Source organism: Schistocerca nitens, chromosome 4 (genome assembly GCF_023898315.1).
Source record: "Schistocerca nitens isolate TAMUIC-IGC-003100 chromosome 4, iqSchNite1.1, whole genome shotgun sequence".
NCBI lineage: Eukaryota > Metazoa > Arthropoda > Insecta > Orthoptera > Acrididae > Schistocerca > Schistocerca nitens.
In genome coordinates this window covers 94,432,834-94,577,012 of record NC_064617.1, presented here as the reverse complement: position 1 = coordinate 94,577,012, position 144,179 = coordinate 94,432,834, and the positions used below count along the sequence as shown (strand labels likewise).

Genomic DNA, 144,179 nt, shown 5'->3' with positions numbered 1-144,179 from the left:
AAGCATAAAACTTTCATTTTCGTACAAAATGGCCTCCTTAGAGGAATTTCTTCATTCTTTGATGGAAACTCTACAGCAGATTCAGGCAGCACTCACAAGGTCATGACATTGCCCTCACTCCCCAGTATTGCAAGTGGTAGCTCATAGAGTTGATTCCATCGTGGATAAATTCACAGCAACTTTGTGGCTCCACCTACTTATCCGGATTTCGATAGGTCTGTCGAACCATGATCAAATTATGTCGAATGGTTGGGACAACATTTACTGGCACATGGGATTGACGGCAAAAATCGAAGTCTGTTTTTTTTTTTTTTAAGCAACAGTCGGTCCACAGGAGTATCTTTTAATTCAACAATTGAACCCTGAACAGACCCCTCGAGATCTCTCGTTTACCCATATTAAGGACTGCCTTTTTGAGTACTTTAAACCACAAATACATGTCACCTCCACTCGCCAGACTTGCTTTTCTTGTCAAAAGTTCCCAGGTCAGACATATCGGGAATGGATTACAATGCTCCAGGGTCTCTCCTGCGACTGCAAATTCCAGTGTGCCTGCATTGCCTGCAAGCTGTCTTATGCCTCTTCGTTGATTCGAAATATGGTGGCGTTTCACGCACCAGAAAAGGTCTTGGGGCTGATTTTTTGAAGTTACAGGACCTGTCCCTTGACAGCTGTCTGTCATGTGTTGGAACAGTCTCACCGTCTACAACCACCATGTCTTGAGCCAGCTGTTTTTGTGGCCCACCAATAGCCTAGTGCCGAGTGGGAGTCTTGTTGGTCCATTGGTAAATCCCATGACAGAAAGTCTTTGGCCCATTTCCATCATGTCCGGACACTTTCCGTATTCACCAATGGTCGGAATGCCCCCACTGGTGAGCAAGGTGCATGGCTTGCAGCCAAACGGGCCATATCGCCATTGTGTGTCAGGCTTCGCGGAAACATCATCTAGATGCCACACTTCCTGCGGATGCACAGGCTTGTCACAAATCATCATTGCCTGACCTGGAAGCCTCGCATTCCATTGACAGAGAAGTATTCTCCACGATTCCCCAGTTGGGAGCCCATTTCCTCCTTACCTTGGAGGTCGCGCATATTCCTGTGGTCTTCCAAATAGACACTGCATCTTCCATTTCTCTTGTGGATGGTATCACATACCAACACTTGGGCTCACCAGCTTTGTCTCCGTACACTTGCGCCTTGCGTAGTGTCAGTAATCACCATATATCAGTCGATGGAGTTTTTTAACACAGATCTCCTACAGTGGTCGTTCCTTCTGTAGTGGCGTAGCAAGACAGCCACGCCACTCGGAGGTAGCCGAAAGGCACGCGTTAAGCTCACGCAGACTGGTGTGAGGTCTGGAACAGGACAATGTCTTGAGAATTGCAAATAAAGTACGTAGATGATGTAATACTTAACTTTAATCCATATTTGGTGTACATCTCTCTTGACTGTACATAACTTCTATTTCAATATACACTGGTAATGGCACCTTGCTAGGTCGTAGCAAATGACGTAGCTGAAGGCTATGCTAACTATCGTCTCGGCAAATGAGAGCGTAATTTGTCAGTGAACCACTGCTATGAACGTCGGCTGTACAACTGGGGCGAGTGCTAGTAAGTCTCTCTAGGCCTGCCGTGTGGTGGCGCTCGGTCTGCAATCACTGACAGTGGCGACACGCGGGTCCGACGTATACTACCGGACCGCGGCCGATTTAAAGGCTACCACCTAGCAAGTGTGGTGTCTGGCGGTGACACCACACCTTCACCACCCAGTTTTTGGTGGTCGGCTCCCCCGGCACTACTAACCTTCCGGGTGTGGACATTTTTGGTCATCTGTGTTCGTCAGTGCAGGGCGAGATACAGGTGGTTTCGATTCTCTCCTTAGATACCCTCCTTGCTCCATTGCTCAGCAAATACGAAACATTGTTTTCATCCTCCACAACAGGGGTGAAGGGTTTCACCGCACATGTTGAGCTTCTTCCCTCTGCTGTCCATCATTTGTTTAAGGCCCGTCCAGACTCCTTTGTTCTCCGCAACATGCTCAAGGTGTAACTTTGCCGCTTACAAGACAAAGGCATCCTTCCTACGTCGCGTACAGTCACTGGGCGATGCCTATCATGTTAGTCAAGAAGTTGAACAGTGCGTTGTGCATCTGTGCAATTTTAAGGTTGCGATCAATTCTCAGTCCATCATCGGTGCATATCCTGTCCCATTGGTGGATGACATACTCACACGTCTTGCAGGCTCAACTGTTTTTGCCAAAATTGATTTGCGCGATGCTTATTTGTAGCTGCCATTGGATGAGGAATCACAGCAGATCCTAGTCATCAATACTCTGTGTGGCATTTTCCGGTACAACTGCCTCCCATTTGGTATTGCCAGCACCCCTGCCATTTTACTATGTATTCGGAACACCTCACAAGTCAGATGCCCATTGCGGCAAATTATCTGGACGATGTCATCGTCAGTGGCTCGTCCGCAGTGGACCTCACGGACAAGCTGGATAGGCTGTTTCAGGTTGTTTCTGAGGCTAACCTGCATTGCCGGAAAGAAAACTGTGACTTTTTTGCACACGATGTCAGTTATCTTGGGTTCATGATTGACGGCCATGGACCTACGCACCTCTAAGGAGTATGTCGAGGTGATTCGAAACCTGCCTCCTCCCATCAACGTGAAGCAACTAAAATCCATCCTCGGTCAAATTAACTATCATCAGCGTTTTATACCCCACACTGCCAAGATTCTGGCGCCCCTGACCGGGTTGTTGCACAGGGGTGTGCGTTGCATTTGGGATGTGGCGTGTGTGTGCAGGCTTTCACAAGTCTCAAGTTGGTTCTCTCCTGCCCTCCTTGTCTGGTCGCTTATGACCTTTCCCTGCCCCTCATTGTCGCTGCCGATGCGTCGGACTATGGCCTGGGTGCGGTCCTCTCACAATTGGTCAACGGCTTTGAGAGGCTTTTGCATCCAAAAAATTGGCCAATGCTCAAACCAAGTGTAGTCAAATTGAAAAGGAAGCTTTGGTGCAGGTTTTCGGTCTGACGAAATTCTACGATTTCATGTATTGTTGTCATTTCACTCCGCAGACCAACCGCAAACCTTCGGTTTCTTTGTTTTACACGGGTGCCACAGTGCCCACCCAGACAGCTCTCTGCCTCCAGTGTTGGACACTCTTCCTGGCAACGTTTGATTGTGATACTGTCTATTGCACCTCTGAATGGCATGCAAACACCAATTTCCTTTCCCAGCTGCCTGCTGGAGTTGTCCGTGAGTTTGACACCTCCTCGGTTTATTTTCATGTGTGAACAGAATGCGGATGCAGCTCTGGACATGCTCCCATTGGATGCCGATGCGTTCTGGCGGGCCACCGCTCAAGATCAGACACTGCAAGCTCTCCGCCATCAAATCGCTGCGGGTTGGCCATCCAGCCATCTCAGCGTCTGTGATGCAGAAGTCCAGCATTTTAGGAATCATTGGGACAGTCTCTTTTTCTGCAGTGGCATCATCCTTTTGCATAGTGATTCAGATGTTCCCAGGGTGGTAATACCACATGCATTGCGCCGCCGTGTCCTCGACCTCCTCCACACTGGCCGTTGGGGAATCGTCCTCACCAAACAGCTTGTGTGCCGCCACCTTTAATGGCATGGATTGGATAAAGACATTGCCTCCCTCATGTCGGCCAACACCATGTGGCAAACACATCAGGCAGCACCCCTGCGCCAGTATTTTTCATGGCTAGATGCAGATGCTCCATGGGAATATCTCCACTTGGATTTTGCAGGGCCATTTCATGATTCCCAGTGGCTTATTCTGATTGACTTCAGGTCAGGATACTCTTACGTATCCCGCATGATGAACACCTCTTCTGCTGAGACTATCAAAATTTTCCGGCGCCACTTTGCTGTCGAGGGACTCCCCAAAACGATCATTACGGGTAATGGTCCACAGTTTACTTCGACCTAGTTTAAGCAATTCTGTGCTGCCAATGGGATTTCCCTTACCCACACCACCCTGTTTCACCCTGCATCAAACAATCAGGCAGAACATTTTGTGTGAACATTCAGTACCCAGCTCGATAAGCTGCTGAGCCATCACCCGCTGAAGGAGGCCGTGCTCCTTGTACTGCGCCACCTCCCAAGCCAGCAAAAGTCCAGTGAAGACACTTCACGGTCACCCATTCTGCTCTCCCTTACCTCTCCTTGTTCCTGACACTTCTCATCCTCCCGCCCGCACTCTTTCCACATCGGGCAGGAGGTCTGGGTGCAGATCTCTCATCCACAGGTACACTGGGCATCTGCCATCATCACCAAACTCTATGGCCTGGTGATGGTGTCTCTCCAGTGGGCCAATAGTTCTGCCACCCACTGGCACCTCAACCAGCTCTCTCCCCATCTGGTGGACCACAATGCCCCAGGGAGCTGCCAGTGCCTGTTGCTGGCTGCCTTGTGACGGACCCTCTGCTTTCGCCTCCGCCTCAGCTGCTGCCTCTGCCGCCAGCTGCCCCATCTGTGTCGTCGCCTCCAGCCCCTGCCGGCCATGAACCTATGGACACCAACCAGGACGCCCCTACTCCTATGGACGTTTGTGGTACTGTGCATTCTTTTTTCCAGGGGAGAAATATAGCGGCCCCTTATCAGTTAGAGGGCCCACACAATAGACAAGCAAGGTGGGCTGTCGACCTCCCTTCAAGAGCTCGCCAGTGGATGTAAACAACAGACTCTCCACATAAACACAGCACTACTTTGTGAAAAGCCATGTGACAAGATCCACCAATTGGTACTAATGTGTCTACGTGTAGCACTCCGCCAAATTGGTGTTATAAGCACGTCAGCAGAGTCAGACTGTTAGTGTGTACCCACAGCTAGGCATACTCTGGCCAGTACGTATGCCAGCTGTAGCCTTGTAGACACTTGCCTTAGCCTTCAGTAGAAAGTTGTATCTTGTTGGGCGTGCCACTTTGTAATTGTGTAGCATAGTATTTTGGTTATTATTTCTTTTCATTGTCTTGTACTATTATCAGGCTTTTTCCACCACAAGAACTGCTGGGTTTCTTGTTGTTCTTGAGTTCTGAAATTAGTGCACGCCAAGAAGGCATTTTTAGTTAGGTCTAAATAAAGTGTGTTCAAACTTGATCATTAGTTCTTTCGCCGGCCGAAGTGGCCGTGCGGTTAAAGGCGCTGCAGTCTGAAACCGCGAGACCGCTACGGTCGCAGGTTCGAATCCTGCCTCGGGCATGGATGTTTGTGATGTCCTTAGGTTAGTTAGGTTTAAGTAGTTCTAAGTTCTAGGGGACTAATGACCTCAGCAGTTGAGTCCCATAGTGCTCAGAGCCATTTGAACCATTAGTTCTTTCCTGCCGACTGCAGGACGCTACAAAGTGTGCTGTAATAAGTCTAATCTTGTCTTCATGATTCCAATGGGAGTTATACATAGAAGGCATCATTAGAGCCCGACTTCAGCTGTCTGTCAATTCAGATTTTTCAGCATTTACGTGAAACTCTCCCATTCCTCAGTAGATTGGGTGGACATTTTGTAAACCAATGACTTGATATAGCTCTATAGAAAAAAATTCCAAAGGAATGAAATCTGACAATCATGCTGCCCTTTGGACAGGACCCCCATTCCGGGAAATGACTGTTCAGATACTTACAGACGTTAGTATCGAAGCGAGATGATGCTCTGCTGTGTGGAAACCATCCCCTCTCACGGACAATGAGAGGAGGAGTAGATTAGTGTTTAATGTCCTGTCAACAGTGAGGTCATTCAAGGCGGAGCAGAAACTTGGATTAGGAAGGATGGGGAAGGAAACCGACCATGTCCTTTCATATGAACAATCCCGGCATTTGCCAGAAACGATTTAGGGAAATCACGGAAAACCTAAATTAGGATGGCTGGATGCGGGTTCAAAGCATCGTCCTCCTGAATGCAAGTCCAGTGTGCTAAGCACTGCGCTGCCTTGCTCAGTAGACAACAAGAAGTAAATAAAGTCTGTAAGATCACTTACTTGGTTGTAGAAATTTTCTTCCTTGACTGCACCTTTAAACTAGTAATCTCTTGCCAAAAGTTGGCTTGGCTATTTAACTATTTCAAGAAATAACAGATTTAACACTTCAGCTTTTAAGTTCATTACTTGGTATATTTAATTCAGTTTAAATTACCACTGAGTGATGATCGGTTCTTTATATAGTCCCTCACACAATTATCAGTTTGTTGTTTTATCCCTGAGTCATGCACCTTCACTCATGATGCACGCGGTTTCAGAGATTGTGCGTCCATGCAGTTCTCAGGCCTGCATATAGAGGCCAACTGGGTCAGCCACCTAGCGTGCTCTGGTGAGCCATCAAAGAAACAGTATGTTTAGCATTAAGCACGACCTTTATCTTACGTGTTGCTGTATAAAGTACTGTGTTCCATAAATCGTGTTTGTTCTCGCTATGGCAAACTTGGCAGCAAATGAGGGTTACATTTTCCCTGCGTGTTGCTGTCAATGTCAAATTACCCAACAAACATCTTGATGGAAGAAATGTCTCGTTGCCCAGTAGCAAGCTTTCGCAGAACAACAGCACACTCTCGCCACTGCTCTCAGTCAAGTGGCGTCTACGTGTTCACGGCAGGTTACTCTCCCGTCAGTGCAACCGTTGCCATTTCCGGCATACGATGAATGAGCTGCAGATTGGGGCTCCTACAAGGTGTGGTTACACCAATATTTCCAGATTTTCCATATGGATGATGCAAACCTGTGTAGGCCTTTCTTTCTTACCAGGAATTCAATGGATGTTTAACAGTTGTTGTGCCAACTTGCACCTTTACAAGAGCAAGCCAGCTAATCATTTGATGAAATGTGCAAGCTTCTCTCACCCTATTACTTTGAATAATGCATGTCATTGTGATGCATGTAGAATTTTACCATTGTTCAGAAATGCCCAAACCAATCTTACAAAGCCTGGGCTGCAGAATTAAATAGGTTGAGCCGTTGTAAATTTGTCAATAGCAGCCATCATGAATCCTTTGCTGATCACAATGGTGCATTGATGTTGTTATTTGTCTGGCCCTGGATAGGGAAATCCATGAAAAAGTGCATCAATGTGAGAATCCAATGTTTACAGATGTGTTCAATATATAATAGTGCTTTGAAGTGTCACAGACCGCAGGCAATCAGATTACTGCATGGGGGGCAAGTACTGTAAGTTGCTCAGTCATCCCCTCTTAGGCACGCTGTAAGTGTTCAGGAGAATGGGGGAGTCATTGCAGCGGTACAATCTGTGATTCAGCATTGCAGGGGGCAGCATCAGTTACAGCCGTAGCACTAACAGGTCACGTCACAGCAGTATCTGTGTGTATCTGTCTGCCCTCTTTCCGTCTTGCTCATACTGCTTTGTCCAACACGGTTGGCCGCTGTAGCTTAGCAGTTCTAGGCGCTTCAGTCCGGAACTGCGCGACCGCTACGGTCGCAGGTTCGAATCCTGCCTCGGGCATGGATGTGTGTGATGTCTTTAGGTTAGTTAGGTTTAAGTAGTTCTAAGTTCCAGGGAATTGATGACCTCAGATTGTCCAACACGAGTGTGCTGCATGCCCTAAACATTGGGCTGTTTGCAACAATTGAAAGAAGTGCCACATTGCATCAGTGTGAAACTCCTCTTCAAAATGTGGCGAACACAGTAGTACTGATGCCCGTAAACTGTATCTTTACAATGACTGTCCCCCCAAACAAATTATTTATTACTTGCTTGTGTCTAATAAACCACTGAAGTGACTTTATTAAATACATGGACATACCTGGACTTGGACTCCACTCTTCCCATGCAGGTTTCGTGGAAATTGGTTAGCTACAATAAACAGCAGATTCCAAACCTAGGTCAGTTCTCCACTCCTGTCTCTTGCAAATCTGTTGTTCTCCCTCCCACCTTCCTTGTTGTGGATCATTCCCATACTGCAGACCTGTTCACGTTACATGCATTGACATTTAAGATTTCTCCATTGCCAATGAGGTAAATTTAGTGTCAGATCAATTACCGTATCAACACTGGAGACTCTCTGCTCTGAGTTTTCGTCTCTGTTTTCCTCTGGGCACAGTTGTGCTATCAGTTTTCATGCACCCATTAACATGAAAGAGTCTGCCCACCCCTTTTTTTTCAGGTGCCTGTCACATTGCATGACTCTGCCATCGCTTGATGTCATTCAGCCTATTTCTTTCAATGAATAGGCTGCACCACTGATCATCATTAAGAAGCCAATGGGTTAAGCTTCGCCCCTGCGGTGACTTCAGTGTCATGATTAATGCACAGTCTGTGACACGTACACTCCCTTTGCCCCACCCTAATGAATTGCTTGCAAAATTATGAGGCAGCCACTAATTTTCAAGACTGATTTATCAGAAGCGTACCTCCAGCTCCCTTTGGATGAGGCTACTTGGCACCTTCTCATTGTCAATGCACCTTTCAGCCTATACCAATGACAATGCTTGCCTTTTGGTGTTACCAGTGCACCCGCAATTTGTCACCATTTTTTAGAACAGCTGACAGCCTCTGTGCCTGGGTGCAACAATTATGTTGACGATATTGTTTCAGACTCTTCTATCAAAAACCACATTAGAAATCTCCGATCGTTGTTTTCAGTTTTGCAGTCTGTGGATCTCAAGTGCAGTCTTGCCAGATCACAGTTTTTTCAGCTGTCAATTAAGTACCTGGATTTAGAGGTTTCTCGCTTATGGGTCAAGCCACTGTAGCACCATGTTGACACAGCCGACCTTTGCCACAGCTGACCTCTGTTGACTAGGTAAAGTTTAATACTACCATAAGTTTTTAGTGGACACATCCACTATTGCCAGCTGTTTTTTGCATAAAAATATGCCTTTTTTTTCTCGTCCCCAGATTGTAATCAAGCCTTTGCTTTTCTAAAATCTAAGCTTCAATCTGTCCAGTGTGTGACAACTTTTCAGCCATGTCAGCATCTCGTGTTGGCTACAGATGCCTCTCAGCACGGTCCTGGTACAGTGTTGGTGCACAAATGCATGGACAGATCTGAACAATCCATTGCTTAAGCTTCTAAGACTTAAATCCTGCTCAGCATTGGTATTCTCAGATTGAGAAGAAGCCTTTAGTGATTGTGTTTGCCCTCAAGACATTTCTCATCTTCTTGTATGGTTGTAAGTTCCATTGAATAACAGATCACAAGTTAATGATTGCTCTTTTTAACCCTTTGGCTTCCTTGCTGGACAAGGCAGCACATTGTATACAGCTGTGGGCATTCTTCCTGTCGTGTTATCATTATGGAACCAGCCGACAGCGCAACACGCCAATGCCGATGCCTTATCTCACTTTTCAATCAGGCCAGAATTGGCATTTGATCAGGACAAGTTGCTTTGTTTCTATTTATGTACTGAGAACCAGAATGCAGTCGATGGTTTTCCCATCGCTAGTGCACAATAGCATTGGCCATTGCCACGGATCCTGTACTCAGTCGAGTAATAATTATTTCACCCTCCAGCACCGCCTTTCTGTTTTTGGCGAGTTTCTTTTGTTAGCTACAGAGGACATTGCTCCCTAGGTTGTGATTCCCTCTTCCTTACGCCGTAATGTCCTGTGGCTTCTGCAAGTCAGTCATTGGGAACCTCTCACAACAAAGTTTTGGCGTGCCGGCATGTGTATTGGTGGGGCATAGATGGGGACATTATGTGGCTAACCACTGCTTGTATTCAGCAACAGGTGACTCTTCAGACGTCTCTTTCCCCCTGGTCAATGTCACAGCACCTGTGAGAGGTCTACATGTCGATTTTGCGGGACCCTTTCTAAATCATTATTGGCTCATTGTAGTGGATGTCAAGTCCAAATTTCCATAGGTGGCACATTATCCAACCACGTCTGCGGCGGCCATTATTTCAGCCCTGTCTAAGATTTTTGCAATTGAGGGACTTCCGTATACTGTGATTACCAATACTGGCCACCAGTTTGTTTCTTGAGAATTTGCATCTTTTCGTCAAGCTAGTTGTGTTCATCTCACAGCTCCCCTGCTTCATCCACAGTCTAATGGTGAGGTCGAATGCACTGTCCAGACATTTAAACCTCAGATATGGAAGTATGTATCTGGCAGATTTCCTCAAGCTGATCAGACCATTTTTTTTAAATTCATACTGTTTGACTCCGGTGGGGGACAAGAACCTGGAAGAACTGCTACATGGATGCCAACCATGGACCCTCCTTCACCTGCTGCATCCGATGCCGCATCCGCCATCTGAGCTCATGATTTCAGCCTCCAGCTGAACTGGGTTCTTGCTGTCACTGAGCATTACCGGGGCCAGTGCCTGAGTGTAACCCACTCTTGATGGGCGGACATCCCGTCACTTCCGACTAGCTGCAGCTGCATACAGCAGAGTCTGTTCCATCCCACGCCTCCCCCGCCCCTGCCGCTGTTGATAACTATCTTGTGTCTTAGACAGTCTGGTTCGCTCTGCAGCAGGGCTCACTGTCTGGCAAATCAGTCAGGGGTTCCTGCCCCTGCCCACACTTCTCGACTGCCATTTCCGGTGCAGCCCACGCCACAACTGATGCTGCAGTTGCTGCCATTTCTGTTGGTGGATCCTGTGCGGCCGTCATCTCCAACGTCCCCACTGATGCCTCTGGTGCCAACCACTGACCTCGTGGTTTTCCACCCCCGGAAGGAAGAAGTGTGATTGATTCACTCATGATGCACGCAATTTCATGGATCATGCGCCAATACAGTTCTCTGGCCCACTTATAGAGGTGACCTGGGCTGGTCCTCTGGCACACTCTGATGGGCCGCCAAAGAAACGGTATTATTTATGTGATCACAAACGAGTGCTTGGCCCTATATTGATGTTGACCAGTCAATGTGTTCAGTGCCATACTTAATCTGTGTCATGCATGTTGCTTTATAAAGTACTGTGTTCCATAATTCGTGTTCAGACACCATTACAATAATTCATTTGTAGCTTTTGTACAAGTTCATTTCTAATGCCTCTCTTCATATCACTTTCATGTAACACAGATAGCATGTTTGTAGAGTTCACACATAACAGTATCTATGTAAATATTCATTCATTGAAGTTCATGAGCTAACAGCTGTATACACAAGTGTGTTCTCAAACAACAGTCCACACGGAAGACACACTACAATAAGAAATCCTTGCACCTAGGTGTCCAATTATTCACACTGGAGATGTCAACTGTATTGTAGTTCAGACTTTTATGTAGATAAGTGCAAACACTAACTTGGAAAGGTTACTAGCTGTGAACTTTCATATAGTGGCGTTAGCAGTGTGACTGCCAAGCATAGACTGAAGCTTTGCTGGCTGGGGTGGTATATAAAAACTGACATAATGATATTTTGTAAACTGGGTGATTACATTATGATTTATACACTGGTGTGCAAAACTTAAGGATGAAAGTAACTTTAACATCGTGTATTACTGCCAAGTAACATAGCTCAATAAGACTTGGACCCAATGTAGAAAAAACTGCTACAGTATACAGAAGGTAACCAAAAAAATACACAATGAGACGAATAGAAATGGAACTTTTATTCAAAGACAATAATTACCCTTGAAGTCGCCATGATTTATGATGGTCCCCTACACGATACAAAAAGCAGGACATGGTTCTTAATAGAATGTGTAATCAACGCAGATGGCATTGCATGCTTTGTGATGTGCTCCCACATTGGCCACAAGGTTGCAAGGAGTTCTTGTGATAGAGCATCCCGTCCCTCTACTAACATGGTTGACAACTGTTGGATGGTCTTTGGTGCATTTGGATATGCTGCAATATATCTCCCCAATGCATCTTTTATGTACTCAATGGGATTTAAGTCATCCACCAAATATCCTCTCATACCTATGCGGTTTACTGTAGTCACACAGTGTCATCCATAAAAATGAAGTCAGTGCCAGTTGTACCCCTCAAAAGATGTGCATGGGGAAGGAATAACAGTGACCGGAGTGTACACTCGTACTGTGTTCAAAGATTCGGAGTTCAGTACTCCTTATTGGTCCAGTCCCTATGCTGTTTGTACCATCACAAACACTGCTGCTGATGTGCAGGAGTCAACAGAACACAACGTACTGGACATTGGGCAAAGAGACCACCCCCGTGCGGTTGTCATGCCATTGTGGAGCATGAGATTGCATGCCTTCCTGTCATGTTAAATGGACTGCAATTGCACCCAATGTTTAATGTGTACCCCTTCTAGCCTGCTGACAATGTGGTGGTCATCTGCTGCTGCAGTTGACCTTGGTGGATCATCTCCTTTCTCTGATTTGGAATGCTACTTATGCATGTGAATCAACGCTGTGAGCAATACCAAACTCTGGGCTATGATCATCATACTCTGTCCGTTTTCAAGTTTTCCATTGACTTCCCAGTGTGAAGTCATCCAGATGCTGTCTCTGAACCATGTTATAACAAAGAACAGCTCCACATTGCAACATAACGGCTTCCTGATTGACACACACTGTCTATTCCCATTCCTTCAATTGCCTAGTGTTGTGGGGCAAGCCTCATGTAGCACTGTAATCATGCTGTCCTCATGCCATACGGCATCCAGCTTTCTTTGCATGATTGGGAGACATCTGGCAATATGGCCAAGATGTTAATACATAATGTTACTTTATCTGTCTCTTATTTAAGTTTAGCAGAGCATTGTAATACTGCAAGGTGAATATTTAATAGTGTTGTCAATTTCTTGGATCCAACAGTAATTTTGTTTAACTAAATGATATTTGGTTAGAAGGTATTAGTTCAAGCTACCATTTGAATAAAGTATTGTATATCTACATGGTGGATTCCCTATTTTCACATAAAATTTCCATGTTTAGACTGTGGCCAATCTTTCATTATGGACATCTTATTAATTAGTGAATTTCTGAAAAGACTGAAGCAATTGCTGTGAAACATGATTAGGACTACCCATGTAGTTAAGTTTTTTGAGAAGTAACTGTTATTATCTCAAGTACATAATATTTCATCAATGATTACCTAAACAAGAATTTAGCATTTCTGTATACTCTTGCTACATACATTACATGCATGATTGGAATTATTTGAAAGAAAAGGAGAAACTAATTATTTAAAGAAGTAGAATGGTAGCAGGTGAATGAAATCCACTTTCTATGTTTCAAGTCGGAGACAATTATTGCAGCACGTCTCAAATGAACACCAGGTAATGTGAACCATTCAAATGAGGTTGCAGAAAATAGGGTCCTGTTAGTTGATCTTGTATATTTCAACCCACACACTAATAAGGGAATCATTATTGGTGATGGGAGATAAGTGTACCATATCTCTCCAAACATGACTGTCATAGCAATTGAAAACTCTATCTCAGTTGAAAGAAATGTCGTATCTCAGCTGAAAGAAACATCGTCCTTCAAACCATAGGAATTCTGGCATTGAAGGACTGTGTTGGGGTAACCTATAGACAGACCTTGGTTCTGGATTCAAAATAATTTAATCATCATATCTCACATGCATTGTTTATGATATGAGTGTAATTGCTGCTCCACCAGGACAATTCACACTGCATTATTTCAAGTGTGTTGTTTCCAGGAAAGTCAATAGGCATGTATTGATTAATCTTCTCCACTGTATCCAAAACCATCTCTTCGATTTCAACTGAGGGAATAATCCTGCACTGAGAACCTTGACTAGTTCTTTGCAGCTTGTATAAACTAGTTCCTTGTAAGTTCCTATCCATGGAGATAAATTTCTTCCAATTATGATGATGTCTGTTGAAAAATTTTTCTCTGTACACTAGTTCATCTTTCCTGGCACTAAATCCTGCTGCTCCATAGATTAAATGCATGTCTGCAATTCCATATAATAATACTCCATTTGTACTCCACTTATCATGAACTGTAAAAAGTGGAAAACTCTACTGTGGAAACATCACAGATGGTTGTGGGTTATGCTCAAGGTAGCTCAGCCAGTGTTGATGTGGCACTCATGTTTGTTATGAAACATAAGCAGTAGGCAATAATGTGCCTCACACATATTGCTCATTAAAGACATCATAGTGCCTGAAATATTCATTTTTGACCATTGGTTCCTTATCTCAAAAATACTTGGTTTGAATCCTCTTACCATGTTTATAATTTTGACCCTAAAGTTTTGGGAGATCATGTATATGTACTTCCAGATATTTTATACAACTCTTTTCCAGCATCCCCCTCCATGATAATCTGATGCTTCTTTGATAAATAAATATTAGATTTTGTTGTTGTTTTGGTGAAAGGTTTTCCTTAAATCGATAAAAACTATCAATACACTTTGAATCACCAGAAATAGCAGAATTAGACTAATGAGAACTTCATCACAGCAATTTTTTAAAGCTCTCATTTGTGATACATGGAAAGCTTAGTCTGGAACACTATGACCTAAATGGTTTGCATCTCATTCCTGACATTCTGCTTTTACTCTGCCAGGCATCTGCAGAGATCTTGTATTCTCCTGATAATTCAGTCTTATGTGTGTGAGGGGAAAGGAGCAGACCTGTTGAATGATAACCTATAATTCACTAAACTCTTTAGACACCATTGATACCAACTGCAAAAGCCTTAGCTCACATATTTGTCATTAATTACCTCCATTGCTTATACTCATGTATTAATTATACATTCAAGTAATTATGTACTGTTTATACTTGCATATTCATTTTACATTCAAGTAACTTATGTACTGTAAACAATTGCTGACTATGATCAATCAGTTTACTACATGACGTGTGTTACACCACACTTGCCATGCCTGATATTTAAGTTGTACAATAGTTGCAAGAAAATTACATTAAAATTCTGAAATGTGATAGTTTGTGTAGTTCACTTATGACATGAGATGTTGCCATACTATGGTGTTATATTACCCACAAACATCTTAAGTTTGTATTGTTTTTATTTGGAACTTGAAAATACTATTATCAAGAGTTATGGATTAAACAGTAGTAGTACAAATCTGTGCTTGTCCTGGTTGACGACCTCAACAGTTTTGTATGTCACTGTGAGTGGTGCCTCCCCCCCTTAGTAATAAACTGATTAATCTTTTTCTTAGTTAGAGTAACATTTATGTTATAGTTGGTTTTATGACTACTCAGGAAACTTTCAGTCCTGGCTGTGTCCACGGATAGCAAATGCAGGATTCATCAGCTCGGAGCTGGTCACTGCCTTTAGCCGCCTATAATCATAAATGCTGTGTGTTATTTAGTCATTAGCACTAGAGCCTGTGATGGACTTAGCACATTAAGACTTGTGGAAATCTTGTCTTAAGCAGTTGGATTGTACAAGGTGGTACAAGACTATCTATATCAACATTATCTTCATTACCAAAACGGTAGATGACTGTCGAGGCGAAACAGTTCCTGGTAACCAGCCTCTACACATGCTGCAAGAGTTTGTATTAGGCTTGCTCAAATGCATAGAGCTAGGTTGGGTCAACTATCTTCTCCGTAGTTCCTTGTGGCATAAAAGTGTGTCATACACTACTGGCCATTAAAATTGCTACACCACAAAGATGAAGTGCTACTGACGCGAAATTTAACCGACAGGAAGAAGGTGCTGTGATGTGCAAATGATAAGTTTTTCAGAGCATTCACACAAGGTTGACACCTACAACATGCTGACATGAGGAAAGTTTCCAACCGATTTCTCATACACAAACAGCAGCTGAGCAGCGTTGCCTGGTGAAACGTTGTTGTGATGCCTCGTGCAAGGAGGAGAAATGTGTACCATCACGTTTCCTACTTTGATAAGGTTGGATTGTAGCCTATCGCGATTGCGGTTTATTGTATCGCGACATTGCTGCTCGTGTTGGTCGAGATCCAATGACTGTTAGCAGAATATGGAATCGGTGGGTTCAGGAGGGTAAATTGGAATGCCGTGCTGGATCCCAATGGCCTCGTATCACTAGCAGTCGAGATGACAGGCATCTTATCTGCATGCTTGTAACGGAATCGTGCAGCCATGTCTCGATCCCTGAGTCAACAGATGGGGACATTTGCAAGACAACAATCATCTGCACGAACAGTTTGATGACGTTTGCAGCAGCATGGACTAGCAGCTTGGAGACCATGGCTGCGGTTACCCTTGACGCTGCATCACAGACAGGAGCGCCTGCGATGGTGTACTCAACGACGAACCTGGGTGCACGAATGGCAAAACGTCATTTCTTCGGATGAATCCAGGTTCTGTTTACAGCATCATGATGGTTGCATCCATGTTTGGCGACATTGCGGTGAACGCACATCGGAAGTGTGTATTCATCATCGCCATACTGGCATATCACCTGGTGTGATGGTATGGGGTGCCATTGGTTACACGTCTCGGTCACCTCTTGTTCGCATTGACGGCACTTTGAACAGTGGATGTTACATTTCAAATGTGTTACGCCCTTTGGCTCTACCCTTCATTCGATCCCTGTGAAACCCTACATTTCAGCAGGATAATGCACGACCGCATGTTGCAGGTACTGTACGGGCCTTTTTGGATACAGAAAGTGTTCATCTGCTGCCCCGGCCAGCACATTCTCCAGATCTTTCACCAATTGAAAACATGTGGTCAATGGTGGCCGAGCAACTAGCTCATCACAATACACCAGTCACTACTCTTGATGAACTGTGGTATTGTGTTAAAGGTGCATGGGCAGCTGTAGCTGTACACGCCATACAAGCTCTGTTTGACTCAATGCCTAGGCGTATCAAGGCCATTATTACGGCCAGAGGTGGCTGTTCTGGGTACTGATTTCTATGCACCCAAATTGCGTGAAAATGTAATCACATGTCAGTTCCAGTATAATACACTCCTGGAAATGGAAAAAAGAACACATTGACACCGGTGTGTCAGACCCACCATACTTGCTCCGGACAGTGCGAGAGGGCTGTACAAGCAATGATCACACGCACGGCACAGCGGACACACCAGGAACCGCGGTGTTGGCCGTCGAATGGCGCTAGCTGCGCAGCATTTGTGCACCGCCGCCGTCAGTGTCAGCCAGTTTGCCGTGGCATACGGAGCTCCATCGCAGTCTTTAACACTGGTAGCATGCCGCGACAGCGTGGACGTGAACCGTATGTGCAGTTGACGGACTTTGAGCGAGGGCGTATAGTGGGCATGCGGGAGGCCGGGTGGACGTACCGCCAAATTGCTCAACACGTGGGGCGTGAGGTCTCCACAGTACATCGATGTTGTCGCCAGTGGTCGGCGGAAGGTGCACGTGCCCGTCGACCTGGGACCGGACCGCAGCGACGCACGGATGCACGCCAAGACCGTAGGATCCTACGCAGTGCCGTAGGGGACCGCACCGCCACTTCCCAGCAAATTAGGGACACTGTTGCTCCTGGGGTATCGGCGAGGACCATTCGCAACCGTCTCCATGAAGCTGGGCTACGGTCCCGCACACCGTTAGGCCGTCTTCCGCTCACGCCCCAACATCGTGCAGCCCGCCTCCAGTGGTGTCGCGACAGGCGTGAATGGAGGGACGAATGGAGACGTGTCGTCTTCAGCGATGAGAGTCGCTTCTGCCTTGGTGCCAATGATGGTCGTATGCGTGTTTGGCGCCGTGCAGGTGAGCGCCACAATCAGGACTGCATACGACCGAGGCACACAGGGCCAACACCCGGCATCATGGTGTGGGGAGCGATCTCCTACACTGGCCGTACACCACTGGTGATCGTCGAGGGGACACTGAATAGTGCACGGTACATCCAAACCGTCATCGAACCCATCGTTCTACCATTCCTAGACCGGCAAGGGAACTTGCTGTTCCAACAGGACAATGGACGTCCGCATGTATCCCGTGCCACCCAACGTGCTCTAGAAGGTGTAAGTCAACTACCCTGGCCAGCAAGATCTCCGGATCTGTCCCCCATTGAGCATGTTTGGGACTGGATGAAGCGTCGTCTCACGCGGTCTGCACGTCCAGCACGAACGCTGGTCCAACTGAGGCGCCAGGTGGAAATGGCATGGCAAGCCGTTCCACAGGACTACATCCAGCATCTCTACGATCGTCTCCATGGGAGAATAGCAGCCTGCATTGCTGCGAAAGGTGGATATACACTGTACTAGTGCCGACATTGTGCATGCTCTGTTGCCTGTGTCTATGTGCCTGTGGTTCTGTCAGTGTGATCATGTGATGTATCTGACCCCAGGAATGTGTCAATAAAGTTTCCCCTTCCTGGAACAATGAATTCACGATGTTCTTATTTCAATTTCCAGGAGTGTATATTTGACCAATTAATACCCGTTTATCATCTGCATTTCTTCTTGGTGTAGCAATTTTTAATGGCCAGTAGTGTACTAATTACACCAGAAACAATCCCGGCAGTGCAGCTTTGAGCGTGTGAATAGTGACAACATCTAAATTATCAAGACATCCAAGGAAGGTAGTCCTGATCATATATTTAGTAAGAGAAATATGACAAAATATGTTTTAATTATGAAGAGGAGATGTATGAGAAGCTGTATCCATTCATAAGCCGTTCTGTATTCATAGGGGCTTGGAAATGATATAAGCAATACTTAAATCAATGAAAAAGATTCACAGCTGTACCTGTGTGTTGCATGTAGCCTTGGAACATCAGCCATCTGCCCTTATTAATAGAAAAATCCTAGAGAAGCACCCTGCCCTAATTGAAGAGTACAGTAGTCTAAATTTTAGTAAGTGTGCGTTTTCATGAACGTAAATTAAATTTATCAATGTTGAAAAACTTGACAGTGAATGATAGGTAAAGTACTTAGGGTGAGTTAGTGACGTACGATATATATATCTGTTTTAACTTATAAGTGACAGGTACTGATACTTCATGAATGAATTAACCCTTTTTAACACCAGTTGTATAGCACCAAGTATTGACCTACCATAATATGGAATTGCTCATAGAAGTGAGCTCTGCTGTACGTGTAAATTATGTCTCAGCATGTGGACAAATGGCATGAGACTAAATGTGACAAACTTAAGTACATATTTCCCATTCTTCTTGTGGATTCAGGTTGTGGATCAGCACTGACAAGTACATTTTTCTGATGGTTGTTATTGTTTTTCACATGACATACTCAGTTAATTTTATGTAACAAAAGTGGGCACATATTACATCATCTTTGTTTTGAAAAGGTATGCCCAGTTGTGCTCAACAATAAAAAATGATTTTCCATATTGTGGTATTTGATGAGTGGTTGAACTACTACTTTTTCTGTGTTGTTGTTTGTATTCAGTTTTATGTTTTTATATGTCATTTTGTTATTGTTTGATATATTCTAACTTCAATTTCATTTTATTATTAATTGGCAAGCTAGAAATGGAAGAAAAATTAACAGATTGACTGAAATTTATCATCCACATAAATAAAAATGTGCATGTTTGTTTCTTCAAAATTGTAATCTCCAAAAGTTCTACACCTGTTACGAAAGAAAGAGAGGGGAAGAAAGGTGGGGTAGTGAAAGATGGAGAAAGGGGGGGGGGAAGAAGATGGGTGTAGAAAAAGGGAGGGACGTGACAAACAGAGAGGAATAGAGTGATTGGGCAGGAGGAGATAGAGAATGAGAAGGGAGGAGAAGATGGACTGAGATAGAGAGGAAGGAAGAGAAGGTGGACAAAGAGAGGGGGAAGAGAAGATGGCCAGTGACAGGGGAGACGAGAAGATTGGGACATATATTCAATTTCCACACATATTTGAAACACATGCTTTCTCTTTTCTTTCTTTTCCATTCAACCGGACTGAGCCACAGCAAAGCATTGTCAGGAATAGGAAGTTTCAAATCTGTATGTTACTTTACTCAAAACATATTTCCAAAATGGAAGTAAAAGAGGGAATGAATTGAAACTGTGATTCTCTGGATAACACTGAATAGCTTAAAAAAAAGGTTTTATGTGGTCTATTTTGAAGCAGGATTCAGTGCACAATTCCACACCATTTATGTTGAACATTATTTTGTTATTTTTGCTGTCTTTTAGCATTGTAAATTGAACTTGGAAAGTGACATTGTGTTAGCTAAAGGGGTGGTGCATCTAATGATTTTTTTAAATGACGTAATTTTTTTTCTTTGCTACGCAACTCCAAAATTACACTTACTTCCTCAATTGATCCATTGTAACCTTTGATTCAGTGCAGTCAAGAACATATCTGCAATTTCTGGACCTTCTTGCCAGTGTTGCAGTCAGATTTTTTTTCCACCCACTAACTCTGCTATGCTGAAAGTTATTATAATCCAACTTTATTGTATCTTTTGACTGTTTGTAACATATTAGACGGCGTGAACTGAACTTCTCCTTTCTTCAGATATTCTTTCATTGGCAGCATATTATGCTCGTTATTGCGGACAGTGTCACACGCATTTGTATCTCTGCTGTGTGACCAAATAAATAGTGCTGGGCTGGAGCAACAATTGTCCACATCAATAGCACTCCTTTTTGGATTGTCTACAAACACGTGCTATCGGTGGCCATCATATCAAGGAACTTGCAGTGAAGGCACACTTCGATTGGTCATTAGTGGTAGAAGAAGAGAAGAAGGGAGAGTGTGAAACTTGGTGCTAGCGGTAGAAGGGAGAGGGTGAGCTTGGTTCTGGCAAACAGCTTACTCCTCTCAAATCGTATCAAGAAGGCCATTGAGATATGTACTATAATGCAGTGGACAGACCCACTATCAATAGTGACACAAATCCCCTTTCTATGAGATATCGTGAAGACAATTGGAATTTTGTCCATGATTTTATTGTGAATCTGGTGAACAAGAAGTTTATGCCATTCTCTCTCCCCACCCTGCTGTGAAATATGTGCCTCCTCATGTGACAATGTTTTAGTGGACCGGAACAAGAAAAATAAATAAAAGTGAAATCTTTGTGCTGTTGTATCTGCAGCAAATGTGTCTCTTTGATTTGAATGTAATTGGCCACTATATTACTTGATTTTATCCAAATAGTGGACATTCAGTAGTTGCCCTATATGACTACCATAGCAAAAGTTCTTGTTTGTTCTGTGTTGCACTAGCAGAGAAAGTAGCTACACTTCATCTGCAAACACAGATTAAGAAAATGTTTATTTTAAAACACCATTATTTACACAGATATTTGTTCCTACAGAAGAATAATTTTGAATAGCAACATTGAAACATGCTAGTAGTATTACTTCTTAAACATGCAGCTGAGTTCTGTGGTGCAAACAATGTTTTCTTCGCAGTCCACATACACTGCTTTTTGGGAAAGTCCTGTAGGAATGGCTATATGGAGATTAAACGTTTATGTAACTAACCTGACAGCATGCAAGACCAAACTACAAGAGGTAAACATGGCAGGAACATCAGGATTTAAATTCTTGTAGTCAGAGAGGAGAAGAAAATCTGCAGAAGGAGAAGAAAATCTGCAGAAGGAGAAGAAAATCTGCAGAAGGAGAAGAAAATCTGCCCTCTCCTATCGAAAGGAACCATCTTGGCATTTGTCTTAAATGATTCAGGGAAACAACAGAAAATGTAAATCTGGATGGCCAGATAGGGAAGTGAACCCTGTCCCAAATGAACAGGTAAGCAGTCACATTATGATTAATGAAATTGGGATACAATTAGCTTCATGAGTTTGAAACTTTTAATCTGCAGTAAACTGCGTAGAAAGTTAAAAAAATGTTGCAAGAGCCATGTGGTTAACATATTTTTGCACAATCAGTGACATTTTAGTGTATCAAATGGCAATATTGCAATCTTAAAAGAACAGCGCTGTCGCTCCGATTACTGCTGTCAATCAGGTTATGATAAACATAGCTGTTGTCACTAACAAAAAACTGATCAGGGTTTATTTAATACTTTTTATTATTATTTATTAAGTAGTTAGAACATAACGCATCAGACAACTTGAAGCGCTGAGACTGCATATGTTTGCAGCAGAGCATTACAAGCTTCTTCACTGCTGATTTTATCATTATGGCTACAGAAACCATTTTGCGACAGACAAAGAATTTATGTTAAATGACGATCATGAAGGCTCTCTCTGCCAATCCACTCTGGTTATCAGAACATATTACTTATTACTTTTGAAGACTCTAGCAGAACACGTTTGGTATTTAAAAAGGAATACACAACATTATTTACCGACCTTGTTACTCATTAATAACTTAAATGAGTTAGTAAGTTACCAGCCCCCAATAGAGTTGCTATAGTTAGGGAACAGTAAGTTGGCCTTCGGCACCAAGTACTAATCTTCTGATTGTTTTGTGTTTCCGTTTGCTGCTACCTAAACAACCACAAAGTTTTGACATATAATTGCCTGTATTTTTGTCTTGTCTTTGTGAGTGGATGATTAATAAAAGTAATTATTGTACTTATATTTTCATGCATTATGATATACAATCATAAATTTTTATTGAATGTTTTGAATGTAATTTTTGTTCTGCTCATTGCATTCTACTGCAACAGCCTTAATTTAGTTCCTTATTCCTTGCTATGAATACTTTCACATCAAAATCACAAGCATTCCCAGATAATCCAAAAGGCAGGGCAGTCAATCAAATATACAATACTTAGCACTGATGCGAAAATATTGTTCTTGTTAAACACAACTAACTATTTACTCTCACAAAGTAATAAGTGCTATAGACTGGGGACCTCAGACTGATTCAATATTTCTATACTTCCAAAGGGTTTGTGATACTGCTCCTCACAAGCAGCTTATAATCAACTTGCATGCCTATGGAGTATTGTTTCAGTTGTGCGACTGGATTTGTGCTTTCCTGCTGGGAAGATTACAGTTTGCAGTAATTGATGGAAAGACATCGAGTAAAACAGAAGTGCTATCTGGCGTTCACCAAGAAAGCGTTATATGAACTCTGCTATTCCTATCTATACAAATGATTTAGGAGACAATGTGAGCAGCCCTCTGAGATTGTTTGCAAATATTGCTGTCATTTACCATATAGAAAAATCATCAGAAATTAAAACCAATTGCAAAATGATTTAGACAGGATACTGCATGGCGCGAAAAGTGGAAACTGACCTTAAATTTCAAGTGTGAGGTCCTCCACATGAGTACTAAATAATCTGTTAAATTTTGATTACCCAACAAATCACACAAACCTAAAGGCTGTCAGTTCAACTAATTAGCTAGTAATTACTGTTACGGAAAACTTAAACTGGAATGATCATATAGATAATGTTGTGAGGAAGGCAAACAAAAGACATGTGTTTTATTGGCAGAACACATCAATGGTCTACTAAAAATACTGCCTACACTATGCTTGTCTGTCCTCCACAACAGGCCTATCACAGAGATTGCCTGCACTACGCTTATCTGTCCTCTGCTAGAGTATTGCGCATAGTATGGGATCTTTACCAGATTGGGTGGACAGAGGAAATTAAAAGTGTTCAAAGAAGGGCAGCTCATTTTGTTTTATCGCAAAATAGGGGAGAGTGTGTCACGGATGCGATACGTGAGTTGGAGTGGAATCATTAAAACAAGTATTTTTCATTGCAGCAGATCTTTTCACAAAATTTCAGTCACCAACATTCTCCTCCAAATGTAAAAATATTTTGTTGGCGCACACCTACAAAATGGAAAAATGATCATTGTCATAAAATAAGAGAAATCAGAGCTCACACAGAATGATTTAAGTATTTATACGAAGACAGTAACTTGTTCTCAAAAGAACAGTTACTGTTGATGACCGTGCAGCTTTTCCCTGGAATGACTAACTGACAACCTCAGCTGCCGACAGGTGTTGTTGATACACCTCGATGTGGACAGCTGAAAATGTGTGCCCCGACCGGGACTCGAACCCGGGATCTCCTGCTTACATGGCAGACGCTCTATCCATCTGAGCCACCGAGGACACAGATGAATAACGCGACTGCAGGGACTTATCCCTTGCGCGCTTCCCGTGAGACTCACATTCCCAACTGTCCACAATTCTACAAGCTGCACGGTCATCAACAGTTACTGTCTTCGTATATATAGTTAAAGGCTACCCACCCATTGACCTTCATCTGTGCGAATGCGCACAGGTTGCCCAAACTCTTACGGGAATCGCCAAAGTGTGCGCGAGTAATGAGTGGATGGGCAAATGTCTATAAGGTACAATACATATGTAGAATATGCGCTATTCATCTGTGTCCTTGGTGGCTCAGATGGATAGAGTATCTGCCATGTAAGCAGGAGATCCCGGGTTCGAGTCCCGGTCAGGGCACACATTTTCAGCTGTCCACATCAAGGTGTATCAACAACACCTGTCGGCAGCTGAGGTTGTCAATTAATCATCATTTAAGTATTTGTTTTTGCCACACACTGTTAAGAGTGTGGATGCATGTGTTCCTGTTTCTATGCATTTTGGCACTGATGACCATGCTGTTTAGCGCCCGAAAACCTCAGACCACACACACACACACAACACACACACACACACACACACACACACACACACACAAATAGTGTGAAAGTGGTAGAAGTGGTTCAGTGAACCCTCTGCCAGTAACATACACGTCAACTGCAGAGTAGTCAAGTAGCTATAGATGAAAGCATGTTTATTACTAACACCAGCGTACATCCAAACAGAACTGACTTCCCGGATGGAGAGTGCAACTGTTTATACAAACATTGAATATCCAGAAAATCAAACATATGATACTTCAAGAGCATTCCAGAAATGATAAATGCTAAACAGCAAGCATTTGCCGGTAGTCAGATTAGAACTGGCAACTCACAGCATGTGAGCACTGACAACACTGCACTCATTGCAGTTTGTCACAGTAAGTACCACATTTGAAGATGTGTGTCTCTATTGTGCAGTTTTTCTGACTCCATATTAATTCCATTTGAAATTTACACCACAGCAGTTTATCACTACAAGTAACTCATGTCACTGAGCAGTCTGTACTTCTAATCCTGCAGTGCCCATACTATTTACAGGGTGTATACGGGGACAAAGAAAAAAAATTCCCAGATTTCTCCTGGATATCCCGTTTCAAGAATATGCTTAATTTTTCTGTGCTAAGTGACAGTAGGTTTTCCGTAGATTTTCCCTCGGAACTGTAAAACTTATCAATCCTTTGAATGGTTAACGTTTTATACAATCGTGTAGAATTTCCCGGGAAAAAAAGAAAAGATGGGGCAGAGAAGTTTTGGAGAGACTTTTAATAAAAAAAGGAAAGAAGTTTTGGAAAGACCTTTGATTTGCAGCAACATATACACTGCATATTTTCGTATTACGAAAGTATAAATTAGAAATAGGTTCGATTTACCAGTTGCCAGAAAACACATTATTGTGCGTGCGCAACTACAGTTGTGTAGGAAGCCCGTACGTTCGTGTGTATAAAGCACTAAGAGAGCTTACATTGCACAATAAAAGAAACAGGGCATCAGAGGATACTCCAAGGTGCATCGGAATTTCGTAAACCATACTAAAATGCATAATTCGGCTTGAAGCGCAAATTGGCTTTTTCCAGATTCACAATGAAGTAGGTCCCATCTGATATTAAGCTTTTCAGTGTGGTTTTTGGGATGTAAATTTTCTTGGTGTACCAGTACTCTACGATCTCATTTTTGGTTCTTTATTGTGGCATAATGCCATACATGGCAGGAGATGACAACGTGCACTTGAAATTCAGCGAACAATTGGAACTAGCCAATACTGTAGAATGACACACTTCGTTTCATACAAAATGATTGCCTTAGCGGAAAGATTAATAAAGCCAAATTTCTTTAGCAAACTTGCAAAAATAACTTCATTGTTCTGCAATGTATCTGCCATGTAAGCCCTGTTTCTTTTATTGTTCTGCAATGTATCTGCCATGTAAGCCCTGTTTCTTTTATTGTGCAATGTAAGCTTGACTGCTACTAACTCCGAAATAAAATAAAATCAGAAAACTGAAATTAATAATATATTTTTGTCCTCTGTAATTATGTGAATGTATTTTAATTCACTTGATAGCTCCCGGCCACAGAAATCTGTTTTGTTTTCATTTGACGTGGGAGCTGTACACGAAGAGAAGCAGCGAAATCACTTAACGTAAACACGTGTCACGTGGAGACTAGCCCTCTCCCCACTACAACTCAGACAACTCTGTGCAAGCGCGAATCTGGCAGCTAGGGCGCGCGAGAAAAATTTTTCTCGTTTGCATCTGGCTGCTTGCTGCTACTGCCGATACAGCTAACAGCCAAACTTGTAGCGGGAAGTGGGAATAGTACTGCTTATACGCGAGTCAAATGCGCATGCGCAACAGACCGCTGGCGACTGATCAAACGAACCTAATGTGAACAGTTGTGACGTCATGCTCATAGCAAGCGGTTTATTGTTACGAAAAATTACAGTCTGAGCCCTACGGCCTTTGACGTATTTTTGCTATTTGCAGATGCTTGTGCATGCACTGTGTTTTGTTGTTGTAAACTGCTCATTTCCTTTGCCACTAAAGTTTCATTTTTTCCCCTCTCGTTTATATTTTATTGCTGCAGTATTATTCTCCAGTAGCAGGATACAATAACATTCTTTGCTAGAGAATCAATTCTGCAGCCAAAACTACAAAAATGTAACTGAAAGCTAAAACAATGAAAAATTCCCGGAATTCCGAAAAATTCCCGGGTTTTTCCCGGTTCGTATACACCCTGATTTATACATCAGAGGTAAGCAGCCAGTTTTATTTAGCTGACATCCAGTTGCACCAGTGTCAATTAAAATTAAGCACATATTAAAATATTACTGTCTCTCAGCACTTGTGTGTGTTATTGAGCAGAAAAATTACACTCAACCTTTTCAGACTGGAAATTTTCTCTGGAGGAAAGAAAATTTTTTGTTATGCTTGTTCTTAGGGGATTTTTTAAAATGATTTTAGATGCAAGACTTACATGAACATCCACAAATGTGTATATGAGGTTTCCATTGAGGAAAAATATTTCTGTTGCAGCTAATTCATAGCAAACATTAATGTACACAGTTTTAGCCAGAGGGTCTGGAAAGGATTAACAAGCTCTTGACATTAGTGGAAGTTTTTTAATTTGGCTGTTAGTTGCTAGATACATATTACTATGAAATTGGATTAAACCACAGTCCACAAAAATACTTGATTGGGCTGCAGTTTGACAACCACTGATCTAGACTATGTACACACAGCTTTCATTGTGTTTGCCTTTTTCTTCTAGAGACTCGATATCAAACAGCTGGTAGTAAAGCCTAAAAACAAACTTGTCACACTATTGTTGAGAAAAATCATCTTAACCATTGTCATTTTATATAATGTATTGTATGCGTAAATATTGTACAAAATGTTGTCTCTGCTGGACATAAATTACATGGAAAAGGAAGAAGGTGAAGAAAGTACGAGAAAAGATTATTACAAACGAGGACTTTATTTGCAACAGATACATATTTCGATAATATGTCACAAAGAATCATTATAACAATTTTTTCATAAAATTCTGTAACAACACAAAGAGATCACTGTTTTACTACAAACCTGTTATGTACTGCTTGCAATTTTTCCCTACAGTACGACACATTAACTAGCAATTTTTGCAATGACAGATAACTGATAGTGCTATACATAGCTGATAAAAAAAGACACAAGAGGCACAAGATACTTTGTAATAGGAACTATATTTCTGTCACTATGTCCTTACTCATCAAAGTTTACACTGAGTTTCTTATATGTAAATAATCAATAATAAATTTCACGACAAGACTTTTTCTATGGCAACAAAGTCTGACTGCCAATATTGGTGCAGTTCTAGAATGATCACTTCCTGAATAAAATATTTTTGAAATATGAAGCACTGAAACAAGTCACTCAGTTCCTGAAATACCAGACATGAAGGAGAACCACAAACACCACATACTGGCTACAACTCACCACACATTGCAAAATAACAGTAAGGAGTTTCTCCTGCTATCAGCCATTACAATCTGTGTAATTTCCAAAATAATTTTCTGCTGTGGCAATTTATATGTCATAAATTGATGTAACTGTGTTTCAGAAGCCCATGATAATGGAACTAAGCCAAAATAATGAAAAAATATCACATTCAAAATACAACTGAAACATGGAATGCAGTTCTGGTCTTGATTAAATATTTGTGTCAAGACTGAAATGGAAAAATATTATTTGAAAAAGGAGTTCATAGACATAAATAAAACTAACTCTTTAACCTGCACTGCAAAGAAACAAAGTTTGGAATTTTGAGAAACAAAATTATTCCAGAAAATGAGGTACTGGGGCAGAGATTTGCGTAAGGAGAAATACCATATTTTCATATCTTTTTCTTTGAAGATTGGAAAAAAATTAGGTCTGCATTTATCTAACTTCTCTCTCACATTAAGTCGTAGAATGTGTGATTTTTCATGAGCTCAAATTATTTATTTTAACCAGTTTAGAATGTTTTCAGTATGTAATTAGATAACAGTGAAATATTTGTGTCAGTTATCAGCTGCTAACAATCATGTTTATACTACTTTTTCTTTCTTCTTGGTCTGATATCAAAATGTCATTTCATTTGTGTGGTCATCTATTTTCACACAACATGGCTGTCATTACTCCCCAACATGAAACATACATTTCCTCAGTATCTGCATGTGAGGCAGAGAAACATCTCTCCTGTGTCTTCATAGTTTTACACAGAATTTTTCAGAGGTTTCTAGATATTATCAGCAGAGCATCATAACCAGTATTAGTCCTTCTTTCACAACAGCCAAAATGATTTTAACAGTGAGACATCTAATTCATGTGTCACCATTAAGAGCACGATTGGGTGTAGTTTGGTGGAAATCTCAGAAGAAAGAACAAACAATCATGCCAGAAAAACCTAAATCAGTGATGGGATTTGCCATCTCTCAAAATATGCTTCTAAGGAATACAACTGTAAGTCAACTACATAAAAGAATGCTAATGGTTAGAACACCTCATCTGCAGGAGCAGCTGGGCAATAACTGGAGAGTGAATAAATGTTTCTAAAAACACAATTGAATCTTTGACATACCAAAAGAGGGAATTGAAATTATGGGTAGCAAAATGGTGAGCTGAAAGGCAGGCAAAACTTGCTGCCAAAATTCCAAGAGGCAGAGAAAAACTGAAGTCCCATTGCTAGTTTTGGAATATCAATACCCAATACTTCTTTTTATATCAAGAGTGTGACATTGAACAAATGCATATAATTTTTAATGTGACACATTTTGAAAATTAAGAGAAAAGAATTCTACAACTAATATGAAATAAATGAAAATCAGTTCTACCAGAAGCTGCATAAATGGGACAAAACATTCAGTGTTCCATTAATACATGAATCTGCAGAGCACTAATTTTCCAATCCCCTACTTAGTCACACTATCCTATTTTCAGTCATTGCTATTTGAGAGAAAATATCAAATATAAAAAAATTATATGTAACAACACACCTTTCAAACTATTCCATCAACTTTTATTCTCAAATTACATAAATGTAAATGGCTCCCAATAGGTTTCAGAGCATACTAAGTACAGCAGTCAATATATTTGCTTTATTTTTGTTTTTCCAATGTTAATAGGCACACACTGTTTAGCATGAGTTTGGTTGGAATGTAAAATGACTAGCCTTATGAGCACAGAGACAAAAAGGTTGTTCTAAAAAATACAAATAAGAATAAAGATGTGGGGATATTTATTCATGATTCTCTGGTTTATGACTTTTTCTGCTCTCTGAACACATTCAGCATTTTTTTTCTTTTACTACTTGTATTTAAAATGCAGATGATTTTGACGAGGATGAGGTAGATGCACAATAGTTTCATATGGTTTTCCATGTCAGTTACTAACAACAGTTTTTCCTTTAAGTGCTTTTGCTGAATCAGATTTGCATTCAGTTGTTTCTCCCCAAATTTATGAAGGACCATGTGGCAGCAGCACGTCATATAACGTTTTAAACTGCTTCATTATGATTGTGTTACAGCAAGAAGAATACTCAAGAAATGTCCAAATATTTGCTTCAGTCTTCAGTTTGGCTAATTGATCTCCTTTGTGCTAACCATCCAGCTGAAAAAATGACTGAAAATTTAAATGTACTTTTTTACAGGAATCAATAAAAAATGTATATTACTGGTTTTGCTGTTGCAAATGTGGGAAAATAGTGAGGATTGTCAGATTTTAAACAGCAACATTTATAAGTAATGTCTCATAACAGAATTACAAATTTCTTGCTGGATTTGTAAGAGAATACACAAAAACATTTTAATAGTGACTACCACATACAAATGTAATAAAACAGAGGGTCTAGACAGCAAAAAATAAGACATAACAGGTAGGTTCACATGTACATGAAAATTTTAAATACTGAAAGTACATTTTAACAAAGAAAAAAGTTTTCTGGAGAGTATTAAAACCAAGCAAAATAGTTATTTATAATTACACGATAAAAAGTACGTAAAACTGTTTATCGGAATTACCTAAGTTCAGCATAAATTAAGTTCCACTGATACCGCCATCACACTAATTTCACGACAATGTTAACCTTAATCAATGATGCACAGAATCACATAACCTTCGTGAAAACACAAAGGTAAATTCTGTGTTTCCAGTAATTCAGAATTTCAGGCTGAAGCCAGCTCCAACTGCAACACGTCCTTTCTCAACAACACCCATGTGAAACCCACCAGCAGGAACTTCTTCATCATCTCCCTGAAACAATTGAATTATACTTAAAGTCACTAACCCAAAATACAGTGATCTTGGAATTCAGTATTTTTAAAAATATGTATATACTAGAAGCTAAAATTATATAACACTGAAATAAAATTTTAGGGAAAACGTTTACAAACTGGAGGTGTTCCAAGGCAAGAGGGAAAAGAAAACTGGCACAAAGTGGGCTAAAGACAGGAAAAAGAAATAGTGAAAGAATGAAGATACTATAAAAGAAGAAAAAAGCAAAAAAGACTAAGAATGAAGGCACTAATGCAAGACTAAAAAATAAAAATTAACAGTTAATAACAAACTAAAAAAATGGAAACTGAGTGTCTCTAAATCTTACTAAATTTTATTAGTTTCAGCTGTTGGTATGGCTTTCTGGCAGGAACATATGCACTAACTAACTCAAATTATTAATATTTGAACAGTTTTACAGGAACAGAACAGTCACTAAGATGGATAAATGTTCACATAAATCTATGTGAGGCATGGTCTGCAATCCTGAAACTGCCAGCAAACTTTTCTGATTATGTAGTGTGCTTTGTCTAGTGAAGAAGACAAAATAATTATTATGTTGTGTGGCATTAATAATACTTGGCATTGTAAGCAGGTGAAGAAAGGTGCTATTATATGCCATCAGATGAAAATTTATGATGGAAAATGCAATAGAAGTAACTTGTGCAAGCTGCTTGCTGTAAATTATACATTTTCTTCTCATGGGGAAATGCAGCTTAAGAGCAATGAAGACATTTGTAAAACTATATTTTACACCTCAAACTATAGCTAAGGACAATAAATATAGTACTGTTTTATGACCAATTGTGCTTTTTCTGACAGTTTATATTTTAAACATGTTCTTATTTTTGTTTTATTTCATTGTTTTTCAGTATTATGTTGAAAATATTTATTTTCACTGTCATCATCTTTATTTCATTAATGGAAAATGAAATGTTTACCTTAAACCTGTCAGATATAATTGACAGACATAATAATTGTGTGACCAAAAAGTTTTACAAACTTCAAGTCCTCTTGTGAGGCATTTTGTTGCTGATCTGTCAACATTTCATTATAGTGCGAAAAGAGCCTCTTGGGAGTCTAAATTTGATGATGGAAGACAAACTCCATCCAGGACGAAAGCAGACATTTGACAATGCCAATATTGCTACTAACTTGCCACATCATTAACAGTCAATCATCATCATCCTGGGGGTTGAAACAAGAACCTAGACCCTATAGCAGTTAACAGACTTGCATGGATCAGTGGCTGTAAGTGTTGACAGCTTCATCTGGAGGGGCATATCACTGTTTAGTTTCATAATTATACATTCCTTTCCCCAGAGTAATAAATCCATCAACTCAAACTTGAAACAGAGATAACAACATGTTTTGGGGCACTTTAAGGCAAATTCTACCAAATTGCAATCTACCAAAAGCAACACATTTTGAAAAGATTTCTACTGCAGTGCATCAACTGGACAGCATATTTTCTATAGTATGCAATTGTAAATAACACAAAAATCACAAATCCAGTCACATAACTGAGATGATATTCCCAAGAAAATATCAATATTGTTCAAGCAATCCTCAAATGAAGCTGAAATAATTCTTTAGAAATTAAATCCACCTATAGAAGGGCAGCACTTTTGTATTATTGTGAAATAGCGGAGAGAATGTGTCTGAAATGATACAGGATTTAGGGTGGACATCTTTAAAACAAAGGCGTTTTTCGTTGTGGCGGAATCTTCTCACAAAATTCCAATCACCAACTCTCTCCTCTGAATGTGAAAATATTTTGTTGACACCAATATAGGGGAAAACAATCACCATGATAAAATAAGGGAAACCAGAGCTTGTATGGAAATATACAGGTGTTTGTTCTTTCTTTCCATCACATGTTGAAGATATTGAAGATCTCTCCAAAATAATTTTCTGGGGTATTTGTTTACCAAAACAGTTGGTTAATATCCATACATCCAACAATCAGTTCAGATAATTGCAGTTTTTGAAGTAGTAGACTTGACAAAACATTCTGCAAAACAAAAATAAATCCCTTTCTGAAATCTACATAGGACAAATAGTTCAGAAGCCCACTCATGATGGAAATAATTGTAATTCCTAGGGGTTTAGTTGAATTTAGGGCCATTAGATTTGATTGATTTATCATGTAACTGAAGTTTAAACGAATCCTTTTAGCACTCATGTGGATGACCTCACACTTTTCGTTATTTAGGGTCAGTTGCCAATTTTCGCACCATACATTTCTCCCAAATCGTTTATATACGTAGATGAGGAACACTACCTTGGGGAACGCCTTTGGTTAGCTTTCCCCACAATACTTTCTATGTGTTCTTTCCAATTTAAGTTGTTTCGCAAAATAGCAAAAATAATATTGAGCAAGTAATAAAATAAATATTCTCAGTGTTCTGTTTTACTGCATTTGCATGAATTCAATCAAGTCGGCATCATGTTTGTGAAGCTTAAGTGCCGTAGTTGGTGTTATTAAATTATATTAATAAAATATTAACATCTGAAGTCATCAGTCCCCTAGAACTTACAAGGGAATCTCCCCATCGCACCTCCCTCAGATTTAGTTATAAGTTGGCACAGTGGATAGGCCTTGAAAAACTTAACACAGATCAATCGAGAAAACAGGAAGAAGTTGTGTGGAACTATGAAAAAAATAAGCAAAATATACAAACTGAGTAGTCCATGCACAAGATAGGCAACATCAAGGACAATTTAAGCTCAGGAGCCCTGGTTAACGTGCGCAGCTTGGTTCAAGTCTTCCCTCGAGTGAAAAGTTTAATTTTTTATTTTCAGTTCATGTGACAAAACCTCATGTTTTCATCACTTTTTTGGGAGTGATTACCACATCCACATGAAAACCTAAATCAGGCAAGGTAGGAGTATCTTTTTACCATTCGTCAAGTGTACAAGTTAGGTGGGTCGACAACATACCCCTGTCAATGTGACGCACATGCCGTCACCAGTGTCATATAGAAAATATCAGACATGCTTTCCTGTGGAGGAATCGGTTGACCTATGACCTTGCGATCAAATGTTTTCGGTTCCCATTGGAGAGGCACGTCCTTTCGTCTTCTAATCGCACGGTTTTGTGGTGCGGCCGCAAAACACAGACACTAAATTTACGTGAACAGAGACGTCAATGAACGAACGGACAGATCATAACTTTGCGAAAATAAAGAAAGTAAACTTTTTACTCTAGGGAAGACTTGAACCAAGGACCTCTCATTCTGCAGTTCCTCACGCTAACCACGGGACCACGGCGCTCCTCAGCTCACACTTCCCTTGATGTTGCCTACTTGCGCATGGACTACTCAGTTTGTATATTTTGCTTTTTTTTTTCATAGTTCCACACAACTTCTTCCTGTTTTCTTGATTGATCTGTGTTCAGTTTTTCAAGGCCTATCCACTGTGCAAACTTATAACTAAATCTGAGGGGGATGCGATGGGGAGGTTCCCTTGTTAGAACTATTTAAACCTAACTAACCTAAGGACATCACATACATCCATGCCCGAGGTAGGATTCGAACCTGCAACCGTAGCGGTCGCTAGGTTCCAGACTGAAGCGCCTAGAACCGCTCTGCCACAATGGCTGGCCCCAAATTTAATTTTTGCATCACATTTTATTGGCACTAGTGTCTGTAGCTTACGTAAACAGCTGATACCATTATATAACTGAACAAAGCTCCCGTGTCTGATGTAATCCCTGCCGGATTCTACAGCAAATTTGTAGCTGAGCTAGCCCCTCTTTGGAACGTAATGTATCAAATATCCTGAACATAAAACTGCGCCCACAGTTTGAAGAAATCCATCTACAAGAGGAGTAGCAGAATAGAAAAACTACCATCCTGTATCACTGACATCAATTTGTTGTAGAATCTTAGAACATATTCTGAACACTCAAGACACTTTGAACAGAATGATCTCCATACCCACCAGCACATGGATTCTGAAAACATCAGTCATGTGAATTCCAACTTGTATTTTTCTTACATTACATAATGAAAGCTGTGGATGAAAGCAGTCAGGCATATGCAGTACTTCTCAACGTCCAAAAAGTATTTGACTCAGTACCAGATCCAAACGTATGATCCAAAGTACACTTGTAGTTGGCAAGTGAAATTTGTGACTGAACTGAGAATTTTTGTAGGAAGCTGCAGCACATTATCTTGGATGGTAGATTGTCAGAAGAAGTAGAAGTAACTTAGGTATAGTATAGGTGTGCCCAAGGGAAGTGTGTTGGACTCTTGCTGCTCATGCTGCATGATGTTGCAGACAATATGAATAGTAACTTGACTTTTCACTGATGTTCCAGTTGTCTATAATGAAGTACTGTCTGGGGAAAAGAGATACCAGTCAAATCTTGATAAGTTTTTAAAGTGGTGCAAATGTAGTACCCTATGATTACAATATCAGTAAAGAGACTGCTTATAAAACATTGTGTTATTCATTCCAGAATATTGTTCAAGTGAGTGAGGCCTGTACCATACAGGGCTGACCAGGGGAAACGATGGTCACATGTATTTGTGATTCACAAGAGATCATCCTAGAGATGCTGGAAAAACTGGATGGCGACACTTGAAAACAGGTGCAAACTATCCTGTGAAAGCCTGCTAACAAAATTTCAAGAACCAACTGTAAGTGAGGAACCTAGGAACATACTATAAGCCCCTATGTATCATTTCCGTAGAAATCGTTACGAGAAGATTACACTAGGTCCACAGTGCACAGCGATGTTTGAAGCAGTCAGTGTTCCATGTGTAAGTGGAATGGGAAGAAGCCCTAGTAGCTGGTATAATAGGAAGTATCCTGTGCCATGCACTTCACAGTGGTTTGCAGAGTATAGATAGAGATGTGGAACTGTTACTGTACAGGAATTTGTGGACATTAGGGTATTTTCGTGTGATATCAATGTAGGACATCATTTTACATGAAAACTGAATGGTCATTTGAATGTCAGACATGAACCTCAGCCATGACAGAAAATTCAAGACACAGTTTCAACATTAAAGAACTCAGTTATCAAAATTAGTAACCGCTGCATTCAAATTTACCTTTTTCCATGGGCATGGGGAAAATACCACATTTTATGACATTTCATAAAAACTGCTGACTTCATGGCTACTTTACGGTATTATTAAAAGTTATCACGATCTGAACCTTCTAAGTTTATTAATATGTTAGTGTTTTACAACAGAAAGTAGGTTTGAGAAGAAAGGTTTGCAGCTGAGACAATGAAGTGCTAGAAAACCTTACGCAAACATTTACTGGCACTATTCCATTTCTACCTGCTGAGTATTTGAAAAGCATCACTGGTTACCAATAGAACTGCATAACAATTGAACCTATGGGAAATATGTAGGGGGGGGGGGGGGGGGGGGAACAAAAAGGAAAGGAAAGGAAAGGAAGACACACCGAAACATTCGCTCATTCTCAAATTTCATTCATGCAAATACAGCAGTTTACTGTCAAGCACAATGTAAACTGGTTAACATTTAAGATCAACAGACTCCCTGCAATAAGGCTTTAAATATGAACAAAGCTTTTAGCTGTGTAATAGATTATATAACGTTTGGAAAATGAAACAGTGTCTGATTGCAGAACAACCTATTTTTTACTCATTACAGATGTGGACAGACAGCATTAGTTTCCCTAAAATATGTCACACCATATCTACACACCTACTCCACAAGCCACCATATGGTACATGGTGATGGGTGCCATGTACCACTACTAGTCATTCCACTTCCTATTCCACTCACAAATAGAGCACTCTGTGCCTCCACATGATCCCCTGTTTTATCTTGTCTTCATGGTCCTTATATTAAATGTACACTGATGGCAGTAGAATCGTTCTGCATACAGACACAAATGCTGGAACTCTTAATTTGAGTGTTTTATAACATCTTCCCTCCAGGATTCCCCCTCCAGGGCTTCCCCTTTGAGTTCACAAAACCTCTCTGTAATACCTGCATGTTCGCCAGTAACGAACTAGCAGCATGCCTCTGAATTGCTTCAAATGCTCCAAATGCAATGTTGCAAAGGATAACATACTGATACTATTATTTAAGAAGTCTCTGAGCCATTCGGATATTGAGGAGCCTATTTCTTATGATGGGATCTTCATTTAACAGTCAACAGTGGGGCATTGTATAAATAGATTTCTGGAAATCTGCAATCTGTCTGCTGCCCTTCATCAATGGTTCACAGGATACTGTGCAGGACATGGTAAGCTGAGTTCATAAAAGTGTAGCTGTCTAAATCCATATTAATTTATGGACAAAAGCTTTTCTATTTCCGGGAAATTTATTATATTTGGTCTTGTAATACTCTCAAGAATTCTACAAATTTTGTGGGTTTGTTCTTTCACACTTATTGTATACAGGACTCACCAACAATTGTTTTCAGTCACTTGGGAATTTGTGCTGCACAAGAAATTTGTGATACATGCAAGGGGCCAACTGCAAAGAGTACTCTCTGTAAAATCGAAGTGGATCCCATCCAGAATTGATGGTGGCTTATTTGTTTTCAACACTTTATCAGTTGCCTGTCACCAATGCTTTTTTTATATAAAAAAAATTTGACGGTACTCTGACACTGGATATAATGCAGCGAAAATTACTTGTAACTGAAGCCTGGGATACCACCCGTCTGCTTTTAGCCATGACGTCAACATGTCGAACTTAAAAAGGGTATCGAAATCTTCAGTTGACGTTACTACAGCTCAAATGAAGCAGGTGATACCGAAAAACAATGAAACATACAAGAGAATGTGGTATCAAACACTTTAGTTTACATCACATCAAATGAAGCATGTCATTCCTATCAACCCCTGAACAATAAAAGAAAATGGTGTCGTATACTTCTGTTGATCTATAATACACCTCCAATGAAACAGGCGAGTCCAATCAATCCTCCGACATACATAACAATACAAGGAAATATTACCGAACATATATTTTAACCTATAAAACACCTCTAAAAGAACAAGTGAAACAGTTTGTTAGTTTCCTGCTCATCTCTCACCTCCAACTTAACTTACAAGTTACAACGAAAGACAGGACACACTGTAAAATTTCGCACAACTGACAAGAACAGAACATCAAAATGCAAACGAAGAAAGAACAACAAAACAAAGATGGCAATGAACCGCGAAAGATCATGGTAGCGGGACTGTAGAGACATCTATCGGTAGCTCGGTGTTTGAGCATACGCATATCCGTTTAACACTACCATCGCCCACTATTAGCGGGCGAGGGTACTACATGCTTGTCGAACTGGCTGCCAGCGATTCAGTTGTTGAGAACGGTTGCCGCAGCTTCGAAATGCTTGAAACAGTCAATTACATCGCTTTTCCCACCAGAAACTGCACTGGTCTCGTTCGTATTGCAATTACCAGCACAAAAAAAATGAAATAAAAAATTTACGTCCGTGAAATAATTCTTTGGCACTCTTCAAAGTCCTCAACATCGTAAAAAAATTACTTTGTCGATGAAAAAGTTTAGGGGTACGTTCCCACAGAAAAACAGCACTGCCTGTCACCATCAGGGATGTCTATTTCTATGTCTTCCTGTGTGACATCAAGCAATGGCATATCTGTACAATCCTCTTAAGTGAATGATTTTTTTTTAATGCAAAATTTAAAACTTCAGCTTTCCTATTGATCACTTCTGTTATCAGAGCGGACGTGTCATTAATGATCGGAAGAGGAGCCTTCAATCTGCTTCATGATTTGACATGGGATCATTTTCTTGGGTCCTCAGCAAGATCTTTAGCTAAAGTATGATAATGGAAGCTGTTTATGCTTCATGCATTGATATTGTTATAGGAGCATGAATTTCTACTAACTTTTACCTGTCTAAATTTTGCATTCTGGTTTGAACTGAGAACGTAACAATCACTGCTACGTCAGTAATTTTCAAATTTTATCATCAAACCACAGTGGGTCTTTTCCATCATTAATCCTTAAATGTTGTCCATAATTCTCGTATGTCTAACATTTTGAAACTAAATGACATCTATTACTTGTCTAAGTAGAATGCTAAAAACTGCTTATCTGTTCTTTCCAGCATAGAAACCCTCCTAGAATTCTTGATGGATGTATTAATTTTAGTAACCATTGTCATTATGACAACATTTTGACCAGCAATTGCTGTTTCTATACTGCCAGTGCCAATAAAATCAGGCCTGTTTGTAACTACAAGGTCTAAAATATGGATGTGGGTTGTTGAACTAGCTGCTGGAGACCGTTTTAATAAAATATGTTTAGAACCACTTCCACAACTGTCTGTCTTCACCAGCTGCAATGACTCCATAGGCATCACAGTCTATATTCGGTAATTTGAAGTCATCTTCAACTGAAATCTTAAAATTGCACGATCAGGTTGCTTCCATGCAACTGAGAGTAGATGCTCTTTGAATTATTCTACAACTATTCTAGTGGAATCGATTAGCTGGTAAAACCATGCAGTGATTAACCCGAGTTCATCTAGGCCCGTGATCAGCAAACTCATTAGTCAACAGAGCAGAATCTGTCAGCAGAATGGCTGAAATTTCTCTTAGGAGCCAAAATTTGTAAAAATAAATATACAGATAGGTACATTGTTATTAACTTAATTAGGGTACTCCTAAGCTGGTCCCTACTAAAAACATCCTCAGTCTGACTGAGATATGACCACTAAGCCCTGCCTCCAACTCTCCATCCACATTAGTTGTTTTGTCTGTCTCCTTTAGTTCATCCTCTGTTATGTCCATACCCTCTCATATACCTTTCTCAATAACTGAAATTACATGTTGTTCTCCACAGCACTTTCTAAAATTAAATCAATAAACTTTATTTAAAGTCTTAAGTGTTACTTAAACTATTCGTATGTTTAATAAAACTGGATAACATAATTAATGGTAAGAGGAGAATGACAGTGCAGAGGCAAAGCGCCTCAGACAAAGGCAGGTTGAATTACCAGCCAAAGGGGTGCAGATTTTAACTAAAATTCTTATCATTATGGCCCTGAATGCTACTTCCTTAAAGGATTCCATAATGCGCCCAACATTGGAGCTCCCATAACTAGCAAACCCGCCCTCCCTTGTACCTGCTTGTATTCTGCTGAAAGGGCAGCCACTTGTCACAGAGTGAATGGGCGACACCAGACAGCCAGTCCCTACACTGAATCTCTGCTTGCTTTGAGCAATGCGAACACTTTATAACCTGCCACTTACTCTGAGGTGAGTGTATAAAATGGTGCCTAGCAATTAAGCCTCTGGACCAAACAAGTGAAACTTGAGGTATCCCATGCAACATACCAGTTTCTCCATCATACCCACACCCCCAAAGAAGCAGACTGCTGCAGGTGGCTAACAGCGGCTTCAGTTGTTTGTGAACTGCAGCCAGCTCCTGCATCCACACATCCTCCCTGTCCATCCTACTATTAAAATGCAAGTGGAAGCACTAGAAAAAAGACAAAAAGGAGCCCTGTTTTCTATCATTACAATGTTCAAGTTACCTGACTGTGGTGCACCTGGCAGCATAAATCTACAGTACTAAAACTATTAAAATAAACAAGAAAACAAACTTTAGCACTGGTGACTTTTAGACATGGCTGAATGGCGACACTAATAATTAGTATTATAAAATTCTACGTGAACACTGAACTCGAGGGCATAGCACGCAAAGCTACAATGAAAGGTCTGTAACTGCCAATAAATGATTTAACTTAGGAGAGAGTAATAAATTTTTGGGCACTCTTCCTGTTTTATATGCGCTTAACAAAAATTATTGCTACAGAAATTCTAACTCATGCTTTACTCTTACATTTTTCAGCATTTTATGTGCTATTCCGCAGCTTTTTTTTAACAGTTGGTTGTTAATTTATTTTTCTGCCTGAAAATTTTGTCAGTGAATAACATTTTCAAAACTGTCGGGGGGAAACATTAAGATGGTCTAAATTATAAGTATCTTGCTGAGTGAGGTATGTTCATACTTACTAAAACACTTTCCGTAGCGTAAAGCATTTATGAATTATGTGGTAAAGAAGTGAAATAATTATGAAAGTTAGCAGGATGTGTGTGCACGTGCATGCAAATTTGCATGTTTATACACTGACTAATATGCCTTTCGCTGATGAAAAATTAAAAAACCATACCGAGTGGTTTGGAGAACAGACAAACGTCACATGCAAAAATATTTTTTTTTCTTGGAATTTTGTATTAGGTTCTCTCTCAAATCGCTGTTTCCACTCTTAATTTATATTTCACACATCAAGAAAATGTGCGGTGGCGGAGGAAATGTACGTACACTGATGTACAAAAAATGTGACTATATTAATAGTTATCAGAAGGTATATTTGTTTTGTTGCTACTCTTTGCAAAACTAAAAATTCATTTAATCCTGAATACATTATTAATGGCAATCTTGACCCATCTTTTATAGCAAAAGTTATAAGAGCTAAATCAAGAAGACAGTAACGGGAAAAAACATTTACAAAATGTATTCCGAGCTGCATCTTTCAATGCAGATAGAGCACTTTCTATTAATTTATGTATCATCTCAGTTTAACATAACGTACTAGTTGCTTATATTCATGGCCACCAGGTGGTGGTTTAGGAGAAGCAGCAGCTGCTTTGCGATGTCCAAGCTCACTCTTTGCTGGCCATGTTGGAAACATAGCAGGGTCAATAGGTAAAGGTGCCTCCTTAAAGTAATCATGGTTTAAGGCTGCTTCGGCGGTGATGCGTTGTGCTGGATCATATGTTAGAAACCTGGAACACAACCATTGTGTTATTAATATATCAGTGTTTCAAATATTTAAACTCTCAATTATAAGATAAACTGTATGGCTATAAACTCCATTCCACTTTGTGAATAAGCTGTACAGCAAGGAATTACATTATCAGTTCATTGATATTTGCATTTTAATACTGGCTTGAAGTAGAGAAGCATATGGAAGTTGACACTAACAATAAGACAGAGAATAAATTAGCTTAAAATGGTAGCTAAAACAGAAATAATTAAAGTACAATGATACACAATCAAGTGAGAAACAAGAAACATGGCTTCTGGATGCACTGAATGAGGACAAGAGGCATCAGGTGAAAAGCTTTAACTGGAAGCATCAAGTACATTTACATAGAAAAGAAATATACTGAATGTAAAGAGCAGTGAGACAGATACATCACCAATGCATGAAGATTACAGGGAAGGAGATGTTTTTGTAATTTAATATAAATTTAAGTAGTTCACGAGTTAACCTATGGTATCAGTGTGCAGTCTGGTAACTAGAAACCATATATTTTCATTCATCTGAGGTTCTGGGCAAAATTATGGGTGTTAAATAGCTGCAACACACAGTTATGTGTCATCAGTGAACTGCAGGTCACAAGGATATCTTCAAACAAACTACCCAAATTCATATCAGGTTGTGCACAGCAACTTATACCCATATTACTGCACAAACTAGGCAAAGCCACAAAAATAATCAAATGACAAGAGATTAAGTGATGGATGTTATAGTTCTAATCAAAATCAATAGCAACACTTTGCCACTCAGTTCATAAGCTACCATTCCACAGTGCAGTACTCTGATAAACAGTGCCCACTCAAAACATCTAAGCATGCTATGCTGAGACTGTGTGGACAAGGAAAAAAAATTCCTTTATTTTTCCCGGATTTCCCGGTAAAAAATAAACTTTCTCCTGTGTGAAAATACACATTTTCCATGTTAAGTGACCATATACCGTATTTACTCGAATCGAAGCCGCACTTTTTTTCCGGTTTTTGTAATCCAAAAAAACCTCCTGCGGCTTAGAATCGAGTGCAAAGTAAGCGGAAGTTCTGAAAAATGTTGGTAGGTGCAGCCACAACTAACTTCTGCCGTCGAATATATGTAGCGCTACACAGGCATGCTTTGCAGCCACAAAGATAAATAGTGGCGCCAAAACCTCTGCGTCAGTAAATAAATTTTTTTTTTAAAAAAGGTGGAAGACGAGCTTTTTCCTCCACCCCGAGTTTCGACCACTGCATTTTCATACATTATCCCTCGAAGTAAATACAAATTCCGTATTGTTCATCTTTGAATGTTGTAGCGTTTCAATGTACTACGAAAATCCGACTGGCAAAACTATTTGGGATGTTTGTCAATATGACCAACTCTACGTTCTGAATTTTTTCCTACCTGTGAGAAGAGATGGTTGCTAACAGGAACTTTCATGAATTGTGAATCGCATGCAATATTCTCTTCACCATAAGAATAATATGAATATAAACATTTTGCTATGTATTCTTTCGTGTTTGCTGCTATCTCATTTAAATCCTGTCTGCCTAATAAACTAAGAAACTAGAGTGAGACAACAGCAAACGCGGAAGAACATACATATCCCGTCATGTTTATATTCGTATTATTCTTATGCGTAATAGTGATACAGTCAGAAATGAAGCACAGCAAGTGACTAGATTTTTAAATCTAAGATGACTAATTTCTGTGCAGAATGTAATGTACTAAAGAGGCGCCTGCAAAGATTTTCAAATGGAGAAAATTTTTCGCTTAACTCTCGTTCAGAACATCTTCAATCATACGCAGTCTATTAACTGGTTCTTGTTGATCATTATCAAAGAAAAGAAGCACTGTAACAAACAACAAATAGCGGTCTCCTGCCATTATTTCGCTAATGAGATGATTCCTCCCTCCCTCTCCCTCTCTCTCTCTCTCTTCCCCCCCCCCCCCCCCCCCGCACAAAAGCAAGCCATGCTGCGAGCGGCGACAGGCCATAAACACTCATCAGAATGCGAGAAACAATGCATGACACAGTACAGTAATGCATCTTCAGCTTAGAGTGACGTAAACACCTATAACAAAGAAAACGGCGCTTATCAGATCAAAGAAAAATAAGCAATCAATTCAAACCAGACGAAGCACGTGAAAAAGTAAGGGTACCCGTATAAATACGGACGGACCGCCAGACGCATAGCAATGGCTACCTGGTAAAGCTTAACTGCTAAGTTTACGACTGGAACCAAACTACTGTAGCTGTATTGTCATTCATTCGACCTAAATTGTGTCTCATATTACAATGGACCAACATTGTTTCGATTTGGAGGTGCGGCCTAAAACTTTTCTCTCTCCTTGAATTTCGAGTCTCAAATTTTCAGGTGAATTTCGAGTCTCAAATTTCAGGTGCGGCTTAGATTCGGGAATTTTTTTTTCCTTGATTTCGAGTCTCATTTTTCAGGTGCGGCTTAGAATCGAGTGCGGCTTAGATTTGAGTAAATACGGTACTATTCCTCGAAACTGTAAAACTTATCAATCCTTTGAATGGTTATGGTTTTATACACTGGCATAGAGTTTCCCGGCGCTTTAGGAAACGAAATTCAGGGGAAAAACACATTTTGGAAATATGTCTGATTTGCAGCAACATGTACACCATATTTTCACATTACGAAAGTGTAAATTCGAATTCCACCGAACACCGCATGTTACTTTCTGAAGCATTGAAATCGAGATTGCAATGCGCTTTTGTAAACCAGTCATAGCTCATGCCACGTGATCTCGCCAGCCGACGACAGCGGATATTCAGAGCACAGGACACGTGATGTAGTCAGCCAATAGGAACATCACTGTTAAGTAGCGTGAACACAAATAGGAAACGTTAATGGTTTAAATTAATATACATAGTGTTGCTACAAGAAACGAAAAGCTTCCATATATTAGTCTCGAAGATTAATAAGCTGCAAGAGAAGCTAAGCTTTCACATATAATGTTGATCTTTTTAGCGCGTGCTACATTTTAAGATACATTACACAAATGTGCCAGTAAAATTTTTAACAACAGAAATGTCTGAGCTTCTGGATTCGAAATTATTTTAAATGGTCGTCTGCAAAGAGTTGTTTTTTAAATGAGAGTAAAATGCTCTGTGATTTAAGAAATGCATCGTACCTTCTCGCACATAGATCATCTTGCGTAAAAGGAAATTTACTTTGAAGGTAATGCTTTTCAAACAATCATTCGCAATATTTTCTCGCGACCTGTTGGAAATAGGTTCGTTTTAGCAGTTCCCAGAGAGCGACAGAAAACAGGCGTCACTGCGCTTGCGCAGCTACGATGATGCAGGAAGCCCGATTGTTTGTGTGTGTAAAACATTAAAAGAACTTACATTATGTCATAAAGGAAACAAGACTTAAAGAGGATACTCCAAGAGCATCCGAAGTTTGTGAACCATACTGAAATGCATAATTCGGTTTAAAGTGCACATTTGCGTGTCCAGATCTGGATGTAAATTTTTTTGAAGTACCAGTACTGTATTACCTCATTTAGTTCTTTATTATGATATAATGCCAAACATGCTAGAAGATGTAAACGTGCGCTTGAAATTCAGTAACAATTAAAGCCAGCCAATAATGTGTAATTAAACACTTAATTTCAAATAAATTTACTGCCTCAGTGGGAAAGATTAATAAAAGCCAAATTTCTTTAGCAAACCGACAAAAATAACTTCATTTTTCTGCAATGCGATTAATGCTTGACTGCCAGAAACGCAGAAATAAAATAGTCTGAAACTAATAACAAATAGTAGCCTTCCGTAATTATGTGAATGTATTTTATTTCACTTGATAGCTCCCAGTCACAGAAATACATTTTGTTTTCATTTGACGTGAGAGTAGTAAACGAAGAGGAAATGGCAAAATCACTAAACGTAAACACGGGTCACGTCGAGAATACCAACCTCCCCACAACAACTTTGACATTTGCCCCGCATCTACGATATTTGCGTATCCCGCCCAAAGTGTTTGATATAGAATGCCAAAATTTTAAAAATCTACTTTTCAAAAAATGTTCATATTGCAGCGCACATCTTTCTGAACAGTCCGATACATAAAACACACGTTTGAGGAAATGTAAGACTTGATAGTTGGTCTTCAGTGTGTCAAAGTGCAGTGCCACGCCTCTTCACCCAAGATTTTTCTATTGCACATTACTGTATTTCGCTCTGTCGAATTCAAACGTGTAATATTTTGTAATGGATGTCATCAAACTATATTCAAGACAGTGGAAATTAAAATGTCCTGTGGTGCCTCTCCTGCTCCCAGTCGGCCGGTTTGACACCCTGTGTCGGCCAGTTTGACACCCTGTCCCTCTTTAAAACAAACTCGTAATTAATATTGGATGGGATTATTTGGAACCAGAAGAACAAGAACACTTCTGGCCAAAACGTTTCTGTCAAAATTTCATTTCCTTGGATACACCGAGAAGATAATACATAATCTTTCTAACCTCTTATTCCTGTTACTTGTTTATTTCCTCTCTGGTAGTCTCAACCTATGGATTTCGCTAGTAATTATAACAACGCAATCCCAGTCAACCATATAAACAGCGACTGGCATTCACCCGTTCGGCTTCCGCTTAGCTCATGTAGCCCCGTCCCCTTTTGTCTGCAGGAAAGTTTATTTCTAGATGCGACGGGGATTCCCCTGGCGGAGACATCACGTACACTATCCACGCATTCAAAAATTAACTTATGATTCATTCAGAAATCAACTTAGAATTTGTTAAAAAGTGTTCAAAATCCTACAGGGATGCTAGACCAAAGTGCGCTGGATGCTAGGTGCTTTGTGAAACAAGGTCTTTTTCATGAAGAATATGAATTTGGAGCCCCCCCCCCCCTCGAATGAACTGAAAGCTTTCTGCACTGTGAACATAGATACCTATCAATCAATAAGTAGTTGCACGAATTGGAAGAAAAAGAACATTTGAGTGAATAAACAATAATGACTGAAACAAATTACTTAAAGAAAAGAATCTTTACTATCAGTGACAATTTAATAAGAGATCTAATGACTAATAAAATGAATATAAATAGAACATTTGGAGTTAATGTCCACTCGAAAGGAGGAAGATTGGTGTTAATACCCCACTGACAATGAGGTCATTATAGAACATAAACTACTGTCAAAAAAGTATGGACAAAGAAATGAGCATGTCCATTCAAAAGAACCACCTAACACTTGCCTTGAACAGTTTAGGGAAATTGCAGAAAACCAAAGTAAACTTGAAAAGTGTATCAACAGCAAAAATGACTGAAAAATCTGTAACATTTATAAGATGTATTTGCTTGGATGGGACAACACAAAGCAATTCATTAAAAAATTTGAAATAGCACGATGAAATTAATGAAGGTTGGTACACATAATGCTTGTATTTGTGAATGCAGTACACATTATTTCTTGCATCTTGCAGTTTAATAGACTGTTGCTACATAGAAAGAAAGAAAACACTGAAAATTTCTAGCATTCACTGCATAAGTTACTTGGTTTAAGTTTTATAAATTTATTGAATGATGACCATTTGTTGTCAAATACCAAAAAATCTGATTTTAACAAACTGTTTCACATCTAACAATCACTTTAGTAGGTCGAAGTAGGAAAAGAACACACCTGGCATCTAATAATGATAAATAATGTCAACACTAGTGCCATCTAGTTTAGTATTAACCAGACAATGATGACAAAAACTTGCAAATAAGAACGCACCTGTTCATGAGGTCCATACCAACATCAGTAATCATAGCACCAAACCTGTTGCGCAACTGATTTACAGGATATTCAGCAAATGTCATCTTCTGAACAGCAGGAAGCTTACTGTAACCAGGCCAAATTTTCTCATTTGGAGTGCCCAGATCCTAGAAAGGAATAATAATAATGTTACTATCAGAATATTAATTTTATTAAGAGAGTCTGACACAATCAGTTAGAGAGACTTGCGATCAACAATAGTTCACTATAAATTTATTTGTCTAGATAGGATCACAACAAAGCTGTTAGGTAAGCAGTTTCAGCTGCTAAACAATCATCTCCAGATCTCTGAAAAGAGGAGGGAAATCACATACGTGAAGACTCAAGATGTAACAAATATGATAGCTCTAATACAACTGGTACCATACACCACTTAGTGAGGTAATCAGAGTGCACAAAAGCACAGCAATCAACTGATTGTCAAGGAACCAAAATATAATCAATGCATTACCACCCACAATAGACAGCCACCACAAGACTGACCACTAACAGTTATGAAACTCAACAGGAGAAAATATTGTCAGTGTTAAAAATACAAGGTCTGTTCAAAAAATACCAAGAATTTAGCCCGTAAAATATTTCTGCACTTACCTTTTATTTATTGTGCATTGTCTCCTTCCAAATACTCTCCTCCATAATAGATACACTGCTCCTGATGCCATTGCCACTTCTGGATCACGCAAAGCATTATCTGTAAATTTTCTTTTATTTTGTCTACAACTGCAAATCTTTGTCCTTTCGACAGAGTTTTCAACTTTGGAAAAAAAAAAAAAAAAAAAAAAAAAAAAAAAAAAAAAAAAAAAAAAAAGGGTCTGCAGGGGCCAGGTCTGGAGAATACAGAGGATGAGGCAGCACAGTGATTTCATTTTTGGTGCAATAGTCACGCACCAACAGGGATGAATGTGGGGGTGCATTATCATGATGCAAGAACCATGAATTTTCTCGCAACATTTCAGGATGTTTCCTTCTCACATTTTCTTGCAGGTGTCTAAACACGTCCTGATAGTACTATCGATTAACAGTTTGACCGTGTGGTAGTGAATTCATGACGACCTAATCCCTCATAGTCAAATAAAACTATCAGCATGGTTTTGACGTTTGACCTGGTCTGACGAGCTTCTTTTGGTCTTGGAGAACCTTTCCCAACCCACTGTGAAGGCTAAACCTTGGTCTCATAACCATAACCATAGACTCACGTCTCATCACCAGTTATTATTCTCTTAAGGAACACCTCATTCTCATTTGTGTGATCCAAGAGCTCTTCACAGATTACGAGGCAAAGGTCTTTCTGGTCTTGACTCACGAGCCATAGGACAAATCTGGCGGCAACATGGTGCATTCCAAGATGCTTTGTACGGATTTCATGACACGATTCAACTGAAATGTTACGTTCTTCTGCGATCTCTCAGTCAGTCAGTCAGTCAGTCTTCGCTTGGCATCAGCGTTGTCGGTAGATGTTTAAGGGCATCCTGAATGAGGATTATCTTCAACTTCCATCCGCCTTTTTTAAGCTGTGTGAACCATTTGTAACATCAAGTACAGCTTTAGCACTCATCACTGTAGGCTTCCTGCATCATTTGGTGTGTCTCCGTAAAGGTTTTCTTGAGTTTCGCGCGAAATTTAATGTAGACGCATTTCTCCTCCAACACTGCCACCTTGAAATTTGCAAATTGTGCAATACAATGTTCTACTCAAAATAGCACTGAACAATAACCAACAGACATAAAACATGAAACTTTCGGCAATTATACATTAAACACAGGCTTCTGCAGGGATACCAACGGCATTTCGCTCCAAAACACCATCGGCGTGAAATTACGAATGTTCCGAAATGCTTTGAACAGACCTCGTAAAACGCACAGAAAAATATTAATATCATCATAAACAATGGCAAGTCCAAAATGGAATAACAAGACACGGAAAGGATAGATTGCTACTCACTACGTAGAGGAGGCATTGAGTCCCAGGCACAAGCAATGAAAAGACTCTTCGAAATATCTGAGCTTTTGGACAAAGCCCTTCCTCAGAAGTAAAACACACACACACACACACACACGGCTACTGCCTCTGGGTGCTAAGGCCTGACTGAAACTGCATCTGATGTGAGCAATGTGTTGGGTGAGTGGTGGTGGGGAGGGGGGGGGGCGGATGAAGAGGAGGCAGCATGAAGTGGGGATGGGGAAGAATAGCAGGGTAGGGGTGGAGAAAGATGCTAGTGCTGCCTGTGAGTGTCTGCAGGGATGTGGTGGGGACAGGATGTGGCTGCTAGATGCAGCACAGGACGGCTGTGGTGGTGGTGGTGGTGGTGGTGGTGGTGGTGGTGGTGGTGGGAGAGGGGGAGGGGAGATTTAGGAATAGAGGAGAGGAAAGAACTTGTAAGTGCACTGGTGGGACAGAAATCATGTGTGTAGTGTAATGGGAGCAAGGAAGCAGATAGGCAGGTGGAGGACAGGGACCAGCAGAAGTTGAGGTTGAAGAGGTTACAGGAACACAGACGCTGTAGGGAGAGTTCCGATAGTGTTCTCAGTCCCGTATGCTGTCTACAACATATTCTTTGGTTTTACACATCATCTGGTTTATTTTATTAGCCAATAACAGACTGATTGTCCAATAAAGTCACTTAATAAGCTTTTAGTGATCACATTTAGGGAGCTGATTGGATAACAAAGGGCAGTTATACGATCCCCCCTGGCTCTTTTTTTTTTCCTATATAGCTGAAAATCATTTACCTATAAGAGCATGGGTGCAATACATCTTCATGCTGAACCAGTTTCTGAATGGTCAACAAGAATGCTTCTTGCTTGAAAATCAATTATATCCCAAAATACATTCGTTTTATATTCTGATATAGATAGCAGCAATTTCCACATTTCTCACCAATTACATTAGAGTAAAAAAAACATAATCACCTTGAATATTCTGTTTAACTGATCTACTTCAGTCTTCCCTGGAAAAAGTGCTTCCATTGACAAGAATTCACCAAATATACAGCCCACTGACCACATATCGACAGGCGTTGAGTATTCCTATACAAATCAAAAACAGAATTCTTTGTTTCAGGTGTTTTATAACAGTAAATACTGCACATTGAACAACAAGAAGTAATTTACAGACTAAAAACATCTAACTGCAATGAATTACTGTTATTGCTTTTTCAGGATAACAGAAAGTAGTGAGGATAAACTGCTACTCACCACAAGGAGGTGTTGAGTGACAGAGGCACATTTAAAAGTAGAAAGCCGTGTGTGTGTGTGTGTGTGTTTGTCCATTTTTCTACATCTGATGAAGTTTGAACTACTTTTAAATGTGCCAGTCCGCTTCTCAACATCTCCCGTGTGGGGTGAAAAGCAATCTGTTTTAAAAGATATTGTTACACTGTAATGGCAATGAAGTCAAAATCTGAAAGCAGGGCTATCAATGAAGTACAACACATAGCACTAAAAGAACATTTATTACTAGGAACCAGAACATGTAGCATCTATTTTTGAACAAAATTTACATCTTTCGTTTTTGTCTCTTCTTTTATGATTGGAATGGAAATGAAGTCTCATGCTTCTTGACAGAGTGTAGGGGAACAATGCAGGAGACCCGCACCACCTTACTAGGCAACGTCTTAATGGAGGTGGTTTGCCATTGCCTTCCTACGACCGTAATGGAGATGAATGACGATGATGAAGAGTACACAACAACACCCAGTCATCTCAGGACAGGTGAAAATCCCTGACCCCTCTAGGATTCGAACCAGGGACCCCATGCTTGGGAAGCGAGAACATTACCACGAGACCACGAGCAGTGGACTCTTATGTACCACGAGACCACGAGCAGTGGACTCTTATGATTAGACACACAAATGTAAAAGGTCATCATTGTTACGTGAGTGAAGACAAATCCTTAGTGCTTTGAACTTTCTTTTTAAAAAAGGATTCTGATTGTGAACTTTTTGAATGGAACATTTGCTACTGTGAAAACTTCAAAAGCTTTTTTTTTTTTTTTTTTTTTTTTCTGAAATGGCCTATTGTTTTCTTCATTTGGCTGTAATTAAAAAACCTGCAGAACATTAATTTCGATCTTTTGTGGGAATTAATAGCTGTGCAGTTCATGTTTGAGAATGCTGCTGTGGATAGAACTGACAAGCCACTTAGCTTATAAGTAGAACCAAAAGAAACAATGTTCAATTTTTAGGGGAAGAATTCCAGTGTGATCGAAATAGGTGACAGCATTGTTTCCCCCATTGCTATAGTGCACCATATACTATGTAGTGGTGGACTGCAAAAGTAGTTTTGACCATCAGAGGGGAGAGGATTAGTGCAGGGAAACAAGCCCCATTTCCTTCTCACAGGGCAGCAACCTACACTAGGGCTGTTGATACAATATCAATATACACATTTTTCCCCAAAAAATACTGATATATATTGGTGACATTTCTTTTCCCAATATATTGATATTGAAATAGCAATATCGAATGTCAATTTTTTTTTAAATTGTAGTAGAACATAGAGTCTTACTTTGTGAGCTTTAATCATGTCCAAGCTATTTCTTTGTCTGTGTGAAACACACAGAAGAAGTCTGCTTGCACTGGGCAGTGGCAGTGTGAATGAAATAACAATACTTTGAATGTGTAAAAATAGCACAACTAGTGTTCTATTTCTTCACATCGGCATTCTTCAAAACCGTGGCTATGAAGGCTTTCCCGGCGTAATAATTGATAATATTCTTCTCGGGTATGCAGCCGGATCATAACGTCTTCACGACACAATATTTCCGCGGTCCATCTGGCCGCCATCTTCAGGTGAGAGTGCTGGTGCACGAACTTGCCGGAACAGTTCCAGCGAGTTCGTGCACCAGCACTCTTACCTGAAGATGGCGGCCAGATGGACCGCGGAAATATTGTGTCGTGAAGACGTTATGATCCGGCTGCATACCCGAGAAGAATATTATCAATTCTTCAAAACCAGTTGCCGAAAATGATGAACAAAAATATAAATAGCAAGATGGGTCTTTGCAGTGGACAGTGACGTGTGAGAGGAAATGCTGATTTAATGAGCACTACTAACATAAACTGCAACATTTAACTTCACCACGTAATTTTGACGCTACAACTAGGTCACTAAGTTTGCAAAAATGAAAAAAACAGGAAGTCGACATGAAGTGTTCGACAAATCTGATAGTGATGAAAGTGAATGATGGACCTATCATATACCTTTTATTGTGCCACTTACATGCAGTTACACGTGTTAGCAAAGTGGTGATCGCCAAGTGTGAACAAGCATTATTTTTCTTTCAATTCTTGCTCTAAGGGGGATACGCGAAGGATGCTAGCTTGTTGATGTACAGAATATCTAATAATAAATCAATACCAAAATATACAGCTCTATAACCGGCAATATATTTACAATGTGCAGCCAATATTTTTATAGGGCAGTACATCGATATTTTTCTGTTGATGTATTGAGACCCAATAATGATATTTTCTTAAATATTGATATACCAGATTCCCAATATTTTAAAAAATATCAACAGTCCTAGCCAACAGCTATTTTCTGTGATAACAGAACTGATACACTGACAAGGGGATCGCTGATCCCTTCTGGTGTTGGGAGGGTTGTAATTGAAATCCGTGATTTACCAGGTTTAATTGCTTCACTCATTTGAAAATCAGAAAAGAAAACAATGGGCAACAAACAACAAAGTACTGGGAAAAGCTACCATGCAGTTGAATGTTGAGGTTGGTAGATTATTGTTAACCCTTGGGTAGTTGTGCCTCTTTTTGTTCCTTTATTGCTTGCATGGTGTACTGTGTACATCATTCTCCTGAGATGCAGTTTAGAGCCTAAAATTATGCAGTAGCAGTTGGTTTCTTTGTTCTTTTTTTTTTTACATGCAGATTAGTTTGATTTAAGTAGGGGTTCAGCAATTAAACATAATAAAAAGCAATAAATGTAAATCAACAATCATCATCAATTTTTTTAAAAATTAAGTGGATGGGTAAAAAACCTACTCATCAAGCAGTGGCAGGAGAAAACTCATATAAATGTATAGAAATGTCAAGCTTTTGGAGCCAGTGGCTCCTCCTGGCAGAAGGGGTGAATGGAAAGCACTGGTAAGCTTCAGGAAATCGGGACAGTTCGGAAAAGTCGCCCAGAACCCCTGGCCAGGGGAAGCTTCCTGGATGGGATGAGAAGGAAAGAGTCTTACAGTATGGAGATAAGTATATACTTACAGGAGGAGCACTATGCAATGGAAGAGCAGAGATAAAATTACTGTATATCTATTTCCTAACTACTGTGGTGGTTATGTTACCTTCTATTGACTGCACATAGAATCATTGCTGAAGTGGTGTTACTCACATAATCCATGCAAGAACAAGAAAGTCTTGTTTACTTTATAAGTTGATTATTGAGATTTATACTTTTTCATTATTGAAATCATTACCTGAGGTGAAGTTAGCCTTATTATTTATGGGTTCTTAAATGGAAATACAAAAGTTTATGTTTTACATAACCTAAGAAATGTTATTAGGTGCACATTTGTTTTCATCTGCTGCAGCAGAAAATTTAGAGTTAAATGTATTCGCTGGTTCAGCAACAAAGCATAAGCTTAAAATTGAACAATTCTCTTGCAGACACTACGGTGTTGCTGCATATTAAACCCAATCTTCACTTCATTAGAATTGAACATTAAATGGATACTGAAGATTTATTTTAGGGGTGTGTAAGTCACCCTTTACATGGGCTTGCAGCACTTCTAGGAAGAGAAATGGCACGAGATTTACCTTGAAAGGAATGAGGTTAACCAATAACAAGATACTAATTTTATTTTGGTAAAAGTGGGCAAAATGACCTTAGATAATGAACATCTTAATTCTTATTGAATGCTACTAATACTTATTGAAAGAACTGATATAGAAATATGATCGGACATGTTTTTATTGTACGAAAGGAAAAAAAGAGTTTGGTCTTACAAGACCTTAAGTTCAGTAGTAACAACAATTTAACAGAAAGTTAAAGATAATAATATGCATGTAATTAGTTAAGTAAGTTGTATTACGCAACTTCTTTCATGTTAGCAGGGATATCTGTTGTGTGACATGTTGTTCATGCAGAGTAACATTACATTTCTGCCTCTCAAGTCTATGAAAGATGGTTGTGTAAAAACACTGTTTATATAGAATTTTAGTGGAAAACATCCCACTGTGCACACACTGATTTGATTCATGTGCAGATATGATGGGAGAAGTGTGAGCAAAGCACGATGGCGATTGAGTGTCCCCATCTGCTGTGGCAGCATCATGGCTTGGCGGTGTTTTGGAAGGCACAGCACGAGAAGCACTGCTGGCAATGATAACACCCAAAAAGAGTTGAAAGAAGCTTAAGAGAATAATATCATTCCATTCCATTCTGTTCTGGAGATGATGTTCTGCTCTACAAATTCACAAGAGATTTGCACACCCACTGTGGTAAATGCTAAAATACACTGAAAATTAAATATACGTGAGTTATTGAAAGACGTTTACTTCATTCAGTAACTCAAATAGTTTGAAGCTCTCTTCCAGCCCTTGACCCTCTGCAGATGATGACAAAGTCACACGGCAAGAATTGGTGGCTCTGCATAGCAAGTCCACTACATCAAGGAATTTGAAGTGAAGCGAGTGCACAAGAAAATAATTAAGGTAATATTATCACTGATAGCAGCAAGGTGACAGATCGTTTGAAAGGTAACACATCATCTTTGTTCAGTTCAGCTACAAAACAGCAATGTAACATTCCAACAACCATAATCAGGACGATGAGTATGTGCAGCTCCCTTAGACCATTAACATTACCACTAATACACAGCTGACTCGTAAGGTCTACATGTTTTAAATTATTTCATAGGACTGTCTGACCTTGTGAAGGTCACAATAACTTCAGTTAATTGCATGAGCTATGCTCATGTCAGTTTGGCTTGTCTATAATGTTTGCACTCTGAACAATGATCAACATTATATAAGACTTTTTCACCAAGTCAAATAACACGTCAAATATACCACTGTTACAGTGCTGTGCGCATGTGAATACAGATGGTCAGCAATGCACAGTGGAAGGGAGATGCGTGTCACATGATGCTCTAGCCAATAGCATCACACTGGTGTCTGTCTGCAGCATGTGCTTTAGGTTGTGCATAGAAAATTTAGCTTTGATTTTCATGTTAATTTAGTTATGGTGAGGGTATTTAGCCACTGTAATGTTAGTTATGGGTGGCATAAAACAAACATGACACTTTTTCATTAAAGTGATAGTCATAGTTTTCCAAGTGAAGTAAATTTTTCTAGGTAGTGTAAGAAGCAGAAACAGTGGCCTGATGTGGTGCACACCACAGCTTTGCCAGTTGGCAGTGCACACAAATGGCTGGAACATGCGGCATGAGACAGCGAGCACACTAGTCATGCCGCAAAGTTATTTCAATCCTTCTCTGTGAGGAATGCAGCTGCCTTCTTAGATGTGCACCACTATAAGAGCTCAAGATTTTTATTTTGAGAATGTGGTTCCTACTCAATCCACAGCAAGGCAATCTGATTATTGTTTGTACTGTCCACAAACTAGTATGGTGTTTCTGTGTCATTTGTTGAGAGATAACACTTAACATTTTCCACTTTCTATGCCAGAACAGATGATTTTACTAATAAAGGAATAGGGAAATATTTGAACAATAATAATAATAATAATAATAATAATAAACCCCGTGGAGGCCCGGGAAAAGAATAGGCCTCCGGTATGTTCTGCCAGTCGTAAAAGGCGACGAAAAGAACAAACCACTAATAGGGCTAACCCCCCTTTTAGTGTGATTACTTGGTTCAGGACAGAACTAAAGAAGCCTCGGACAAGCGCCGTCATGGTCGGGGACGACGCTTGAACCCTATGCCCGCCCACAATGGTAACGACACCGCTAGCCAACTGGATAATGATTTAAATCCAAATAGAGGTGTTTTGCAGGATATGCTTCCTGCAACCACCCTAGAAGGAAAACAAAGACAGAGGATGAGATGGTCAGATGAAGTTAATCGACACCTCATGTTCTGTTATTACCAAGCAACAAACCTAGGAACCAACACAACTGGATACAGATCACAAGTATACACAACATTTATTACCAGATACCCAGAATTAAAATTTTTAACAGAACAACGACTAGCTGATCAGATCCGTGTAATAATAAAAAATAACAGGATACCCCAGTCAGAATTAGAAAACATCAAACAACAAGTACAACAAATACTAGAACAAAATAATGTGCTATCAGAAGAAGAAGAAGAAGAAAATACAGTAATGGACTCAAACATCCCAGAGCAAACAAACAAAGAACAACACACATCAATTAAACAATCAGAGGAAAACGACATCTTAAGACAGCCACCAGAACAAGCACAAATAGAACACGAAGTGACACACATGTTAGATATAGAAGAGAAATTTCAGCTGACATATATAGAATACAAAGACACAAATACAGACATTAGACCATTCTTGCATACACCACCAAATAACCCACAAGTCGAAACAACAATAACAACTATCAACACAATCATACACAACAAAATAAATGAAAATACAACAATGGAAGAGTTACAACTACTGGTTTATGTAGGAGCACTCACTACACTAAATATACACACTAGGCAGAGATCAGAACCAACCAACACACAGAAGAAACCCACAAAACCAGCATGGCAACACAGGCTACAGATCAGAATAGAAAAACTGAGAAAAGACATCGGACAGCTAACACAATTTATAAGAAATGAAATATCAGACAAAAAACGAAAAAGGTTAGGTAAAATCTCACAACAAGAAGCAATAGAGCAATTAGATGAAAAGAAGCAGAAATTACAAGCATTGGCCAAACGACTTAGGAGATACAAAAAAAGTGAAAATAGAAGGAAACAAAACCAAACATTCAACACAAACCAAAAGAAATTTTACCAGACAATAGATAACACACACATTAAAATAGACAATCCACCAAACATAACAGACATGGAACACTTCTGGAGCAACATATGGTCAAACCCGGTACAACATAACAGGCATGCATGGTGGATACAAGCAGAAACAGACTCATACAAGATGATACCACAAATGCCTGAAGTGATAATTTTACAACATGAAGTCACCCGAGCAATTAATTCTACGCACAATTGGAAAGCCCCTGGAAATGATAAAATAGCAAATTTCTGGCTAAAGAAGTTCACCTCAACACATTCACATCTAACTAAATTATTTAACAGTTACATTGCAGACCCATACAAATTCCCTGATACACTTACACATGGAATAACCTATCTGAAACCTAAAGATCAAGCAGACACAGCAAACCCAGCTAAATATCGCCCCATAACATGCCTACCAACAATCTACAAAATATTAACCTCAGTCATTGCACAGAAATTAAAGACACATACAACACAGAACAAAATTATAAATGAAGAACAAAAAGGCTGCTGCAAAGGAGCACGAGGATGTAAAGAGCAACTGATAATAGATGCAGAGGTGACATATCAAGCTAAAACTAAACAAAGGTCGCTACACTACGCATACATTGATTACCAAAAAGCTTTTGACAGTGTACCCCACTCATGGTTACTACAGATATTGGAAATATACAAAGTAGATCCTAAATTGATACAGTTCCTAAACATAGTTATGAAAAACTGGAAAACCACACTTAATATCCAAACTAACTCTAATAATATCACATCACAGCCAATACAGATTAAGCGTGGAATATACCAAGGAGACTCATTAAGTCCTTTCTGGTTCTGTCTTGCTCTGAACCCACTATCCAACATGCTAAATAATACAAATTATGGATATAATATTACTGGAACATACCCACACAAAATCACACATTTGCTATACATGGATGATCTAAAACTACTGGCAGCAACCAATCAACAACTCAACCAATTACTAAAGATAACAGAAGTATTCAGCAATGATATAAATATGGCTTTTGGAACAGACAAATGTAAGAAAAACAGCATAGTCAAGGGAAAACACACTAAACAAGAAGATTACATATTGAATAACCACAGTGACTCCATAGAAGCGATGGAAAAAACAGATGCCTATAAATATCTAGGATACAGACAAAAAATAGGAATAGATAATACAAATATTAAAGAAGAACTAAAAGAAAAATATAGACAAAGACTAACAAAAATACTGAAAACAGAATTGACAGCAAGAAACAAGACAAAAGCTATAAATACTTACGCTATACCAGTATTGACCTACTCATTTGGAGTAGTGAAATGGAGTAACACAGACCTAGAAGCACTCAATACACTTACACGTTCACAATGCCACAAATATAGAATACATCACATACATTCAGCAACTGAAAGATTCACATTAAGCAGAAAGGAAGGAGGAAGGGGATTCATCGACATAAAAGACCTACATTATGGACAGGTAGACAATTTAAGAAAATTCTTTCTAGAACGAGCAGAAACTAGCAAAATACACAAAGCAATCACTCATATAAATACATCGGCTACACCACTGCAATTTCATAACCACTTCTACAACCCTTTAGATCACATAACATCAACAGATACGAAGAAAGTAAATTGGAAAAAGAAAACACTACATGGCAAGCACCCGTATCATCTAACACAACCACACATCGATCATGACGCATCCAACACATGGCTAAGAAAAGGCAATATATACAGTGAGACAGAAGGATTCATGATTGCAATACAGGATCAAACAATAAACACCAGGTATTACAGCAAGCATATTATTAAAGATCCCAATACCACAACAGATAAATGCAGACTTTGTAAACAACAAATAGAAACAGTAGATCACATCACAAGCGGATGTACAATACTAGCAAATACAGAATACCCCAGAAGACATGACAATGTCGCAAAAATAATACATCAACAGCTTGCCTTACAACATAAACTTATAAAACAACACGTTCCTACATACAAGTATGCACCACAAAATGTACTGGAGAATGATGAATACAAATTATACTGGAACAGAACCATTATAACAGATAAAACAACGCCACATAACAAACCTGACATCATACTCACCAATAAAAAGAAGAAATTAACACAATTAATCGAAATATCCATACCCAATACAACAAATATACAAAAGAAAACAGGAGAAAAAATTGAAAAATACATCCAACTGGCTGAGGAAGTCAAAGACATGTGGCATCAGGATAAAGTTGACATCATACCAATTATACTATCAACTACAGGAGTCATACCACACAATATCCACCAATACATCAATGCAATACAGCTACATCCAAACATATATATACAATTACAGAAATCCGTAATTATTGATACATGTTCAATTACCCGAAAGTTCCTAAATGCAATATAACATGTACCGTACAGCAAAAAGGAAGTGACGCTTGATAAAGGTCCGCGTCACTCCATTCTTAACCAGACTTCTAAAAAGTCTGAGAAAGTAATAAAATAATAAGAATAATGTAATAACTGCTGTGCTATAACACCACTCCTTTTCAAACTATAAAGGAAGCTGTACAAGCAAATAAACACTTCTGATGGTGTTCCATCAAAGGAGTCATAGTTTGTGCTTCACCCAATATACTATTTAATAAAAGACCACAAACCATTCACCTGATTTGCAATTGTTAAAGGAGAAGGAGGAGGAGGTTCGTGTTTAACGTCCAGTCCACAACGAGGTCATTAGAGATGGAGCACAAGCCTGATTAGGGAAGGAAATCGGCCATGCCCGTTCACGGGAACCATCCTGGCATTTGCCTGAAGCGGTTTAGGGAAATCAGGGAAAACCTAAATAAAGATGGCCGGACAAGGGTTTGAACCATTGTCCTCCCGAATGTGAGTCCAGTGTGCTAACCACTGCACCACCTTGCTCAGTGAAAATGCCAAACAGCTACAATGAGGAGATGGTATTTCAGTCTTTGTGAAGAGCCTAAATCATAAGTACGTGATTGTGATTGCCTCTCAAGGAATAAATTTCTCCTCCTCCCTGGCCTTATACCATATCTTCAAAGAGTTGGCATATTATTTTGGATTTGGCTACATTAGTGGTAGAAGATGGCTGGAGACCATTCCTACAGACAGTTTGAAGTGGATGTACAAGCCATGACTGATGCAAACAATGAGATTTTGGAAAATAATTTTTTTCTCCGATGAGCTAACATTTCATGCTCCAGAAAACTGAACCATGATAACTTTTGTACATGGGAACCAAAGAATCCTCATGTTACACACAAAATAAAGAGAAATAGGAAAGGCCAATGAGTAGTGCAAACTTGTGCACAATTGGATCATTGGTCCATTCTTTTTTAGCGAGTCTTCAGGGAATGATGAGGGTTTAACAATACTGCTGGTTAGTCGTGTTTGAACAATAAGAATTGCCTTATTTGTTAATTGACATTTGCATCTCAGTATTTACAGTTCTAACAATGCTTGTTGGAAATGACTGCTTGTTGGTCTAGGTTTGTGAACATTTTTGTTTTCTGTTAATTCAGAAGTCATGCCTAGTACCTTATCTGTGGGGAGTTAGTTCTGAAACTACAATGTGATTCTCTTGTAAAGAAGCACTAATAACTACATTTTGTGTTTGTAGTTAGGGACCAGGACAAGAAATGTCTTTGTACATGTCAACCAATCCAAATTAAGTCATAGTCTTCTACCTAAATGATATATGGTCAATAAACATATAAATCCTATACCATGTTCAGTCTACTTTGCAAGCATTCTGTTCCCCCTCGCTACACTCGATATTTCTCTTTCAGTTCTTACATACTACTGTGTCACCATTTCTTCTGGTGTATTGGGAATACATTTTTGTGTTTCTATATGCCCACATGTAGTTCATAATTATGATGAGAGCAGTCTACAACATTTGTGATATGTATACGTCATTACACAGCACAGATGTACTAACCTTTGTACACAGAAGTAGTTCTGGTGCTCGATACCAAAGTGTTACAACTACTGGAGTATACGGTTTCAGTGGAGAACCATATTCACGAGCCAAGCCAAAATCGCCAACCTTCAGTATCCCCTTATGGCTCAGTAGTAGATTAGATGTCTTGAGATCACGGTGCAATATCCAGTTGTCATGTAAATGGGCTACTGCACGCAAAAGTTGCTGCATAAGACACTTCACTTCACCTGAAACAGTGTTTAAAATCAGCTACACATATCTTCAAAAAAATACAGTACAGTTAAAGTATTTCAGCGTGAAAAGCTAAATCATGAGTACACTGACCAGAAAACAATTACTAAAATGTCTCTGGTCTAATTTGGTTGAAAGTACATTATAATGTATATGATTGAAGTGGGGTGAGAGAGAGATAATGATGAATTTTTAATGTAGTAATTTGGTTGGAAGGAAAACAGGATGTGGTAACAGGTGGTCTCAATATGCAAATGAGAAATAGAAAATATCCAAGTTCCCATAACAGTAGAACAATCAGCCTCAAACTATATTTTTTTGGAATTTGCACAGTTTATTATAAGTAATAGAGATGGCATACATTGTTATTTCTTCACAATACACGGAGTATCAAAGTATTTCTGCAGAAAGTATTAAGGTACTTATTGTATCAAAAGAATTAGCATTCCACATATAAGAAATAAACAAAAACAACATACAGAATGAATTAGGTGAATAAATGATAGGGATAAAATAAATGAAGACCTAACAGTATCAGCCAAAGATGGTCAAAAAATTTCAAACAGCAACGCCATTAATATTTCATAGCTAATGAAAATCCGTCTTGGTCTGTCTCAGATTTCCATTAGCCACAACATACTCTTTACAAAACAAACATAACTATCCTAATTGTGAACAATTACCTGGAATAAACACCTGCTTCTTTTGTTTCATGGTCTCCATTAGTGACTTCAAATCATGTTCCACGTAGTCCATAACAATAAAAATTTTATCCATGTTACTGCCAACAACTATTTCACGTACAGTCACTATGTTTGGATGCTGGGCCTAAAAATAAAACAATTAATATTAACCAGAAATATGAATGAAAATTAGCTTTTTTAAATGTCACTGCTTGAAACTAACAAAGGAAATTAGGATTTTTGTTGTACTAAGAATTTGGAATTAAATTTTTGGCACTGTGTGTTAATGTATACTGAGGGTGTTTAAAAACAGATTGAACAGGTGAATTGCAAATGAAAACCACAGGCTACAGCAAAGCTCAGTGAAACTACCATACTTGTCAAAAGATAGTACAGTGACAGAATATGCCAAATTTGAGCATAAACGAGATGCACACAATAACAAAGTAAAGTGTTAAACTACATGACAGGAATTATATTTGTTTAAATAATCATCAATCCTATGTCACTGACCTGCAGTTAATGAAACTAATTTCTTTTTCTGTACTTCTTAATCCATCTCCCTTTTTTGGCTCAGTCTTTATTATCTGTGCTATCTCTGAGTAGCTGTTATTACTTTCTGTTATTTCTTCTACTTTTCTTCCAGTTTCCACTTTCCAAAGCCCCACTAGTAACTGACTCTGGCTTCACTGAACTCTTTTTGTCATCTTTCCTAACTTCTGTGAAACTGCAACCTATCTCCCTTTAGCAGCACTGTTCACTAATGCCTTGCAACTGTGACTGAGTACAATGTCATGTATTCTTATCCCAAAGACCAACAACAATCTAGTGTGTTGACTACCAATTCAATTTTTACAGTCTATCTTGGCTTTTCCTGTGTGTCAGCCTCACAAGTCAAGTCTTATACCGTATTTACTCGAATCTAAGCCGCACTCGAATCTAAGCCGCACTCGAAAAATGAGACTCGAAATTGAGGAAAAAAAATTTTCCCAAATCTAAGCCGCACCTGAAATTTGAGACTCGAAATTCAAGGGGAGAGGAAAGTTTTAGGCCGCACCTACAAGACTAAACAAAGTTGGTCCATTGTAATATGAGACACAATTTAGGTCGAATGAATGACAATACAGCTACAGTAGTTTGGTTCGAGTCGTAAGCTTAGAAGTTAAGCTTTACCAGGTAGCCATTGTTATGCGTCAGGCGCTCCGTCCGCATTTATACGGGTACCCTTCCTTTTTCACGTGCTTCGACTAGTTTGAATTCATTGCTTATTTTTCTTTGATCTGATAAGTACCGTTCTCTTTGTTATAGGTGTTTACGTCACTCTAAACTGAAAATGCATTACTGTAATGTGTCATGCATTGTTTGTCGAATTCTGATAATAAGTGTTAACGGCCCGCCGCTCGCGACATGGTTTGCTTTTGTGCGCGCTACCGCCGCTTACAAATTTTTTTAAAAAAAAAAGAGAGGAATCGTCTCATTAGCGAAACAATGGCAAGAGACTGCTATTTGTTGTTACTGCTGCTTTCTTTGTTAATGATCAACAAGAACCAAATAATAGACTGCGTATGATAGAAGATGTTCTGCACGAGAGTTTAGCGAAAAATTTTTTCCGTTTGAAAATCTTTGCAGACGCCGCTTTAGTACATTACATTCTGCACAGAGCCATCTTAGATCTAAAAATCTAGTCAATTGCCGTGCTTCATTTCTGACTATCACTATTGGGCACACGAATAATACGAATATAAACATGACATGATATGTATATTCTTCCGCGTTTGCTGTTGTCTCACTCTAGTTTCGTAGTTTATTAGGCAGACAGGATTTAAATGAGATAGCAGCAAACACGAAACACATACATGGCAAAATGTTTATATTCGAATTATTCTTATGGTGAAGAGAATACTGCATGTGATTCACAATTAATGAAAGTTCCTATTAGCAACCATGTCTTCTCACAGGTAGGAAAAAATTCAGATCGTAGAGTTGGCCATATTGACAAACATCCCAAACAGTCTTGCCAGTCGGATTTTCGTAGTACATTGAAGTGCTGCTACATTCGAAGATAAGCAATACGGAATTTGTATTCACTTTGTTGGATAATGTATGAAAATGCAGTGGTCGAAACTCAAGGCGGCAAAAAAAGCTCGTCTTCCACCTTTTTTTAAAAAATTTATTTATTGACGCAGAGGTTTTGGCACCAGTATTTATCTTTGTGCTTGCAAAGCATGTCTGTGTAGCGCTACATATATTCGACGGCAGAAGTTAGTTGTGGCGGCACCTACCAACATTTTTCAGAACTTCCGCTTACTTTGCACTCGATTCTAAGCCGCAGGCGGTTTTTTGGATCACAAAAACCGAAAAAAAAAAGTGCGGCTTAGATTCGAGTAAATACGGTAGTTTGCTTTCTATCTGTTTGCTTTTCACTGTCTTTCCCTTTAAGGACTTTGAAATAATTTCACAATTTATCTTCAACATAGTACTTTTACACTTAAAGACACAAGAATGCTCAAAACACTAAGTACAATCTGAAAAGGCAAATTTATGCCAGAAAGTTCCTTGACCTTAAACAGTGTTCTTACTCTAGAACACATTTTATCAAAAGGACTGATTTAGTTCTAGTGGACAAGCAATTTACTACTGTAATTACTTGCATTTCTTTGGAAACTATACAATTGGCTAATAATATTCACTCTTATTGTACTGACGAAAGGTTAAGTTATCTTAATGCACAATATTGATTGCATTAACTAACCTTCAGAAGTGTATTAATTTCTCTTAGTGACGTAATTGGAAAACCTTCTTTCTCTTTCTCCATCTTTAATCTTTTCAGTGCTACCACTTCACTGGTTCGTTTATCACGAGCACGATACACTACACCATACGTCCCTTCTTCAATCCTACAAGAAAACATTAATGTAAGATTCATTTATGTAAACAGTACAAATAAAAACAACTGAAAGTTTTTCATTTTGAGCATACTATGGACAGAACTTAAGAATTTTTGTCACCACAATTATGTCATTTGTCAATGTATTAGGTGTTTCCCACAATGACATGGCCAAGTCTGCACTGCAACTACTACAGCATTTCTATTCACATCTAAATCTTATGACACGTGGTGACTTATCAGGCAGTCCACATTACAGCGGTTGTCGTCCTGGATTGAAGCTTTAGAGACAGACTATCCTACATCCAGTTGTACATGAATCTGCATATGAACACTCTATTCATAAAACATTTAGTAACTATTACTGGTAAAAATAACATTTTAAAGAAAGAGTAACTATAGACAAGTTTACTAATGTTCAATATACATACTGCTTAAGTTGAAAGGGAAACAGGTTTTCTTTCATTTACATGACAGTAACATGTACAACTGCGCATTTATGTTTTTTATGTCATTTACATGGAATCACTACAGCTTGCGACTATGCAGTGGAATAAAAATTTATGGAGTTTTTATATCATTGACAGTGACTTTTGGTGGCTATCAACTCATGATAATTTGTATTCTGTTTTCAACATGGTTACAGCAATTCTGCAACAAATTAAATGTAACCTGATGAGCCATTCTGAAATAAATATAATACCATTTATAATCTAAACAAATTAATGCATGAACATACACTTCTAATCCAATTATCTTTCTAAATTTGTGTCACAGAGATGCCAACTTCAATTTCTAAAAAAGTTAACCTTCCCCTACTGTTTCTGATATGAGGCCAAACATTTTCCATTTGAATGAATCCATTTCCCTTGCTTTCATCATCTTCCATTAGAGATAACAATCTTAATTTTTCTGTTGAACCGGTAGTTTATTTCCAGCATGCCTTTTTCCACCTGCAATTGTGGTCATATTTGTCTCTGCAGATGACATAAGTCTTGAAATGTGGGGTCATCATTCATATATCAGTAAGCCACTGATATCAGTAGTTTTCCATTGTGATAGGACTTACACTGGCTGGGAAGTGGGGATATTACATTTTTATTTCGTTTTGTTTTTAATAATTCCAACTATTGCTGTGAGACGAAAATAGCAATCTGTTGGTGATCTGTTGGTTGCCTCCAAATCATGGAAACAGCTAAAATGTTATATGATCCTTTTACTCAACCAGTTAGTAGTGCTACGTGTCAAACAGCATATGTGAGAAGAAGATTAAACTTTCACGTAAGAGTTGAATATCCATAGCTATAAAAAGGAATTTGTGCTACTTACACAAATACAAGTGCATTGATGGATGTGTTCCTTCATCAGAGTGATTGCATAGTTCCTTAAGAAGAGCAGTGCATCATTTTGTGAAAGAAAAAAAATCCTATTTTTTCAGAATATGGAACTTAATGTGAAAGTGTCAAGCATTGTAGTACCTTCACTATATGCCCCAACCCTCTTTTCATTAGACAAAATGGTATTTCTTAAGAGATTCTGATGAGAAAAATTTGTGGAAAATAAAAAGAAAATTATGCAGCTGAGCACATATTTCACAACTGTTCAATTTTTTCCTATGTTTTATCATACCAACCTATTTAAACACTGAAACTCTTCCACGTTACGACATCCTTGGATGGCAGGGAGGTATGGGGGCAATTCTTCTTTCAATGCATTCTCGGCCTTCGGCGAATCACTGATGAATGGTATGCCATTCTCATCTGTTTTTGTAGGTTTTTTCTCATTTACTCCAACAGCTGCTGCAGGAGGACTTTCTCTCTCAGGACTATCCCGCTCCCTCTTTACAGATCCAGGACTACCTTCATATTCTTCATTTTCAGTGTGATGTCCACGTGAGTCGTCAGTATCAGCAGCTGCTGGTAACAAAAAGAATCCTGATTCAAATTGTGAATCAATACAGTCACTGTAACAAACAGAGGGTCTGAAAGTTTATCCAGTGACTTAAATTTGAACAATACAAGTTGTGGCATATAGGCAAAACCCATACAAATATGAATTTCATCCCCAAATTTAAACAGCAATGACTTAAGTGTCAAATTTCAAATTAGCAATAAGTGGCACAGAGGTGTACAAATTCTCGCTCCAGCTTGCCTGCTCCTATCTCCACCGCAACCATTAAAGCACCTCAACCTGTCACAACGGAGACACGAGTACATCTGTATTGAAGCATTGAAGCACAACTGGCCAACTTGGGTTCCTGCAAGCCTGGCAAGCTTCACGGACTCATTCAGCCAGCTGCAACTGACAACAGGTTGCGCTATAAGTCCAATGTGCCTAGTCGGGTATATGTTTGCGTAGGCAGTTTCACTGCAGCTCTTATCATAACAGTGGAAGCATCAAAATGAAGAAACTAAACTTAAGGGACATTGAGAAGAAATCAAGATTTCAGGAATATATACCAGTCACGAAACAGAATGCATGTGTTTAAGAATTTACTTAACACGTATCCAGGAACCTCGAATATGTTATGACATGTTTGTGAATTTGTCCAGTAATTCCTCACTACATAAATACTTTGAAAGAGGAAAAAGACTTAGCGGTTGACAAGTGTGTGGAAATGTGTGCTAAGGATTTGATGTCATTTAGCAGCATATAGGCTTTCTAAATTTAGGGCAAACGTTGACTGAAACAGGAAAAAAATATGGCACAGTGGATATTAAAAACCAAGTTCTGGTGGTGTGTAACATAGTGTGAAGAACGCTTAGTATGAAAGAAAAGTTTCTTCTTTCAGACATATACTTTCTGATTAACATAGTATGAAAAATGAGCTTCAAGATATCTACAATTCATTTGGGGAATGAGACTGAACTATCGTGGGCACTTGATATGGATTAGTGAACCCACAATACACATTATGGAAAGAGTAATTAAAATTGGTAAAACTAGGTTAATATTCGACTGAAACACACTAAGGTACACAGAATCAAACAATGGAAAATCCAGGATGGAATGCAACAATATTAGAGAAGGAAAGCTGCTACTCACCATATAGCGGAGATGCTGAGTCGCGATAGGCATAACAAAAAGATTCACACAATTATAGCTTTCGGCTATCAAGGCCTTTGTCAGCACACACAGCGCGCGTGCAAACGCAACTGCAACCAGTGTGGTTTCAGTTATCTGAGACTGCAGACATGTGTGAGTTTGCGTTTGTGTGTGCGTGTGTGTGTGTGCGCGTGTGTGTGTGTGTGAGTGAGAGAGAGAGAGAGAGAGAGAGAGAGAGAGAGAGAGAGAGAGAGAGAGAGATATTGGGCACGCACGCGCGCTTGTGTGTTTGTGTGTCTATTGCTGACAAAGGCCTTAATGGCTGAAAGCTATTATTGTGTGAATATTTTTGTTGTGCCTATCGTGACTCAGCATCTCCGCTATATGGTGAGTAGCAACTTTCCTTCTCTAATAAGGTTTGTAGAAACTAGACTTCCAAAATCTTACTTTAGTTTCCATTGCAGTGTAATAGACATCTTCAGGTTCTTAGTTGTAAAGGATCTCAACTTTCAGATATGCTTCTAATTAATACAAAAACAGGTATCAGAGGCCACCTGATGATGATTCGATTTGAGAATAGTGAGTACTATCTGAAAGAGGTTGTAGCTGCAGAGAAAACCATTCATATTGAAATAAATAAATAAGCCCAAAATACACCAAAAAGGAAAAAAATGACAAATAAATCCATCATTTTCCAGCCTACAATAACTCTAAATGAATATATATGTCACTGAGCCTCATCCTGTGACAGGTAAGAAAATACTTTTCATCAACTTCCGAAGCCATCTCACCACACTATAATGAAAGTGTACTGAATAAACTGCTACATGGAGCGATACATAGAGGACTGTAGTCTACTGATGAATTCTTCACTTACTACTTGTTCTTCAAATTCTTTAAGAACACTTTTGTGAAACTGTTTCTATCTATATTCAAGCATCTGCCTGTTCACGTTTTTCAGCATTTCTGAGATGCTATCCCACGGGTCAAACAAATCTGTGCTACCCTTCTTCGTATCCATTCAATGTTTCTTGTTAGACTTATTTAATATGAGCCCTACATACTAAAGGAATTTCTAGGATGGGACATGCAAATGTTTTATAAGAAATCTCTTAAGTAGACTGGCTGCATTTTCCTACTATCCTACCAAGGAGCGAAGTCTGCTACCTTGTTTACCAGCGACTGAGCATATGTGGTCAACCCATTTCATATCCTCAAAACTGTTATACCAACATATTTGCTGAGGTTGACTGACTGCAATCATAGGGTATGATGTTTGTGTGTTTTGTAAGGTGTTCAATTTTTGAACATTTAAAACAAGTTGCAATCATTGGACCACTTTGACAGCTTATCAAGATTTGACTAGATATCCGCTAACTTTTCTCAGGTATTACTTAATTGTACACAACAACACTATCTGTGAAAAGTCTGAGGTTACTAATAATATTTTCTCCCATGTCATAAATATATAACATGATCAGTAAGGGTCCAAACACACTTCCCTGTGCCATGCCTGAAGGAATTTCAACAGTTTTCTATGGCTCGTAATCCAACATAATGTGTTGTGTCCTCCCTGCCAAAAAAAAAACTCTTGTTAATATGTGTTGGAGTGATACCAAGTGAAATGCTTTTCAAAAGTCAGGAATAACTATGTCGACCTGATTACCTTGGATCATGGCTTTCAGAACCAAAAAAATGTGAATTCAATTTTGCACGATCAATGTTTTTAAATCAGTGCTGGCTGGAATGACGGAAATAATTTTGTTTGCAATACCTCATTACAGCTGAGCTCATAATATGTTCTCAGAGCCTGTAACAGATGGATATTGATTGTATGGTACAGTAGTGCATCACTACTGCTAACCACCTCCTAGGTAGGTGTGACCATTGCTTTCTTCCAACCAATGGGCACAATATTTTGTTCAAGAAGTCTATGGGATACTTTAGCAGAAAGGGAGTCTAACTCAGGTGCAAATTGCTTATGGAATCTGATATAGTTTTCATCAGACTCTGGGGTCATTTCTAGTTTAAGTGGTTTCAGTGACATAAATATCTATAACATTAATTCTCACAGTGACGCGAGAATTAGAATGGAGCAGTACTACTGGAAGTTCCTTTGTAAAGGAACTTTTGAAACAGAGTTCAGTATTTCTGACTTTGCTTTCGTAGCCTCAATTTCAGTTTCTGTACTACTAACAACCCTTACAACGACCAGGATTTCTGTGAGTCTTATGAGAGGTCCAAATATGTTTCATTTTGAATCTGTCTATAGGCCTACGCATTGTTTTACATCCATTTTTCGGTAACCACTGTTTCTTGAGATGATTCTTTATAGACTGTATTCCATGGAGGGTCTTTTCCATTGTGAATTGTTCTACTATATACATATCTATCCAGTACTTCGTAAACTACTTCCATAAACTCCAGCCACAGTGTCTCTATGTGCTTAAGACCAGAGCTAAACATTTTGAGTTCTTCCTTGATATGACACTACCACTACCGTATCTAGTTCACTGAACTTTTAAATCTTTCTACATGTTTTAGATGCCTTTGTAATTTTGTAATCATTGTTACTAAAACTGCATCGTGATTACAGAGGCTAATTTTAATGTAGGAACCTTCAACAAGATGATTGTCTATTTGTTGCAGTTAAAACTAATATATTTCTGTCATGAGTGCGCTTCCAAACTATCTGTTCTAGGTAGCTGTCAGAGAAAGTATTTAGTGATTTATTGTTCTCCCCAAGTTGTGTTACTGTTTCAAAGACAGCTTTGATGTCAACTGTGTATGCAGCTTTGTTTTCTGAAACTATCACAAGTACATCCAAAACAATGTATGATAAATGACGATAAAGACAATGTTTTTGTACTGAGAGGTGCAATTTGCTAACAACAATTTTGAGTTTTTGATACAATAAAATTTGTAAACTATGAAAGACATAAATGTTCAATCATGCAATAAGTTTATACTGAGAAATATCCCCTTCATCTATGATCAATTAAGAAAAAAAACATAAAATGGTTTGCAAATGCAGAATATGCTATCTACATAAAATCAATAGTCATTTAACTGCATCAGGAAGTTGAATAAATTATTAAATTGTGAAACATGAAGTGATTAATAAAAAAACTATACAGAAAAAGAATCATTCTGCCGTTCAAATTTTCATAACACAGTGGCAGCACCACAGATACAGTAATTAATTATCTATTCCCTAATTTTATAATTAGCATCATCTACAAACAGCTTTAACTGTCCCTGTATTGACTGACCAAACGCAACATGCACGAAACTCCATCCCACAAACTGACATCTGGCACCTGTACAATATGATGCATGCACATTTGTATGCTTATATTGATATTCTGGCAATTACTAATGTACCACACATTTTGCATTTGCAATGACTTATCTCACACTTACACTAACCTGTGGCCTTGCAATGTCTTTACATATACTACCTAAACAAATTTATTCCCGAAATTTCATTACTCTACATTAATTATTTTTTGACGTCGCTATTTTTTTTTCCATCAATATATTTACTAAGTGATACAAACCTGCTCCATCATCATCTGACCCAGAACTGGTTTCACTGTCTTCCTCCTCATCATCATCATCTTCTTCTTCTTCTACATCACTTGAAGCTTCCTCACCTCCACTCGACACTTCTTCTACTACTATATCACCTTCTCCTGCGGAAACATTTGCACCTGAGTTTGTCTCCATTCTTTCTTCTTGTGAACCATCTGAATCATCTGACAGAGTAACCACCATAAGTTCATCTTTACCAAGTACATCTGCGAAATGAGAGCTAATGAAGGACAAGATTTAAATTAATTTAATGTCACACAAAAACATTGAGAAGACAGCAATGTATTTCAACAGACATTGCACACTAAGCAATACACCTAAAAAAATGCAAAAATGGTTGATTGGGTGAGCTAGTTTATATCGATTTAGGTAGTGAGAAACACACCACCAATTGCAATCTGTTGTACAACATTAAATATTATTTTACCACTAAAGAACAGTTTGCTTTTAAGCATAGTATGCATCAGATACCTGTTAAATCATTCTGTACGGCTAAAAATTTTGTTTCTGTGTGGATCCAGAGCCTCTAAATATTTTACAAATGAAAATATGGTCCACTGTAGGCTGTATATTAACCTTCTTTATTTAATCTATATAATTAATTTGTTTCAACTTTGCACCATTTTCGAGCACACAAGTTTTTCAAGCACACCACATTTTACAATGTGAAAGTAACGGACTAATCTTGCAAATATATGGCCACACACCATAATCTATAAATACATGTGGACAGAGTCCAGATCATAATACTACACTATCATGTCACATAATACTAACTGTATTATGATCTGGACTCTGTCCTCATGTATTTATGGATTATTGCATGTGACCATATATGTGCAAGATGAATGTGTTACCCATACAATGTAAAATGTGATGTATGTAAGTTGATGTCATGCAAGTGCTTGAAAATGATGCAAAGTCAAAATAAACTAATTTCACAAATTAAATAAAGAACCTTAATAGATTGCCCACAACGGACCATATTTTCATTTGTAAATTTCTCTACTTCACTGAGTAATTCCTATAGCAACTTGGCGCAACATAATGCTGTATTTGTAACCCAAGACAAAAATCACAATGTATCATGCAGTCAGATAATCAAAATGAAACATTTTATTATTTTTCCTTCTTCTACATGAACAAGAATGCATGTTGTTGAATCATAAGAAGGATTAAAGACTGTTTTTCACTGAATGAGAAGAAGAAGAAGAAGAAGAAGAAGAAGAAGGAGGAGGAGGAGGAGGAGGAGGAGGACTGGTAGTGCAAACATTTCTCCCGCAACTAGTTTGTATTTTTCATTAAACAGTACCTCTCATTTTATGCACATATGAAACACAAGAACTTTACAATGACTGTGGTATGTATTTACAAGGACACTTCAATTTTTGGCAGTTTTGCGACAAAGTATACATCAGAACTGTTCGAAGATGTCCTGCTTTTATGAAATGTCACAAATTATCTTAACCCAGGTGTCATGGAGAAGAGACAGCTTGCCACTGCTGTGAGCTTCAGAGTTGTATAACAGTCTAAACAAATATTTATCAGTTAGTAACTTTTGTAGTTAAAAGAATATTAAATTAACAATATGTTACAAATGAGACTGCATCTACATTTTGAACTAAGGTTCCCAAATAGTAAGTTTGTATGACTGACTGTTAATTCTACAATTCTCGGCACAGGATTAGTTTTTCCTCTTGTCTTGTTTGCCAGCCTAGATTGAAATGTGGCACACTTAGTACCTTTCAAAACTTTCTTAACCAACTAGCACTGAAAAATCTCTAAATTTCAAACATGCTATTACATACAACCACTTTTCTTATATCACACCTCACAAATTTCAAAATTAAATCACAAATCAGAAATAAATTCACAACAGCAACATATTGTTGCTGGTGGTATGTATAGTTGCACAGTCACGAGAGAATGCTATGTAGCCCCTTCATACCTTTGGGTATGGGGAAAAAATCTTCCAACCGTGTTTCACACATGAAGACTTTTTTAGAAGAGTAAATTCATGTTAAAAGTCTAAGATCTCAGAAAATTAACCAAGAACAAACAAAGTATTATAACATCAACCTGTCTATCTAAAACGAAAAAGATACAAAGAATAGAAAACAAATTTATTATTGACTATTATTTTTTAAAACTTCAATGCACTTATCCAATGGTCACTTACATTTACATCTTCTTTGGATTTTATCTGCCGAATCTTCTGAACAGTTAGTCCCTATTAACGTGCATATCATGAGAAACATTTTTAACTTGGGAGATTTAAAATGAAACTAAACTGAGGGAAAGAAATATTTGACAGACATACAAACATTTGTGAAACTTGAGCTTCTCCTTGAGTACTGAATATTAAAATAACTTACAAGAATGCAGACAAGTAACATCCTTGACAGCCAGGGATATTTCGACAGGTGAATATCTCACCATTTTCAAGGCACAAATGCATGAGATATTGTTGTGCATGGTAATTTATGACATTGGTGGGCAGGGTTGTTCTAATATTGAAACCAAAAGGAAGTGTAAGCAGAAAAACAACTTGCACTGTCAAACAACCAAAGACGACCAATGTCAGGCTAACTGAAAATGAAATGTTAATCAGCAACAGGCGGGTAAGTACCGCTAACTCCGCCTCAACTATAAATACGAGGGGGGGGGGGGGACCCAAAAGTAATGGGAATTGGGCTGCGGTGAGGAGGGAGAGTGTGGGAACCCAATGTTTGTCCAGGTGTCTGTTACGGTCATGCCACCTGAGTCAGAGTGCGAAGTTGTGTCGCTGTGAGTGCATCAATTCACTCACGAGAGTTTTTTAGGAAAACAACTTTCCATTTCGGTGAAAACGTGATGGAAGATTGTCTTGAGCAATGCGCGGCTGTGAAACTTTGTTTCCTGTTGAGGAAAACGGCCACAAAAACTATTGTAATGCTTAAGACTGCTTTGGGAATGCTGCCCTAAGTACAACCACAGTCTACCAGTGGTTTTCATGTTTTAAAAATGGAGAAATGTCAATTGAAGACCAACCACATTCAGCATGCTCTTCAACATCAAGAAGTGATGAAAATGTCAACAAAATCAATGCCTTTGTTCATGAAGACCGTTGCCAAACCATTGATCAACTCTGTGAGATGTCCGAAATATCACAGAGTTCAATTCACAGAATTTTATCCAAAGATTTGCACATGGGAACAGTTGCAGTCAAATTTGTCCCTCGCCTTCTCAGAGACGGGCAAAGGGAGCTTCGACTTCAGGCATGTTTTGAGCTTCAAAATCAGCTCAAAAAAGAACCCTGAATTTTTTTCCAAGGTGGTTACTGGTGATGAATTGTGGTGCTATGGATATGATCCTGAAATAAAGCAGCATTCAAAGCCAGTGGAAGACAAGTGCCTCTCCTTGTCCCAAAAAAGCTCACTAAGTGATATGAAACATTGAGACAATTTTCATTTGTTTCTTCGATTGAAGAGGTGTTGTGCATGTGGATTTGGTTCCCTTGGGTCAGACCGTCAACCAGGAGTTCTACTTGGAGGTTTTAAAAGGACTGAGGGAGAGTATCTGGAAGAAAAGGGCAGACCTTTGGAACACACACAACTGGTTTCCCCATCACGACAACGCGACGGCCCACACCATCTGACACCGATTGTCCGCCCCTTTTACTCACTGTATCTAGTCCCAATGATTTCTTTTTATTCCCCAGACTCAAAAGGGACATGAAAGGAATGCATTTTGCCACTGTGGAGGAGGTAAAACAAAAAACGCTGTAAGGCATAAAGAGCATACCAATAAGTGAATTTAAAAACTGTTTTGACAATGGAGGGATCATTTGAGGATGTGCGTTGTGGTCAATGAAGAATACTTTGAAGGTGATCAAAATTTGGTGTAAAAATATTAAGAAATAAAGAGGTTATGACAAATTCCCCACTCCCCTTTTTCTTAAATCCCCCCCTCATATTTGTTGTCAAGGATATTGGTTGCATTACCATAAGTTATTTGAACACTGAATATATGCCATGAGAAGCTCGTGTTCACATTGCTTACTTCTGCATGAGGAAATTTATCATCACTTGCAGAAGTTACATATGCAATGCCTTGCAGTAGAAGTGTGAGACTTCAATGTGCACTTTCATTTTAGTTATAGTGTCAAGACCATAATACTGTTTTACCAAAGTAAAATTCTTTACATTAATTCTCCTCTCCAGCTGACAATCACATCAAGGAATACGTCAGTTTAGTTCTTGCTCATGAGATGACCTGTTATTCTCACAGATAGGTGGATTTAATTTCTAAAGAATTATTTCAGCTTCATTTGAGGATTTGCTTGAACAATATTGATATTTTCTTGGGATTGGCTAGACACTGCTTCCTGGCCCCAGCATCACTGGGAACCTTACATCTCAACTTTCAATGATGAATTTCATCAAGAAATCTTTTGTTAATGTAGCTTGATCTGTCCTAGGGACAACGTATACTTGCCAGTAATGATTTTGTAAGGAGAGAAGCATGTCATGTGTTGATGAGGACACATTTGCCCAAAAAGTGATATTACAGCAGCAGAGAGACCTGCTATGTGTTCCCTCAGGCAAATCCTGACATTGTTATCTTACCTGCTGGCACGGGAAATGCAACACTTGTGTTGGGACAAGTGGGGTTATGTTCAGATAATACATTGTTAAACTATCTGATCCAGCATTTAGCATTCAGTGTTGACATGGCGAAAGGGCTGCAGAGGCAGACTAACATCCTCCCTGAAAAGAAGTTTCTCCTCATAGAATATACAAAGAGTCTTAATTCTTATTATGATGTCACAACCTAAATTATACAGCCTTTCGAAGATACACAAGGAAGGGATTCCTTTTAGGCCGATAGTCAGTAACACAGGTGCTCCAAGAAATAATGTAGCAAGATACCTTGTTACGCTGTTGACAACTGGTAGGTTAGTGTCCACATCACATTAGAAATTTGGCAGATTTTGTAAGTAAATTAGGGAGACTGCCCACGTGTGTCCTTGACATTCTAATAAGTTTTGATGTGGCCTCTCCCTTCACTCACATTCCTCTGTGTTGACTTCCACTTAGGTTTTATTCAGTGACCAGTGCTAACAGCAGACAGATGGAGAGCCATGTTACCTACTGTTGCCAATATTTTTATGGAAGGTTTGAGGAACGTGTCTGGCAGTTGAATGTGTTGAAACCTGCCTGTTATTTGACCTCATGGCAGTGACAATTTTCATACCTTTTTCAAAGATCTCAGTTAAAGCCACTAAAATATTCATTTCGCTATGGAATTGGGAAATGATGGATGCCTTCACATCCTTGAAGTGGTGGTCATTGGAATATGCTGTTTATAAGAAGCCAATCTGCACTGATACGTATTTTCAGGCTCATAGCTGTCACAATCCATGCCAGCAAGAAGGGGTAGTCCCTGTCTCGACTCGTAGGGTGCTTGTTATCTAAAACCCAGAAAGTTTGTCAGTCGAATTAGGCCAACAGAGGTTACCTTTCACCAGAATGAGTGCAGTGCGAGATATCAGATTCGCATTGCGCTAGTGACCAAATGTGAACTAAGCGAGTGATGAGAATAATGACATGATGCTCAAGTTTTTAGCATTTTTGCCTTACACAGGTAGTATCTGCAAACGATTGTTATATTCTGAAATAACACAATGTGTTTCTGACCACTGTCTAATAATAGCATCCGTAGGCTCATGTACTAAGTTAGCTTATTTTGCGTAAGGTGGTTGTCAAACATTGAACTCACCTGCAGTTGTTGCACTTTATCTAGTAAGACCTCTTTTTAACGAATTTATAGATCAAAATAGTTTTTCCCTAAATGGAAGTTTAGTTCCATTATGCTGACAAAGTGACCAAAAATTGGAATTTGGAGGTTTTTAGACCGTATCACCACTGCACAGGACTTTGTGCCACATACTCTCATTAATTCATTAGGTATTTGTTTTAAAAGTCTCATCAATGGGTGTCTCCATATAAAGCCAGCATCCAGGCTGAAGAAGAAACTGTTTATATTCATAATTTGCTTTATTCAACTAATGGGATAGAAAAAATGGCCTACAATTAAACAAGAGGGAAAAATCGTTACATATTACCCTTTATATCTTGAAAAAAGAAATTAAGTAAGAGTTCACTTTTTCCTGTCAGCATAATGTGCTGACAAAGATCTAATACAAAACTTACAGCTGAAGCTCCCATCTCCATCTCCTCCTCCTCCTCCTCCTCATCATCATCACAATCATCGCCCAAAGTTCATGGTCTCGTGGCTAGCATTGCTGTCTCGATCACGGGGTCCTGGGTTCGATTCCCGGCCGGGTTGGGGATTTTCTCTTCCCGGGGACTGGGTGTTTGTGTCGTCGTCATCATCATCATTTGTGACAGTGGTTGGATTGGAACGTGAAAAACTTTGACTGTGTGAAAACTGGAACTTTGTACGGGTGCTGGTGACAGTGCAGTTGAGCACCCCACAAACCACTTGTCACCACCACCACCACCACCACCACCATCCCTCACCCTGTTTTTCATCCACCTCTTGCCAATTTTTTTTTTGCATAACATCTACACCTTGCTGAAATTTCTGTGCCAGCTTTCAGGATAATCATAATCGTCGTCATCTTTTATGGCAACTGATGCCGGTATTTGTAAACTGTCTCAACACATGCTGGGTTACAGCATTCCAGCCAGCAACAAACATGTGCACAGTCTGTAAGATATTCATTCTCTTTACATCCTTTTCTACAAGGAATGAAATTTACTGTACAACAGTTATTCTCAATTTAGCTTTCACAGCATGAATTATGCACTGGTCTAGAGGCTACAGGTAATCTGTATACAGTTAGTACGGAGAAACACGATGTCGACACACATGAAGTATGTCATCATCTTTTGGTGTGTAGGACATCTGTCACTCTAGCTTCCAGTTGCACCCCTCTTGGCATTTAAAATGCTAAGAAATTTCACATTAATTTCAGCAGTCAGCAGACACTGCCAATACAATCATAGGTGCACAGCAGTGTTTAAATCACAATAAAATTTACGATTTCTGTTGTTGCTATTGACAGACAGCAGGCAATAATTCTTTCTTTGATTTTTTTGTTCATTATATTTTCTGTTTTTGAGGGAATTAAATTACAAAAGAACCCTTGTTCCATCAGCATCAAAGACATCCCTGGGCCCATATCTGTTATCAGCCATGGTAAAACATTCTTCTTCCATATTCATTACCCCCTCTCCCTCAAGCAATCCTGACAGCAATTTGATGCACTGAAATCTTCAATCCCGAGCTTCAGGGCAATTTATCGGACCTTTCCCATAATAAATTTTCGCCTATGGGAATGTTTCCACTTTTCATTTCATGAAGCCATTTTATGACTAAGATGATGGTGTATAAATCCTTAGGGGGCCTACACATCACGCGTTCAGTTGTGCAGCTTATCAAAAGTGATATCATGTCTGTGCATCAAACTGTACAATTACTGAATGTAACCATGCATTTCAGGCAGGCTGTCTGAATGGTCTTAAGCAGTCTTGAACTGCACAGTTCACTCTGGCAAAGACACACCTTTGGATTTTGCTGAAGGTTTCTAGAATCTTCCTGAAAATTTTTTAAAAGTATAGTTGCCACGTAGAATGTATTAATACAAAAACTGGAACATTCTAGGGCCTGACATAACTTTTGATGGTGTGATGATGAAAATAAACAACTACTGATCTGTGTTTTGGAAGGAATTAAAGAAACAACAAAACTGCAACAAACTACAATTCCCCTTTTTACTTCCCCCATCACCACTAACACTGCACAGGACATCAGAATTGGGAGAAAAACATAAACACTACTCACGTATTAGTCATTAGGCCTGTTCCGACTGACTGACTGCTGCCTACAGGCAATACGAGGAGCGACCTATGATTGTGAGGCATGTGATCTGCATGTCGCCAATCCCTTCAGTCATTATTGCCAGTAGATAATTCCTGATGATGCCACCACTCCTTTATCCAAGCAGCTCCTCATTTGGCCTCACAAGGACTGAATAGACCCCCTACCAGACCTGACTACCACATCAAACCCATTCAGAAATGGGGGTGGTCTGGCCTACATTCAGTTTTAACAAATGCAGAAGGATTGAGAGTTTCTACATACATGAGAGCCTCCTCATTTTTCACTATGTACCAGATAAAGAAGATGTGGCACCAAATTGTGTTTCTTAGCCACATTGATTAATTTATGCTGAATCTTAAGCTTTCTGTTTCTGCTCGCGATAGCTACACAACACTTCCATTGTGTAGAAATCAACACTTCGATAAACAACACAATGTGGTTAATCTGTGCACTTTGCAATGCTTTCTGTGACATCAGATCACAAGACCTACATGTGGAAACTGGCAATGGTTCAAAACTAACAAACAAAAACTATGACCTAGATATCAGCAATAAGAAATGATCAAGTTGGGTTTCAGTTTGCAAACTATTTAATATTTATTTCTTTAAAAGAAGAAATGAATTTTGTCAACATTGTTCTTATGAAAACTTCACTGGGACCAATGGAAACAAACATTTGTTAAAAGCGGAAATCATTTAAAAGAGGGTTCATTAATATGGAGTTTTCCTGTACATCAGGCAGATCATTAGGACCGTTCTATGGAGCATAAGCATTACATATGTTTACAACAGCCAGCAATGCTGCATCTACAAAACAGTTGCTTAGTATCGGTCATCCTATGGAATATAACAACACATGGATTCTGTCATTGCACTTATTCAAATCGTCATGTTTAATTTAGAAATCTATTCAGATTAACCTAGCACTGTTATAGCAAGAACAAACACGATTTATGTTAACACAGTACTTTATAGAGTCAATGTAAGAAACAACGAAGTACAGGTTGCGTGTAGCACTGAACCCATTGAATGGACAACAATAATACAGGTTACAGAAAAGGCCAACTGTATTCCCCCCTCCCCCACATTTCAGCCCTCTTCTAAAGCTATGAGTCTGATCGAACATTAAAGGTAATTTGCTTCACATTCTACCCACCAGTAATAACAAATACTATTTCTTTGGTGGCTCACCAGAGCACGCAAGGGGGCCAACCCAGGTGGCCTCTATAAGCATGTCTGTGAACTGTATGGACACAATCCTGAAACCAAGTGCATCTTGCATCAAGTCTTAGACTTGAAAACTGACTGCCGGTCAGCCGCCACAGAGATTAAGTCCAAGTCGTTCACTAAAGGTGGCCAATAAGACCAAATGCCCCTGACCAGCCATCTGCACAATCTGGCAACACTGTAAGGTGCGGAAGTGTCAGGAGGAAGTGTTGTCTACTTCCGAGATGATGTGTCGTGTGAGCCCGTGGTCTAGTGGTAATTGTCGTGCATTCTAAACTTACAGTCATGTGTTTGCGGCCAACTGTATTCCCCCCTCCCCCACATTTCAGCCCTCTTCTAAAGCTATGAGTCTGATCGAACATTAAAGGTAATTTGCTTCACATTCTACCCACCAGTAATAACAAATACTTCCAGAAACAATTCCGCAGGACGGCTTGTGGCTGCATCACGATCAGAACACCTTACACTCGAGCGTTTCCTCACGCTGCAGCGGCTACTGGCCATCGGCCAGATGCCACCTGTTGCCTGAAATTGAGCGCCGCCTAGGTGAATGCGGCGTAATGCTGTCAGTGTTTGTCTCAACTGTCATTTTCGAATTTGAAGTTCTAGTTATCATCTCACAGTTAAGCATTGGATTTTGCATACTTGAAAATCATGAACTACAGTTAGGTGTTGTAAAACTGGGCCGGCCGGGGTGGTCAAGCTGTTCTAGGCGCTACAGTCTGGAACTGCGTGACCGCCACGGTCGCAGGTTTGAATCCTGCCTCGGGCATGGATGTGTGTGATGTCTTTAGGTTAGTTAGGTTTAAGTAGTTCTAAGTTCTAGGTGACTGACGACCTCTGAAGTTAAGTCCCATAGTGCTCAGAGCCATTTGAGCCATTTGTAAAACTGGGTTGCAAGTGGAAAAAGGTGTAATGTCTGCAACACAGTATTTACTTTTGGTATAACAGAGGGGTGAATGCAGAGGAGGCAACCCGAAAGATTTGAACAGTGTGAGTGGAGCAAATACTTTTGGGAAAAATATGCCAGAAAAGATATTCTTGTTTCAACAAAGATCATTCTGGCACGAACGATTTTCCAAATTACGGAAGTCTCGACTACTAATATAAGTGATGAATTACCATTTAATCATCATGCGACATTTGCATTCAACAGGCAAGGTTCGGAAGTCAGGTTTGGGAGTACTGAATGCTCTAACTAGAAACAACAAAAACCAATGGAGTGACTATTATTGCAGTTTTTCTTGAACGTCATCAGGTCACTCACTGAGCATACCTATGCAATACTCTTACTGGTGATGTGTTATGATGCCTTTATCGTTAACTTCCTACGAAACGGAGGGCTAAACCCTACCAAAAGACATAAACTGGAAAGAGTTGTGTGAACATAATATTTTCCATCTGATAGCTCCAATAGTGTGTTTTGCACTATGAATTCTTCCCCAAGGAAGTGTCCATCACAGCTGGAATTTGTTGCCAACAACTGAGACACCTTTCAGTCACAGTGTATCTGCGTAACTGATTGGCACATGTGTTGTTCAACAGACAGCAGTTATCACTCTCACTGGAATCAATGACTGTGTGCTCTGTGTGTGTGTGTGTGTGTGTGTGTGTGTGTGTGTGTGTGTGTGTGTATGTGTGTGTGTTTTTTCATGTTCACACACAATCTGAATCAATACTATTAACATTAGAGACACAAGCAAGAATAAATATTGCATCAAATATAACTGTAAAGTATTTTAATGCAATGGCTAGTTACAATTGTTACCCAACCCATGTCCTGCATATTACATTAAGTAAGAAAGATGTATTAACTCCATAATATTGTTAGCAGGGACAGTGCGCTCTTGTCGTGGCTCGTGGCCAGTGCAGCAATTAGCAGTGCCCAATGTTGCCCCAATTTGTTTATGTTGGCTGAGTGTGGACACTGCAGCAGACGCTTCACCATAAACATAAAGAAATCACCTTGGCTCTGACTGGAGTGAGCATACTCTACTGGCTGTATATTCTTATTTCAACCAAAGTGAGACTATGCTCATAGGTGCCATGGAGCAATTGGAATGGGTATCATGTCATCAGAATATTAACCAGTGATGAAATGTCTACTCTATTTGAATCCCAAGAAAATAGGAACCTTCTCACAAAGCAATGTGAGGTGATATCAAAATTTATCCAACACACAAAAATTAACTGCTGAGCTTTCATGCACGCAATAGTAGCACACAAGGAAATATTACGTCTTGGAAGCATATACTTCATTTCCTCCTCTCATCTCAACATTCTTGTTTTAGTATAAAGTGTGAAAGTAAAGACAAAAAACTAAAGTTTCTGAGAAGCTTGTAAGACATTTCCTCTTCTCATACCACAGATTTAGTATGAAGTGAAAGATAAACAGTTTAGGGTTCTGAAGTATAATGTGACACCAGATTATTATCACAGGCCCTATTGGAAATGCAAATAGCAGGGAGCCCTCCATTCTTTTGTCCAACAGCCTATTTCCTTTCATGCATTGCTACTGCATGCAGATTTTTATTTAAGGACTTGCGGGCATCAAGTTCTTCAGCACAATGAGCCTTACGTTACTGTGCTAATTACGATATGGGAAAAATGCAACAAAGACGAGTTCCCCTAGAGCAGTGAAGATATTTGCCCATGTGTGTATTCAGCAATGACTGCCAGCTGCCACAACACTTTACAGAATTCATGCAGTGTTTGATATTTTTCTGCTTACACTATCTTTCGATTAACCTCCCACAGAGCTATGCCCACCCTGGGTTTAAATTGCCACACAGAGATCTCTCACTGCATTTGTGCCTTAAAAATGACAGGATGTTCAATTGTCAAAATAACAGGGGTTGTGAAGGATGTTACCATGCTGCATCGTGCTAAGTGATTTGAATATATCCATTCAATCTACAAATTCTGTTAAGGACACAATTACTCAATGGATCTTTTAAAATTTTTCAAAATAGAACACATTTTTGCCAACAGCGTGCAGAGTCATTTTATCTTTGCACTCTTAACACTACACGAAAATTCATGTAGTAATCTATCATTTCACGTAACTCCTTGGGGCAGTTGTTACCAACATCTAACAGGTTACAAGACCCCCAATTATGTGTCTGTCATATGCAGAAATAGGTTTGTGACCAGAGACCATTTCCAAGCTTTCAATCAATACATCTACTAAAGGAAACATGTTTTAAGGATATGTATTCTGGTTTGTCACTGGAGTGAACTGCCTGGCAGGCTGGATGAACAGCCCTTCAAAGAAGATGAAGTAATAGTAGATGTGTCATAAGAAAATGTACAGACCCGTCACCATAACTGTAACACAAGCAGCAGTTGGAAACTCGAGACTTTTGCAGGTGAAGCAGTTACTTATGATACAATATCCTGTAGAAACACCAGTAACACCCAATTGGAGCTAGATAAAACGCTGCCTTGGAGTAAAGACAGACATTTAGCTATTGAGACAGAGAAATTTTGAGGTGGGTACTTCAGGAAAATATGTGATTAATGAAAATACATGATTAAGTGGTCACAATTAATTACACCTGAGAGTAACAAAGAGTATGGATATAAAGTTCAACAATTGCCGACACTCAAGAGTTGGGAAAGCAAGTGTTTGGCTTTGGTTTATTGGTACAATGCAGATATTGGTCTATGAATTGCTTATAAAACACTTGTATGGCTTATACAGGAATAGATTGGGCTAACAAAGAACATACAGAGTATATGAAGAACAATGCAGATGGTGACAGTGTTATTTGGATCACAGGAGAGTGTCATAGCAATGCTGAAAAACCTCAACTACTGTTAACTCTGAAGGAAGATGTCTAACATCTAGAAAAAAACTACTTGGAAAATATCAAAAAACAATTTTTAGGATGGAATTTGTGAACATTTTTTATCACTTTACTTATTGTCCCCCCCCCCCCCCCCTGCAGAGCCTATGAAGATGAAATTTGTAATAAAAACTTGTAGAGATACCTTAGCATGCTTTAATCACCCACTCCATCCATAAATGGAATGGAAAGATACATTAATGTGTCATATAGTGAAAAGTATCCTCTGCACTGCACTTAACAGTGATTCAAAGAGAATAACTCTTGATCCGTAGATTCTGAAATGTTGCACTCTGTCCCCATCCTCCACCAGCATTTATTGGTATATTATTTGCCTAAGATGTAAAAAAAAAAAGTTCGTCTTCAGGCCACGAGTGGCCTACCGGGACCATCTGACCGCCGTGTCATCCTCCGTGGAAGATGCGGATAGGAGGGGCGTGGGGTCAACACACCGCTCTCCCGGTCATAAGATGGTATTCTTGACCGAAGCCACTACTATTCGGTCGAGTAGCTCCTCAACTGGCATCACAAGGCTGAGTGCACCCCGAAAAATGGCAACGGTGCATGGGGGCCTGGATGGTCACTGATCCAAGTGCTGACCATGCCCGATAGCGCTTAACTTCGGTGATCTCACGGGAACCGGTGTAACCACTGCGGCAAGGCCATTCCCACATTTGCCTAAGATGTACATAATATTTTTGTCTGAAGCTAATGGAGGGTTTCAAGTGCCGGTTAATATTTTTAATATGTAGATATAAGTGGTTTTAGGGGGATAGAATGAATTGCCTGTAGTTGCCTTCAAAAGATAAATTTAGGTATTGCCAATAGACAAACACAAAAGTACAAAATGCCTATCCCAGCTTTTGGTACTACTGGATCTTTAGCTCTCCTTGTCCTCACAACAGGTGAGTCCATCTCACCCTGAGAAACCCATCCTCCTTTTATAAACTTTCCTAGCCCATCCTCCTTTCCTCTCTCTGGAAGAAATTAATAGCTCTGAAAATTGGATAGTTTTTTGTACTTTTATTTGTGTGTAGCAACAGTGCTGGAGGGTCATCTCCTGGCCATCCATTCTGCCTCCTTGTCACTTCTCTAGTAATTTTTCCTTTTGATGTGAATGTTATACTTGGATTACCAACACAGAAAAAAGCACAGATTAGCAGATAGATAAATAAAGAGATCAGATTCTTATGATCAGTCTAACAGATGTTCTACAACTGTTGCTGCTGCAAGCACCACATGCAGCAGTTCAGGGGTATCCTTAGTCAATTGCAATTGTCAAATGGTTATTTTGGGTGGCAACAACTTTTTTCCAAACTGAAGGTGTATTATTCCATTCATTTGTAAGCAGGAGCTAGCATAGGTTACAGAAACCCAGTACCAAATGTGACATATGTTTTCCACAGTAGAAACATGAGAGAAAGACACTCAAACAACTGAACTTCACTGTTATTTGTGAAAGAGAACAATCCTCCTACTCATTAGGCTGATGAGAATGTGACAGCGAAAAAGCCAGGCATCAGAAAGCTGTCCTTCATTTACAAGAAAGAAAAGGGTTTAATTCATGGCTAGTTAATTAGCATCAGCTTACAGAATGTTTCCAATAAATTCTGTACCTTCACCATCAGATTCACTTTGTTGTTCACCACTTTCCAGCTTTCGTCTCTTTCGCTCACGGCTCTCACTTCGCTCTCCCTTCATGCTGACCTCGTGTAAGGTACGTTCTTTTTCTTTCTCTAAGTGGCGTCGCTCTCGTCTGGCTTCTAGTTCTCTCCTGTATACCTCTTTCTGGCGAACCATTTCCCGGTCTGTAAACACATAACACAGTGCAATCTTTAACCTCACCGGAATACCATGATAATTCAATTTAAAACACCCCAGCTATCTGATTGAGGTAACAATACAGGCAAATAAAAGAGAAAAATTCACTGACAAAGAGGAAACCATATGGTCGAGCCTTTTCTATGATGAAAGAAATTATCAGGCAACAGATACTCAGAGGAAGACAAATCATTTCAACATTTCAAACACCACTAGGAGAGAGATATGGGTACGTCAAGATAAAATATGAAATTCCTACCTTCTTTCTTTAGGAATACATACTACCAACTCTGTTTTGGTATATTTTGAGGAATGTATTGCCCATGACCTTGATGAAAGAACCAGTTTGCCATTCCCCAGGAGTGATTAGGAAAATCCATAGAGGTTATAATAAGAATTGCCAAAACCAGGATTTCACCCTGGTATTTGCTGAACGTGCGTCCAATTTCTGACAGACACATCAAGTCACTTGACACAGTATCAAAGATCCAGAATAATGAACTTTTACAACATTCAATAGATCTGAAAGCTTAAATTTTCACAAAGCTTTAAAATTGAGACAAGTCAACAAAATACACCATCATATTTCCCATCTTATCAATAAGTTAATGGTACCAATGGTCTCCATCAATTTAGCATTCACTAGAGTATTTCAATTCAGTTCATTATCATTAAAGCATTACCTGCTTCCAAAAGCCGTTCTTTCCTTAACTCTTTTTCGAGTCTCTCTGCTTTTTCCCGTGCCGTCTCATGTCTAACTGGTGGTGGTGGCGGTTGTTGCTGCATCTGTTGTTGGTGTTGCTGCATCATCATATCCTGTTGTTGTTGCTGTGAGCGTCGACTTCGTTGATCCATCTTAATTCTTCTATCAGAGCTTTCCTGGGCTCTTCTTTTATCCAAAAGACGCTCTCGCAGATCCTCCAACATACGGTCCCCCCTCTCCTGCTGCTGCTGTTTACTACTGCTGCTGCTACCACCTCCTCTTCCATCAGAAGAACGCTTTGACTCACCACGACTGGTCGGCATCTGTTCTCGTCTCTCTCTGCAAATGTGACGGAAGTAATGTTAGTTTGGTTCTCATCTGACAGTACCGGAGATTATTGTACATTACTGTACCACTTGGGCTCATATCCTCTTTTTTTTAAATACTAATAATAAACTCAATTTAGTTACCACAGATCAAAGAAGAGCACATAACAATACTGCTCGTAAACTGGCCAGGTCTGATATTTCCGTCATTTGCAATTTGTATGAACTGCACTATTTCTGCACATGCCGACTCACCACATACCAAACAATTAATCACCTCTCAAAATCAAATCTAAAAATATTATCATACAAGGCACAGTTTGTCCACCCATAAAATGATCATTCTAGCAGACCAAGTCCAGTGTCGATAAGAAAACACAACGGTTCATCATTAGCGTCACGGACACCAATAAATTTCATTAACAAAAGCACTCAAAATTTCTTCAAATTCTTTATATGTCTCACAAAACATCTGTATTGCAAGAGAAACTTGTCCAACACCATAAAAACAATGCTCAACTCTAAGCCAAACAAACGACTGCCTACGGCTGACATATGATTTATGACAACCGTGTATGAAGAAGACTGTTCAACAAAACATACAGCCATGTGATCACTTCTGAAAACTGTTGTTTATATCAACTGTTGCACAATTTAATACATATATTAAAAGTTACGTGATTTACCTTTGCATTCATACTACCTTCAACTATATCTCAATATTAGATTGAAAATGTTAGAGCAGGTGTTAGGTGCTCGTGAAAATTTTAAAAATGATAATATGAAGGGCTCTACAACAAAATTTAGTTTGTCAGTAAAATTCCCGGAGTCCCACGACACTCAAATAAAGTTCACTTAGATAATATTCGCCATCATTACAGACAATTATTCTAACTGTACCCTGGCACAGAGTGGGACTGTCTTACACAAGCTCATTCCTTTATGTACTCACAGTATTTCAACATCAAAGCATGTTTGAATCACCTGTGGCTTTTCTATTAGCCAGACCCTATCTCATGTGTATCTCTCCTATTTCCATCATAATTTTGCTTTCTATATCTACATATATACACTCATGCTCATAAATTAAGGATAACTGCAGAATGTGGTGCCACAAAACATGGCACTACACAAAACTGGTGCTAATAGCATAGGCACATAGGGAACACACAAGACACAGATCTGTAAGTCCACGGTATTGGTAATAAGTTGAGAAAACTGTCCCGAAACACGTGCTACAAAACGTCACTGTTTCCTGTGCATGTACCCCAACATCAATATGTGATGCACACATACACAGGCCACAAAACGGGTTGGCATACTCTGGATCAGGGGGTTGAGCAGCTGCTGGGGTACAGCCTCCCATTCTTGCACCAGTGCCTGTCGGAGTTCCTGAAGTGTCGTAGGGGTCTGAAGACGTGCAGCGACACGTCGACTGAGAGCATCCCAGACGTGCTCGATGGGGTTTAGGTCTGTAGAACAGGCAGGCAACTCCATTTGCCTAATATCTTCTGTTTCAAGGTACTCCTCCACGATGGCAGCTCAGTGGGGCCGTGTGTTATCATCCATCAGGAGGAAGGTGGGACCCGCAGCACCCCTGACAAGGTGGACATACTGGTGCAAAATGACATCCCGATACACCTAACCTGTTACAGTTCATCTGTCAAAGACATTCAGGGGTGTACGTGCACCAATCATAATAATAACCTCCATACATGTCTCTTTCAAGGACATTAAGGGGTTGGAATCTGGTTCCTGGTTCACGCCAGATGAAAACCCAGCGAGAATCACTGTTCAGACTATACTTGGACCCGTCCATGAACATAACCTGGGACCACTGTCTCTAATTGACCATGTACTGTGTTCTTGACACCAGGCTTTAAGGGCTCTCCTGTGACCAGGGGTCACTGGATTGCACCTTGCAGGTCTCCAGGCAAATAAACCATGTCTGTTCAGTCGCCTGTAGACTGTGTGTCTGGAGACAACTGTTCCAGTGGCTGCGGTAAGGTCCCAAGCAAGGCTACCTGCAGTACTCCGTGGCCGTCTGCAGGCACTGATGGTGAGGTAACGGCCTAGTTCACTGTGGAGGTCCTGTACTGTAGCACCTGGACACGTTTCCTGTCTGCTGGAATCATCGCCCTAGTATTCTACCCCTCATAATGTCATCAATATGTGTTCTTTGAGCCATTTTCAACACACAGTCACCATTAGCACATCTGAAAATGTCTGCACACTTACTCGCTGCACCGTGCTATGACATGCACCCACACACCTCTGCATATGTGGACTGCTGCCAGCGCCACCATGTAACGACCGCAGGTCAAATGCACCGCATGGTCATACCCCGAGGTGATTTGAACCCCCAAACCACCCACCAGAGTGTTGTTTCACCATGTATCAGCATTATCCTTAATTTATGAGCATGAGTGTACTTCATAAGCCTCTGTACAGTGGAGGCTTACTGTTATTACTGTTGATCTGATTTAGGGAATGTCACATCACAGTCTTTCGTGATCCTATTAAATTATAACACACACACACACACACACACACACACAACAAGTGAAACCACATTGCTGTGTGGCAGTGTGGTTTCAATTGCCTGAGACTGCAGTTGCGTGTGTGAGTTGCGTTTGAGTGTGTGTGTGTGTGTGTGTGTGTGTGTGTGTGTGTGTGTGTGTGTGTAGTCTATCATTGACAAATGCCGTAACGGCTGAAAGCTTTAATTGTGAGAGTGTTTTTGTTGTGCCAATCTGTGACTCAGCATCTCCGCTATATGGTGCATAGCAACTTGATAAGTTTTTCACACTTTTCTTATTCTCAGCTAAAGTAAAAGCTAGGCCCAACTTATGTTTGTTGCCATCCTCTTGTCAGAATATAAAACATACCCCTCTTGTCAAAATATAAAGCATACCCTGTGAAGGTATAGCTTACTGAAACTTGAATGCCACAAACACTACAAAAGGAGAATCCTCCTGTGGGAGCAGAAGTCATGTGAGGGGGAACTAAGTCCTCTAGGGAGACTGGTAAGTTTGAATCGTCCAATCTTTGTAACTGTTCGCTTTTACTGTCACCAGCTGGCTTTGACTACTAAGTGCTGCTTGCACAGATGTTCTATTTTAAAGCCGCCTTTGCAGTGGTAGGTTATCAGTGTTGGAGTATCCCTCCTGGACCCACAATGATAGCGACAAAGGAGTTGCCTGGACTCTAATATCCAGACATGACGGAAGCTGACTACCTGCTCCACAGCTTTGCCCACATGGCTGGTGAATGTAACCTTCCCAATCAAAAGGACAGGGATTAAAATAGCTTCCTTTCAGATATAGAAAAATGGTCCTATATTAAATTAAAATGTTCAAGGAGTATATCCTTGGCATTCCTGTTACAGTGCTGTAAAATGCTGTAATGGATTTTGTTTTAACATAATGTCATGTCAAGTGCAACAATGTCATATCCACCAGGGATAGACAAGGAGCAAACCTATTCAATGATGGAAATGAAGTCCGAACTGCCCCTAACAACAATCATTTGGGAAAGACCCCCTAACAACAATCATTTGGGAAAGACAGAAAGCCATATCCTGGTCTGCAGTGGTAATGACTCGAGCAAAAGCTCCACCACAGTCTGTGAAATGTCTCCTTTGTTGGTCATGAGACTGCTCCTCTTTGTTACTGAACTAACAGTGTGCCCTCCACTTCTTACTGAAATTCTTCAAAAAGTTTCTCATACACGAGATGTTTGCTGTTGATACAACACATCAAATACACAGGGAGAAAGTGAAGAATCACTTCTGTCACTTGTTGATAACAGTTTGGTTTTCTTACTGCATAGCAAACATTCCAAGAAAACTGATAAACTGTGCACTTTGCACTACCCTTACAAGTGCCTTGTAATGCTTCATAATGCAGTTATGTACACCAGTTGCAAGTATATAAGTAAACAAAAAATGTCTGTCGTAAACAGAGATGTGTTATTAGATGTACTTGCTGGATGGACACCAACTAACAGGCAGTTATTACATGTAATATCACATAGAAAACTAGAAACAGCAACTTGGCTTAATAACTGAAAGCACTCCATTAATCGTACTGAGGAAATCTGGTAATTCATTTTCATTTAACTAATTTTTTTTTTTCGAGAAACTGGGATAATAGCCAAAGCTACATATGCGGCACCATCATCTATTAACATATTCATCTTGTTTCGTGACATGGTTGGTTCACCAAAGTATTACAGCAAATTACTTTTGGATCAAAGGAGACCACTCACTGAAAAGCAGAAGAGTTGAGTTGTCGACAGGCACATACAGAAGAAAGAAAGCTTTCTAGCTTTTGAAGTTATCGTTTGACAAGCTAGAGTAAAACACACACACACACACACACACACACACACACACACACACACACACACACACACACACCTAGGCCCCTGCATGGTGCTGGCTGGAATAACAGAGCAAATGCTATTTTTAGAGGCATGTGGCCTAGTTGTGGTGAGGGTATTGTTGGTGGGGTGCATGGAGGGAAAGGGAGGTGGGAGGCAGCGAGAGGGATTGGGGGTGAGTGGCTAGTGGCTCGGAAGGAGGCAACCGATTTGATGGATAGGAATGTGGTAGGGAGGGCTGGTAGATATACAGTCATCATCATCAGCAGCAGCAGCATCATCATCATCAGTTTTCTGCTACATTATCAGGTCCTTTACCTCTCCATTTTCTGTGATCCATTTCTTCCTTCTTAAGGCTGCTGTATGTTGTACCGCCCATCACATCATCCAGTATCTGAAATCTCTTCCTTCCTCGCTTCCTTTTCCCTTCTACATAACCCACATAACACAAATATACAGCATAACTAAACTTTTATGTTCCCGTAATTAACGTTTTCCGGCTGTTTACGACATTTTTGATTGGTCCCATCAAATTTTCTATGCCCACAATGTTAATTTGCACCTGATTTTGCATCAACATATTTATAATTTTCCCATGATTTACACATTACGAAAAAATGTTTGTGGAGAAAAAATGATGCAGGCATGATGTTGGCCGTCCAGTAGTGGTTAATCTTCTTGACACCAAGGCACTCTACTCAGCAGATTTGAACTGGTAAACGTGTAAAAGTTTGAACAATTCGTGCCATATCTCCCATCCTGCCAAGATCTACTTGGCATGGTGGCTGATGGGAGTAACTAGGTTCGTTTGAATGAAGATATCGTGATCAATAACCACCATTTCCAAACAGTGTGGGGACGTGAATTGAGAGGAGGTGACAGGACAGAGCAAGGGGAAACTTGAGTGGAGGGTGTGTGGGTTTGGGTTACCTGACGTGTGTTGTAAGGTAACTCCTATCTGAGTAGTTCAGAGAAGCTGGTGAGGGAAGGATCTACATGGCTCAGATTGTGAAGCAGCCACTGAAATTGAGCACACTGTTATCAGCTGCATGTTGTGCCACTGGGTGGTCAACTATGTTTTTGGCAATAGCTTGGCGGTGGTCGTTCATCCTGGTGAACAGCTGTTTGGTAGTCATACTGAAATAAAAAGCTGTGCATTGTCTGCTGCAGAGTGGGTATATGACATGGCTGTTTTCACAGGCAGCCTGGCTTCTGATGGGTTAGGATAAATCTGTGACAGGATTGGTAGGATAATCTTGTGACAGGACTGGAGCAGGAGCTGCTGGATGGGTGGATTGGGCAGGTCTTGCATCATGGTCTGCCACAGGGATATGATCCCTGGGTTGTGAGTGGAAGTGGTATAGGGATGGACTAGGATTTTGTGTAGGTTGTGCGAGTTACAGAACACCACTTTATTAGGGGTAAGGGGTAGAAAGGATCTTGGGTAGGACCTCCCTCATTTCAAGACAGGATGAGAGATAATTCAAGCCCTGATGGAGGATGTGGTTCAGCTGTTCAAGCCCAGGATAATGAAGTGGCTGCTCCTTTGTATGTGATTCTTAGGGATGGTGGGAGGATTGGATGTGTGTGAGGATATGGCACAGAAAATCTGTTTGTGGACTAGGTTTGCGGGTGGGGTGGGGCAAGTGAGAGGGGGAAGGCGAGGTGTGTGGGTGGTACTGCTCATCTGTGAAGGTCTTTGTGAGGCCCTCAGACTACTGGGCAAGGAAGTTCTCGTCACTGAATTTATGACATCTGGCTAGAATGTATGGGAGGGATTCTTTGGTGTGGAAGGGATGGTAACTGTCGCAATGCAGGTACTGTTCATGGTTCATGGGTTTAATGTGGACACAAATATGGATGGGGCCATCAGAGGTGTGGAGGTCAACTTCTAGGACCACATGAAGCACATGGGATAGATGGTGATGAGGTTATGATGAAATGTAAATAGGGTGTTTTGGCCCTGAATCCATATCACAAAGATATTGCTAATGAGTCTGAACCAGATGGTGGGTGGGGAGTGGGGGGGGGGGGGGGGGCTAGGTAGGTTTCCTCTAGATCGGGGACTCTTTTAAGTTTTCCTCTGACGAAACATGAGCTGCGGCGACTGGCGCTATTTAGGCGCCACTTGTGTCGCTGATATCGACACTCGTCTGCTCTTGTATCTCTGACTGTTCTGCTTTGGTTTTCCGGCTTGGCGTGTGACCGGGCTCTCTCTCCGGTCGGCATTCAATGAGGCAACATGTTTTGAAAACAGGCCCTCGTCTCTATCCACTGTGCCTGGGCCTCGCCATCCATGCCGTTTTGCCGCGCGCCGGTTGTACGGAGCTAGGTAGTCACCGCGTTTGTGTGTGAACTGGTGGTGGGTCCATCATCTCATACTGGACATCTCCTCATCGTGTAACTGGAAGCATTAAGTTACGTATGATTCATTTTCTGCTGCTAACCTGTGAAGATTTGGGAAACTTATGGTGACATGCTGTACCTGCCGGAGATCAGTTAAGTGTTATACTGAACTTGCGAAGTCTAGAGTTTTACTGCCTGTTTTAAAGGTTCCTTGCAGTATTAATTTGATGTAGTATGTTAATTAGTGTGCTCACTCTTTGCTCAGTTTTGGTTTTAGACTTTTTTTAATATGAAGGACACAGCTTTTGTCAACTCAGCGTAATTTTAATTGTTCTTTTATTCGGTAGATGTCTCAGTTTGGTTTTCAGTTATGTTACAGATAGTCACATAGTTAATAAGCCTTGCATGGTCTTGAAAAGGGTGAATCACGAGTTGCATTTATCTGCCACGTGAATTATTTGCTGTTAAAGAAAAAGTCTGGTATGTGCGGCAGCTGGGGTTCGTCGCCTTGGAGGGCAGGCTGAGATTGTGCGTGTGTTTGGCATGTTTTCTGCTCTGGCTTGCAGCCTGATCATCTTCGAAATTGTTTGGCGGTTGCTTTCTACTCGTTTGTTCTGAGTACCACCGTGTATAAGCTGCACTTTCGTCCTTTAGTTAATTATCTGGCCTGTCCGCCAGGATGGATGATACCTTTTCTTAAGTAACTCAAGCTGAATCATTAGTGTTGTGTAAATTTTGGTTACGATAGCAATGAACTTGATAGTCTGCTTATGGTGGTGACTGTCTGTAATCCTTTTGCAATCAGATCTAATTATTACTTTTAAAATACTGTTTGTTATGTTAATCCATGATCCAATCACACAGTTTTTCTGGTTAAAGTCAGTTGCATATTTTCTTAAGGGGACAAAGGTCTGAATTAAATTTTCATACTGTTATCTGATTTGTAACTATGTAATAAAGAAATTTGTTCAGAAGTTGACATTAAAATTATGTACCAACCACGAGTTTGTGCATCAGCAAAGATCCCTAGGTTCCTATCTCCTTTGAGTAGCTGTGGTTAAATTGCAATTTGGTTTTTGTAGCACGTAATTTGCATGGTAACACAGCTCAGAACAATTTGAAAATGCTGGTACTATGGCAGGTCATCTTATTTATTTTGAAGGTTAATAAAATTTTAAAAAAATGGAGGTAAGGAATTCCTGGAAGCTAATTAGGGCAAGGTTAGTTTGAAGGAGAGGAGGGTCGCTGTTAAATGGTGGTATGAACTGGGAGAGGCAACATTAATTGTTGGGATTAGGTTGGCTTTGGCTGGGGGATTGATGGCAAAGAAGCGTATCCATCGTAGGGATCGGGAGAAGGAGAGTAAGTCTCTGACAAATCCAACATGGCTAAGATTGGGTGCAGGGCTGAAGGTTAGGCCTGTGGATATGACTGAAACTTCTAGAAGACTGAGGTTTCTGGTGGAGAGTTAACAACAGCATTTTGGATCTGCATGGGTTCTCAGTTTTGTGGAGTGCTGGGAGCAAGTTTTGGAAGCTGTGGTAAGTAGAAGAGATCAGCTAGGCAAGATTGTGTGAGGGGTTGACAAGGGACATCCTGCCCATCCTTCCTAAATTGGTGTTCCATCGCCCAACCAACTTACAAAACACCCTAGTCCATCTCTATGCCACTCCCATTCCCAACCTCTTGCCACAGGAATGTGATCCCTTTGGCAGACCAACGTGCAAGATCAGCCCAATCCACCCACACAGCACTTCCTATTCCAATCCTAGCCATATCAAGTACCGTCTTTGTATAGCTTTTTATGTCAGTATAACTGCCAACCAGCTGTCCACAAGGACGAATGGCCATTGCCAAACTGTGGCCAAGAACAAAGTTGACCACCTAGTTGCACAACATGCAGCTGAACACAAAATGCCTAATTTCTATGGCTGCTTCACAACCCGAGCTATCAGGACCTTCCCCCCCGTTTCTCTCTGAACTACACAGACGAGTGTTACTCTTATAACACATGCTCTGTTCCCGTAATCATCCTGGCTTCTATCTCAGGTAACCTATTGTCCTCACACCCCCCACCTAGCAGTTTCCCCTTCCAGAATGAGATTTTTCACTCTGCAGCAGAGTGTGCGCTGATATGAAACTTTCTGGCAGATTAAAACTGTGTGCCGGACCGAGACTCGAACTCGGGACCTTTGCCTTTCGCAGGCAAGTGCTCTACCAACTAAGCAACCCAAGCACGACTCACTACCCATCCTCACAGCTTGGCAGAGCACTTGCCCGCGAAAGGCAAAGGTCCCGAGTTCGAGTCTCGGTCCGGCACACAGTTTTAATCTGTCAGAAAGTTTCAGTTTCCCCTTCCTTTGTCCCCATGTTGCCTTCAGCTTGTGCCACTTCCCACTGGCTGCCACAATTGTGCCAGCTCTTATCCCCGCCACACCTCCCTCCTGTGTTCGTAGCCAGCGAACCGACCACCTCCCTCTGAGCTGCTAGCCACCCATCACCGGTCCCTCTCCCTGCCTCCCTTTTCCTCTACCCACTCCACCCAAACCACAACCAGTCTACCTGCCGAAAAATAGCATTGGACAGTTAATCCAAACATCACCATGTTGGGGCATAGGTGTGGTGTTTTTTTTTTTTTTTCTGTGCGTGTTTTACTCTAGATGTCTAAGGATATCTATATAAGATAGCAAGTTTTCTTTCTTCTGTGTGTGTGTATTGACAACTCAATGCTAACAGTATACTCAACTCAAAAAATGTCCCTTCAGTGATCAATGAAGTGAACAAACCTTGGTGAGAAATTGTCCTGAAGTTGAAATAACCTTTTCAACTATCTGAGAGTGGTAGGGCGATTGTCTTATCCAAACACTGATGGCATTTCCACAAGGCTCCATTACTCCTCAATAAAATTGTTTGCCTTTTTACTATTTTCTAACGTGATTGTGATAGCTTTTGATGCTAACTAATCAGCACTAACTGCAAAAGTATTAAAAGAAACTTTAGCATTTCACTACAGCATGTATTCAGACATGTCTGAACACAAACAACTGATTGTTACTCAACTTCTCGGAGCCAAAAGTTGCAGAACATTTCTCACACATTTTAAAATCAGCTGTATGACTACATAAGCCAGCCTTCCATAATACAATTATGCACCCACTCTTTAGTTGTTCCACTTTAAAAGTATGGCAGCAAAATTATTTTATAATTTATATGGAGAAGATAATTTTCTAAATATCCAGAAAGTTGGTGTTTCCAATTTTCTGGTACTGAGAACTAACTTAGCAGCATTTATCAGGCAATATGAGGAATAGTCTTAGACATAACTACAGTCTGGACACACGAAATACAATTTGATGAATCAATAACACTAAGAAAACTTCAGAAATCATAATTTTATCTTGTATATGTGAATCACCATGCATCAAAAATTTGAAAAGAAACAAATCTCAAGGATGCAACTTAAATGCATGATACAATCACTTCAAACTATTAAGTTTTTTCATGTCTCTTCATGATATGCATAACACCACAGACAAACAATGGAAAATGTTTATACTGCGAGGTATCAGTATAATAAAATTTTAACACGGATTGAAAACCATTTTGAAAGACCAGCACATCTGGGTAAAACTAAAATGGATAAAGTAAGGTGATCAATCATTTTGTTGGAGAATCAACAACTTTTATTAGAAAAACCGGTGACACTACAGACATTTTAGTCTTCCAAAAAAGGTTAAACTGTACCTGTGATGATGTTTCTCTCTAATTCGCTCTTCTCTACGCTCCCTGTGCTCCCTTGATCTGTGATGGGTTTTTCTCCTCGATGACGCATCAGACTTGTTAGGATGAACCTTAAACAAATGTATATGTTAGACATTATAAGCTGGAGAATTCTCAGAAAGGTATGCAACTTTTCACATGACTTAAGTTACACAGCTTTTATTTAATATTACAAAAGGTACCACTTAAAACTGTAAATTGTATAAATACGAAACTGTTGTTATGGGTGTGTTAGGTAAACTAATTTATACAAAACTGAAGTATAGAAGTCTTGAGGACTATGAGAGGCATGTTTCTCAGCTTGGCTTTACCTAGTGGACGAGAAAGCATTCTCTCCCTTCCTCCTAACAACTGCCCCCTCTCACTCCTTAAAAAAATCATCTTTTCTCAGACAATGCATTTGCCCACAATGGTCTTATGTCAATCAGAAAAAAAAAAAGGATTAAAGCATGACTTGTGCCAGAGTTGTCAACCCTCGGTTTTTTCAACCATTTCTGCACCCAAAGGAGATTATGACTGGAAAAAGTTTTTAGTCCAATGAGGATATTTTATATGTATATTTTCCAAACCTTTCATAATTATTATTTTATTTATTTATTTATTTACTGTATGACAACATCATAAAAATGAGATTACAACTATCTAAAACTAAAAATTAATATCTAGGTCACAAATATAATCTATACCTCCAGTATGACCAAGAACTCGATTGGATCTCCAAGGAACGCTCTCAGAAGACTTTCTCAAATTATGAGGGTGGTTTGAAAAGTTACATCACTGAAACTTTTTTATTTTTTAATGTAGTCTCCTTGTAGACTAATGCACTTGGTCAAATGATGTTCCAGTGCCTTGATCCCATATTGAAAATGAGCTTCCTCCAGACCTGCAAAATAGTTATCAACTCCAGCTATCAATTATTCGTTTGAAGTGAATCTTTGTCCACCATGAATAATTTTCAGTTTTGGTAAGAGATGGAAGTCTGACAGAGCCGTATCAGGTGAATAAGGTGGGTGTGGCAACAATTCATGCCTTAGTTCATGTAATTCTGCCATGGCGACAGTACATGTGTGTGGGCACGCATCAAGAGTCACAGCACCCATCTTGCAGATAATTTTTTCATTTCTGATTCTTCAGTTAAAATGTGATATACCCTTTCAGATGACATCTGGCAAGTGTTAACAATTTCACACACTTTCAATCAGCAATCCTCCATGACCATTTTGTGTGCTTTTGCAATGATTTCTGGAGTAGTGACACATCTTGGCAGACCACTGCACGGATCATCATCTTAAGCTCTCCTGACCAAATTTAAATTCTTTTGCTCTCTTGGCAACAGTTGAATATGAAGGAGCAGAGTCCCCCAGTGTATTCTGGAAATCGGTATGAATGTCCTTTCCTTTCATACCTTTCTTTACGAAGTACTTAATCACTGCTTGAATCTCGATTTTTTCCATCTTCTAAAATCACTAGGCAGGAACAACAATAGAGCCACATCACCGAAAAAGCTTTCTTCTAAGAGCACCGACGTGGCACGTGTTTACAGGCAACAACAGTCCAATGAATATCAAGTGAACAGCTCATTGCACTAGTGCTGACCTCTCGTGGTAATTTCGAGAACTTTTCAAACCACCCTCACACATGGTAAATAGTCTGATTCTCAGCCCCACAGTCACAACTAGGAGAAGTTATTTTCTTGCACATCTGCAAAGAGTTGGCATGCCGTCCTGTGCTGGTTCTTATTTGGTTAAGAACTGACCAGATCTTGTGTGGCAATTCAGTGACTTGGTCAATAAGCATGGCATCTTAGGTTGTTCTGTCGCAGCATTAACCTGCCATGCTTTACATAAGTCAAAAAATATGGCAACCAGGTGTTGGTGCCTGGAAAAGGCTGTTCAGATGACAGGCTTGAGGGACACGAGATTACCAGTGGTAGAGCGACCCTGGCGAGAGCCGCCCTAACATGGAGCCAGTAGGCCACGTGACTCCAGGACCCAACCCAACCACCGACATCGTACATTCCAGCAGCTCACAAAGAACATTGGTGAGGCTGATGGGCCGATAGCTATCAACATCAAGCAGGTTTTTACTGGGTTTGAGCACTGGAATGATGGTGCTCTCCTGCCATTGCGACGGGAAGATGCCATCGCACCAGATCCGGCTGAAGATGATGAGGATATGTCGCTTGTAGTCAGATGAGAGAAGTTTAATCATCCGCCTGCTGTGCATCCGATCAGGCCCATCTGTGCAATGTGCAAGACGTATCTCGACCAACACTCCTGCTTCCATCACTTGATAAGTTGGTGAACGCGGGCACGTACCCGTTTAAAGGCTATGAGGTGCTCCAGGGAAGAGTGCCGCTTATACCGCTGTAGAGCTTGCCAACACTCCTTAATTGCTTCAGTGACTTCCAGCGACCACCAAGGGGCTGCCTTACGCCAGGGGCACCCTCTAGAGCGAGGGATCGCATTTTCTGCCGAGAAACAATTGTTTTTGTGACCTGCTTAACCATCATATCGATGTTACCGTGTGGGTACGGTGACAGCAGAGGTGGTGCAAGTTTCCCAGCCTGCCTTGTTTAAAGCCCATCTGGGCAGGTGTCCATGGGCCTGACACCAGGGCAGTTACAGGAAGATGGGGAAGTGGTCACTACTACACAGGTTGTCATGTTCTCTCCTATAGATATATGGGAGAAGTCCTGGGCTGCAAATTGATAAATCAATGGCCGAGTAATTACCATGAGCCACAATGAAATGTGTGGCAGCCCCAGTATTTAAGAGGCAGTAAAGTTTCAACATCTCTGCCTCGACCAGTAAGCACAGTGCCACCCCACAGGGGGTTATGGGCATTAAAATCTCCCAAAAGTAGGAAAGGTTTAGGGAGTTGATCAATCAGTGCAGCTAATACATCCAGAGGTACTGCACCATCTGTAGGAAGATATACATTGCAGACAGTTATTTCCTGCGTTGTCCTTATTCTGACAGCCATAGCTTCAAGAGGGGTTTGAAGGGGCACAGCGTCACAACAGACTGAGTTTAGGACATAAACACGAACTCCATCTGACACTTGCTTATTGTCACTACGGTTCCTGCAATATCCCTTAAAGCGGAGGAGGCCAGGGCTCCGCATTGCCGGCAACCAGGTTTCCTCGAGGGCAATGCAGATAGCAGATGTAAAGCTTCACAGCTGCCGTAGCTCAGCCAGGGGGTGGAAGAAACTGCCACAATCCCACTGGAGGATGACGTCGTCATGAGACTGAGAAGGCATGGAACATTCAATGAGGCAGTTTACACCTCAGAGTCACCTGCTGCCACCAACTTATTGCCTGAGCAGTCTATATCCATTGTGTCTGAGGGTCCGGCGAGATCTAGGTCCTCAGCAGACGCCAGAATCTCCACCCCCTCCTCAGACACAGAGTTTGTAGGTAGCGGTGGTGTGTGTGCCACCTCAATTTCTTTGGTCTTAAGAGTCTTCTTTTTGGATTTCTCTCGCTGCTCCTTGGGTTTCCTGTCTGGGAGGACTTCACTGGCTCAGTCTCCAGGGCTGAGGATGAGTGTGAAGCCCTATGACCAGCTGCTTTTGAGCTCTTCAGCCACTGGCAGGTGTCATCTTTCCCACTGGCAGAAACCTGGGAAGGGAGTGACCCAAGGGACCCCCTCCTAGTGAGAGAAGCCAAAGAAGGCTTATGCTTCTCCGGCTTAGAAGTGGGGACGGACGTCCCTCATGGTTGGGGGGGGGGGGGGGGTGTTGCTTCTGAAGTAGGTGGTGTGGGAGCAACAGGGAGGGAAATGTCCCCCCCCCCCCCACCACCACCACCACCATCATCATCAAGGGGGCAGGTGTAGCCTTCCAGCTGTGAAAGGTGACTGGGGTTGGCGGAGCTGATGGTGCCAGAACTCTTGTAGCGGTGACGTAACACAATGTCACACGTATGGGATGCAGGCGTTCAAGTTTTCTCTTAGCCTCAGTGTAGGTCAGTCAGTCCAGGGTCTTGTACTCAATGATTTTTCTCTCTTTCTGGAGAATCCTGCAGTCCGGTGAGCAAGGCGAATGGTACTCTCCGCAGTTGACACAGATGGGAGGCGGGGCACATGGAGTATTGGGATGTGATGGTCATCCACAGTCTCGACATGTGACGCTGGAAGTACTGAGGGAAGACATATGGCTGAACTTGCAGCACTTAAAGCACCGCATTGGGGGAGGGATATAGGGGTTGAAGTCACAGCGGTAGACCATCACCTTGACCTTCTCAGGCAATGTATCACCCTCAAAGTCCAAGATGAAGGCACCACTGGCAAGCTGATTATCTCTCGGACCCCGGTGGAGCCGCCAGATGAAATGTACACCTCGCTGCTCTAAATTGGCGCGCAGCTTATCATCAAGACTGCAAAAGAAAGTCCCTGTGAAATATGAGACCCTGGACCATATTTATGGGGTGTGATGGTTACAGAAAGATCCCCCGGCTCATCACAAGCAATAACGTCCGTGACTGGGAAGAGGATGTTGTTCTGATCAAGACCGACCCAGATCTCATTTTTGAGGCTTCGTCATCATGAAAGATTCCCCATCAGCTCTCGAACATACAAGGTACTGGGGTGAATAAGATCCGCTGCCATCCTTAGCCTGACGTTCCTCCCATGGTGTGGCCACGGAGGGGAACAATTTGGGCATCTACCCCTTGGCATACGTGGGGAGTTAACGGCACAGGCATCAGCAGAGCGATCCCTGTATGGCCAGGGGGCTACACCCAACAGGGTACATGGCCACCCCACCACAATGGACTGGCTACCGTGCTGGATATCAGGTGCAAAGAAGTCCATGGTCATCGTCGATGCAGAAATCGACACTGCATGGTGGAAAACGCACCCAGGAAGGTGTCCTCGCCCAAGAGATGGAGAATGAGCGGGACTGAAATGCGACGATGAGAAAGTGGGCTAAAGATCTCAATGCACGATGGACACGATACACCATGTAAAGCGCCTTTCCCCAATTGGCTTGCTCTTCAGGAAAATTTTGAAGACTGGAGGTCAAATCCTACAGGGGACCATCACATAAAGGCCGAGACGTGAGAAACTTCTTTTAGTCGCCTCTTACGACAGGCAGGAATACCTCGGGCCTCTTCTTACCCCCAGACCCACAGGGGGAGGAAACGTAGGAGTGGTCGTCAAAGGAAGGAAGCAAAAGGCAAATTCTGGAAAACCTAGTGTAACTAACAGAACTAAAAAACGGAGATAAAACTCACAAAAAAGACAGCACAGTCAGGTCATTAAAAGATCAGTCAAGACAAGGCATTACAACCAGAAAAAGAATAAAGAGAATAAAAGGGTGGAAAGGTTAGAGGCCAGGCTAGGCCACCGATCAAGGGCTGACAAAGGACCCCAGAAGTGAGGTGAGGGCAGGGGGAGGGGGGGGACAGGAGGTGGTCAACAGGGCCAAAAAGCCCTACCACTTTTTTGAGTCATCAGTGCCTTTTTTGCCAGTGCTAGTCTGCTTTTGATGTTCTCCTTGCTCAATCTGCCATTGGTTATTTTGCTGTCAAGGTAGTAGAATTCCTTAACTTCATCTAATGTTAAGTTTCTCATTGTTCTCATTTCTGCTATTTTTCATTACTTTTGTCTTTCACTGCTCTTACTCTTAATCCATACTCTTCACTCAGACTGTTTATTCGATTCAGCACATCATGTAATTCTTCTTCACTTTCATTCATTCAGGATAGCAACGTCATCAGCAAAGCTTATCACTGATATCCTTTCATCTTGAATTTTATTTCCGCTCCTGAACCTTTCTTTTATTTCCATCATTGTTTCTTCAATGTACAGATCGAACAGTAGGGGCGAAAGACTACATGCCTGTCTTACACCCTTTTTAATCCAAGCACTTCGTTCTTGGTTGTCCACTCTTGACTCTTGTGCATATTGTATGTTACCTGTCTCTCCCTATAGCTTACCCCTATTTTTCTCAGAATTTTGAACATCTTGCACCATTTTACATTGTCAAATGCTTTTTCCAGGTCGATGAATCCTATGAACGTGTCTTGATTTTTCTTTAGCCTTGCTTCCATTATCAACCACAATGTCAGAATCAACCACAATGTCAGAATTGCCTCTGGTGCCTTTACATTTCCTAAAGCCAAACTGATCGTCATCTAACACATTCTCGATTTTCTTTTCCATTCAGCAAATTGGATACATGAGCTGTTAAGCTGATTGTGTGATAATTCTCACACTTGTCAGTTCTTGCAATCTTCAGAATAGTGTGCATGATATTTTTCCAAAAGTCAGATGGTACGTTGCCTGAGTCATACATTCTACACACCAACTTCAATAGTTGTTTTGTTGCCACTTCCCCCAGTGTGTTTAGAAATTCTGATGGAATATTATCTACCCCTTCTGTCTTATTTTATCACTGAGCTGTTCCTTATTGCTGTATATATAGCCTTAGAAAACTTCAAACTATCTTGTCATTCCTTAGTACCTCTGTGTCCCACTTCGAGTATTGATTCTTTCTGACTAATCTCTTAAACTTGAGACTGCTCTTCATCACTACTACATTATGATTTGAGTCTGTATCTACTACTGGGTATGCCTTACAATCCAGTATCATGATTTTGGAATCTCATCCATGATGTATCAACCAACCTTTTCCACGCATACCTTCTCCTCTTGCGATTCTACCCTACAGGGCATCTCTGCCTGACCATGATGTAATCTAACTGGAATCTTCCTGTATCACCCAGCCTTTTTCCAGTATACCTTCTCCTCTTGTGATTCTATGATGCAGGGATGAATAGAAACCACCTTTGTGGCACAACTTAACACCAGATCAGCCGCTTTGGCATCATCCGTTAGCACCAGAGAGAGCATGTCATAAAGATTAAGATGCCACCTCAAAGCAGCCAAATTAGGGTACCCTACATCTACACCTATACTCTGCAAACCATCATGAGGTGCAAGGCAGAGAGTATATCCCGTTGTACCAGTTATTGGGTTTCTTCCCGTTCCATTCATGTATCGAGTGTGGAAAGGTTGATTGTTTGTATATGTCTGTGTGTGCAGTAATTATTCTAATCTTACCCTCTTGATCCCTACGTGAGTGATACACTGGGGGTCTATGAGTAAGTGGGCCACCGTCAGATGGGCTCCAGATCGGCAGTGAGGGGGATCCTAATGTTGGAGAATGTGGCCACGAGTCCACAGAATTGGCATCCTGGGGGCCAACTTGGACAACCAGTCAGCTCACTCATCTCCCGAAATCCCCGCATGACCGGGGTCCAAATGAGAATGACTGGCCATACAGCTTGGTGGATGTCAGAAACAAGATCCTGGATAGCAGTAACCAGTGGGTGAGGAGAGTAGCAGTACTCTATAGCCTGAAAGCTGCCAGGGAGTTACTACAGATTAGGATACTCTTGCCGATGCAAGAACGAACACTGCTAAGGGATAGTTTAATAGTCATCAATTAAACAGTGAAGACACTGCAGCCATTTGGAAGACAGTGGAGTACACTCCACCATGCATGTGTGTATGCAAAGCCTGTTCATCCATCAATTGTTAAGCAATCAGTGAAGACCACTTCTGAACCAAGATATGTATCAAAAACAGCCAAGAACAGGCGGCAAAAAATCTTGCAGTCAACGGAATCTTTTGGATCAAAGGAGACTTCAAGACAGATCTGAGGTCAGGGCACAAGCCATGGGGGCAGATGCGATGTCTGCCTGACCAGAGACGACTGTGGACGAAGTTGCAGTTATGAACAGAGACACTACATGCGTGAAGCAATTGTAAATCCAGTTCTGGGTTGCCGTTGTGGAAGATGGGGCTCCCTTCCATGGAAAAGGATACAATAGTTGGGACATTCAGGAAAGCTACAAATGCATATAGCAGCTGTAGTTGGCACCTGATAGGTAATGAACAGACTCCAGCATTGGCTGCTAGGCTGTTCACAGGGCTAGTTCGGAAGACTCCTGTTGCAAGTTGGACCCCACAATGATGAATGGCGTCCAGTATCTGCAATTCTAAGGATGATTCTAAACCATCTGTAAAACTCCCATAATCAAGATGAGACAAAATCAGAGCTTTGTAGAGCCGCAAAAGGTCAGAGAGATCTGCAGCCCAGCTAGTGTAACTGAGGTAGCGAAGTGTACTGAGGTGTTACCAGCACTTTCACTTAAGTTGACGAAGGTGGGGAAGCAACATCTGGGAATTGAAGACCAGTCCCAAAATGTGGTGTGTCTCAACTACAAGTAGTAATTGATCATCCAGGTAAAGCTTTGTGTGTGGGTAGGCAGTATGTCGGTGACAGAAGTGCTTACACAAGTCTTGGCAGCTGAAAACTGAAAGCCATGGATGAGAGGCCACGACTGCACCTTTCATATGGCATTCCGCAGGCAATGCTCAGCAACACTCATACCAGAGGAGCAATAATAAAAGCCAAAATTGTCGACATGTAACAAGGGTGATACCAAAGACCCGACGCTAGACCATTGATGGCCACTAGAAAGAGGGGCAGAGAGCCCTGCAGGACCCTGTTCTCTAGGATATGGGGGGCACTGCAGGAAACACCCACTTGAACTTGCACATACATTGTGACAGGAAGCTCTTGACAAAAATCGGGGAGTGGGACCCCAATCATGTACCTTAGTAAGGATGTGGTGACACCATGTTGTGTCATAAGCCTTCTGTGGGTTGAAAAAAGACAGGGATGAGGTGCTGGCGACATGCACAGGCTGACCAGATGGTGGACTCCAGGTGAACCAAATTATCAGCAGTGGAGCGGCCTTTGCAAAAACTGCCCTGAGATGCAGCCAAAAGATCCAGAGACTCATAGAGACAACACAGCTGCTTGCTCACGATGCGTTTGAGCAACTTACAGAGAATGTCAGCAAGGCTGATAACCGTTCATCTCTATGGGGTACTTACCCAGTTTCCATACCAGAACTATCGTGCTCTCTCACCACTGAGATGGGAACTCGCCCTCATTCCAGATCCGATTAAAGAGGGCAAGGATGTGACACTGACAATTCACTGAGAGATGTTGGAGCATTTGGTTGTGGATGCAATCTACCCCTAGGCCCTTATCAGGGCAATGGGCTAGGGTACTGGAGAATTCCCATTCACTGAGCGGAGCATTATATGGCTCTAGATGGCGGGTAGTAAAAGATAAGAGCATTCGCCCCACTGGCTGTTTAATGAAGTGAAAGGTGGGGCAGTAGTTCTAAGTCAAAGATATGTGGGCATAATGTTCAGCAAAATGTTCGGCAACAGTGGATGGATCAGTATAAATGGTGCCATCTAAGGAAATACTTGGTACACCTGTGGGGGACTGGAAGCTGTAGAGATGTCCGACTTTGCCCATACCTGTCATGGAAAAGTACATGATCCAATGGCGGAAACGTACCATTCTCAGAATTCTTGCTTTCGCCGTTTTATGAGGTAGTGGACAAGGGCAAGGAGTGTTTAAATGCAATGTGGTGCACCAATGAAGAGTACCACTTATGGCATTGCTGGCCACAGCAATCTCTCGGGTCCACCAGTGCACAATCTTCCGACGGGGGGATTCTGAGGAACAGGGGATGGCTTGGTCGGCTACCAAAAGAGTGGCTCCTATTGTACACTGAACAGCCTCATCAATACTGCCTTGCAATGGGGAGCTAAGGACGATAGCAGAGGGGAACCCATCCCAGTGAGCATTACGAAGAACGTCCAAGGGAGCAACGCTAAAGGAGGAATAGGAAGATAGGGAAGGGGGTCACTACCACACAGGTCATCATGGACCATCCAATGGATTGATGGTGAAAGACCAGGGCTACAAAAGGAGATATCAATGGCGAAATAAGTGCTGTGTGCCACACGTAAGTGTGTGGTGGCACCCGAGTTCAAGAGGCAAAAATTGAGCTGTGCCACTGAAGTTTTGGTGTCTTTATTGCAGCCATTGATCATTTGTACCACCCCACAAGGAGTTATGGGTGTTGGAGTCACCCAAGATTAGGAAAGGTGGGGGGGGGGGAGTGCTGAGAGACTAATGTAGACAGTACATCCTGGGACACGACATCATCGGGAGGGAGATAAATATTATGGATAGTAAAATTCTGACTTGCCCTTACCCGAACAGCCACAACCTCCAACGGTGTATCAAGAGGCAGAAGGTCACTGTATATAGTTTCCAGCACATACAAACTAACTCCACCTAGTACTCTCTCACAGTTGGTATAATTCTTTAAATAACCCTAGTAGCCACAAAGGGCAGGGTTTCGAGTTGCTGGGAACCACATTTCCTGGACGGCACTACAGAATGCAGGATAACTGCTTAAAAGTTGCAATAGCTCAGCCAAGTGGTGGAAAAATTCATTACATGCTTCCACTGGGGAATAAGACTGTCTGAATTTTGTTGGGGCATGAAGTAACCAGAGTGTGGGGAATATGAAAGGAGCTATAGTTTTGCATACACTCTGCCTTGACTGCTATGTCAACCTACTGTTTTATGGTACTACAACATGCTCAGGCACCAAACGAAACACTAAATCTTCTGTAACTTTTCTGGTAAACTAAGGTTGTCTTACATATTTCAGAATAGTTTTTGCTGTTGGGTACTTCTGACTGGAGTGACAGCGAGAATTGAGTAAATGAGCAAGCTCTTCCTTCACTCGCACCAGATGTGCTCCAATACCTTGCCATATACAGTGAATTTATTTGCAACACAACTTCTGAAGAGGGAGTTATGGAGATCGATGAGTTAATTGCTTGTTTAGGGTATTCAGTAGCAAGGTTATTAGCGTTCTTGCTGAAACTGACAGATGTGATTAGAATGTCTAAAACTGAAAAATCAATAACTTAAAAGCTCACTGACCCATACATACATTTGGCACTCAGAATTTAACTTCGGTGATATAAACTGATCAACCCCCCCCCCCCCCCCCCAACACCAATGGCTAAGTCCTTTAAAATGTTACGTGGTTTTTACAGACCTAAGGATTACGTTGTTCAAGTGTGGTCACAGAGAGAGCTTGTGCTCAAAAACAGAACTGAGAAACTTCAGTTTCTCTCTCATACTCAGAATGATATATCTTATTTTCAATGCAAGTGGAGGGCAAATGTGCCATGTATGCAAACTTTTTTCTTTCAATTTCTTTAGCATCAGTTGCAATAAACATGTTGATAGGTTTAAGGTGCAAAAATAAAAGCAAATACGTTTTTAACACAAAGTACTATACTGCTCTTTGACATAGTAAATACTAAAATATCAGGAAAGAATGTATGAACGTAGTAACATGCTCCTGAGATCCCCAAGCCTCCACAAGATCAAAAATCTTGCCAACTAGATGAGACTTGCATACAAACAATGCTGTATTGCTGACTCTAGGTGGTTTATGTTATTAATGATGGGATGGTTTCTCCTGAATCCTCACTAGTAGCAAGTACAAAGTTTGGCTTCAAGAACCCAGAAAAGTTGGTAGTTCACAATACACTGAATTCCTAAGTAGCTGGCAAGCACAATACCACAACCACTGTGTTTCAGAGTTCATGAGTGATACTAGGATCCATGAATTGGGTTTCCAAGATGTGTTTGAACTGGGTGAGGAGGATCTCTCTGGTCATCTCTGTGAGGCGCTGAAATTGGCATAATAGACTCAGTCACGACCATGTGTTGCATGACAAGATACAGATGGTCTTGAAACCAGTTCACATGAAGTAGTTCATAAATGTTTGTCACAAATTCCCAGTGTCTTTATCTGGAACAGCTGTGGCCTCTCAACCAGAGGCAGTCAGTCTACAGATTTGTAGCGCCATTATCTGTGTTACACATACAGGTTTTGTCAGATCATGAAGCGAGTCCACTAGTAACTACTGTGATGCAACGTATCACTTCACTTCAGGGAAAGTGATGTGTTGGACCACAGCTATCTAACCAATGAATGATGATTGTGAGATTTGGAAGTAATTTTCGTGTTAGTTAGGTAGTCCATTTCAACTAGCATACTGTGCAAGGAATTTTGTGTTTCTTATATGCATGTGCCCAAGTTGGGGCAAATACAGCATATACCGTATTTACTCAAATCTAGGCCGCACTTGAATCTAAGCCGCACCAGAAAAATGAGACTCGAAATAAAGGAAAAAAAATTTTCCCGAATCTAAGCCGCACCTGAAATTTGAGACTCGAAATTCAAGGGGAGAGAAAAGTTTTAGGCCGCACCTCCAAATCGAAACAAAGTTGGTCCACTGTAATATGAGACACTATTTAGGTCAAATGAATGATGATACAGCTACAGTAGTTTGGTTCGAGTCTTAAGTTTAGCAGTTAAGCTTTACCATGTAGCCATTGCTATGTGTCAGGTGCTCCGTCCGTATTTATACGGGTACCATTCGTTTTTCACGTGCTTCGTCTGCTTTGAATTAATTGCTTATTTTTCTTTGATCTGATAAGTGCCGTTCTCTTTGTTATAGGTGTTTATGTCACTCTAAGCTGAAAATGAATTACTGTACTGTGTCATACATTGTTTGTCGCATTCTGATAATGAGTGTTTATGACCTGTCGCCGCTTGCGGCATGGCTTGCTTTTGTGCGCGCTACCGCCGCTTACAATTTAACAAAAACGAAAAATCATCTCATTAGCGAAACAATGGCAAGAGACTGCTATTTCTTGTTACTTACACTGCTGCTTTCTTTGATAATGATCAACAAGAACCAAATAATAGACTGCATATAATAGAAGATGTTCTGCACGAGAGTTTAGCGAAAATTTTTCTTCGTTTTAAAATCTTTGCAGACGCCTCTGTAGTACATTACATTCTGCACAGAAATTAGTCATCTTAGATTTAAAAATCTTGTCAATTGACATGCTTCATTTCTGACTGTATCAATATTAGGCATAAGAATAATACGAATATAAACATGACATGATATGTATATTATTCCGCGTTTGCTTTTGTCTCACTCTAGTTTCGTAGTTTATTAGGCAGACAGGATTTAAATGAGATAGCAGCAAACACGAAAGAATACATGGCAAAATGTTTATATTCGTATTATTCTTATGGTGAAGAGAATACTAAATGTGATTCACGATTCATAAAAGTTCTTATTAGCAACGATCTCTTGTCACAGGTAGGTAAAAATTCAGAACGTAGAGTTGGCCATATTGACAAACATCCCAAACAGTCTTGCCAGTCGGATTTTCGTAGTACGTTGAAATGCTGCTAAATTTGAAGATAAACAATACGGAATTTGTATTTACTTCGTTGGATAATGTATGAAAATGCAGTGGTTGAAACTTGGGTCGGAGAAAAAAAAGCTCGTCTTCCACTCCCCCCCCCCTCCCCTGACGCAGAGGTTTTGTCGCCAGTATTTATCTTTGTGCCTGCAAAGCATTCCTGTGTAGCGCTACATAATTCAACAGCAGAAGTTAGTTGTGGCGGCACCTACCAACGTTTTTCAGAACTTCCGCTTACTTTGCACTCGATTGTAAGCCGCAGGCGGGTTTTGGGATTACAAAAACCGGAAAAAAAGTGTGGCTTAGATTCGAATAAATACGGTATGCCAGATGGGACAATGACAGCAGTCTTTCCACAAGTCACAGCACTTGGTGATTGGCAGTTTCCTCTGTGCCACTGCCATCCCACCTAGAAAGTGCACTGTGGGCAATAAAAGAGGACTGCAATGTCTTCATGTCAAAATAAATGACTTTTAGTTTAGTCTGACAGCTATGTACTGAGACAGACAATTTGTACAGACACGCATCATCAGAGACAGTTCTGTAAATGTATAATATATGTAGTCATTCCGTGATGTTTTGGAAAGCATAATATACGCATACACATCAAAGAAAAACTCCATATTATTTGGTAGAACTTAGTTTCTCAAATGGCGTTTCAGCTAACACACAAGAAGTTGCAGTGGGGACAAAATCTAAAGATATATGTTAAAGTGACAGCCCCCAAATACTTCTGTGTTACAAAAGTGAGGAAATTTTAAGAAGAAGACTAAATCAAATACAAATTTTAAAAAATACATTTGAAAGAAGTTATCATAAAGATAAATCAGTGTTGTTCTTAACAATAAAGTCAACAGTGGACACTAAGACACAGGGTACAAATTAGATAACTGCATTGGAACTAAAGACATTTTAAGATGAATTTGGTAGTCGAGGGAAAAATATTAAATTGCTTGGCAAACAACTACATTAAAGAAGATTATGTAATTCCATGAGTCGGAAGATGGTCAACTGCATCTACAAAGGTCTACAACTGGGTCATCAATATCGAGATGACACCCCGGTAAATGACTGCAGTCATGTCTGTGGCTCATCAGTCTACAGCCCTGGCAGCTGTAGTTATGCAACCATACCCAGTTATGCAGTTTGCTGTTCACGTAACTTCACTTGCACGTCGATATCGTGATGCCGCAAATTATGCAAGAAATTTTGTGAGCTGTACTCAGTGAAAACTGGATTTTTATTGTTGTTTATTGCGGTGGTGTGTTTGTTGTGGAGAATTAAGAGTGGTGCAACAACCAGTTTATGGAGGGGCGCTCTAATATACTGTGATATTTCAGAGCTGATCTGGACTGATAATAAGCTTATTTTCTGTGTCACTGTATGCCAGTCATGATAAAACATATGGGGGCAAATATACCAGGTGATTCAAAAGTTGGAGTGCACAATTCAGCACTAATTTAAGTACAGAACTAAGTACTAGAATATATACTCCAAATACTGATCTAAGCACTAAGCTAAGTACTGAGTTAAGAACTAGATTAAGTAACTCAATCACTGAGTTAAGTACTAAAGCAGACACATGAAATACAAAGCTCGAGTAACATTACTGATACTCATAAAGAGAAAAATGAGATCTATATTAAAATATTTATGCTAACCACTTTAAACGAGCAGTTACATAATGAGAAAACTAGACAACGTTGATTTAGTAATAAAATAACTTAATAAGCAACCCATGGAAGTAAATAATTATTTGAAACATATTAAAGAAGTTGCAGGCCAGGAAGTTTTTGAAGTGCCTAGGCAGATATCAGACAATACAGTCCGGTTATATGTTTTAGAACGAGGGAAAGATAATATGATCTGATTGAAATCACATGATTTAATCTTTCAAGTTTGGTGAAAGATAGTAATGAACTATTAGAATTATAGGTAAGGTTCAAAGGAGTACTACTAGAAGAGGTTGAAATCAGCTCCTGTGTCAAACAGGGAGATGGACTGTCACCAATTTTCTTCCACATACAGTTGGATGAAACTATCAGACAATAGAGAGCAATAAACGAGGAAATGGGAATACAAAAAGATGTAAAAATTACAACACGGCTCAAGTGGGCTGCACAGCCTTTGCAGAACAGTAATAGTAAGATGGAAGAAAAGGCATGGAAATAACTTGAGGACCTACGCATGACAGCCTGAAGAATAGGACTGAGGATCACCAAAACAATACAAAGGCACTGGGGGTAAAAGGTGGACAAATTTAAATACCAGGGAGAATACATATCAGGAAAAAATAGAAGCAATGAGGGAGTAATAAAGAGGGTGAGGTCAGCCTTTAGTATGACCAGAAATACAATACAAAGAATATATCTACAGATGTTAAGATTAGACACTACAGAAAAATGGTGAAGACTGAAGTAGTACATGCAGCTGAGACAGTAACACTAGGAAGACATAGTGTCGAACACCTAGAGAAAGAGGCAGAAAAATACTGAGGAAAACACTGGGATTTAAAACAAGGCATCAAGAAGATTCCTAAAGGTGGTATTGTGACGAAAAGTGGTGGTGCGAGATGGATGTGAAGACCTAGTGAAGAACTGTACAGGAGCATGAGAACAAATTTAGGAGAAATCAAACTGAAAAGGACAAGATATGCAGGATATGTGATCAGGATGAAAATGGAGAGAATGACAAAGAATGTACAGGAAATAATGGACAGGACACAAGGAAAGGCAAGAACCAAATAGGTTGTTCAACTTAAGAACTGGTTGGAACTGAGAAACAGGATGGAAGGGAAGGAAAATAGGGGAAGCAATTAACCACCAGTGAATTCAAATGGCTCTGAGCACTATGGGACTTAATTTCTGAGGTCCTCAGTCCCCTAGAACTTAGAACTGCTGAAACCTAACTAACCTAAGGACGTCACACACATCCATGCCTGAGGCAGGATTCCAACCTGCGACCGTAGCGGTCGCGCGGTTCCAGACTGTAGCGCCTAGAACCGCTCGGCCACTCTGGCCGGCCACCAGTGAATTCACAAGAGATCAATGACAGATACATATAGAGCCACCAGTGGAGCAGACGTAAGGAAACAATACTGAAGATCTCAGAACAATTGGATTTAACATCCCATTGACATCAAGGTCATCAGAGATGGAGCACAAGCTTGCATTGTGTCAAGGATGAGGAAGGGAATCGGCCATGCCCTTTCAAAGGAACCATCCTAGCATCTGCCTGGAGCGATATAAGGGGAGAATTCATGGAAAACCTAAATCTGGATGGCCGATACAAGTCTGACCCGTTGTCCCCCCCGAATGTTGCGAGTCCAGTGTGTTATCCACCGCACCATCTTCTTCAGTTTGAAAGAACAGGAAGGATGAAGAGGATTTCGCAGGAGGAGAAGAAGAAGAAAATGCAATCCATAAAGGAGCTATCCACGGTTGTGAAGAGGCTATAATGAAAGAAGAAGAAAGACTGTCAGTAATGTCTGCAGATGCATTTTTGACTAGCTCTGTCATCTCTGATAAAATTTGCATACAAAATTACATGGCCTAGTCAAAACAAGCCAGTAAGAAATGGTGAAGGATGGGTGAGGAAACTCTAGTATCAGTAACATTAATGCAACGTTTTTTGACTAGAATGTCATTTTTCATTTTGATTTTTGGCATGAGCAACACACCAGCAACATAGCACATTTCTGGGACCGTTGGAGTGATGTTAGATTTGAATACTGCAGCCTGTGGTGCATCCACTCAAGCCAGTCTCCTTTATGAAAATACCTGCCCCCAATGAAAGAAATGAGAGTGATAGCATGACTGCCCTCCTTACACCCCTCTTTGAGCTACACATGCAGGCACTAGTGTGTGAATGCTTTGAGGATGATGCAACTTTAGAAAACATACATAATCGCCTGGTGATTCAACCTTACTCTTTTAATGGTCAGGGCATCAAGGAACAGCTAACACACTGGGTCAATAGGATTTCTAAAGTACGGGATTACACAGAAAAGAGAAGTGTACTTGATTTATGGTGCAACAGTAAATAAAAAAACGAAAGTCCCACAGCCTGAAATAAGCATCAAAATCTCCACAAAGCACAAATGGTTGTGGAAGCTGTAATGAAAGTGTTGACAGTTCATTGCCAAGAGTGTAATGTAATGGGAGATAAAGGAGCAATAAGTCACATTATATGGCACACGGTCAATAACCGTAATTTGTTACAGAAACAGCCACACCATCTTCAACCCCTCACCACTGAGATTATCCTTCCTATGGAGTTTTACTCTCTTTTCCGCCGTGTGTATCTCATATCAGAGGCAATATTCTTTTCCCCTCCTCATACTCTTTTTCTTGCTCAGATACCAACAAATGGATTGTTGCTGACTAACTGGGAGGTTCACCCATGCAAACTGTGGATTGCACATCTTCAAAGTGTAACTATCAAATGTACAATAATTTTCTTCAATTTTAGTTTTTCTGTACTCTGCCCCCTCTATTAGGTGGATGTTGGTGATACAGGCTAGTCAAAAAGCCACTGTCACTTATGGAGCTTCTATTTCATATTCCAGTACTGATTTCCTCAATTTTTTACTCAGCATTTTTAGCAGCATTTAATTGGTGTTACAGCAATTCATGCTGACTATGTATTCTTATTGCCGCTTTGGCTATTGACATGATCACCCTAGTTTAATTTTTCTTTCTTTCCAGTTATTCTGACTTGGGTTAAAGTTCAAACTCTCTTTTAGATGAGTCCATCCCATATTTCCTATTCTTTACCCAAAGCAAGAACACTTAAATGGTACCTGTATAAAATTTTCTTCAAATACAGCTGTAGTCTATATGGCGAAAGACAGGCCCTGACAGTTACAGCAGCCTTTGCACAGGTGTTGTTTGTATCTACAACAGTCAATCGTGCAACACAATTTTATATACATCTCTATGACAAAGGCTCAGTGATGATGCAACTTTATATGCAACTGTTGTTTTCAGTCATGTAGCTTTGGTACTGCCAGCAGTCTTTTGCAATTTGCAGTTGAAAGCTGGCAACAGCACTGTCAGATGTCAGGGCTTCACTTTCGCTGTACAGAGCACAAATACTTACACGATCTCGGCGTCCGCTTTCAGAGTGCTTGTCACGCTTGGTGCTTCCGCCACTGCGTGAGCTCGATTTGTGATGATGATGATGCAGAATTGCAGCTTGTGGTGGTTTAATGTCTAATGAATCTGCAGTGTCATCTGCCTCCTCTTCTGACATTCTGAAATAGTATATGATGATAACATTTCAGCAACAATTTATTTGATATACTACTGAATGAAAGGAAAGAAGAGTTATACACTTTGAAGCACAGAAGATATTAATAAACTTTAGCCACAGGATATTTCTGAGAACTTCTCAGTGTATTAAAGATGAGCAAGATCAAGTCTAAAACAATGAGGTTACTAGATTATTCACTCTGCCCAGATGAGTCACTTCGGGGAAAATATCCCTAACAGGGTGATTCCATATAAAGTGCTCTAGGGTTAGTTTCCTTTCCTCTGTCAAAGCTCATCCAGATGTTTGATATTCTGTCACATCTCCTCACCATAGTTTTTTGATGTAATTCTTCGGGATTTCCCAGTGATTTGCCAACATTCTTGAATAGTTGGGTGTATTGCTGGATATTGCAGTCTTCCTTGCACAATATTTCAGTCACCTTACTTGTCGCCTTCATCAGATGCTATCTAACACTGAAGGATGGGTCATATTCATAATTTGTACACTCTGCCTTCTTGCTCTATCTGCAGTCTGATCCCACTTGTGCTGCTCTCAGATGACAGTGTCGTGCCCTCAAGTGTTCCTTTTTCAGTACTAGTCGAATGGTCACGTTCTCTTTGGGTTGTACCGAGATGTTCTGTTGTCAGTCTGTTCCACCTGATAGCATGTTAGAGGTTCCTGTGGTAATGAGTTCTGCATTTGTTGTGTTTTCAACAGATCTAGAGCAGGATTCCAGTTTTACTCAGCCAACAGGTCATTACCCTAATGACTAGGTTCTCCATTACATGAATCTCTATCAACTTCCTTATTACACTGTATCATTATTGGGTCTTTGGACCAGGACTATATTCTCTTCACAGCTCATAGAATGATCAAGGTCCAAGCAAGCAGCACCCAGCGAAGGCTTATTGCAAACAAGTGTGGCACTGATATTCTTGGCATCTGATGTCAACACTTCTTGTAGATTGTCCAATATGTGACATGCTGCTGCTTTGGTAAGACATATCATAAATTCCCGATCATCTTTAATGTTCCATAGTAGCCATCCTGTAGCGATGCAAGGGGGTACCAAATTTGTTATAAAAGTCAGTAAATTACTCAACGGATAGTATTTTTCAGTACAGGTATTTCATTCATTCCAAGAAAGTGTCAATTCGTGACGTCATCATCCAGGCATGAGTTGACTGTAATCTGAATCCATTTTAGCAAACTAATAATTTCTCTCAGGTGATAAAATTTTATTGATTATGAAATACAAGTTCTTGAAGTTTATTCAAATCAGAAATGTTTAATTAGTAATTACACGCCATAATTTATTTGTTTAATATGAAGGTGTTTTGAATTTTGTATGCATAAAAATTTTACTCTGAGATGAGATATCACTTAAGAGTGCTAAAAGTGCGCATGTACAGTTCGCTGACCTATGTGGTGAATTTTATTTTGTGATCTTGGCCCGAATGGAGAGTAGATCCAGTTTCATTTAAACTTTATGTGGGATAGACATATCATGTTATTACAAAAGAGTCGTTTAGCCCATTAGGGAAAACTGAAACCAGCACGCTCGATTTGAAATACGTTACACATGTAAATCGCGTACATTAGTTGAAAATTCGTTCGGACTTAATGCACGAAGTTGTAAATAAATTTTGAGACAAGTGCTGATTTTTACAAAAAATTGAACCAAAAGTTTATTCAAAATATTGAGGTCCAGTTTTAATTGAGAGAAATATCACCTTGTTGATTACATTGCCTATCAACATTGCAAATGTGTGTGTGTGTGTGTGTGTGTGTGTGTGTGTGTGTGCGTGTGTGTGTGCGTATACCTGTCCTTTTTTCCCCCTAAGGTAAGTCTTTCCGCTCCCGGGATTGGAATGACTCCTTACCCTCTCCCTTAAAACCCACATCCTTTCGTCTTTCCCTCTCCTTCCCTCTTTCCTGATGAAGCAACTGTTTGTTGCGAAAGCTTGAATTTTGTCTGTATGTTTCTGTGTCTATCGACCTGCCAGCACTTTCGTTCGGTAAGTCACATCATCTTTGTTTTTAGATATATTTTTCCCACGTGGAATGTTTCCCTCTATTATATTAATTAAATCATTAGAATGATTTGTGATGTAGTAAGGCCCTTTAAACATACAAAATGTAACACGAAGTTTGCTGACCGCATGAGAGTATGACAGCATTTTTCTTTCCATAAATGCCAATAAACTGGCAATTTCAAAAGTTAATAATTTAACTGTTGCGTAACTTCATTGATTGCCCTACACTACTACAGAACTTGTAGTATTGTGTGTCTTCACAAGAGATCTCAAGAAGCCGGGATAAACAGGAAGAAGAAAAAGACTAAAGAAGAGGCATTGTTATATTTGGTGCTGCAACTTGAGGCTTGAAAAGGATATACTAACAACTTCAGACCCAAGGCACGAACTTCAACCCATCGGAAAGGACAAGTACTCACAGCTAACGTGAGATACTCGCAGGTATGAGTAGGATAGACATAGTACAAAAGAACAGTTCTACGGTTGGTGAAAGTATATTTTGACTTGATATTGATATTTTAACTTTGTATAAAGCTTTACTGTATGGTTAAATGATGATGGCGTCCTCTTGGGTAAAATATTCCGGAGGTAAAATAGTCCCCCATTAGGATCTCCGGGCAGGGACTACTCAAGAGGACATAGTTATCATGAGAAAGAATACTGGCGTTCTACGGATCGGAGCATGGAATGTCAGAGCCCTTAATCGGGCAGGTAGGTTAGAAAATTTAAAAAGGAAAATGGATAGGTTAAAGTTAGATATAGTGGGAATTAGTGAAGTTCGGTGGCAGGAGGAACAAGACTTTTGGTCAGGTGAATACAGGGTTATACATACAAAATCAAATATGGGTAATGCAGGAGTAGGTTTAATAATGAATAAAAAAATAGGAGTGCGGGTAAGCTACTACAAACAGCATAGTGAACGCATTATTGTGGCCAAGATAGATACGAAGCCCACACCTACTACAGTAGTACAAGTTTATATGCCAACTAGCTCTGCAGATGATGAAGAAATTGATTAAATGTATGATGAGATAAAAGAAATTATTCAGGTAGTGAAGGGAGACGAAAATTCAATAGTCATGGGTGACTGAAATTCGAGAGTAGGAAAAGGGAGAGAAGGAAACATAGTAGGTGAATATGGATTTGGGGTAAGAAATGAAAGAGGAAGCCGACTGGTAGAATTTTGCACAGAGCATAACTTAATCATAGCTAACACTTGGTTCAAGAACCATAAAAGAAGGTTGTATACATGGAAGAAATCCTGGAGATACTAGAAAGTATCAGATAGATTATATAATGGTAAGATAGAGATTTAGGACCAGGTTTTAAATTGTAAGGCATTTCCAGGGGCAGATGTGGACTCTGACCACAATCTATTGGTTATGAACTGTAGATTAAAACTGAAGAAACTGCAAAAAGGTGGGAATTTAAGGAGATGGGACCTGGATAAACTGACTAAACCAGAGGTTGTACAGAGTTTCAGGGAGAGCATAATGGAACAATTGACAGGAATGGGAGAAAGAAATACAGTAGAAGAAGAATGGGTAGCTCTGAGGGATGAAGTAGCGAAGGCAGCAGAGGACCAAGTAGGTAAAAATACAAGGGCTAGTAGAAATCCTTGAGTAACAGAAGAAATATTGAATTTAATTGATGAAAGGAGAAAATATAAAAATGCAGTAAATGAAGCGGGCAAAAAGGAATACAAACGTCTCAAAAATGATATCGACAGGAAGTGCAAAATGGCTAAGCAGGGATGGCTAGAGGACAAATGTAAGGATGTAGAGGCTTATGTCACTAGGGGGTAAGATAGATACTGCCTACAGGAAAATTAAAGAGACCTTTGGAGATAAGAGAACCACTTGTATGAATATCAAGAGCTCAGATGGCAACCCAGTTCTAAGCAAAGAAGGGAAATCAGAAAGGTGGAAGGAGTATATAGAGGGTCTATACATGGGCGATGTACTTGAGGACAATATTATGGAAATGGAAGAGGATGTAGATGAAGATGAAACTGGAGATATGATACTGCGTGAAGAGTTTGGCAGAGCAATGAAAGACCTGAGTTGAAACAAGGCCGCCGGAGTAGACAACATTCCATTAGAACTACTGACGGGCTTGGGAGAGTCAGTCCTGACAAAACTCTACCATCTGGTGAGCAAGATGTATGAGACAGGCGAAATACCCTCAGACTTCAAGAAGAATATAATAATTCAAATCCCAAAGAAAGCAGGTGTTGACAGATGTGAAAATTACCAAGCTATCAGTTTGATAAGTCACAGCTACAAAATACTAACACGAATTCTTTACAGATGAATGGAAAAACTGGTAGAAGCGGACCTCGGGGAAGATCAGTTTGGATTCCATAGAAATGTTGGAACACGTGAGGCAATACTGACCCTACGACTTAGCTTAGAAAATAGATTAAGGAAGGGCAAACCTACATTTCTAGCATTTGTAGACTTAGAGAAAGCTTTTGATAATGTTGACTGGAATACTCTTTTTCAAATTCTAAAGGTGGCAGGGGTAAAATACAGGGAGCGAAAGGCTATTTACAATTTGTACAGAAACCAGATGGCAGTTGGAAGAGTTGAGGGGCATGAAAGGGAAGCAGCAGTTGGGAAGGGAGTGAGACAGGGTTGTTGCCTATCCCCGATGTTATTCAATCTGTATATTGAGCAAGCAGTAAAGGAAACAAAAAGAAGAATTCGGAGTAGGTATTAAATCCATGGAGAAGAAATAAAAACTTTGAGGTTTGCCGATGACATTGTAATTCTATCAGAGACAGCAAAGGACTTGGAAGAGCAGTTGAATGGAATGGACAGTGTCTTGAAAGGAGGATATAAGATGAAAATCAACAAAAGCAAAACGAGGATAATGGAATGTAGTCGAATTAAGTCGGGTGATGCTGAGGGAATTAGATTAGGAAATACGTCACTTAAAGTAGTAAGGGAGTTTTGCTATTTGGGGAGCCAAATAACTGATGATGGTCGAAGTAGAGAGGATATAAAATGCAGACTGGCAATGGCAAGGAAAGCGTTTCTGAAGAGAAATTTGTTAACATCGAGTATAGATTCAGGAAGTCTTTTCTGAAAGTATTTGTATGGAGTGTAGCCATGTATGGAAGTGAAACATGGACGATAAATAGTCTGGACAAGAAGAGAATAGAAGCTTTCGAAATGTGGTGCTACAGAAGAATGCTGAAGATTAGATGGGTAGATCACATAACTAATAAGGAGGTATTGAATAGAATTGGGGAGAAGAGGAGTTTGTGGCACAGCTTGACAAGAAGAAGCGACTGGTTGGTAGGACAAGTTCTGAGGCATCAAGGGATCACAAATTTAGCATTGGAGAGCAGCATGGAGGGTAAAAATCGTAGAGGGAGGCCAAGAGATGAATACACTAAGCAGATTCAGAAGGATGTAGGTTGCAGTAAGTACTGGGAGATGAAGAAGCTTGCACAGGATAGAGTAGCATGGAGAGCTGCATAAAACCAGTCTCAGGACTGAAGACGACAACAACAACAACAACAACAACAACAACAACAACAAAGGTATTAGGAAAAATGTACACCCGAACAAGGAGAGCGTGAGATAATGCAACCCAGAGTTTGGAAGTGACAGGTGAGAGGAGTGAAACTGGATATAATCCTCATGAGGAGGTAACTAGGGAACCAATCATGGAGCAGCGATTACATAATTTGAGTGAGGAAAATATTGGTGAAAGAGTCCCAAATGTAATAAATGTTGGACAGCAATCACATAATTTAAGTGATAGTAATATCATTGATGTGAAGGCGACAGTAGAAGCAGACCCGAGTACAAGTAGAAATAGTAATATACAGGAGTCTATAAATACCAAAGTTACACAGGAAAGAGTGAATCTTACATCAAATGTTACAGAGCTTAAAGATGATGATATTATTAAATTCACGGCGAGTATGCAACATCAGTTAACTGAGAATATGCGACGTTTAAATGATAAGTTTGATACTAAATTTGATTCACCAACTGAAAAATTCAACACCCAAATGGGTTTACTCAATGAAAAATTTGGCAACAAGTTCGAGTTACTTAAAGATGATAATAGACAATTAAATGAGAAATTCCATAACTTAAAAGTAGAGTGGGGAGAACGATTAAATACTAAATATGGTGAATTAGAAATAAAAGTTTCCATGGATATGACTAACCTACACACCGAATTTATGGGTAAAATTAATGAAAATCTGTAACTGTGAAAGTAGTTACATGAAGGCTAGTGTGCAATTTGAGGATCTGTCTAAAAAGATGTCAGAATTCGAAATAAACACTTGCAAGGGCATAGATAAATATTTAAAGGACCAAACTAAAAAATTAGATGATTATCTTTTTGAGTGGATAGAAGTTAAAAATAAGGAAATCGAAGAGGAAGTCAATACCACTCTCGAGTTGAAACAAGCTGAGGTAGCTAAGGAAAAACATATGTCAAATGATGGACTTATCAAGTTATTTAATAGTGAGTTTCAGGCTATTAAAGATAAAGTAATTGAAGAATTACCTAAGTGGCAAAGTGAAACAAACTGTAAATTGTCGGAATTACAACAAAAATCTTCACGAAATGTATTGACTACAGACAACTGTTCCAAAGGCATGCTTAGGAATAATAAATCCTGTAGTGAAGTAAAATGTAACCGTTGTGGGACACACCCTATAAATTTTGTGACTGTTATGGAAATGAAAATGATACTTCTGTCCAAAGGGGATACTCGTCATCTTTAAAGGTTGAGACAAGCATATTCAAAAGCAGACACTTTTCTGACTGAAAAAGATGACACCCATCCAAAAATTTTCATAAACGATTTTAAGCGTATTTTTCCTCGCAGTTAGTCTGAACATGATAGACTTCAATTTATTGTGTCCAAGATCACAGGTGAAGCAGCACTGTGGGCTGCATAAGCGAGTGAGAATTGTAATACATGCGCGGAGTTTGGACAACTTTTCTTAGCGAAACACTGGTCGAGTAGCAAACAAGAGAGGCTACGAAAGGAGGTGTATCAACTGAAATTTTATAATAGTAAACAAGGTTCATTAAGACAGTATTTCGAGAAATACATTAATAAAACAAGGTACTCGAGTGATCCCATTTCCCATAGAGAAGTGATACATATTTTGAAAGGAAGATTACCCATTCATATACGTGAGAAACTTATAAATGTCCCTGACTATGACATGGAACAGTTCCTGTCTGCGGTCGATCCAATCAATACGGTACTAGAAGATGCCCGAGTATGGACTAGTAATCAAATGTCTACCTCACAACATAATAATAATAATAATAATAATAATAATAATAATAATAATAATAGTACTAACAATAACGACAACCAAGATAGAAATACTAAACCTATACTACACAAAGGAGGGCAAGCGACATCTTATGGCTATAGTAAAGGCAATAATAATAATCAATATAAATATAACACCTATTATACTAAAGAAACCTATGGGAATAATAATAATCAGGTGAATCAGATTAGTACAGGAAAACCAAATAGCAAACACAGACAGAATGATTCAAATAATCAGTATGGTAATTCATGCAGACGTGATATATACCCCAAAGATAATCCTGATAGTGACTCAGAACTAAAGCTGAATTCAAATGTTAAAGCAACCTTGGCAAAACATTCCAAAAAATGTAAATTTTCATAAAAAAGTTATGTTTGATATGCCAAAGCCTGAACTTCCAGCGTTGAGAAATTTCTGCTGTGAATAAAACAACAAAGCCGAAATGGTAAAAAACAGTTGTGGCGATGTTTGTGGAATCATGAAACCTGGTGCAAAAATTCAGGAAGTCATAGCAAGCTGCGATCCTGAAAGAGTAAAAAACAATTATGTGATTATAATAGGTGGTTCGAACAATGTAGCCTGCAATTAAGGTTTTGATGTTACATGATCACTTAAGGACAAATTAATGGTGCTTCAGCATTCTAACGTATTTATATTGTGAACATTCCAGAGACTCGACTTAATCCCACAGTCCTGTGTAAATGAAGCAGTCTCTCAAATGAACTCTAAATAAGCAAAGACTTGTAAACAGTTTAGTAATACTTGTGTTGCAGATACGAGTAGTTTTCAAAGAGAGTTGTTTACCAGACACAGCATGCACCTTAACAGGTCAGGTAAACAAACTTTAGGTACTCTTAAATGCGGCAATTATCAAAGAAATCAAAATATCTCCTCACTCAGAACCTATTCCCCTTAAATGGTCCCAGCAAGCTCAGAATTTCCGCGAAACAGTTAACAATGAGCCTATTGTTTCTGAGACCACAAATACTTCTTTAGGCAAAAGCAGCTGCTTTCAGCAAATACCAAAGCTATGACAATTTTTCACCATAATGTAGGACGACTTATAAACAAAGTTAACGTAATTTCTGTTCTTTTAGATGACCCACAAGAGATAAAGGATGCCGATGTTTTATGCTTCAGTGAACACCACATGAGAAATGTTGAAATGTTACAGCTCAGTGGTTACTGTCTAGCAACACATTACTGTAGATCCATCATGAAGAATGGTGGAGTAGTAATTTACTTAAAAAATAACATATCATATAGCACATTGAATTTAAAGAGTCACTGTATCGACCAAGATATTGAAATATGTGGCGTAGAAATTACTGTAAGTGACCGTACAGTTATAGTGTTAGCACTATACAGAGCTCCCTCAGGGAACATAAAGATGTTCCTGAGGCAGTTAAGTGTACTCAGAATACAAGGATCTAATAATTACAGGTGATTTCAATGTAGATTTCCTAAATGAAAGCAATGGTAAAGCAGATCTAGAACATCTAGTTGATCATCATCATCTGATGACATTAGTAAATTTTCCAACTAGAGTGACTGAGAACTGTCAAAAGTCTGATTGACAACACCTTTATAGATAAGTCAAGAGTCAACAATATCAGTGTACTTCCAATTCTTGGCCTTTCTGACCATGGTGGTCAATTGCTTACTCTCACCGACATCAATCTGAGCAACAGTTCTGAAAAGTCTTGGAAATCTTTTAGGATAATAAATGATGAAATCCTCCAAAATTTCAACACCAGCCTGCAAGAGATATACTGGTGGCCAGTGTACAATGAAACAGATGTGAACAAAAAGTATAATACATTTCTGAATGAATTTATGTCGATCTCTGAAGACACATCTCCCAAAAAGATAATTAGAAACAGTCATGTAACTGTCAATAAGTCATGGATCACTGCAGAAATAAAAACATCCTGCAGAAAAAAAAGGACACTACATTATTCCCTCAGAACTTGTAATGATCCAAAGAAATGTCAGCATTACAAACTTTACAGTAGCATCCTAAAGAAAGTAATAAATAAGTCAAAAAATACGTGCATTAAGTCTGAAATTGATAAGTCTGACAATAAAATAAAAACAATTTGGAATGTAATAAAGTGGGAAACGCAAAAAACGGGGAACAGGACCCCCATTGAAATTCAATAAGGTACCAATATTGTAAAGAAACCTGAAATGGTTGCAGCAATCTTCAACAGGCACTTTTTGTCAGCAGCAGTGAAGACAGGCTGTAAAGGTTCTGTCGACGAGTCATTGGCTCTTCTACAGAAAGCTATCAGTAATAGACCCTCACAATTATCATTACCTCATGTTACAGTAAAAGAGATTTAAAGAATTATTACCTCATTAAAAAATAAAAGTCTGTTAGTGTGGACAGTATTTTCTGGAAAATAGTGAAATAAAATATATAAGTCCAGTCTTATGCAACATATTCAATGCATCTCTGCAAGAAGGAATAGTCCCCACCACACACCTTGACACTGCGAGTTTTTACCAACCTTGCAATCTGGCAGTGGAGCCAATTTTCCTACTCCCTGTGACACACAACATGCCACCATTGCGCTGCACAGTGGTCGCTGTAGCGTGCGAAGAGCTTACGGCGACACAGAACTTTTGGCGCATACCGGTCCCCAGCTGAGGAACCCCGGGGTTGCCAAGACAGTACCCAGAAAATGAATGTCGAGCCCCTGAGGGCTATAGGGATATGGCACAGGAAATCAGTCTGTGAACTAGTTCTGGAGGATAGTGCCTGTCTGTGAAGGCCTTTGTGAGACCTTCAGCATATTGGGCACAGGAGTTCTTATCACCGCAGATATGCCATCCCCAGGTGGCTGGACTGTAAGGGAGGGATTTTTTTGGTGTGGAAGGGACAGCAGCTGTTGAAGTGCACGTAGTGTTGGTGGTTAGTGGGTTTAATGTGGAGAGAGGTGTGGAGGGGCCATCAGAGAGTAGGAGGTCAACAGCCAGGAATGTGACACACTGGGTTGAGGAGCACCAGGTGAAGCAGACAGAAGAGAAATGTTGGAGGTTGTACTCCCACTGAAAAAAATGGCCCATATTAACTAACATCTCCAACCAATTGCCTAAAATCTAGCCTCCCGCATCAAAGATACCAATTACTTCCCTAACAAACTCTCCACCATACCCACCTGTTTACATCCTACATACTTACTCTTCACTGTTAATGTCTCTTCCCAACATGCAAACAAGCCAACGATCTTGCCACTATTGGACACTACTTTTCCCAATATCCTTCAGACTCCAAACCCACTACTTCATTCCTCTTACATCTTACTACCTTTATCTTAACTTTCAACTACTTCTTTGAAGGGAAGGTAAACAAACAAATATGTGGCACAGCCATGGGCACCCGCATGGTACCATCCTATGCTAAACTGATTATGGACCACCTAGAGAAGACCTTCCTAGCCCCCCAAAATGTCAAACCCCTGGTGTGGTTCAGGTTCATTGACGATATCTTCATGATCTGGACTCAGGTCCAAGACACTATCTTCATTCCTTCACAACCTCAACACCTTCTCTCCCATCTGCTTCATCTGGTCCTCCTCAAGTCCCACCAACTTTATCTACATTTTGACTGCTGCCATCCCTTCCGCACAAAAAAGTCCCTCCCATACAGCCTGGCCACCAGGGGATAGTGTATCTGCAGTGATAAGAACTCCCTATGCTGAAGGTCTCACACAGACCTTCACAGATGGGCACTATCCCACAGACCTAATCTGCAAACAAAGTTCCCGTGCCATATTCAAACCACTTCAATCCTCTCACCACCCCCAAGGAGCACCTCCTTTGTTACCCAGTACCAACCCAGACTTCATCAGGGCTTTGATTCTCTATGATTGATATCCTATCCAAGATTCTTCCCACCCCTCCTTTAGTGGTGTTCCATCACCCACCCATCCTCCACATCCTATTTCATCCATTTGTGACAGAATCTGCCTGTGGACGATCCAGGTGCAAGACATGTCCATTCCACCCATCCAGCACCATTCCAGACCTGTCACAGGCACAGGCTTATCCCACCCCATCAGACACTTGGCCACCTGTGAATCAGCCATGTCATATACCAGCTCTTCTGCAATTTTAACACAACTTTTTATATTGGCATGATTATCAGCCAGTTGTCTACCAAGATGAATGGATGCTGCCAAACTGCCAAGAGCAAAGCAGACCAGGGACACAGCATGCAGCGGTACATAACATGCTTCCAAGAAAGAAGATTTTCTTTGACTTTGAAAGTTGCTGGAATAAGAGAAAATCAGCAGTTTATTCCAACTGGCTGGAAAATAATTCAAGTGACAAGGTTGTCAAGGAGCTTCTTATCATTTGTTGGCCTTGAGTACAGTGCATTGCTTCCCTCCTTCAGTGAGAATCTTTGCACTTTTCAGCAGACGACACACAGCTGGGTCCCAAGTGTGTTTGTTTGTGCAGTGTGCTTAGGTTATGCTGTGAAGCGATGTACATGCAATGATGTCTGTCGACTTGAAACGAAGCACGCTTAAATTTATAGGTGATTACAGACAAAGAAAAGTCTTGTGGAATGGCACTTGTAAAGATTATTTGAATAAAAACTTGAGCTGTGATGCCCTGACTGTCAAGAATTAAATAAAAGGTTTCCCATCATACTGCTGTAAACAATCAAGCACTGTACGTTTCAAAGTAAGAAAATACAGAAGAATAAGCCACAAATTTATGAAAACTCATGTTATAGCAACTTAACAAGCACAACAGAGGGGCACACAAAAGAAATGATAGGCTAACTACAGTTCCTGAACAAATTACTAGAAATAGAAACAAAGGACACTGGTGATGCAAAAAAAAGATACAAAGTTGGAAAACATAATCTTCATTCTAATGGACTCTGGTGGCTATGAATCCTCAAATTTGTCAAATCCGATGATGTTAATCTACTTATAATCCTTAATGATTAACATTGTGTAAACAACTTTTTTCATAAAATAAAATGCAAATAACACATTGAAACTTAATTAAACTTTTCATAATGACTAAGAACCTCCCTTAAGTATTTCTCAGTGTCAGGAAAAAAAAAAATCACAAAAATGCTCGTTTCGAAATGTGTTTACTAGCTATCAAAATGTTATTGCCAGCCTTATTGCTACAGTTTCCCAAGCAGAAAATTTATAATCTTGCTGTGACCTCCTGAAATTCGCAAATAAAATATTGTCTTCAATTTATATTTCTTCCCCTACATCTGTTATTAGATACTTCTTTATCTATAGCCACTTTTGTGTTTTCTTTTTCTGTTGTCTTTTCATTAGAGAGCTTTTCAGCACAAGCTCCCAAGCAAAGATGGGGATTCCCAGCAGACCGGTTGCACAATGAGGCAATGTGTGGGCACAGGAACAACCACACACACACATGCATTCTTTCCACAAATTTTTGTGCACGCATTTTTGTTAAGTTCCCCAAATGCTTGGGAACCGGTTTAAGAAACACAATGATTGGAAACCTTTATTAAGTAACCCTCCAGCAGGACCAGGAATCTGGAAAAGTACTCAATCAATGGCTCGACTTGCTCAGGTGTGGCCCCTTGACAATGGGGATGCCCATATATTTTACTAAAAGCTACCATGGACCAAAGCAAGCTTTTTTAATTGTGTTTCAACTGAAGTCTACTTTAAAAATCCTATGTTTTCTGATACTCTAATACACTGATTTGCATGAGAAACTTCTAGTGGCTAATTGCAAACCCTTCAGGGAAAAAACATTCACAGAAATCTGATATTGTGTAGAGAAAAAGATGCTATTTTAAATGGTGATTGGTGAAAGTATGTACCAAGCACCCCTTCTGATATAAAAGGGTTCAAAATTCACATTCATTTGTTTCCAGGCAAACTCATTCCTGTCTATCTAAAAACTATGAACCTAAAAATGAAAAACCAGGATTAACACCAGTTTCCCAAAGTGAAATTCCCTGATTTCCATACAAGTTTTAGCATTTTTCCTTGACAAATTTTGAGATCTCAAGTTTAACTCATAAGTTAACAATCTATCTTTGCACCTACAGTACAACAAACAATAGCGTGGAGGAGGAAATATCTAAAAAAAACCTTGCAACTAGATGACATTTCCTGAAGCGAACAAAAATCTGATGTACTAACATCAACATCTTCAGTAATGAACTGTTTTTAAGTGGAGAAGGCAAACCAAATGGTATATGTGTTTCATTAAGACCACTGATGTTACGTTATTTCAATAAAATTTGATGACAAAAATATGCATTTCCTTGGAGTCGCCAGACGGATTTAAAATAGCTTCACTGATTTCAGAAATAACCTCAGAAAAGAGTAGGCCTCTTGAAAGAAGTGTATAAGGTGGGGAAGAATTGTGTAAACCAATACTGTAAGTGACCGCCAATAAAATGTGGTTCAACTATGTTCATTATTGTCACTTATTATCCACTGTGTTATATCTATTATTTTACAGGTATTGGGTGATTTTTCTTTTGAGAAATATATGAGTACATGGCATACAAACCACCAGTGAATGACACAATTTTCTTCTTCTTATCATCCATACTTTCTAACATTTAAACTCCTTTTGAAGTGTCAAAATGTACTAGAACAAATAAAATGTCTTTAAAACGCCACACTGTACAATGGCTTGTGGTGAGACAGTCGCAATTACTGAGATCCATCGCCCATGGTCTCTGGCCCACTGAGGAGCATAGTAGTCCTGGGTCCATGGATAAACCATGAAAATCTGCTGCATTATGCCACACACAAACAGACCCACCTTGCAGGAAGGCAAGACTAGATCCAAAGGGCAGGGCCTGCACATTAGTGGGTACTGAAAGGCTTCAGATTGGCAGGCTCGATCCATTTCAGATTCCTGCAGAAACGGCCTGCAGTTTTGACCTTCTTGGAAATCCACTCATGTGGCCAACTATTCACGAGCCACACACAGCATGTTGATGAAATATGCCCACTGTGATCAATTCATGCAACAGATAACTTGCATGAATATCTGAGAATCGAAACTAATGAGGATAGGTAGCAGCTCACTGTATAGATGATCACTGAGTCGCAGACAGGCATGTAGAAGAGACAATCACACTCTCACAACTAAATTTTCAGCCATAGCTTTTGTCAGAAAAAGAGAGCGCACACACATTCATAAAATCACTCAGACACAAATCATGCACACATGACTGCCATCTCTGGCTGCTGCATCTACAGTCTCTGAGAATCAGATCCAAACAAACCACTCCTCATGCCTCCTCGCCTCTCATCTGAGCTGCTAGGCAAGCGGAAATAAGTAGTGGCAGCTCTGAGTGCAAGCAGAAGGGAGTGGTAGGAAGGGGAGAAGCAGTAGGAATGAGGGAGTACGGAAGTGACACATGTATTTAGCTGCACCCAGCCGGAGACGATACGTGACACCTCAGTAAAAAACCCTTTCATCTACTGAGACAAAAATGAGATTTTTCTATTTTTTTCAGATTTCCCTGGTGTGTTTGAAATTCCCCGATATTCTCTGATTTCCAGAACCTGTGGTACCCCTGACAACTTATAGTCTTTATAAAAAGCTACCAGACAATAAGTTCACAACAGGAGAGACTTCTAAACCATCTACATACTGCAATCGCTACTCCAACTTGGAAGAAATTTAGTTGCTGTAAAATTAACTGGCAGCTCTGAGTGCCACTTGGAGCAAAAGTAATGGGACAAATGACGTGACAGGATGTGCAAAATGAAAACTTTGCAACTTTCTGGTGACATTTTGTAGCTTTCCCACAATTATTCACTGAATTATAGCACTTCAAAAATGACTAAAATATTTTGAAATGTTACCGCACCATTTGAGTATCCTTCACTTAAGAGGCCCCTACTCTCAAATTTAAATTTTGGGAGCTAGAAATTTGTGGTCATTTAGTAAATGTGCATTTAGTACTGACCAAGTTTCTTGAAGAATATAAATGCCATTAAATCCAATGTAGCAGCAGTTGTACTAATGCTAATTACAGCGTCCACGGAAATTTATTACCTTAATCTCTCAGTCATCTCACTGCAAGTTTTCTGAAGCACAATGTGGAGAGGGGGGGTGGGGGGAGGGGGGGGGGTGGAGGACACACATCTGCAATAGCACTTCATACTGGATGCAGTGAAGTTAAGATCAATATTTTGGGCTTTACTCACAAATGACACACTGGTGCCTTTTTTGACTTGCTTAAAAAGAATGGAAGCCACAACAAAACAAGAATGAGGGCATTAGGGAAATGTCCACTTCCAACCATCTGCTCTGACCTGTGACGTCATCAATATGGCAGAAACACCTAAAATGGTGACAATGTCGTCACTATATTCATATGCCAACAAATGTGAACAAAAATAAAAACAACAGAAGAATGTCTCACTCCACCAAGAAAATAACACTAGTGGAAAAACCATGCGACGAACTAAATATATAACAATACGACACACTGCATCAACCTAAAACAATCATTACAAAATAAAAAATTCTCAACTTTCAATATAACGCTACAGCCACAAAACCAACAGAAATCGTACACTTCACTCTATCATTATAGCTCAAACGAAGACCTAGAAAAGAAAATCAATGCACACAACTCCAAAAAGTGGAAACAGATATTTCCCTTGACCTGTATAGCTCTAAACGCAGCTCTCAATACCTACTTTAAAAATAAATAATAATAATAATAATAAAAACCTTCACACACCTACATCACTCACAAAACCCCAACAACTCAAAAACCCAAAAATCGCCATGTTCACTACGCCAATTAAAAGACAACCAAAATACCATAGATATAAAACAGACAAAACATCACAATAACTACAGAATAAAACCAAAACAAAAAATTACTTACCAACAAAAGTCTCTGACAAAATTAGCTAGGTTCCACCCCCCCCCCCCCCACGCACACACATAAAAGAACATGACACAAGACACCAAACCAATCACGACTAACAGAAATGCCAAACACATAAACAAAAGAGAAAAAACCTCTGAAAACAAAGCAAACATTCAAAATCCATGTTACAGACTAAAATAAGCCCACATTACCAGTGTAATAACCAAGACTCAAATGAACCGAATACCACACTTCAAATTCAACACATCAACATCCACCATCACAGGGTGCTATCCAATACAACACATCTACAAATGCGAGTCAACTCAAAAACACTGCGCGATAGTGATGTCACACATCATAACACCATTACGTCATGGGTCAAAGTAGATGAGTGGAATCTGACACTTCCAATGATCCAGGAGTAGTAGGGTACGAAACAACAACAGCCTACATCAAAAAGAGAAATCACACCACTCCAATGGAAAAAACTTGAAATTGGGTCCGTTCATGAAGGAACAATTAATTAAAAAAATTAAGTAAGTAAATGAACATGGATATGGCAGAACAGAGGCATGAAAATAACCTATGAAGACTGCACAGATATTAAAATTATGTTTTGGTGTGAATTACAGTATAAGCTAAGTTTGAACAGTCTTACAGTGCTTGAAAGGAAACAGTAATCACAATGGTATGGGTTCTTGCCAAAATAATTATACTGAAGAGGAAGACTACATGTAGTTCACAGCCCCAAAATTATGGTCAATATGGGCAGAACACTAGCTCAGTTAGACATAGTTGGACGAGTGTGTCATAAATGAGCAAGTCCTGTAATCACTTGAAGTGACATCAAGAACCTTAAACTCAATGACCAGGCAAAGATCAGCTTTGCTTCTGCTGAGAGGGAATCCAGTAATGTAACAACTGTGACAACTCAACTAGTTAACTGAAGTTGAAACAATTCCAATATAGGTGGTGTGTACACAGAGATAACCATAATTCGATGAATACAAGGACTGAAGTATTCCTTCCAAAGACTGAATAATCAAGCCTAATTTTTATTTCATAACAGGGAACTCTGTAGTGCAGCAGACTTGCAATTTAGTTAAAGTAAGGTAACAGTTCTTTTTGGAATCTATATCAAATGTGCTATATTTAAAATAAAGGCATACTGGGATAAGTACTATAAGCCAAAAGTATTATGATTTTAAAGTAAAGGGCTAATTATCAGATCTGTGGTAATTGCATTTCCAATAGTAAAAGTATACCATTCTCAACAATATTATGAGAAGGAAAGTTACTATTCACCATACAGCGGAGATGCTGAGTCGCAGATAGGTGAGTAGCAACTTTCCTTCTTATAATATTGTTACATTCCATGCTGCTGTTTCCATTGTTTCGGTGTACTATTATCAGCAACATATTTTTTACACAAATTCTCACATATATTCAGCCCTAACAGGACACATTTTCAAGTCAACGGGGAAATAATCTGTTCCACTCATTGCCTGCATGCAACATTATACTTTGAGAAATGTATTAATTATGTTCCACCGTTTTTATTGTAAAACAACACAGAAGTTCGCAATTTATAAACAGAGAGAACAAACATAAAAAAATAAAGAAAAATGATACCCTATTTACATCAGGGTCATTCCATGTCAAGAGGACCAGGGGTCCCCACTCGAACATCTCTAAAATCTAATGAAATCTGGTGTGAAGGTTCTGTATGGTCAGTTCAGCACCTTCAGTGGTTGAATTTTTAGAGGCTTTTAAAGAGAGGCTACTCATATTCGCATCACAAATGAGACTGACAATGTGCCAAGTTTGCTAGGCTTTCTTAAAAGTTCTTGCAAATGTTTCATTTGCTTTAATATATGTAGACAACTTTTTATGCTGAATCACACCATGGCAAAAATTAGGGATTTAGCCACACCTAAATGTAGATACATGGTTCTAAAGTGGCTAAAAAATTCGCCACGTTATTTGAGAGCCAAGGTTTAACTGACCACTGCTACTTTTCGTATGCACTAACCACACATCAGAGGGTTATTCCTATTTACGATCCCTATATATGGATCAAGTTTGATTAAAACTGGAAGCCTAGATGAAAGTTATGCATCTGCGAAGTTGGCCAAAATTTTCTATGTGCAAATTTTAAAGTATTTTTGGGGGGCAATATCTCAACTGTGTCTTGTTCAATCCTTTTTTTCTTGCCACAGCTAAATTATTTAATTTCTGGATCTTGCCTACTGATAACCAAGAATATGTATCAAAAGTAGGGAAAAATGGATTATCGATAAATACAAACAATTAATACAATTTGAAGTTGTAAATCAAAAAAATGTGTAATTGTGGTGTCTTGTAATACAATAAGTTTAGGGAATGTAATTTTACTAGTAACACTTGTTTTTACATTATTGTATGGTACAGAACACACATATAATAAAACCTCAGGAAAGGTTCCCAAGATTATAAAATCAAGATGATAATGGAATGTTATGTTGCTTTAGAATGTTTTAACTCTACAATGAATGATGGTGCACACATGCATTGTCACTCAGTTTCCATCGGCGTTATAAAGCGGCAATAGTTTTTTAATACTCTATCCTCACAGTGGTGACAGATTGCTGAATCACCATTTTCAATTGCTGCTTTCATTATTGGCAATTTTCACAGTGTCAGTCTTCTGTGCTGTGTAATCTTTGGTGTTGACATTGTACAATCTTAATGTTAAGTATTGAGTGTTTGAATAATCAATTATCATTGTTGTAGCTGAAGGAAAGCACTGAAACAATATGTTTTGATAGCCTAATTTGTATATTTTACACATGAACAAGACTGAATCTGCTATGCTTCAAAGCAGGATATTCATGAGCTTTCAAAACTGCTTGTTATAGGTTAATAAACTATTGTATAAAACGAACCAAGAGCCCCTTACATCCTCCTACTTTGGTGTATCAGATAGAGCTGATTGTCATAAATCACTACCATTCTATTACGGCAAATTCAACAACAATCAGTTAAGAAAATGTCATCAATAGACAAGGAGCTTCTATGACCAAGATCTGAGCTTGATTTTACTGAAGATGCCCAAACTTGTTCATATCATAATGCCGTGTTGATCATAAAATTTCAATCCCTGCAGAAGACTAACAAGGCTTTAACACCAGTGACCACTGCAATGTCCGATAGATCGAAGGTACTGACTAATGAAGTTTTTAAACTTGGTCAGGAAATTTGTACCAAATGCAGACACAAAATAGCCCAAAAAGAATCATCCCACCAGAATAAGCAATAATCACCATCCACTGAAGACATGGATGCTGCTGATGCTTGTTTTACTGCTAATACTTCATTACATAACTTGAAGAGTCACCATTAAATCTTCACCCGATCAGAAAAAGGGATTCAATGGGATACATAAAGTGCTAAGTTCTGAAAGCCCATAGCAGCAATACTAAGGTAATTGCCACATCTGCTGGTGTGAGCCAAGTAGATTTTCTCAGATATAAACGGACTAGTGCCAAAAATGAAAAGATATGGACTTCTTAAGTGAAGAACTTAAGGTTAAGCTTCAGACTTCAAGTAATTGCAGTAAAGTTCAAAATTGACGTATCCAAATAGCTGGACTATTTGGGAAAAAAAAGGGCTAAAGAATTTGCTGTATCAAAAAATGGTGAAGCTAAAGATGGATGATGGGATTTTGGCAACACCTGCAAACTGAAACGGGAAAAATCTTAATGCTGAATTAAAACAAAATGTCCTCACTTTTTTGGAAGATGAGTTTTCTCGTTAATGCCCAGTCAAAAAGGATTGTATCGCAGTAAGAATAAATAGGGATAAGACTCACGAGCAGAAATGCCTGCTCCTTTGTAACCTGAAACAAATGTTCACTGCTTATTGTAAGCAATAAGGACATCAACTGCGCTTCTCAAAATTTTGTGAGCTCAGGCTGAAATGGTGTACCGTAGTTGGTGCTTCTGGATCACATTCAGTATGTGTATGTGAAATTCATCAAAATGTCAAATTAATGTTGGCACCTGCAACATCGGAAATACGGAAGCGTCCGATCCCGCCCGTCTGCTTTGACCCATGACGTCACAAATATGGCGGAAACAAAAACAAACACACACACTTTCCACAAGAAGCCTAATGACACTAACGGGACAAGCGCGGCAAATGGGGTGTTTTGGGTGGGGGGCAAACTAAATATAAACAAATTTAGACGCCTTGCGTAGCTACAACGTGTAAGTGAAGACAGCCATGCATGAATACCCACCCACCTCCACAGGGGTTGTAACCCCTGCAACCCATAGAAGATAAAGATGCTTCAGTAGCTGATTAGTGTTTTTTGTCTTTTTTAAAAAAAATCTCACGGGATAGAACGAACAGATCAGAAAGATAAATATAATAAACTAAAACAGAAATTGGAGGAAACAGATAATTAAAATAAGTAATAAGTGTTTTTAAATTTAAAAAAAAAAATCTCACGAGAGAGAACGAACAGATCAGAAAAGTAAATATAATGAGATAAAACAGAACTGGATACAGCCACACTCAAACCAAACTCTGCGCCGTCATGACGTCACACACGACAACAACATTACGTCACGGGTCAAAGCCGACGCGTGGGATCGGACGCTTCTGTCGACCCGCAACATCTATCCAAGATGACTACAAGGATCTAAAGGAAAAAAACCATATGCGGTTTGGATTAAAAGATTATATGCTGCATTGTTGTGAGGAATGTCCAAGGAAAATGCAACTAGTGGCTTTTCTTGAAGACGCTTTCAAAAACTGCGACCCCGAAGAAACTATGGAATACAAGCAATGGGTCCATAGGGACAGACACACATTGGAGACATGTCAGAGAACTGTTGAAGATTTCATGGAAGCACTGATTTTTGAAAATTACTAGTTTAAGGAGCCATCACGTTTTGTGAAAACACCAAAGCTTATACCCTAAGCAGCTAAAAAGAAATCTTGCAGGAAACAAATTAATTATATTGAATTTTGTTGATAATTATTCATTTGTTGTTCAATATGCTGTGCAAGGATTTCATTGGGATAATAGTCAGGCCATATTAAGTGCATTTCTGGCCTATTTTGGTGGCATAGAGTATCAGAGTATTAGCATTTAAATGACCAGCGACCGTCTCCGCCATGATGCCATTGCTGTCCATGCATTTCAGATAAAGTTAATAGCATATTTAAAGAGACATACTGAAAATATAAAGAACATTTATTATTTTAGTAATATATTCAGCTACCCAATACAAGACTTTCGAAAATTTCATCAATATATCTCTGGACAAAAAGCACTGCCAAATGGAATTTTTTTTGGAACAAGCCACTTGACTTGTGATGCCATTGGGGGAATAGAAAAACGACTAGCAGCTCATGCTAGTCTGCAGAGGCCGTCAGATAACCAAATATTGATTCCAATTTCCATATGATTTGCTCAAATTCTGTCATGATAGTATTCCAGGGAATAGAAAAACGACTAGCAGCTCATGCTAGTCTGCAGAGGCTGTCAGATAACCAAATATTGATTCCAATTTCCATATGATTTGCTCAAATTCTGTTATGATAGTATTCCAGGCATAAAGTTTTGGGATCAATGGAAGTGTCCGTTTCCATGCATCTGCTTTGAGCTGTGACATAATAGTTTTATGGTGTGTGATGTCACTACAGAACAAAGTTTTTGAGTTGTTGTGTTTGCAGATGTTGTGTTGTCATATTATTTGATGGTGCCCTCTGCTGGTGGATGTGGAAATGCTGAGATTAACATGTAGTATTGGATTCATTTGAGTTTTCGTTGTCATCGTGCTAATGTTGTTTGTGCGATAACATGGGTTGTGGAAGTGTTTTCAGTGAGTTATTAAGGTCTTTTTTTGTTTGTTTACATGTTTGGCATTTTTGCTAGGTCCGATTAGTTGGGTGTTTGTTGTGCAGAAAGAAGTCTTAATTTATTTCTCTTTTTGTTAGGTATCGATATGACAGTGAAGTTTATGAGTGTATCACTACAATTTGAGATGGATGATGATACAATGTCTGCATTAAGTTTCTGCATATTTTCAGTCTTATTGCAGAATATATTAGGTGTCACGTTTGTGGCAACAACAAGAGATTGATGAGAGTTCTGGCGTCTCAGACCATGGACATGTGTATGTGGCATTGTCGATGTGTATGTGTTCACGTGTGCACACAAGTGTTCGTGTGGTAGCCAACCGATGTGGTATTGCCGGAGGCTTTTGTTAATTTTGATTTTGTTCTATAGTAATTGTGATTTTTGTGTGTTGTAGATTTATGGTAGGTTGGTTGTGTTTTAACTGATGTAGTGATTATGGGGTACTTGGGTTGTTGGTTTTGAATTCACTTTTTCAAGTTGTGGCTGTTGGTTTTTTAGATAATGATAGCTGAGGTTGAGTTGTATGGGTCGAGGGAAATGTCTGATCCCCTTTTTTGAGGTTGTAAGTGTTTGCCTTTTTGATATCGGTATCTGTGGTTGAGCTGTGTAGGTTAGGGGAATGGTCCATCTCCTGTAGTTTTGTTGGTGTAGCGGATTTCTGTATTTTAAATTATTTTGGGTACCATTTATTTTGGAAAGGCCTGGTGATTTTATATTTTGTATAGTTAGCTTGTCCCCACCCTGAACACCCCCCCCCCCCCCACCCCCATTTTCCATGTTTGTCCAATTACTTTCATTTTATTTTTGGAGCCAGACATTATTGTGTAATTTTTATTTTTGTTCGCATTTGTTGGCGTCTGTATGTAGTGACGTCATTTTGTATATGCTGGAAGTTGTCATTTCTGCCATTCTGATAATGTCATGGGTCAAAGCAGATGAGAGAACTTGGATGCTTCTGCAATGCCAAAGTTTTTTATGCAACAAAAGAAGAAATTCAAAAAATTAAGCTTGGTCAAGAAAGAAGGTTTGCCATGGGCCATACAATATCAAGAACAAGAGAAAATGATGAATTTAAGCCAATTAACTGTAATCAGCTCGTAGTAAGCAGAGTATCCAATGATGCTACAGCATTCACAGTTAATGACCTCGAAGCAGATGAAGAAATTCCAGCACTTTCAACTGCATGTTTACAACCAGGGACATATGTTGCATGTATGTATGACAGTTCTTGGTGGGTTGGAAGCATGTGTGAAGTTTCACATGAACAACACAATGTCCTCATCAGCTTTAAGCACCCGCATGGTTCTGCTCGTTCCTTCCATTGGCCAACTGCTAATGCTTAAGTTCTGAGCAACATATTTTCATGACTTTGGAAGGAAGACAATGACTTTAGAAGGAAGACAATACAGGTATACACAACCTGTCCTTGATAAAATTGTAGAACCGTTTAACCAGAAAATGGACCTGACCCTTTAGTATTTTAGTTTTGCAGATTTGCTGTGTTGTGTATTACACTTGTTTTTATGGCATATGTCAAATTAATGTTTGAAACTGATGTAAATACTCGAATACAAAATGATTAATTATGGGACTTAATCAGCAAAGTATTTCAATTTTCAATCTTCTTGAAGTGCTAAACTAATAACTTTCGAAATGTATTCTTACTCAACAAATTGCAAGATCCAGAAATTAAAAAATATAGCTTTGAAAGTTTAAAGCATGCTCTTTTTAGCTGTGGCAAGAAAAAAGGGATTGAATAAGATACGGTTGAGATATTGCCCCCCAAAAAACCCTAAAATTTACACATAGAAAATTTGGCCAACTTTACAGATGCATATCTTTCCACCTAGGCATCCAATTTTAATTAAATTTGATTCATATATAGGGATCATAGGTAAGAATATCCCTCTGAAGTTTCAGTGTGATTGGTTCGTATGAAAAGTAGCAGTGGTTGGTCAAATCTTGGCTCCTGGAATAGTGGGAAGAACTTTTAAGCCACTTTGAGCCTTGTAGGCTATCTATATTTAGGTGTGGCTAAATCCCTAATTTTTGTCATTGTGTGATTCGGCATAAAAAGTTGTCTATGTTTATAAAATTAAATGACCAAATGTTAGCTAGAACTTCTGAAAAAGCCTAGCTAACATGGCAAATTGTCATCCTTGTATGTGACGTGAAGATGAGTAGCCTCCCTTTAAAAGCACCTAAAAATTCAACCACTGAAGATACTGGACTGAAATTTGTTACATAGCATTCAAAGACCATATAGAACCTTCATATCAAATTTTATTGAATTTGGGGCGGTCGAGCGGAAACACTTTTTAATACTGATCCCATTGACGTGGAAGGGCGCATCAAACATTTCATTTGTTACTGTCATTTTGAATATCGAACTAACGAATACAAATGTAACAAAGGGGGCATTAAAAAGAATTTGTTCTCGTATCTTAAGAAAAGCATATAGTATTAGTAATTTATTCGTCCCAGGTTAGTTTCACAATAATATAGGATTAGTCAACTTAATGCAAGGATCGCTGTATGATTAAAAATAAAGTGTTACAAACTGGGAAGAACAATATTCTTTGTGTTTATATAAATACCAGATGCCCATCTGAATTCAAGAGCGTTAATATCGACTGAATTGGTCTTTTAAAAATACTATAGATAGACGTCTCTTACAATTAGTTCTAATTTGTCGTTCACGTTTGCCACAAACCTATAGGCTAATCGTGTTTCGCATCTTTTCATTATAAAGCTACAACACAACGAAAAAAAATTATGGAAGGCTGCGTATAAAATTTTCTAAGCTTCTCGTTTCACTGCTACACCACGACCAATTCATGACAGTTACAAAAATCTACAAGCCACCTGAAATCTTCCTAACATTGATGGGCAAAGACGCGGTACAACTGTGGCAGAGAATGAGCCTGGAACCGGAATCATTTTGAATACATTATCTGCAATAGATTGTACCTTAAAATGCGCAACTGAAATAACGTTTAGAACAGATACTGCTTTCAACATGAGTCAGAGCGGGTATCTAGTTCAGAAGACAATATCATTTATTAAAAAAAAAAATACCTTTTTATTTGCGCATAATGATATAGCCCCGCGCGTGTAATGTTTCTAATGCGAAACCTCTAATATCGACACCTTCTCCTTACGAAGAAAACAAAACTTACGTGAAAACCGTGTCATCCATTTCCTTCGACAACTGTATCGGAGACTGTTTCAGTGGACTTCTCAGTAACTCCCCATCCTCTATCTGATCCTCAGATTCCATATCCAATGCATTGTCAGACATCTGTTGATGTCAACCAACTTTGTATAAAACTTTTTGCCTTCGTGATGTACACAATCAACTCTATGCTCCACAATACACAAGTCAAAGATCATCAATGAAAGGTAGCAACGATTGTCGCCCAACAAAGAAACACCAGTATGTTTCATGCGAGATTTCATATGTGCCATGGTGCCTTTCGGACAAAGACTTCGCGTGCAGTGGTTCTGAGGCCAGAAAAACATTAATTCAACAAAATATTTTCACCGAAATAAGTCAGTTACCATGAGCGTAAGTGAGCTAATACATCAAATTTAAAATGAAGCAATGACTTAACGTCAAAAGATTGATGTCAGTCAAGTTGCACTACGAAATAACATAACTACACTGACGATTACCTGGTAGTTCCAGGGCTTAGACACCGGAATAAAATTTTACAGTCATTTAATTTTTAGCACAAATAAAAATTACTGTAACATTGTCCTACGGCTTCTGCTAGGCGCTTACCCACACATGATGAATCTAAATTCGGGCTTCTCCATGTTGACTAGTCGAGGCAAAAAATAGATGAATGTTTGCTGTACATCGGTGAAATATGTGACATTCGCAAGCAGGCACGACTGTATAACGTATTTCATCTGGCCATGTTAGGGAAGTGAAGTGAGACAATCGAATACGTGGTACTACGAGCGGGTAAGAAACAAATTCAGTTACAATATTGACAGTAATCTTGCAGCTTATATAGTGATGGCAGCCGTGGGCACGTCACATGCTAACGATTTTACGATGGACAATAAATACTTTTGATTTCCTTTTCATTTCTATATCTGCACCTGTATTTATTGTTTTCCACATTTAATTACAATTGACTTCGAAGTCAATTTTCAAGCGTAAAATGAGGCAATCGATATACAGTACAACTAGATCATTAAATTTATGTAAACCTACATTCTGTACAGCGATTTCCACAGTTTGTGTCTGAAGAAAAATCATTGTGGTTTCGAAATAAACTGCCACCAAATTTAGAAAACAGTAAATACAATTGCTGGTATAAAAAAAGGAAGAAGGAATAAAGAGTTTTGATTTTCTTCTGTGAACCTGTTGATGATAAAATGGTAAACATTTCTGAGAAACCACATCGCTCTACTAACTCTTCATCAACCATCCATGAAATATTCTTTCGAACATGTTACTACAGAGTGTAGCATATCATGATAGCTGCTGGAGTGTCGCACATGTATCTGAATAAGAACCTGACATCACCATCACCATAAGTATCACAATTTGTAACTGTCTGTAGCAGAAAGAGAGTTGCACTGGTTATCCTTAAAACCACAGCAAGGAAATTGAATGTAACTGCAAAATTCCTTTAGGTCCCCTACATTTACAGTACTACATCTTTTGTTAGTCTAGAGTAATTGTAAAACTCTTAAAGCAAACCTTTATGACATGTACTTGAATATAACAAACCCTCAGGGTATCTTCAGTTGTGGTAACTACTATAATTCTAAGATGTGCCATTAAAATATAACAATCTTATTCAAAAAACTAACTAACTAACTCCGTCTACAGGCCGCAAGCGACCCATCGGGACCATCCGACCGCCGTATCATCCTCAGGTGAGGATGCGGATAGGAGGGGCATGGGGTCAGCACACCGCTCTCCCGGTCGTTATGACGGTTTTCTTTGACCGGAGCCGCTACTTTTCGGTCGAGTAGCTCCTCAATTGGCATCACGAGGCTGAGTGCACCCCGAAAAATGGCAACAGCACGTGGCGGCGGGATGGTGACCCATCCAAGCGCCGGCCACGCCCGACAGCGCTTAACTTCGGTGATCTCACGGGAACCGGTGTATCCACTGTGGCAAGGCCGTTGCCCAACAATCTTATTCAAAAAGGAAAGAAATTATCACATACTATTTTTCATACATGAAATAATGAAACTTCGAGTGTCATTCAATACTTAAAGAGACAAATTGGTCTGGGGAAAAAACTGTTAGTAGGGCAAGTTTGGTACTTTTATGGCTTTAATTTGGCGTCACTGGGATGAGCCCTGATCAGCTGATGTATCAACATTGTTTTGTTTATAACCTAAAAATACATTTCAAGATGGCGAGTCAGCTTGAAACGTCCACAATAGTTGAACGACGTTCTGTTATTCGTTTTCTACTTGCTGAAGGCGAGAAACTAGTGAATATCAGAATGTCTAATGTTAATGGTGTTTATTGCATGAATTGTGCAAATGTTTACAACTGGATAAAGCAGTTCAAAACTTGTTGCAACTCAGTGACTGTCGCATACCTTGCTGGCTGACCAGTTGCAGTTTCAACTCCCTCACTTGAAAGTCGAATTGATGACATTATTCGTGCCGACCGCCGCATGACTGTGGATATGATAGT

The 144,179-nt window shown here is 39.8% G+C and overlaps 1 protein-coding gene across 7 annotated transcripts; it reads right to left on the bottom strand.

Annotated features, from left to right (window-relative positions):
- Positions 1-27,306: 27,306 nt before the first annotated feature.
- On the bottom strand, positions 27,307-141,887 carry LOC126251497 (cyclin-dependent kinase 11B). 7 transcript variants are annotated; one of them, XR_007545741.1, is made up of 15 exons: positions 141,685-141,887; positions 116,207-116,360; positions 97,871-97,977; positions 87,052-87,410; positions 86,164-86,355; positions 71,549-71,788; positions 66,577-66,859; positions 64,809-64,953; positions 62,057-62,201; positions 61,140-61,369; positions 50,100-50,216; positions 47,149-47,297; positions 41,195-41,387; positions 30,371-30,602; positions 27,307-29,960 (listed from the first exon to the last, which is right to left on the bottom strand). XR_007545741.1 is itself a non-coding variant. In XM_049951969.1 (14 exons), exons 1-14 carry the CDS (start codon positions 141,804-141,806, stop codon positions 30,507-30,509), a joined length of 2,532 nt encoding a protein of 843 aa, XP_049807926.1. In that variant the 5' UTR covers positions 141,807-141,887; the 3' UTR covers positions 27,307-30,506. The 7 variants fall into 7 exon arrangements, 1 of the variants encoding a protein (XP_049807926.1); XR_007545742.1 differs by having other exon boundaries at positions 66,577-66,856; XR_007545743.1 differs by having other exon boundaries at positions 71,549-71,746.
- Between the last annotated feature and the right edge of the window lie 2,292 nt (positions 141,888-144,179).

What these genes read in the sequence shown, in the direction of transcription:
- LOC126251497 (XM_049951969.1), bottom strand. Translation starts at nt 141,806, where the DNA reads ATGTCTGACAATGCATTGGATATGGAATCTGAGGATCAGATAGAGGAT. An exon ending in AAGTGAATCTGATGGTGAAG is followed by an intron (nt 71,789 to 86,163) that starts GTACAGAATTTA and finishes CTCATTTCGCAG; the next exon opens with ATGTACTTGGTAAAGATGAA. An exon ending in GGTATGGACCTCATGAACAG is followed by an intron (nt 41,388 to 47,148) that starts GTGCGTTCTTAT and finishes GTTGTGTTCCAG; the next exon opens with GTTTCTAACATATGATCCAG.